Raw genomic sequence first — 144179 nt, 5'->3', positions numbered from 1 at the left:
TGACTGTTGCAGAGAGCAGAGGTTGGAGACTGAAGTGCAGAAGGACTGTTGCAGAGAGCAGAGGTTGGAGACTGGGGTTCAGAAGGACTGTTGCAGAGAGCAGAGGTTGGAGACTGGGGTGCAGAAGGACACTTAGAGCAGAAGTTAGAGACTGGGGTGCAGAAGGACTGATACAGAAAGAAGAGACTCTAGTATGTGAAGGTGTACTGTTACAGAGAGCAGTGGTTGGAGACTGGGGTGCAGAAGGATCATGCAGAGAGCAGAGTTTTCAGACTGAGTGCAGAAGGACTGTTACAGAGAGAAGAGGTTGAAGACTGAGGTGTAGAAGGACTGTTACAGAGAGCAGAGTTTGGAGACTGAGGTTTAGAAGGACTGTTACAGGAAGCAGAGGTTGGAAATTGGCATGCGGAAGGACCGTTAAAGAGAGCAGAGTTTGGAGACTGGGATGCAGTAGGACTCTTACAGAGAGCACAAGTTGAAGACTGAGGTGCAGAAGGATGGATACAGAGAAAAGAGCTTGGAGACTGCAGTTCAGACAGGCTGATACAGAAAGCAGAGTTTGGAGACAGGAGTGTAGAAGAACCGAATCAGAGATCAGAGGTTGGACACTGCGGTACAGAAGGACTGTTGAAGACAGGAGATCTTGGAGACTGGGCAGCAGAAAGACTGTTGCAGATAGAATAGTTTGGAGAATGAGGTTCAGAAGAACTGTTACAGAGAGCAGAGTTTGAAGACTGGGGTGCAGAAGGACTGTTAAAGAGAGCAGAGTTTTGAGACTGGGGTGCAGAAGGACCTTTACAGAGAGAAGAGGTAGGAGACTGGGGTTCAGATGGATCTTACAGAGTGCAGAGTTTGGAGACTGGGGTACAAAAAGACTGTTGCAGAGAGCAGATGTTGGAGACTTGTGTGGAGAAAAATTGTTGCAGAAAGAAGAGGTTGGTTACTGGGTTGCAGAAGTCCTTTTACAGAGAGCAGAGGTTGGAGACTGTTGTGCAGAAGGACTGTTACAGAGTTCAGAGTTTAAAGACTGGGTTGCAGAATTATCAAACAGAAGGCAGAGTTGAAAGACTGAGGTGCAGAAGGACTGTTACAGAGAGCAGAGGTAAAATACTGGGGTGCAGAATGGTCGTTGCAGAGAGCAGAGTTTTAAGATTGAGGTGCAGAATGACTGTTGTAGAGAGCAGATGCTGGAGACTGGCTTGCAGAAGGACTGTTGCAGAGAGCAGATGTTTGTAACTAGGGTTTAGAAGGACTGTTGTAGGAAGCAGAGGTTCGAGACTGGGGTGCAGAAGGACTGTTGTAGAGAGCAGAGTTTGGAGACTCGAGTGCAGAAGGACAGTTTCAGAGCGCAGAGGTTAAATACAGGGGTACAGAATAATCTTACAGAGATCAGAATTTGGAGACTGAGTTGCAGAAGGACTGTTTCAGAGATCAGAGTTTGGAGACTGAGGTGCAGAAGGACTCTTACAGAGAGCAGAGGTTGGAAACTGGGGTACAGAAGGACTGATACAGAAAGCAGAGATTGGAGTCTGGGGTGCAGAAAGACCGTTACAGAGAGCAGAGGTTGGATACTGCAAGTACAGGAGGACTGTTACAGAGAGCAGTGGTTGAAGACTGGGGTGCAGAAGTAATGTAGCAGAGAGCAGATGTTGGTAACTAGGGTGCAGAAGGACTGTTGCAGAGAGGAGAGCTTGGAGACTGGGGTGCAGAATGACTCTTGCGGAGAGCAGAGGTTGGAGACTGGGGTGCAGAAGGACTGTTACAGAGAGCAGAGGTTGGAGACAGGGGTGCAGAAGGATCTTACAGAGAGCAGAATTTGGAGACTGAGGTGCAGAAGGACTGTTGCAGAGATCAGAGGTTGGAGACTGGGGTGCAGTAGGATCATTGCAGAGAGCAAAGTTTGGAGACTGGGGTGCAGAAGGATCGTTGCAGAGAGCAGAGGATGGAGAGTGGGGTGCAGAAGGCCTGCTATAGAGAGCAGAGTTTCGACACTGGAGTGCAGAAGGCCTGTTACAGATAGGAGAGGTTGGAGACTGGGGTGCAGAAAAACTGTTACAGAAAGCAGAGTTTGGAGATTGGTTTGCTGAATAACTTACAGAGAGCAGATGTTAGAGAGTGACTTGCAGGTGGATTGTTACAGAGAGCAGTGGTTGGAGACTGGGGTGCAGAAATATCATGGAGAGCAGAGGTTTCAGACTGAGGTGCAGAAGTACTGTTACAGAGAGCAGAGGTTGGAGACTGAGGTGTAGAAGGACTGTTACAGAGAGGAGAGTTTAGAGACTGACGTGCATAAGGACTGTTACAGAAAGCAGAAGTTGGAAATTGGGGTGCAGAACGACCATTACAGAGAGCAGAGGTTGGAGACTGCGGTATAGAAGGACTGTTACAGAGAGCAGAGTTTGGAGACTGGGGTGCAGAAGGACTTATACAGAAAGCACAGGTTGAAGACTGAGGTGCAGAAGGATAGATACAAAGAGCAGAGGTTGGAAACTGGGGTTCAGAAAGACTGATTCGAAAAACAGAGGTTGGAAACTGGGTTGCAGAAGGACCGTTACAGAGAGCAGAGTTTGGAAACTGTGGTACATAAGGTCTGTTACAGAGAGCAGATAGCGGAGACTGGGGAGCAGAAGGACTGTTTCAGAGTACAAAGGTTTGAGACTGGGGTGGAGAAGAAATTTTACAGAGAGCAGAGTTTGAAAACTGGAGTGCAGAAGGATCTTACAGAGAGCAGAGGTTGGAGACTGTATTGCAGAAGGACTGTTGTAAAGAGCAGACGTTGGAGATTGTGGTCCAGAAGGTTCATTGCAGAGAGCAGAGTTTGGAGACTGGGGTGCAGAAGGACTGTTGCAGAGAGCAGATGTTGGAGACTGGGGTGGAGAAGGACTGTTGCAGAGAGCAGATTTTAGAGACTGGAGTGCAGAAGGATTGTTACAGAGAGCAGGGTTTGTAGACTGAGGTGCGGAAGGACTGTTACAGAGAGCAGCGTTTGGAGACTGGGGTGCAGTAGGACTGTTACAGAGGGCAGAGGTTGGAGACTGGGGTTCAGATGAATGTTACAGAGAGCAGAGTTTGCAGACTTGGGTGCAAAAGGACAGTTGCAGAGAGCAGATGTTGGAGACTTGGGTGGAGAAGAATCGTTGCAGAGAGAAGAGGTTGGAGACTGGGGTGCAGAAGGCCTGTTACAGAGAGCAGAGGTTGGAGACTGGGTTGCAGAAGTCCTGTTACAGAGAGCAGAAGTTGTAGTCTGTTGTGCAGAAGGACAAGTACAAAGTGCAGAGTTTAAAGACTGGGTTGCAGAAGGATATTACAGAGAGCAGAGTTGGGAGACTGAGGTGCAGAAGTACTGTTACAGAGAGCCGAGGTAGGAGACTGGGGTGCAGAAGGGTCGTTACAGACAGCAGAGTTTTAAGACTGAGGTGCAGAAGGACTGTTGCAGAGAGCAGATGTTGGTAACTAGTGTGCAAAAGGACTGTTTTAGAGGGCAGAGGTTTGAGACTAGGGTGGAAAAGGACTGTTGCAGAGAGCAGAGGTTTGAGACTGAGGTGCGGAAGTCCTGTTACAGAGAGCAGAGGTTGGAGACTCGGATGCAGAAGGACTGTTACAGAGAGCAGAGGTTGGATACAGGGGTGCAGAAGTATCTTACCGAGAGCAGAATTTGGAGATTGAGGTGCAGATGGACTCTTGCAGAGATCAGAGGTTGGAGACTGGGGTGCATTAGAATCATTGCAGAGAGCAGAAGTTGGAGACTGGGGTGCAGAAGGATCGTTGCAGAGAGCAGATTATGGAGACTGGGGTGCAGAAGGCGTGCTACAGAGAGCAGAGTTGGGAGACTGGCGCCCAGAAGGCCTGTTACAGAGAGGAGAGGTTGGAGACTGGAGTTCAGAAGAACTGTTATAGAGAGCAGAGTTTGGAGACTGGGTTGCTGAAGGATCTTACGGAGAGAAGAGGTTGGAGAAAGCGGTGCAGGTGGACTGTTACAGAGAGCACTGGTTGGAGACTGAGGTGCAGAAGGACCATGCAGATAGAATAGGTGTCAGACTGAGGTGCAGTAGGACTGTTACAGAGAGCAGAGGTTGGAGTCTGAGGTGTAGAAGTACTGTTAGAAAGAGCAGAGTTTGGAGACTGAGGTGCAGAAGGACTGTTACAGAAAGCAGAGTTTGGAAATTGGGGTTCAGAAGGACCATTACAAAGACCAGAGTTTGGAGACTGCGGTATAGAAAAACTGTTACAGAGAGCAGAGGTTGGAGACTGGGGTCTAGAAGGAATGTTACAGAGAGCAAAGGTTGGAGACTGAGGTGCAGAAGGATAGATACAGAGAGCAGAGTTTTGAGACTGGTGTTAAGAAGGATTGATACAGGAAGCAAAGTTTGGAGACTGGGTTGCTGAAGGACTGTTACTGGGAGCAGAATTTGAAGACTGGGGTGCAGAAGGACTGGTGCAGGGAGCAGAGTTTGGAGACTCGGGTGTAGAAGGACAGTTTCAGAGAGCAGAGGTTAAATACAGGGGTGCAGAAGGATCTTACAGAGAGCAGAATTTGGAGACTGAGTTGCAGAAGGACTGTTTCAGAGATCAGAGTTTGGAGACTGAGGTGCAGAAGGACTCTTACAGAGAGCAGAAGTTGGAAACTGGGAAACAGAAAGACTGATACAGAAAGCAGAGATTGGAGTCTGGGGTGCAGAAAGACCGTTACAGAGAGCAGAGGTTGGATACTGCAAGTATAGGAAGACTGTTACAGAGAGCAGTGGTTGAAGACTGGGGTGCAGAAGTAATGTAGCAGAGAGCAGATGTTGGTAACTAGGGTGCAGAAGAACTGTTGCAGAGAGGAGAGCTTGGAGACTGGGGTGCTGCAGGACACTTGCAGAAAGCAGAGGTTAAATACTGGGGTGAAGAAAGAATGTTACAGAGAGAAAAATTTGGAAACTCGAGTCCAAAAGGATCTTACAGACAGAAGAGTTTGGAGACTGTGGTGCAGAAGGACTGTTGCAAAGAGCAGAGATTGGAGACTGAGGTGCAGAAGTCCTGTTACATAGAGCAGAGCTAGAAGAAAGGAGTGCAGAAGGATCTTACAGAGAGCAGAATTTGGAGACTGAGGTGCAGAAAGACTATTGTAGAGATCAGAGTTAGGAGACTGGGGTGCAGTAGGATCATTGCAGAGAGCAGAGTTCGGAGACTGGGGTGCAGAAGGATCGTTGCAGAGAGCAGAGTTTGGAGACTGGCCTGCAGAAGGCCAGTTACAGAGAGGAGAGGTTTGAGACTGGGGTGAAGAAGGACTGTTATACAGAGCAGTGTTTGGAGACTTGGTTGCTGAAGGATCTTACAGAGAGCAGAGGTTGGAGACTCAGGTGAAGGTGGACTATTACGGAGAGCAGGGGTTTGAGACTGAGGTGTAGAAGGACTGTTAGAAAGAGGAGAGTTTGGAGACTCAGGTGCAGAAGGACTGTTACAGAAAGCAGAGTTTTGAAATTGGGCTGCAGAAGGACCATTACAGAGAGCAGAGGTTGGAGATTGCGGTATAGGTCTGTTACCGAGAGTAGATGTTGGAGACTGGGGTGCAGAAGGACTCTTACATAGAGCACAGGTTGGAGACTGAGGTGCAGAAGAATAGATACAGAGAGCAGAGGTTTGAGACTGAGGTTCAAAAGAACTGATACAGAAAACAGAGTTTGAAGACTGGGGTGCTGAAAGTCCGTTACGGAGAGCAGAGTTTGGAGATTGGGGAGCACAAGGACTGTTGCAGAGGACAGAGGTTTGAGACTGGGGTGTAGCATGACACTTGCAGAAGGCAGAGGTTAAAGACTGGGGTGGATAAGGAATGTTACAGAGAGCAGAGTTTGGAAACTGGAGTGCAGAAGGATCTTACAGAGAGCAGAGGTTGAAGACTGTGGTGCAGAAGGACTGTTTCAAAGAGCAGAGATTGGAGACTGAGGTACAGAAGTCCTGTTACATAGAGCAGAGCTAGAAGAAAAGAGTGCAGAAGTATCTTACAGAGAGCAGAATTTGGAGACTGAGGTGCAGAAGGACTGTTAGAGAGAGCAGATTTTGGAGACTAGGGTGCAGAAAGACTGTTAAAGAGAGTAGAATTTGGAGACTGGGATTCAGATGGATCTTACAGAGAGCAGAGTTTGGAGACTCGGGTTCAAAAGGACTGTTGCAGAGAGCAGATGTTGGAGACTAGGGTGGAGAATAATTATTGCAGAGAGAAGAGGTTGAAGACTGGGGTGCAGAATGTCTGTAAAAGAGAGCAGAGTTTGGAGACTGTTGTGCAGAAGGACAGTTATAGAGAGCAGATTTTGGAGACTGGGATGCTGAAGGATCTTACAGAGAGCATAGGTTGGAGACTGAGGTATAGGTGGACTGTTACAGAGAGCAGTGTTTGGAGACTGGGGTGCACAAGGATCGTGAAGAGAGCAGAGGTGTCATACTGAGGTTCAGTAGGACTGTTACAGAGACCAGAGGTTGGAGACTGAGGTGTAGAAGCACTGTTACAGATAGCAGAGTTTGGAGACTGAGGTGGAGAAGGACTGTTACAGAAAGCAGAGGTTGGAAATTGGGGTGCAGTAGGACCGTTACAGAGACCAGACTTTGGAGACTGCCATATAAAAAAACTGTTACAGAGAGCAGAGGTTGGAGACTGGGGTGCAGAAGGAATGTTACAGAGAGCACAGGTTGGAGACTGAAGTGCAGAAGGATAGATACAGAGAGCAGAGATTTGAGACTGAGGTTCAAACGGACTGATACAGAAAGCAGAGTTTGGAGACTGGGGTGCTGAAAGACCGGTACAGAGAGCAGAGGTTGGAGACTGGGGAGCACAAGGACTGTTGCAAAGGATAGAGGTTGGAGACTGGGGTGCCACATGACACTTGCAGAATGCAGAGGTTAAAGACTGGGGAGGATAAGGAATGTTACAGAGAGCAGAGTTTGGAAACTGGAGTGCAGAAAGTTCTTATAGAGAGCAGAGTTTGGAGACTGTGGTGCAGAAGGATTGTTACAGAGAGCAGAGGTTGGAGACTGGGGTCCAGAAGGATAGTTGCAGAGAGAAGAGTTTGGAGACTGGGGTGCAGAAGGACTGTTGCAGAGAGCAGAGGTTGGAGATTGGGGTGCAGAAGGATTCTTGGAGAGAGCAGATTTTGAAGACTGGGTTGCATAAGGCCTGCTACAGAGAGCAGAGTTTGGAGACTGAGGTGCAGAAAGAGTGTTACAGAAACTAGAGGTTGGAAATTGGGGTGCAGAAGAACCGTTACAGAGACCAGAGTTTGGAGACTGCGATATAGAAAAACTGTTACAGAGCGCAGAGATTGGAGATTGGGGTGCAGAAGGACTGTTGCAGAGAGCAGAGGTTGGAGACTGAGGTCTAGAAGGATCATTGCAGAGAGCAGAGTTTGGATACTGGAGTGCAGAAGGACTGTTGCAGAGAGCAGAGGTTGGAAACTAGGGTGCAGAAGGACTGTTGCACAGAGCAGATGTTGGAGACTGGAGTGCAGGTGGACTGTTGCAGAGCACAGAGGTTGGAGACCGAGGTGCAAAAGAACTGTTACAAAGAGCAGAGTTTCGAGACTGGGGTGCCGAAGGACTGTTACAGAGAGCAGAGGTTGGATACTAGGGTTCAGATGGATCTTACAGAGAACAGAGGTTGAAGACTGGGGTGCAAATGGACTGTTGTAGAGAGCAGAGGTTGGAGACTGGAGTGCAGAAGGACTGTTACAGAGAGCAGAGTTTGGAGACTGGGGTGCAGAAGGATCTTAAAATAGCAGAGGTTTGAGACTGGGGTGCAGACGAACTGTTGCAAGGAGCAGAGGTTTGACACTGGGGTGCAGAAGGATCATTGCAGAGAGAAGGGTTTGGAGACTTGAATGTAGAAGGCCTGTTACAGAGAGCAGAGTTTGGAGACTGGGGTGCAGAAGGCTTGTTGAAGAAAACAGAGTTTGGAGACTGGGGTGCAGAAGTACCATTACAGAGAGCAGAGGTTGGAGACTGCGGTACAGAAGGACTATTACAGAGAGCAGAGTTTGGAAACTGCGGAGCAGAAGGACTGTTGTAGAGAACAGAGTTTGGAGACTGGGGTGCTACAACATCGTTGCAGAAAGCAGAAGTTGAAGACTGGGATGGAGATGGAATGTTATAGATAACAGAGTTGGAAACTGGTGTGCAGAAGGATCTAAAAGAGAGCAGACTTCGGAGACTGTGGTGCAGAAAGATCATTGCAGAGAGCAGAGCTTGTAACTGAGGTGCTGAAGACTGTTGCAGAGAGCAGAGGTTGGAGACTGAGGTGCAGAAGGAATGTTACAGAGAGTAGAGGTTGTAGATTGGGATTTAAAAGGCCTATTACAGAGAGCAGAGTTTGGAGACTGGGGTGCAGAAGGACTGTTACAGAGAGAAGAGTTCGGAGACAGGGTTGCAGAACAATCTTAAAGAGAGCAGAGTTTTGAGACTGAGGTGCAGCAGGTCTGTTACAGAGAGCAGAGTTTGGAGAATCGGGTGCAGAAGAATCATTGCAGAGCACAGAGTTTTCAGACTGAGGTGCAGAAGGACTGTTGCAGAGAGCAGTTGTTGGAGACACGGGTGCAGAAGGACTGTTGTAGAGAGTACACGTTGGAGACTGGGGTGAAGAAAGATCGTCGTAGAGAGCAGAGGTTTGAGACTGGGTTGCAGAAGGACTGTTACAGAGAACAGAGGTTGGAGACTGGGTTGCAGATAGATCTTACACAGAGCAGAGGTTGGAGACTGAGTTGCAGAACGACTGTTACAGAGAGTAGATGTTGGAGACTGAAGTGCAGAAGGATTGTTAAAGAAAGCAGATGTTGGAGACTGGGGTGCAGAAGGACTGTTGCAGATAGCAGAGGTGGGAGACTGGGGTGCAGAAGAACTGTCACAAAGAGCAGAGGATAGAGACTGACGTGCAGAAGGAATGTTACAGAGAGCAGAGTTTGGAGACTGGGGTGCAGAAGTACTGATACAGAGAACAGAGGTTGGAGACTGGGGTGCAGAAGGACCGTTATAGAGAGCAGAGTTTGGAGACTGCAGTACAGAAGGACCGTTACAGAGAGCATACTTTGGAGACTAGGATACAGAAGGACTGTTGCAGAGAGCAGATGTTGGAGACTGTGGTTCAGAAGGACTGTTGCAGAGAACAGAGGTTAGAGAATGGGGGGTAGATGGACTTTTGCAGAGAGCAGAGGTTGAAGACTGAGGTGCAGAAGGACTTTTACAGAGAGCAGAGGTTGGAGACTGAGGTGCAGAAGGACTGTTAGAGAGAGTAGAGTTTGGAGACTGGCGTTCAGATGGATCTTACAGAGAGAAGAGTTTGGAGACTGGGGTGCAGAAGGACTGTAGCAGCGAGCAGAGGTTGGAGACTGGGGTGTAGAAGGACTGTTGCAGAGAGAAGATGTTGGAGACTGGGGTGCAGAAGGACTGTTGCAGAGAGCAGAGGTTGGAGACTGAGGTGCAGAAGGACTGTTAAAGAAAGCAGAGGTTGGAGACTGGGGTGCGGAATAACTGATATGAAAAGTAGAGTTTGGAGACTGGGGTGAAGAAGGACTGTAGCAGCGAGCAGAGGTTGGAGACTGGGGTGTAGAAGGACTGTTGCAGAGAGAAGATGTTGAAGACTGGGGTGCAGAAGGACTGTTGCAGAGAGCAGAGGTTGGAGACTGAGGTGCAGAAAGACTGTTAAAGAGAGCAGAGGTTGGAGACTGGGTTGCGGAATAACTGATATGGAAAGTAGAGTTTGGAGACTTTGGTGCAGAAGGACTGTAGCAGCGAGAAAAGGTTGGAGACTGGGGTGTAGAAGGACTGTTTCAGAGAGAAGATTTTGGAGACTGGGGTGCAGAAGGACTGTTGCAGAGAGCAGAATTTGGAGACTCAGGTGTAGATGGACTATGAAAGAGAGCTTTATCTCAGCACTCATCACTGCTTTTCCAGCCTATCTACATATGGTTCTAGAAATTTCTTTCATTTATGAGAGAAATTAGAAATGCAAAATTTTCTTTGATAAAAGAGCTTTTTAGGAAATAAAGAGAATAGTATTTTGTTGGAAGTCAGGCCCAGAAGAAAAAAAAATAAGATTTTTTTTGTATTCAAATCTGATATTTGACCTTTATTAAGTGTAGAAATTAGTTTATCCTCACAAATAGTTAAGAAAAGGAAAGAATGTTTTACCAAATTAAATGCCTGATTTGTGTTGGACAGGGGAATCAAATACTCTTGTTTATTTGTTTGCAGCTTTTCAAGCTTGTAATACCAGCGCATCATTGTCAGGGTGAGGCAGGAGGATCGCCAGATTCAAAGCCAGCTGCAGCAACTTAGCAAGGCCCTAAGGCAATTAAGAAAGACCCTGTCTCTAAATAAATAAAATATTAAAAAGTACTGGGGATATGGTTCAGTGGTGAAGTGCTCCTGGTTCAATCTCATACCAAACAAACACCCCGTCCCCCAAAAAACACATGTTTAATTTTATAAGACAGAATTTTTTATTTTTTAACCTTTATGATTAGGGCAATTAGATATGAAATTTCTGGGTATTGAGTGGCATCTAAACAATAATAGATAATTCAAACTTTCTACCTGGCTGCCCCAAAGCATCTTTGTGTAAGTGAACACTGCTGGGAGGTTGTGTTCTTTCTGTAACGCATTCTTGACTATGATTAATGAGGTTTGATTTTAAAGCATTTATCAGTCTGTTGGTATGAAATGGTATACCATGTGTTTTCTATTTCCCTGATTACTCATGACATTGATCATGTTTTCACATATGTATTGGCCATCCATGTAACATCTTCTGTGGAATATTTTTGTTGTTTGCCCATATTTTTTTGTTACTGATTTTTGGAACTTGTTTCTTACTTACATATATTGAAATGTCTTTACCCATTTTGTGATTTGTTATTATTCACCTATTTATATTAAACAAATGCTTAATTTTAAAATGGTTTCAACTCCATGAGTTTTATTCTTTATGATTGTGATGTCTGTGTATTGTTTCAGAAATACTCTCTATTCCAAGGTCATTCTATATCTCTTCCAATATTTACATCTTCATCTTTCAAAATTTAAACTCTTTATCCAGATGTACCAGGCTCTTTTTTAATCATGAGAAAGTGATCCAATTTTTCCCCATATGCAAAACCAATTGTCCTGATTTTTTAATTAAAAAATTCATCTTTTCCCACTGAACTGCACAATTTCCTATTAATATATATATATATATATATATATTCATTTAATTGTGGATTTTTTTTGATCTTTCTGTTGCATTGATTTTACTGTTTAGCCAGAGATAAGATAATTTCATAAATTTGACATTTTAAATTATTACATTTACTTTTTTTTTTTATACTGGGGACTGACCTCATAGACTCTTTACCACTGGGCTACATTCCTAGCCTTTTAAATTAATTTTAAGAAAATTGAGACAGGGTCCTTTAAGATCATGTAACAATTTTTATTCTTATTAATAGCTAACAATTATACACAATTATGGCATAAAATGTGGTGTTTGATAGATGTACGAGTTGTGGGAAAATTAAATCAAGATAATTAACATACTCACCACTTCATATACTTTTCATTTTGTGGAGCCAACATTTAGAACCTATTTTAGCAGTTTTGAAGTATACAATATATAATTATTAACAATAGCCATCATGCTATACTGTATATCTCAAAACTTATTTTGGTGAAACTGAATCTTTGTATGCCTTGACCAATACCATTCACTGTCTCCCAACCACTAACTACCCTTAGACTCTCTGTTTCTATGATTTTGACTGGGAGTTCACATAATAAATTAAGAAATGCTTTATTAATATTTTATTTTTTGTTTTTTATTTAACTTTTTATTTGTTCTTTCTAGATATACATCACAGTAGAGTGAATTTTGAAATAGTATACATACATGCAGTATAATTTTCCATTCTTATTTTATGCATATCTTAAAAAAATTCTTTCATTTAAGTAAAAAATTCCAGCCAGAATTCCAGTTGTTTTGTATCAGTGCTTTGCAGCTGTTATTCCACTATTTTTTTGTCTTCCATTATTTATCCTATTGAGAAATCAGCTTTCAACTCTTTGCCTCTTCATTGCAGACATCTTCTCTTTCTGCCATCAATCTATCCCCCTTTTCTTTGTGTGGTGCTGATGATTGAACCTAGGGCCTCACCTACTCTTTCTATATGTCCTCTCCTTATCATTTGGTGTTTTGTAGGCTTACAATAATCTGTCTAAATGTGTCCTTATTTATGATCTTGAACATCATTGTGCTTCTTTAAAGAGGATGCTAAAACTATGCCCAGAACTAGGTGTGTTCTTTCTTCAGCACTGCAAACCTCCACCTCTATTGCTGTAGGATTATGAAGACGAATCTCATGTGTTTTGTCCTTGTTCAAGGTGAGAATCTCTTTTTATCTCATAAAATTTAAATCTTCAAATACCCTGTACATGACATCTTCTATCTCCTTCACTTCTCCTCCATCTTTTACACTTTTTATCTGGTATTATGGAGCTCATAGTCAATAATTCAAAACTGCAAAATCTCCAGCTTCCCTTTATCTTTCTACAATTGACCTTGCTTGCTCTGAGTACCCTGCTTTCCTTGTAAGCTTCAACACTGGAGAGTGTCTTCCACAGCCCTAGCATTTCTAGGGGTTCCTCTTGCTCCCAATTGCTGTGTTCTTCTTCTTCTTTGTTTTTATTGCTCCTCATTGCCACTTCTTAACCAGTTCTTTCTCCTTTCTGAATTTAATATTATCAGAGCTCACTTTTTTTTTTTGGTACTGGGGATTGAACCCAGAGGAACTCAACAACTGAGCCACCCCCAGTCCTTGTTTATAGTTTTTCTAGAGACAGGGTTTCACTGAGTTGCTTAAGGTCTCACTAAGTTGCTGAGGATGGCTTTGAATTTGTGACCCTCCTGCCTCAACCTTCAGATGTTAGGATGATCTGCTGGGAATATGGGCACCACCACACCCATTCCGCCCACTACTCTTTCTTAGTGCAGCCCTCTATTCTCTGTCAAACATTGGGGCTCTTACTCCTCATTTCTTGAATGCTTTTTACTCTATTCCACAATGATTCTGTCACACTGTTCCACATTGATTCTGTCATAGTTTCTAATGATTTAAAAATATGCTTGGATAATACTTCCAAAACAATGGTATGTCTCCATCTTTCATCATTCTTAAGCAACCCAAACTTTTGTATCTCATTTTCTAGTCAATATCTTCACTTAGCTATGTAACGAGCAACTCAAATCATACATATCCAAGACTGAACTAATTTAAAAATCATTTTCTAATCTCAAAGGCTTTCTGATCTAAGAAAACAATATTTCCATCTTTTTTGGTGTGTTCATGCATGTGTGTGTGTGTGTGCGTGTGTGTGTGTGTGTGTGTGTGCTCAGGCTCCAACCTTTAAAGTTACCCTAACCCTCCCTCATCTTTCACTTCAACAAATCTTTGTTTTTTCCAATCTTCAAAATATATCTGAGAGCTGGGCATGGTGGCACACACCTATAACCCTGTAATCCAATCAAATGTGATCCAATCAGCTCGAGAGGCTTAGGTGAGAGAACCAATAGCACAAAGCAAGCCTTAGCAAAAAGTAAGTCACTATGCAACTCAGTAAAACTCTGTCTCTAAATAAAATACAAAATGTTTCTCAATGGTTAACTGCCCCTGAGTTAAAACTCTGGGAACCACCCCCACCACCAAGCACCAGAAAATATGTCTCAGAAATACCACTTCATATCATTGTTTCTGTTAACTAGTTTTATTTAGGGCAGAATCATTTCTTGTTTGAATTTTTACACTCCACAAAGATTTTTAACCAATCTGTTCTTGGCTGTATTCTCAGGGTTTGGAAAAATATCTGGTACACAGAAGGTACTCAATACATATTTGTTGAATGAATGAATGAATGATTTTTCTATTAACACATCCACAGAATTCTCATTCATACTGCTTTCCCATTCTCTGGGTGCTCATCCTCTTCGTCTCTGACAGTGATGGTAGATGTACATTCCTTCCTCACATTTGCATGATAAGAATACTTTTGGCTCTTAGGCCTGGTATACATATTTCAAGCCACACTCCAGCCTTGATACTGATGGTTGTGGAACTTGTCTTGGGACCTGACCTTTTTCTGGCTAGCAACCAGCATGGCCCAATGTGGACAGTGATTTCAGAGAACCATCAGTTTAAAGGGGTTTTGTTTAATATCATCTTCTATGTATGCAATCCCCTTTCTAGGGGCAATGTCTGCATTCTCTGTCCTCAGTACATGTTTCTCAGGCAAGTACACTAAGACTCACTCCACAGTTTGTTGAGAGAAGAAATTTTCTCTAGGTTCTTAGTGGTTCACATTAATGCCTAACATTCATGGACTCAGGATGCCTTGTGTAATCTGAACTCAACTAGGCCCACTTTCATGCTGTCCCCAAGCACTACTTTTTTCCTTTCACAGGAGAGACACAAAGTTTTATCCCAGAGCTGGGTGTGCTCCTGGATCCAGTACTGAATACAGTCCCAGATTATTAGAAACAACTGTACCAAAAATAAAAGTAGCACCAGGAACGGGACACTATGTAGAAGGATTAGGAAAAAAATCTTTATAAATGTATTGTGAGTGCTACTCAGAAGGCTCCTCTTCACCCTGCAGGAACTAGAGAATAGGGTACTTAAAATCCATCCATCTCTTCCAGAGAGCATCTCGAAGCAAAGTTCTTTGAGCTGCAATAAGAATGAAAAACTGACACTTAATGGCCAGAGGGAAGGGTGAATTTTCAATCCAGGAGACCTATGGAAAATGCTCTTTTTTTGGCTGGTGAATAAGGTGCACGTTGGAGTTCTCTGTTGAGACAAGGGGCAAAAAGGATTGTGAACTATCTATCTCAATGTTACTGATCCTGGGGAATGTTCTCTTTTACTAGCTGCTCATTGGTTGCCATGGTCTTTTTCTTCACCTGAAATACCAGGCCCAGGGTTGATTACTGTTACCTCAGTATTGAGCCTCAAATTCACATTTGAAAAGAGATGGAGATGCTTTCTATGGTTTGAATGTATCTCTGAAAGCTTATTCACAGGAATCTTAATCTTTACCCCATGAAACAGTATCAGAAGACGGGGCCTGAAAAACGTGATTAGGTCAGCAGGCCTCTGCCTCCATGAATGGCTTCCATGCCCTTTACAAAAGGGCTTTTAATAGTGGGCCCTTGCACACATGTTTCTGTGCCTTTCCATTATACGATAAAGTAGCACAAAGGCCCTTGTCAGTTGCCTGCACCATGTTTTTGACCTCACTATCTCCAGAACCTATAGAAAATGTGTTAATTTTCATAATAAATTATCTGGTTTCTGAGATTCTCTTATAGTGACAGGGACCAAATTAATATAATTGTTATAATTAGGAGTTCTCCTAATGAAGGGGATTATGAAAAAAGGTCAGGATATGCCACTCTCAATATATGCCACTTTGGACTAAGTATTATTTTGAACTAAAGGCATTTGAGTTTCTGAAATCTCTCTTTATACCTAAAAGTAGGGATATCCCAAATAACTTGATCATCATTAATACTCACCCCAGGAACAATTACATCTCCCTCTGATGAGAGAATTTACCACCACACTCAAACAGGCATTCTCTACAAACTATCTTAATTTCCTATTAAAGAGATTGTAAATTCTCCAATTTTACCACTCATTTGGAGGAATTAGTTTTGTCTGTGATGCATGCATACACACAAAACTTAAAATTCATAAATTGGTTATGCCTTTGGTCTTGTTCAGCTGTTTCCTAATTATTTCAGTCCTAACCAAGGCCACTGAATCTATCAAGGCAGAGGAAAATCTTTTCTTTTTTTCCTACAAAACATAAACATGTATTATTACTATCTCTCTAAGACATAGATATAGGTTCTGAGCCGAGTCCACATTTCCCGAAAGGCTCACCTGTGCACACTGCTGTGGTTCCAAACTTCCTTTCTGCATTTTTGCTTCAAATGTTAGAGAATGTCTTTTGTGTGTCACGTTCTTTCAGTCAATAGTATCTTAACAAGTCTTGTTATTGTGCTGCATTTCTTGGTTTCATAAAGCTTTCCTTAATGACATTTTACATACATATCTTTCTCTGTTTACACTTTGTTCCCTCTTTCCAATGACAAACAAGGACAGACACTGTGAAAGGCTCCAAATCACATGTTTTTCTGTTCCCCACAATTGGCCTTGGGGTGTTGAAACTATGGCCCAGCACTGATATACCTGACATTGCCAGCTTGCCCAGAATGTAGCCAGTTTTAGACTGCAAAAGACTTAGAGTCTCCTTGTGGGTAATACGTCCTTCCCATGACCAGTGTCTGGCCATTCTCACAGGTGCACACCACACTGGAATTAGACTGAATTTTAAGACTTGAAGTAGCTGTGATGCACACTTCTTCAGGAGAGTAAGTCCTACCAAACTCCTCTTTAGATTCATAAACTGGAGTTGGTCACCCTTACCACTAGGGATGCTAATTCTAACATTTCTGCTAAGATGCAAGGCTAGGGTGGAGAGAAAGAAATTGAGGATTTAGCTCAGTGATATAGCACTTGCCCAGCATGCCTCAGGTCCTGAGTTCAATCGGCAGTACATCAAAATATGAAAGAAGGAAGGAAGGAAGGAAGGGGTGGACTAGTGGGAGATAAGACTGATGGGCCCCCAGTTTTTCTTTAAACAGTCCTTTTCCCTGGCCTCTTGATCCTGATAAGGTGGATGTAACTTTTCCTATGGGGACAAGGCACTTCTTCCTTCATTCTGCAGATCCAGAGCAAAGGAGGCAATTGGAGATGCTTCAGGTACTAGATAGGGTTTTGGCTAGAGGGGGAAATGGTAAGATAGTGTAAGAAGACTGTAGTAGTCAGCTTGAGAGTAGGTGAGATAAGGGTCCAAATGGAGTCCACTTATCTCTCTGGGGCACCTGTTCCGTGCTCCAAAAAATCGAGGTTCATCTGGGGAAAGGATGGAATTGATTTGATGAGAGCCATAGGAGTGTGGGTGATCTTAAGGGCTGTTGGAGACGCACATGCTAGAGTCTGCAGTCTCTGTGGGGCATCCCTTCCAGTAGTGCAGATCTTTGGGGGAAGCATAAAAAGTCGTGGGACAGAGTAATTTCCACCTGTGCAGTGGCAACCCCATATTTTGTAGAAAAAAAGTAATTCAGAGGCTTCAGTTGAAAAACCAGCCTCTACGTCATAACAAAGCCTGTCCAAGGAAGGAACATGACCTTAGTCATAGGAAAAACCCACAGACAACTCCTAAGCACATTCCCACCCTGCTAAGTTGTTGATCTACAAATTACAGGAGAGGCCTGCTGAGCCAGGTATCCCTGACTCCGTCAGGCTAGGTGGGGATCCATAGCAGCCTTCTAGAAGCCACCAATCAGCATGAGACAGGAAAATACCTGGGATGCAAGATAAACCTCCCAGAGGTTTATGGTGGTTGATAACAAGTTGGGAAACCATGTAATTCAGCACGTACACCCCTCTTGGCTCAAACCAATCAGTTCAAAAGAATACCCCTTTTGTACTGACAAATCACCCCTACCCAACTTGTTCCCGCCAGTGAATGTGCTAATAATGTTTTAGAGTTGTTATTTGATTTCCCCGCGGTGCGTGAGATTTGCTAAAAGAGGCTATGATGTATGTGAAGTTCCTGCCCTCTCCAAAAAAAAAAAAATGTATAAAACTGCTGCAAACCCTGGGCTCGGGGCCTCTGAGCATCACCAGTTGCTGTGTGTGCATGCGGAGTACCGAGCTAGCTCGCAATAAACACCTCTTTGCTGCTTACATCGATCTTGTGTCTCTGGTGGTGTTTGGGGGTCCCGAATTTGAGCATAACACAGTCTTACATGAAAAGTGAGTGGAAAGGGAGGATTCAAGTGCTTGAAACTTTGACACCAATGCAACATCTCAAGACAGACAAGCCTTCAATGACTCATTTAAAAAGTTAATTTGACAGAAGTACCCCAGCTAAGCAATTAAGGAGGCCTAGTTTTAAGGTTCGGGGGCAGAGTTTCCTATCGGAAAACAATGTGTTTCTCTGACTTGCCTTAAAAGCACTGAGGTATCTATAAAAGGAGAGGGGTCCCAGACCAAGACGGAGGGGTTGCATGCAATGAGGGCCCATCACTGCTTTTTGCTAGCAGAGCTTTTAGTGTTCCGTAGGCCTTATTTTTCTCTTAGATCAGCCTGATTGGTGCCCAACTTGGGCGCTACTCAGCCTGCTCTCACCACGTGCAGCCCTCTGGGTCAGTTGCTGGAGGCTTTGGTAATCGTGGACCCAGACTTCTCGAGAAAAAAGAAAGTTTTTGATATGAAGCGTGATTTTGGGGACAGCCAATGGGAGTGGAAATTTTACTAGCTTCATTGACTCACCGACTTTGCTGCTGCCTTCTCAGAGCTGGCATAGATTTACCTGCTGCACCACTTATGGAGCCAGATGTGATGCCTTTGATCTCGGCAAAGCCATAAGGTGGGTTTGGCTTTTGCAGGGTCCAGTGACGCAAGCAACTGGAATCTTGGTTCACTAGTGCTAACCCAAAAGGAAAGGAGCCTGCTTTTCCCCTTAGCACTGCCATTAGTCGTGCCATGGCTCAGGAGAGAATGTTTCTCTGCACCCTGAGAGGTCCCTTTCTCAGTGGATCCTAGGTGAGTTAGTGCAGCCTTTCCCAGTGGCCTTTCCTGGAGTTCCCATTCGCTCTCTGACCAGCAAGGGGACCCGACAGTTTTCCAATAATAGCACATATTTGTACTAAGCCTGGGTGGCAGTAAGGCTTCTTTCTTTAGTTTGCCAGATTCTAGGTAACAGCACCGTGGTTAGCACCAAAGTGGAAGTTTGTCACTGGCAAAAAGGCTAGTTGAGGTCCTTTTACAGAATCCCAGAGCACCATTCTCTCCTGCCTACATTCTCCTGGTCTGGGCTCAGCTAGTTGTGCTGTAGGTGCATTTTTCGCTGGCACCCCTACTACACAGCACTGATGAGTTCTAACATGCAGTTTCTGCTATTGCCTGGAACAAAGTTCCTTAGTGGCATCCAGGCTGGCAGAGCCAAGGCGCCTCTGCCACTGAGCCCTTCAGCTATGTTCCAAGCGTCCTCATCTCCTTCGCTGCCAAAGAACTAAGTTTTGTTTTAGTGGCAGCTGCCTCTCTGTCTCAGGATCCCTGGCCTCCCTGCGCCATGCTTCTATTGGCTTAGCAAGCATCAATTTAGAGGCGCCTATTATTTCCACTCCTTGAAATGTCCTGATTGGAGGCGAAGCTAGAAGCCTAATCGCGTCCTGGGGTAACGCCCTGGGATTCCTGGTCTTTGAAGTCCCCGTTTGTCTATGGCCAGTTAGGAAGTAATACCAGAGGGCGAGCTCTTCGTCCAAGTAAGTCCTGGATTAGCCATTTCTTAAGCGTTTATTGCAGCTTCTGGTGTTTAGTCCTAAGAACTCGGGTTTAGCAGCAGCGCCTGCAATTTCAGTGGAAGAAAGTTCCGAATTTCTGAGAACAAACTCCATTTCAGCTTTTTGGGTGATGGTTAAGTCGGGTACAAGCGTGAGTAAAGGCGAATGCCATTTTTCTTAAAGGCCACTTCAACAATTTCCACTTTACCACTATCCGCAGTTTCTTTTTCCTAACCACTTTGGTTTTGCAATGGAGAGGTCTGCTTTGACTATACATGCAGCCGCCTGTGATTTTTTTACTCACATAGAACTCAGGGAACACCAGCTATTGGGACTTATAGGTGTCACCAATACCGGTCTCTTTTTAATCTTAGGAAATATAGGTTAAGGGACAAAAGGTCTCAGTTACATCACACGGGGATATTAAAGTCCAAGATCACACTGTGCAACAAAACATGGTTTGCAGTTTCCTTGTAGGGGTCTCTCTGTTTTGTTTATTTGGAAGAAATTTTTCTTTTGGTAAATTTTGCTGTGCGTTTTGTTGTGTTCTTCTATTGGCTTTTAATAATTTTATCAATTGTTTGTATTTACGTAAATGTTATTCTTTTCCTAGGGATTCCCTCAGTGTCGCCCCGGGGGCTTTCTGCCTCTAGACTTGTTCCTCCAGGAGGTGGTATTAAGGTTTATATGTGGTCCGCCCCAAAATCTCAGGTGTGAGACAGTGCAAGGTTTGGAAGAGAAAGAAATAATCTTAATTAGCATGGATTTAATGGGTGAATGGATCCCTGAAGGGATTGACTGTGTGGTAACTGGAGGCCCAGTGGAATGTGGCCTGAGGAAGCCATTCCCTTGGGGCATGGATAGGGGTTATATATCCCTACCTGGCAGGTGGAATCTCTACCACCACCACCACATTACAACATGAGCTGCTTCCTTGTGCCACTGCGAAGTTCTGCCTCACCCAAAGCACAGAAGAATGAGGCCATCCTTCTATGGACCAAGACCTCTGAAACTGTGGGGCCTTAAATAAACTCTTCCTCCTCTATAATTGTGCTGGTTGACTCTTTTTAATAACAGTAGCAAAATAGCCAAGAAATAGAGCTGGGCCTCTGGACAGCTGATACGTGGCCAAGTTCTGGCACCTGCACTCTCTTAGCCCTACAGGGAGCTGGGTTTCTCACCAGCCATTGGGGAGGAAGCGCCTAGTGGATTTCCAGGTTGAGGCTCTGCTCCAAGTGCCCCCCAAACCTTGTCTCTCTCAGGAGACCTGGTGGTTCCCTGTTCAAACATTCTTGTTCCTAGCATCGCTATTTTCCCAGGGCTACTTTTCTTTCAGGAGGTGTTCACTGAGAGGGCTGGGCCTCGATTTTTCTGTCACAAGTTGTGTTTTCACCGCCTGTGAGTTTAAGGCAGAAGGGTATCCGACACCAAGAGATCGCCCTTCATTGACTGCAAAGCCAATCGGCACAGGCAGAAGGCCTGGGAAAAGTCTACTACTTGTAGTAAGCAAGTGGCTCACTGGGATCTGTGACCAGTGTCCTCCAAAGAAAGAAGGTAGGGGGAACCTTTACTTGGAAGACCTCATGCCTATTCTTGCTTGTAAGACTTGTGACAATTATCAGGTGGGCAATTTCCTGCGAATGCTTAGTAGAGCCACTTAGGAAAGCCAGTTCAAAGATCTGGGCAGTAAGGCACTGGGACCCCTCCTAGCCTGAAACTGTGTGCAATTGAGTGAACCTGTGTGCGTGCTAAAACAATGTAGGTTTGGGGATCATCATAGACTCTAAGCTATAACACTACAACTTAAGCTCGTTTTGCAACTGTTTTATTGAAGCAGTTTGAAGTCCATTTCATTGTGGCATAAATCACAAATCAGATCAGTAAAATGGACATTCCTCATTTAAGTAATCAAGAAAACAAGGTATGCCTTAGTGGAGCCAGGAGATTAATTTGGTGAATCAGTCATTTATTCCCAGGTGCTTCTGTGGATACTTGTTAAAGCCTAGATGCCTGTTTTGAATTTTTTCAAGGTGCTTTTGGATTTCACAAGTGTTCATATTAATGCTGTGGGAAGTATATTGGCAATAGATAAATATCATTTTTGCTGGGCTATAATATAAACTAAAGAAATTTTATTATGGCACACTGGTTTCCCTACAAATTCTTTGCCTTTTTGCTGGGTGCATTATGGCCCAGGAGATTTCATTAGTTGTACTTTTTCAGGGTGAAAGACTTGTCATCACAAGTAAAAACACAGGCACAAGCTGGAACTTTCCTGAGCATGTTCAGATTATGCTTCTTCATACCTGTGTTCACAGGTGGCAGAGGGAACCCCTCCAGGGTAAAAAAATTCTGCATTGTAAAGAATTTGAAGAAGTGGCCTCCAGATTCCTGATGAAGGGGCGTTTTCAGGCAGCTTGGATTATGTTAGCCAGCTAGGTGTAGCTGAACCTTCTCCTGCATGGCTTGGAACTGCCAATTCTAGTCTCAGAAGTCCCACTCATTTATCCCTGTGGACCAAAGAACCTGAGATGTCACCTCAGGCTCCTGGGTCTTCTGTGAACTAGGGTCAAATCATGTGTTGGTATGTGTCTTCCTCCTCTTTGGAGAGTCCCTTTTGCTTCCCTAAAAACCAGAGAGAATCCAGCCAACAAGGATTTGTAGCAGACCAGTAGTATCTCAAGTTTCTGTCTCAGGGACTCCAGGCTGAGAGAGTACAAAGCACACCTGCCCAGGGTCCATCCCTCATAATCCTTACCACCCACCACTAAGCATTCACTCTTATGTGCAGACTTCAAGCTTAACAAGGTCCCCCACCAGAACTCTAAGAAAACTTCTTCAAAGTCCCTGTGTTGAGAGTGATGAAGCAATAATGGATAGTTGCCCAGCTTTAAGTGGCCAATCCACTGCAGCTACATGGGATGCAAATCATGAAGACTCTATACTTGTATATGTGTACTTCTGCTGAATAAAACAAGACAGTGTCCTATAACCAATCATTTCTACTGATGTACATGTAAGCTGAGATTTTAAAAACAATAGCCTCAACTTATCCCAAACAGATTTGGCTACCAAATAAGCTTCACAGTCAAATGTATACTCCAAACACTAGGTTTAAACTTTTGAATTATTGTATTACTAATGAACAATCATGGAACTGTACTCCAAATTCTTTTTTGCAAGAGAGCCTATGGGAGCTGGGTGCCATGGTGCATGCTTGTAATCCAAGTGGCTCAGGAGGCTTAAGAAGGAGGATCAAGGGTTTTAAGCCAGCCTCAGCAACTTAGCCAGACAATGTGAAACTCAGTGAGGCCCTGTCTCTAAATAAAATTTTAAAAAATGGTGGAGGGGGGGTCGCTGTGGATGTGGCTAAGGGCCCGAGTTCAATCCTTTCTACCAAACAAAAAGAGACGGCCTATGGGGGCCTTTCATTCTCTTGGTGAAAGCAAAGAATATTACATAAATTCTTCACCTTCCAGTGAGAGGTCTTATTGATGTCAATACCAAAAATAGTTGAGGAGGAAAGTGAGAAAAATTTTGAGGAAATAATTCCTTTCCATTGATTACTGATAGTCTTTCCTATCTATACCTTCTGAGAAATAAGGTGCAAAAAGTAAATTAGGGTTTACATAATGGCATTTCAGTGTCCCCAACATATGTCTGTGTCATCACTTCCTAACCTAGGTCTTTTTTGGGTAAACTCACAAAAATATTCACTGGAATACTGAAAACACAGAGTTATCCTTCAGTGGAGTGCAACATATGGAGAAAAGTAATACTTTGCAATTCACAATAGGGATGTGTATGGTTCTTCATAATGGCATCCACATCAGCAGAGGCCACACAGAGAAGTGTGACTGCAAATGCAGAAGAGGATGTGCTGGAGATTGTGGTCTATCTAATTCCCTGATATTTTGTAGCAGTCACAAAAGAAGGATCATCATTTCTGTAATTTCCACTTACTGATATCTTTGATATTGTGCTGATCATCTATTTTATATCAGTGTTCTTCTTGCTTCTCAGAATGCAGTGGGTGCTCTCAATTCCATTCCCTATTGAGAGGTTCTGGACTTGAGCCAATTAACGGATGTAGGAATTCCAAGCAAGACCCTGTCTCAAAAAAATAAAAAGGGCTGGGGACTGGTAGTAACTCAGTGTCATAGCACCCCTGATTTCAGTCCCCACTACCTGGAGGAGGTGGGGGAAACTGTACTCTTATGACCTGATGGCAGGTTGCCCTGCTTTCAGGCTTTTTATGGTTTAGGTAGTAGTTGGCCCCCCTCCCCAAAGGTCATGTGTGAAATAAAGCAAGAAAGTCTGGAGAAGAAATTACTGGGTTATGCAGATCTTAACCTAATCAATGTATCAGTCCTCCGATAGGTATTAACTTGGGGGTAAGTATAGGCAGATAGAGTGTGGATGGAGGAGGTGGGTCCCTGGAAGCTGCCTTTAGTATATGTTTTGTCTTTATAAGTGGAGCTACTTTTTGCTCTCCCTCCCGCCACCCCACCCCTGCTCTCACTTCTTTCTAGTTCAGTGAGCTGAGATGCTTTTCTCTACCACACATGGTGTTCTTTCCCACCTTGGGCACAGAGCAACAGATCAAGGGTGCTGGTCACCTATGGACTGACGTCTCTGAAACTGAGGGCCCTTAAATAAACATTCTTCTCTAATCATTCTTCTCAGATCTTTTTATCACAATAGTGACAAAGCTGACAAAACAAAACCAGGGCCTGGCACAGTGGTGGCACATGCTCAGGTGCAATAGTGAACCATCTGCCGCCAAACAGCTGAGGAGGATGAGGCCAACCTTAGCAAAGTAGCCAGGCACTAGAAAACTCAGTGAGACTCTAAGTAAAATACAAAACAGGGCTGGGGATGTGGCTCAGTGGTTGAGTGCCCCTGAATAAATCTCTGGTACAAGAAAAAAAATGGGGCCAGACTACCACATCTTCTTCCTGGCTCTGTTGTTGTACAAATGTTACTAAGGAAACTTGAAGCCATGTGCCTGACACTCAACCAGCAGAAGAAGTAGTCGTTTACATAAAAAGAAAGAAAACAAGTCATAAGAAATATTTCTGCAGTGCAATTAGGAAAAAATACAAACCAAACATATTCATTCAGGGCCAAAGTATCCAAAAGAAAGTTTAAAAAGCAAAACATCCAGGCAAGCATCTCCACAAAGTGAAACTGCAAACTTGGGGCAGGTGCTGTTGGTTGAACTCAGTGTAGCATGTTCCAAGCCCTAGATTCAATACCCTGGCACTGAAAACAAAAAACAAAAACAACACCTAGTGCAGTCTGGGCTGTACTGATTAACCATGGAGCAAACTAATCCTGCATTGTTGCTAACTGGGGTTGCTGGGTAGGCTAAATTAAAAGGATTTAAGAACTTGTGTACACTTGTGCAACTGTGATTGTTGCAAACTGAGGCTTCATGCGACCAAGAAATCCTTGGCACAGATAAGAGGAAACTGGCAATGCCTACAGTCATCCACCAATTGGGTATTAGGTTCGACTAAGAAGTCTGAGGCACTGCTTAGCTAGTACTGGTTTTCTTCCACTAAGTTCTGACCTGAAAATGCAACCTTGAGGGGCACTTCAAATCTCAAGCATAGCTAGCTGGATTTGATTTTTTACTTTTACAAAGAAAAAAAATTCACCAGAACTTTCTCAGAAAAAGGAAATTTAAAAGCACAATTACAAAAGTGGATCAGTGCTCAATGCTTCAGGTCCCTAGAGTCAAAATGTTGCATAATTTTTGCTCCAGTGGAATAACAAAAAGAACAATTACTTAAAGTAATTGTAATGAATGCATGGCAAACAATTTTCCTATGCTAGATTGTGCTACGGTCTTCTAATATATAACTCTGGGAAGAAAGTGGATTCAACAAGTAGTATAATCATTGCATCTATTTGACTAAGAAGGAAAGTGATGGATTACTTCAATTTGTATCAGAAACATTATATCCTGTAGCATATAAGAGAATGAATGAGCTTGGTTTTGAGTCAACACATGAGATGGTAGTTTCCTAAGTTTTTAAGTCCAGGTATAAAATTTTAGTCCCTTGGATTGACATATATGTTTGTATTTGTACTTGGTATTCGTGTCCTGGTTTGAAATTTCAACCTAAGTTCTTTTCATGTACTCTTGGTTTGGAATTCTTGCTTCATATCAAAGGGCTTTCTTTTCTTTCCTTTTCTTTCTTTCTTTCTTTCTTTCTTTTCTTAATTTTTTTTTTTGCATGAATATTCTGCACACAAGTTTGACAGATTCCAAACTTCAGGAATAGTCTTTGCAGATGCAGGGAGCTCTGTGACTATTATTGCCAATGTAGCTTCAGACACTTACTTCTTCCTGGACCTCTAGGTGGTTTCTTCTTCCTGAATCTTATTATCTGTTACATTTTTTGCTGGCAATCTAGAGCTATATTCAGTGATTTTCTTTCCCAAGCAAAGTTTTGTCCAATTCTGTCAGTTGATACATTCTTGCCTAAAAACTATATAAGTGTTCCTTCTAGAGCAGGAAAGTAATGATGCTTAGGGACAATGTGGACCTGCGATTTGAAAAGGAGATTTCAGATTACAGAAGGAATCCTGAATTCTTGACTCTTATGATGCTAGGTGAAACCCTAAAGAGATGTTGTAAGTTTAAAGATTTGAAATCATATTTGAAGGTTCTGCAATAGAACAAATTGGGATAAGTAATAGCAGGGATGAAAAATTTTGGATGTAAATGAGGCAAAGAATAAACAAAGAAAACATAAGAACTGGACAATGCCTTCAAAAGTACTAAATATTGATAATTAAATATCATCAATGTCATATAGGCTATGCATATCCTAGAGTCTACTCAGGTCATGGACGTATTGAAGCCAGTGAAGCTACTCAAATCACAAAGGCTACTCAGGCCATAGAGTCTAGTTAGGTCACAAAGGCTGCAGATATCATAGAGCATATGAAAGTCAAAGTAGCTACTTGGGTAATAAAGGGTGTGCTCAAGTCAAAGATGATACATGGGTCTACAGGCTAGAAATCATAAAGGCTATGCAGATCATAAGCACTACAAAGCTCATATAGCTACAAAAATCACTTGGACTATTAAGGTCATTATGCTACATGGGTCATTTAGGTTGTTCAGGCCATAATGACTGCACAGGTCATAGAGAGGATGCTGGTTAGAAGCTACTATGTCACAGAAGATAAGCAGGTCATAGATGCTACTCAGTTGGTATAGGAGAAGCAGCTTATAGAGGTTACACAGTTTATAGAGGCAACTCAGGTCATAGAGGTAATATAGTCCAAAGATGGTACTCAGGCTGCAAAAGGTGTTCATGGGCATAGAGCCCACTTTGCCCACAGAGACATTAGAAATCACAGAGGCTATGAAGGTTATAAAGGCTACTATAGTCATAGAGAGTGCTTAGGATGTAAGGTTTCTTAAACCAAAGAGGCTATGTAGGTTTTCAAGGCTAATAAAGCCAAAGAGGTTATGCAGGTAATAGAGACTATGCAGACTATTCTGCAAAGGAGAATACTCAGGCCATAGAGGCTATGTAGTTTATAGAGTCTATGCAGTTCATAGTGGCAATTCAGGCTATAGAGAATACACAGATCATAGTGGATTATGTTGTGACAGAGATTATTGATGCCATTTAGGCTACATAGGTTATAAAGACTATAGAGGTCATAGAGGCTTTGCAGGCCATAGAGAGAACCTAGATTCTCTGCAGGTCATACTGTAGTCATAGAGACTATTCAGGTAACAGAAGGAACACAGTCAATAGAGGTGAATTATATCATAGAAGCTACACAGGCCATAAAGTCTCTTCTAGTCATAAAGATCTTCCATAGGTTTAAAAGAGTATCCAAGCCAAAGATGATACAGAGGTCATAGTCTACTAAGCTTATAGAAATACAGAAGACACAGAGGCTTCTACGCCACAGTTTGTATAGTTTATAGAGGCTCATCAGGTAATAAGGGCTAAGGTCATATGAGCCACAAAGGTCATGGAAACTACTGGTCATTTAAGCTACTCAAACCATAAAGGCTACATAGGTCATAAAGGCTACACTGTTCATAGAGGCTACTCAAGCTCATAGCCTATGTGGGTAACAGAGGCTACTGAGGTCATAAAATATACTAAGGTCATTTAGTTTACTAAGGCCATAGAAGCTAAATAGGTCAATTAGACTACTCAGTTCATTTAGGATACAGAGGTCATAGCATATACCAAGGTCATAATAGGCAACACAGGCTATAGAAAATATGCAGGTCATAGAACTATACATATATATACTATATTATATTACTATACTATATTACTAAGGTCATAGAGGCCACACAGTTCGCTGAAGTTACTCAGAGCATAAAGCCTTTGAAGATCAAAGTGTCTACCGAGGTAATTTAACTATTTAGACCATAAAGCCTATGAGGTTCATAGAGGCTGTGGAGTCTATAAAGGCTAATAAGGCCATAGATTATAAGCAGGCCTTATGGACTATTCATGTCTTACAGGTTACTCAGGCATAGAGGCTATGCAAGTCATTGCAGACAGGCAGGTTGTGGGTGTTAAAAAGGTCATGGAGGCCACCCAGGTCATAGAAACTACTCAGAGCATATAAGCTAAGTAGATCATACAGGCAAGATCCTTAGTCTATTCAGGCCATAGAATCTATGGCCTAGCTCTAAGGCCATACAGACCACAGAAGACAAAGAGGCTAAGCAGGTCCTAGAGGTATACATATCATAGAAGTTACACAGGTCATAGGACCTATGCAGGCCATGGAAGACACATATTTCATAGATGTTATATAGGTCATAGAGGTTACTTTGGCCATTGTGGCTATGAAAATTGTGAAGAATATGCAGGCAATAAGAACTTTACCCATCAGAGAAGCTATGTCTGTCAATGAGATTACCCTGGTCATAGAAACTTCTTAGACTAAAGAGCCTACATAGGCTATTGGGGCTTCATAAATAAAGAGAGGTTACAAAGCTAATAGAACTTCTGAGGTTATGGAGTAATCTATGAAGTCTTAAAATGACGTAGAATATTCATAAGTCTATTCAGGCCTTACAGACTGCAAAAGTCATGGAAGCTACTTAGTTCAAAGAGTCTATTCATGACATAGATGATACAAAAACAATCGGGGCTACTCAGGTAAAATATGCTACACAAGTCATAGGAACTACTCAGGTCATAGAGGGTCTGTAGGTCAAAGAATCTATGCAGTTTATAGAGGCTATTCAAGCTATAAAGGCTACATAGTCCATAAGGACTATTCAGGTCATAGAGACTATGCAGGAATAGGGCAACACAATTCATAAAGGATTGTCAGGTCATTGTGGCTACTAAGGTCATTTAGGCTAATAAGGGCACAGAGGCTACAGAGGTTACTTCATCTACTCAGGCCATAAAGGCTATATAGGTTACAGAGTCTATAGTAGTCATACTCAGGTGATAAAGGCTATGTAGGTCAGAGAGGCTACTCAGAAGACAGAGGACACTCAGTAAATAGATTTTACTTTGGTCATAAAGTCTCCCCCTTGCATAGCCCATAGAGGCCACTCAGATCCAAAAGAATATTAAGTTCATAAAAGTTACTTAGCCTGTAGAGGGTACACAGTCTATAGAGTGTACAAATGTCATAGAGGCTATAAAGTTAATAGGAGCTGCTAAGGTCATTTAGGTCACTAAGAACATAGAGATTATGCAGGTCAATTAAGTTATTCAAGCCATAAAGATACTGCAGGTACTACAGGCTAGCCTGATCATACAGAGGCTACTATGTCACAAAGGCTAAGCAGGATTAGTTGTTACTGAGTTGTTAGAATTTATGTACTTCATAGAGGCAAATCAGGTCATAAAGGCCACAAAGGCCAAAGAGTGTTCTTAGATCATACAGGTGACTCAGGCCATAGAGCTTACTTGTGCCATAGAAATGCCAGAATTCACAGATGCTATGCAGGTCATAGAGGCTATTCAAACCCAAGGTGATATAAGTCATATATCTGCCAAGGCCATGAAGGCTATGCAGGAAATGGAAGAAATATAGGCCCTAGATATTGTACTTGTCATAGATGCTACACAGCCATACAGGGAATAAAAAATCTTGAGGATTATGAGGTCATAGTGATTACGCTAGTCATAGAGGCCACTCAGTTTTTACAATGTACTAAGCATATAGAGAGTACACAGGCATAAGAGGCTTCTCAGGCCATAGCTGCTACATAATTCATAGGAGCAACTCAGGCTATATAGAGTACTTAATTCATAGAGTATATGCAAAACATGGAAGATATGCAGGTCATAAATGTTATGCAGGCCACAGAGGCTACTGAGACCTGACAGATATACCAGTAATAGAGGTTGTGCAAGCCATATATGCTATGCAGGTCATAGAAGTTATGCTATTCTTAAAGGCTAATCAGTTCCAAGAGGTTACTTGGATCATAGGGGCTACTCAGGCTGAAAACACTTCGTACGTCATAGAAGCTACTCAAGTCATATAGAATACATAGGCCATAGAGGCTACACAGGCCATAGAGCCTACAAAGCTTTAGAACTTTAAAGAGTCTTAGAAACTTTATGCTTGTGACAGAGACCACTTAGTTTACAGTCTACACATGTCATAGATGCTGCCCTGTAATAGATGATACTCAGGCCATAAGATATATTCAGGTCATAGGGGCTACTGAGATCATAGAGTCTACAAAGTTCATGGAATATACAAGTCACAGTGTCTGTTCGGGCAATAGAGGCTACACAGGTAGTAGAGTCTACTTAGGACACAGAAGATATGCAAAATATTTGAGAGATTTAGTTTATAGGATGTATGAAAGTAGTATTCAGGCCACAGATATGGGTACATCCTAAAAGCTACACAAGTCATAGAGGCCATTCTGGAAATTGAGATTAAGTGGTCCCTTGAGAGAGAAGATCACAGGTTTTACTCAGTTGTGTTAGACCACTCAAGACATAAAGGATATACAGTTATACAAAATACTCAGGACACAGAAACTATGCAGATCATCCAAGCTACACAAAAATAGAGGAAACAAAGGTGATCAGGGTTACTAAGATTTTTTAGGCTACACAGGTAATAGTGGAAATGCTGGCCAAGGTATTTTCTTGGTCATTGAAGCTACACATGTCAAAGTAGCTACTGAGATCATAGAGGCTAAAGAGGTCACTTAGGCCACTGAAACCATAAAGGCAACATAGGTCATAGAATTATACTAGACACAGATGCTATAAAGGTCATACAAGATAAGCAGGTCATAGATATTACTTAGTCATAGAGCCTATACTGTCCATAGTGGCTATGAACATAATAGAGGTTACACAGATGATAGGAGCTTCACAATAGGAGCTATGCATGTCATTGAAGTTTCATGGGTCATAAAAGTTACTCAGATCATAAAGGCTACATAGGCCATAGAGGCATCATAAATATAGAGGATCTCACATTAAAGAGCAAGCTATGTAGTCCATAAAGTCTATGAAGTTCACAGAATAAATGCAAGAAAAATAATCTATATGATAAAGACTACACAAGCCTTAGTTATCTTAGCTTATAGACCTTACATAGGTCTATTCAGGTCTTTAAGGCCATACAGGACATAAAGCTTACACAAGTCTTAGAGGCTGCACAATGGCATAGAGGTTATGCTTATCATAGAGGCCCTTCAGATGTTAGAGGCTTTTTAGATTACAGAGTTGTTGAAGGACATGCAAGGTACAAAGATCATAGGGGCTATTAAGTGAATGAAGTCTAATAAGGCCATACAGGCCAGGAAGGTCATGTGGGCTACACATATTATAAGATCATAGAGGATATGTAGGTCTTAGTGGGTACAAAGATCATAGTGGTTACTAAGGTTATGTAGTCTCTTCAGGTCATTTAGGCAATTCAGGTCATAGATACAACAGAGGTCATAGAGGCTATACAGGATGTAGAAGCTACTCGGGCATAGAGATGACACTGATTAAAGGCGTTTCTCAGGTCATAGGGATTATGCATGTCCTAAAACTTAGGCTAGCAATAGAAGATTCTCAGTTCCATAGAGCTATATCCATTGAGGACTCAGAGGCAATAGAGACTACCCCAGTCATACTCAGGCCATAGAGGCTTTATAGGTCATAGAAACTAAGAAACTCATAGAGCTGAAGCAGATCATAGATACAACACAGGCTATAGAATCTACTCAAGACATAGAGGATACTTGGATAATAGCTAAATGTGTCAAAGACTCTCAGAACATTAAGATTACTCAGGCCATTAAGGATATTCAGGTCACAAAGGCTTAACAGTTCATTGAGGCTACTCAGTCACAGAGGCAATTAAAGTCATAGTGGCTGTTAAGTCATAGAGGCTACTATATTGTTTAGGATCTCCAAGTCATGAAGGTGGTTCTTGAAAGCAGAACAGACCATAGAGGCTTCTCAGGGTCTAGAGTCTACAAAAACCTTATAAACTATTAGGTCATTTAGACTACCCAAGCCATAGAAATGTGTCAGGATATAGAGGCTGTCATAGAGACTACACAGATCCTAGGGACTAAGCAGGGCAGAGTCTTCTCAGACCATAAAGCCTATGCAGGTCATAGAGGCTATTCAGGTTATCATGACTACTAGGTCATACAGTTTACTCAGGACATTTAATTGATGCAAAAATATTTAGAGGTTAGATAATTAGATTATTAGAGCTTTAACACAATTATGGATTAGTCCACTAATATGAATTAATGGGGTGATGACTGTAGGAACATAGGACGTGGCTGGAGAATGTGGGTCACTGGGAAGTGTGTCTAAGGATTTACATTTTGTCTCCTGCACAGACCTCTCTCTGTTTTCTGGTGATCATGGCCTGAGAATATTTCCTCTGATATGGGATTCCACCATGATATTCTGCCTCTCCTGGAGCTCCAGAATTATTGAGTCAGCCATCTATGGACTGATACCCCTGAAAGCATGAATCCCCAAATAAACATGTCCTCTACATTGTTCTTGTCAGATCTTTTGGTTACAGCATTAAAAACACTGACTAAAGTGGAAATTTTTACTGAGAAATAAGATTATATCTGTGAAGAACCTGATCATGTATTCAAAAGCCTTTAGAGATGTTTTGTTTTGGGAAGAATTTTGAAAACTTCAGAGATATGCGAGCTAGAAAAGTTTCAGAATGTTGTAAGTAGATCTTAATGGGTGACTTTGGGAGGAGCTCCAAAACTGGAATGTCAATAGAATGCTGAACAATAAAGACTGAGCTCACAAGGTTTCAGAGGAAGAGCAGTTAATTGGAAATTGGACTAGGGGCAATTCATGTAATTTCTGGTAAGAAAGTTGGCTATATTTTGCTTCTGTGCTGCATCTTTTTGCCAGGCTATATTTAAAAGTGATGTACTAATTAATCTGATGGATGTAATTTCAAATCTGTACAGCATTTAGATGGTGGTATGGTTATTGCTGGCCACTTTTAATCAAATTTACTTTGTTAATCAGGAGCAGAAAGCAAAGCAGAAAGATTTGAAAACCTTGGAGTTTGGCCATAAAAGTCTGACTAAATTTGTGTTATTAAAGAAACACCATAGTCTCCAAAAAAATGCTACAGATTTTACCCAGAAACAATGGAAGATGTGACTTGAGGGCTTCTCAGAAATTACTAAGACAACACCCATCTCAGTCTTAAGGTTGTAAAGGTAAAAATTTCTTTAGGAAGAGGTAATAGGTATGCCTGCTTGCATACTGAGGCAGGTTAAGAAGTTTTTAAACCATACTCAACTGTCGAGGCACTCAGCAAGAGCTGCCACAGGGATCTCAGTAGCCTTGCCTATTGCTCAAAATGGTGGTAGAATTTGGTGTCAACCTCATAGAGATGGTTCTAAGGGAATGCATGGGGCTGTGGATTGGGAGTCATCAAGACAGGCAATGAAATTTGAAAAGAAGGCTTGGGAGGCCAAGCAAAATGAAAGAATCAGAATTCTGTTTGGCTGCCCTGATATTATGATGCCTGAAGATATGAAAAGAAAGATATACAAAGGAAGCCAAGATTCAAGCAGAGAAACCTGAGATTAAGAGATGCCAGTAAAGAGGGACATCTGCCTAGGAAAGCTACAGTAATTGAGTAGAAACAAGACTAGACTGAGGTCATGTGGGCTGCTACCAGCAAGGCCACAGGAGTGGAGCTACAGGAGCACTTTGGAGGAAACATCACAATGACATATGCCACAGATGCTGGATATGGAGATACAGACTTGCTTGCCCAGCTAGGTTTTAGTGTTCTTCTGCTCCCATCCTTCTCTCTAGAAAGAAGTCTCCTTTGTGACACTGAAATATTTACTCTGTGCCATTATATATTGGATATATGCAATTTGCCTTTTTATGGAGCTGAGAGTTTGCCTTCTTTCAGTAGACTTTGGACTGTACATTTTGGTAATTCTTGAGATGGTAAAATCATGGAGACTCTTGGAAATGCACTAAATATATATTGCATTGTGAGATGGGGATGAGGTGTTGGGGACAAAGGGCAGCATGTTATGGTTTAAATGTTGGGTGTCCCCCAAAAGCTTATGTGTGAGACAACCTGGGAATGGTAAAATGTAACCAAATGAGTACTTAAATACCCTTATCTATCAACTGGGTGTTAACTGTAAGAAACTGGCTGGAAAAGGTAGGTCACTGCAGGCATGACTATGGGATTTATATTTTGTTTCTGATGAGGAAATCTCTTTTTTTTTTCTTTCTTGTGGACATTTCCTGAGCTGCTTTCCTCCACCATTAGATTCTACCATTATATTCTGCCTCACCTAGAGCACAGAGCCATGAAATCAAACATGAATAAGTCTGAATTCATTGGCTCCAAGTAAACTTTTTATACTTTATGTTGTTCTTCTCAGGTCTTTTTATCACAGTGTTGAAAAAAATGAAAAAAAGGTTTTCTGACACTGGCACTTTTATTTTGTTAGCCTCCCATATGATGGGTTAAAACTTTAGTTCTGCTTATTCTGCCTACCCCAGAAGTTCCCACATACATAGTTTCATTAGGGCCCTACGAGCCAGCTCTGAACAATCCATCTATTCCTCAATCTGACCATCCAAGAATAATCATCATGACCCAATGTGTAGTCTCATGAAAACTAAGGAATAAAAGGAATAAGACCATGGATGGCCATTGTGCAGATATCCATGCATGTACTCTGGAAATCCTGAAAAAATGACTATACACAAGGCAAACTTACTGCCTGAGATATATAGTGTTCATTTTTCCACAAATTTCTCCCATTAGTTTTTTTTTGTTTTGCTTTTATTGTGATGCTTAGAATCAAACCCATAACCTCATTCATAAAGTTAAGCACTCTAACACTGAGCTACACTCCCAGCCTTGTTCCTTCTTATCAGAAATGGTGTAAGGGTACCTATAATTAAAAAATTTACATTGTGATTGCCCTCTCCTTTATGATTAAACTTTACCTCAGGCTTTTCTTTGTCTTCCGAAATGAGAATGTGAATTGTATATCCTAGCCAATCCTGGGGACAATTCTTGCCCCAAACCAGAAAGTATTTAATCCTTACTAAAATATATTGCTCACTGTGATGCCAAGAAGACCCTTAGACTTCATGAATTACACAAATTTTCATCCTGAGTTTCCTCTTCATCATTTTAGAAATGTTTAAATTAGCTTCCTCTCAATTATCTTTGCATCAAGACCAGGGCATGTCCTTTGGTGTCTTAACTGCCTCACTAGCTGTGGTAAATTATTCTCATTACTCTAGCTAGAAGGAGATTCATAGAAGGTTTTTGGGTGGCAACAAAGGGCCCAAGATGTTTCTGACGTTTTTCCAGATCTGGGCCAGGTATTCATGCATGCAAAATTCCACTCCCAGATTAAATGTGGGTCCAGACATATTCATAACATGAGAGAAAATTTTTTTCAGTAATATTATACTCCTTTTTTGTGTCACAAAGAGCCTCAGGTGGCATATACCAGGACCTTTCCCTTTGTATTTTTTACTGATGGGATAAATCATAAAGTATGGATTTCCCCTCTGCTCATAGCATTAGCCACATGGCAAGGCACTTGCCTCAGCATTCAGCTTCTGTGATTTGAACATATGATTTCCTCCTAATTTTTCTAAGTTTCACAAGGAAGGTTAATTCCAGTCACCCAGAATTGTTCAAGAAGTAGTATTGTGTTTATTTTGGACATGAGACATGGTATAGGGATTTGCATATTTATACTACATATCATACCAGAAACCTGGGATTATGAACGAGAATTTCCATAGTCTCATCATTGGGGCAGATGAACCCTAAGCATTGTAAAAGTCTAGAACTTTATCTACAAATATTAACTCAGAATCCTGAAAATTTTCCATGACCAAGGAAACCAACTTTCTGGAATATAGTTATATCCAGGAATTTTTTTCTCCCTATTCCTATAATGAATGGCCTCAGACTGCCTACAAATGACAAATTTTTATGTGGATTGTCCCCTGCTCCTTGGGTAAAACCTTCTTGACCTTTCCTTATTTATTCAGCATTTGAAGAAGAGACATTCTCTTATTGGACACATTCAACCAGTTTGACCAATTTATTTAGTCCCTTTTTTAAGCTTAATGAGGGTGTTTTCAATACCCAAATAGTGGGCCAGAAAAGCTCTCAGAAATTTTGGATTCTGGATGAAAAGCCTGGAGGGGGAAAAGCTCTGAGCCTGTGCACTTTGAATCATATTTACCCTAGGGTCAGATAACCCCTCCACTGAAAAAAGCAGCTCTCCCCCTAGAAAATTCTCCTCCTTGTTTCTGTCTGGAGTTATTTCAGCCACAGTACAACTGATCATTTTAATACTGGTGTTTTATTACCTCTTTGTGATACATTTATGTCAGATTTATCAATTTTCCTCTGTTGTTGCTGCAGATAAAAGCTGTGGCTCTGGGTTCCTCAGAGAGATCATTAAATTTAAATCTGTCTAAGAAAGGGTATTTTCAATGCAATTATGTTGAATTAGGGGGAGCCAGAGTGTGTAGTGACATGGGACTCTGTTACCAATATCTCAGTCTTTGTCCATAATGCCAATGCAAAAATGAGAACACAACTTTGAAAAAATGAAAAAAAAACTATTATTGCTTTCCTTGAAAAGAAGAAAGGAGACTCATGTCTCAGAGGCTGTGATTCTGACAGTAAAAAAAAGATCAGAGAAATTTTCAAGAGATTTTGATGTCTAAATTCCAGGTGTGGCAAGTCAGACGTCATGATTTACTTGTAGTATTGAGAGAGCTGTTTCTTAGGATTTCTTGTGCCTTCCCTAATATCTTAATTACTTCATTCCTATGCCATGTGTGCTTAACTCAGCCTATGATGAAAAAAAGAATAATCTTTTTTCTCTCAAGATTAGAGATAAGAGAGAGAGAGAGAAGAAAGGGAAATAAACTATGTTAGTTTGAATGTAAACTGCAGCAGCGGAGCACACTGATTATCTTTAAAGTCTAAAATGGACACCTATTACTTTTGCCACTGTCAATTTTTGCCTCCTATTTCTATGATATTATAGGGGACTGCATTTCCAATTTTTTTTCTGCTAAATCTTTGTGAACTATATGTTCTTAAAATGGAAAGTTTCAGGCTTTCAGGCTACTCTGCAACAGAATTTACCCTGGTGATTTTGTACATATGATTTGGGAAACTCACAGAAATCTTGGTAAGAAATGTTTAAATTGCCAAGACACTTATTAATTATCAAAATAGAAACTCCAGCTGGGTATGGTATTACATGCCTGTAATTCTAGCAGCTGGAGAGGCTAAAGCAGGAGGATCACAAATTCAAAGCCCGACTCAGCAACTTAGCAAGGCTCTTCGTAACTCAGTGAGACCCTGTCATTAAAAAAAAATTAAAAAATCACCTGGTGATGTGGCTTAGTGAATAAATGCCCCTGGGTTAAACACTTAATATAAAAAAAAGAAATAGAAATTTTATTGTGGAGGGGCTGGGGCTATAGCTCAGTGACAGAGTGCTTGCCAAGCATTTGTGAAGGACTGGATTCAATCTTCAGCATCACATAAAAAATAAACAAATAAAATAAAAGCCTGCTGTCCACATACAATTAAATATATATACATATATACACATATATATGTGTGTATATATATGTATTTGTATATATATATATAAGAAAAAGAAATATCATTGTGGAAAGAAAAAGAGACAGTGTAGCTGAATGCAATGAACATGACCCTGGAATCTTGTATGCTGTGAAACATACAAGTCGTCCTGTTTTCTGGTGCAGAATGAGGACATTAGGAAGTACTTCCATAAGTGGTTCCCTTTAAGAAAAGTTTATTATTTGTCACACCAGTTTCTTGAAGGAGCTTATGGTGAGGGAATAAATACTGGCAGTTCCGGGCTGGGGATGTGGCTCAAGTGGTAGCACGCTCGCCTCGCATGCGTGCGGCCCGGGTTCGATCCTCAGCACCACATACCAACAAAGATGTTGTGTCCGCCAAGAACTAAAAAATAAATATAAAAAAAAATTCTCTCTCTCTCTCTCCTCTCTCACTCTCTCTTTAAAAAAAAATACTGGCAGTTCCAATTTACCTGAAAATATCTGAGAATCTAACCATACGTTATTAACAATTTCCAATACAGGTTTGTCTAGTATGTCAGAGAAACCATTATTCATGTTATAGTACATTTGTTATTTGTGGGAGCCCAAGTCAGTGTGGAAGACAGACCAGCTCAGGGGATGAGATTAATGTCACTGCATGCTTATAGATCTTCAAGTGATCTCTCTTAATGTTTTGGAGTGAAGCTGTGACCAGGCCAGAAAGAGAATAAATTTGAAAATGTAAAATTCACCTAAATTTCAGGCAGAGTGGCCCCAAACTGTAAGTTTAAACTCTCTTGTCTACTTCTAGCTAACTCTATGTAACTTGGAATAAGCCTCGCCTTGCTAGAATAAGAGGTTGATGGAAAATTTCTGGAAAGCAGGGGTTACAAGAAGAGCTTTGCCTGAATGGAAAAAGGAGAAATTTCCTGAGAAAAAAAAATTGAATCCACTTGTTTATATAGTTTTTGTATGATTTTGTTGCATTGATTTTTAATTTTATTCCATTGTAATCTAATAAATGCAAGGAATTATATCAGTTTTGTATTTCCTAAGAGTTAGTTTATTGTCTAAAATATGTTCTATTTTGGAGAAGGTTCTAGGAGCCACTGAAAAGAAAGTGCATTCAGGTTTTATTGGAGAAAAAATTCTATAGATTTCTGTTAAGTCCATTTGATTTATGATATATTGCAGGTCCAAAGAGTCTTTACAAAGTTTATGTCAAGATGACCAATCTAATGGTGAGAGAGGTATGTTGAAATCTTGAATTTATTGTACTTAGGTCTATCTGAGACTTCTATCTGTGTAGTTTCACTTTTATGTAAATAGTTGAACCCAAATTTGAAGTATAAGCATTTCAAATTTTTATATCTGCTTATTGTATTGTTTTCTTTACCAGTGTGAATTAACATTTGTCTCTTATTATTTGGGGTTTGAAGTCTACTTTGTCAGATATTAGAGTAGCTACTCCTATCTCTTTTGAGCCTCCATTCATACAGTATATCAATTTCAATTATTTAATTTCAGCCTGTGACTGTCTGCCTATAGTGTGCATTTTTTGCAAACAATATATTGTTGGTTCATTTTAAATCTATTCTGCCAGCCTTTGTCTTTAATTGGGAAAGGTTTATAGAGAGTGATTTATTATGTATTACTTTCTACTATTTTTGTTTATTTCTAATGTTTAACTTGGTTTTGCTTGTCATCATTTGCTTAGCTGACCTTCAAATGGGATTTGTTTATTTGTGATTTTTGTTTTGTTTTTCTGGACTCTATGAAGTTTTTCTTTAACTGTCTTCTGTATTGCCACTTTAGTAGTCATATTTTTTTAGTTTCTGCTCATCTTTGAAGGATTTTATTTCTACATTGAAATTGAAGTATATCTTTAATGAATGTCTCAAATTTTGTAGACAGTTATTTTCTTTCAGTTCTTATAATACATCATTTCAAGTCATCCTGCATTCTAGAGTTTGTGCTGAGAAATTCAAAGTGATTCTGATTGGCTTGCTAGAGATAATTGGTTTTTTTTCAAATTTATGTAATCCATTAAGGCTTGCTATAAAGCTCAGTTGTGTGGAATCAGATTGATTTCAGACTAACAATATTTTATCTCCAAACCAAGGTGCTCCTTTCCTAAGAAATTTGTGGTATGTATCAATGGAATTCATGGTATCATCCCTTTTGTGGCATGGAAAGTACTTTTATATATTGAAAAGAAATGCATGAAGAAGACAATAGTAGCACAGTAGTGCTTTGCAGTATGTCAGTGCTAGAAACACAACACAATCTTGTCCTATCAAACTGTGGTAAGAGTTTCAGCATTTTATGCACCAAAAACATGAAGATAAACTTTACACATAGGGTCAGGGTGACTGCATCTGAAAGCAGAAACTCCAATCCTGAAGAAGGGCAGTGATATGGGAGGCCAAGCCTAGGCCTTGGTTTATTTTTTATTTGTATTCTTCTATTCTGTTTGACTGGTCTCCATGTTAATTGTTGTACCAATACCATGCCATTTTTGTTACTAAATTATCTATAGTATAATTTAAGGTCTAATATTATGATGCCTCCTTCTTGACTTTTGCCACTTGCTTTGGCTCTTCAGGGCCTCTATTTTTTTCAAATAAGTATCATGACTGATTTTTTATTTCTATAAAGAACATCATTGAAACTTTAATAAAAATTGCATTAAACCAGTATAGTGCTTTTGGTTGTATGGATACTTTGAAAATTCAAGTCCCAAGGGGCTGAAAGGCACTTTGGGGTGGTCTTACTTCAGATAAGGTTCAAGTAATTGAAGAGGTGACCTCAATTTCTTGGAATTAGAACCTCACAGAACTTAGAACTTTGGTAACCAGTCATACACATTCTAGAGGTAGTACCTTGTCTGGTTCATGTGAAGGGAGATGCTTTAAAAAACAAAATATTTTCCTGATGATTCCAAACTTTCCAAGTTTGTAGCACAAAAATTTCCAGAGAATCTGAAGTGAATGAGTAGAATAGGTTATTCCATGTTGAAATTGTGACACAGCTGTTACGTTTGTACCACTGGAGATGGCTGTAAGGATGGATATGTAAATATTGGATAATAGTATTTCTACTCAGATATTTATTAAAATATGTCATTCCATAATCTGGTGTCATCACTGGATGGAGATCTATGTGCACATTCATGTATATCTGATGTGGGACTAAAAATTTTCAACGTGAGTCAGCTGGAATAGACAGCACTAAAGATTGTCCAACATGTCAATTTCTCTGCAGAGTTTCAAGTAGATCACCAGGGATTATTTATTAAATCTGCCTCAATGAGGGAAAGATCAAGAATACAACACAACCAATAATGATATCTCTGTTTTTAAGTAAGAATAGTCTCCAGAAGAACTCTGTAAATAGGAAGTTGAAATATCCAGAATGGGGCCAGGACATTTACCAAGTTTGGGAACTTTTCTAAACTCTATCCCTAACCCTTTACTTCTGAATGACCTATATTTGTACTCCCACAGGAATCTAGACTCTATTACTCCTCTGGCAATCTAAAAGGTGAAAATCTTCATATCACATACTTGTAGAAAGAATAGAGAATATATTCTTGCATGGTTTTCAATTTAAATGGGTAAGGCATATTTCTTCACTGTTGCTATTATTTTTGTTTTACAAACCTGTTCCAGGTAGCCAATGTAGCAGTCAACTCCATTGTACTTAAAATTCTTTGATAAGACTTCAATACCAGGGAAGAATTTTCAAAAAAAAAAAGAGTGATGTATATCTTCTATATGTCTTTGTAAATTTACCATGTGATAAACTAATCTCTATTGCCCCGCCAGGTAACAGGCTGTGTTCTCACATGCTTTCATACTATTCCAGTAACAAATGCCATTTCTTGCAGCAGTTGAGCATAATGCTGGTAGAATGATGCAATTCAATTGCACCTTTATTCAGCCATTTTTCAGAGATAAAGAATGTGTGCCCTAGTGAGCTACATCACTATCATGGGATGTCATAAGACAAAGCCACAAATTGGGGTTTAAGGACAAAAATTTGTTGGTCGTAATTTTAGAGGCTATATATCAAAATGCTTGCTGGAATGATTTCTTTGTGGCCCACTCTTTGGCATGTAGATTGCTTTCTTCTTTCTCTATGTTTGAGAGTCATTTTTGTGGGCTTCTCTTATCTTTATTTCTACTTTTTATAAGAAGAAAAACTTAACTGGATTAGATCTCACATAAATTAATTAGATTAACATTAATCCTGTTTATAAGAAACCTATATTCAAATGGAGTCATAGTCTGAGGTACTGAGTATCTAAAACAACAACATATGAGATTTAGGAAGGGGACACAAGGCAGCCCATACCATAAAATAGTCTTCTTCTTCTGAGACAGGCTCCCGGCAAAAAGAATACTGAGCAAAGGGATTTGCACATGTAATATTTTTAAAGTTATAGTCAGATTATATCACATAGTGCTGTTAAAGTTCCATTGCCACTAGAAATCTCTGCTGATAGCTATTTCTCTGCAGCCACAATTCCCTGGGTGTTGGCTCGCATTAAATAATATTTTGGTTAATCTCTTTTCCCTGTGGCAAATAAAATCAACTTGGGCCATTTTTTTTTCAATTTCCCAATTGACAAGCTTGAGTTACCTTTCAGTTGATTTTGAGCCATTTAGATTTTTTTCTTCCCTGAGTTATACTTAGATTTGGGCCCTGTGATATGCTTTCTTGTACCTTGTATTCTCCAAGCATTTGCTTCTTTGAGGAATCTGTATTGACATAGCTTAGGTTCTGAAAACTTTCCATAACATCAAAGGACAAACAATTTGGTCTCTTAATACAAAGGGACCTCCTAGGGTGTCTTATCTAGGTTCCCTCTTTAAATAGGGAAATAAAAATATTTCTCCACACTGATAGTCTCTAGCAGGAGCAAACCAGACTTCTAGGAGCTTCTAGGAGGAATTTCATACAATTCTGTCTGTGGATAATTCTCAGTTCTGATACATGCTGCTGAGAAGCCATTGATATCTACAAGTCTGTCTTTTCTCATGTCTAAAATGGGGTGTTTTTAGATGATATTTGGTAATGGCTTCATGGAAGGTATTAGTATAAGTAGGTTTTTGGGCTCCACAGCTTACAAAACATCTTGGAAGTTACTGTGTAGATTCTGCTTAAACATTATCTGACAACTATACCAATTTTCTTTCAGAAGTTTACAACTTTGTCACCATGGGCATTCTTGTCATTCACCAGCCCAAGTACATCACCTCTTCTTTGTCTAAACTCCAGATTCCAATTCTCCAATGATTCATGGTACTGCAAAGAATTACATGTCCTTTTTGACCTCCTTTTACTCCATGCCTCAAATAAAGAAGTTTTCTGCTACATGCCTCTATAGCCTGTGTTCATCTGTGTATAGAAAATGAAACTTGGTGGTCTATTTCATCTCTCTAGAACAGCTTTTTCTGCAATTGATACACTGTTTTGAAACCAAATTATATCAGGTCAATTTTATGCTTAAAGAAGGGTTGAGATGAATTCTAGCTGGTGTTTGCCAATGATGTTAACTGAACTCTGATTCTCTAGATCTTGGAATGGGAGCCCTGAGATGACTCAGATTTATGAAAAGGTTATGTCTGTGTTTTAATATGTAATACATGGTTTGGAATTTTTTGTACATGCATCATAAATCTTGATATTTAAAAATAATTATTATTTTTAAAGTATGAATATAAGGAATGTTGCAAGAGTTTTATGGTCTGGTGGAGGTATTTTGGCTTTGAATTGATAATGAGTTCATCCTTCAGGATGCCCAATTGCTTATTAGTTGTGGAATTTTGATAAGAGGAGGAAGCAGATATAATAGCCTGGCCTAAGGTCTAAGGCCATACTGCCAATGCAAAGTTTACTTTAAATGCAGTAGAGTTAAGGATGTGGACATATTGAAGGGCATGTGACCCCCACATTTGGGAACCCATCTGCATTTGTTTGCTCTCTGATATTTGCATGGAAAAAAACCATGACCAACATCTAGTGGACTTCTGCCCTCTATGGCTTCTGCCCCTATGTAGTCCTGGCTGGGTGCCCGAGTGCCTCCAATGCTTACTCAGAAGGATGTTGAACCCCTGAGCATAACTATCCTCTGGACTTGGTGATACTAGAGACTGAGAGATACCGCACCTCTATCCTCACCTGCTTCAGCTCATCATGGCTCCTTATCCATTCCCTCTCATCCCCTAGGCTTCCTCCTGGCTTACTGGGTCTCTTTTCCTGTACCTACCCCCCCCTCAACTTATCAATTTGTGCAATAATACCTGGTATCAATATCTTATGGATAACAACTATTAATGGCCATTTAAAAAACTCTAGATCACAGTATTATTAGGGATCTTTTTAACTATTGTGAACACTGGAAAATGGAAATTGATATCATATGTTCAGATCTTCTCTTCTCTTCTAAGCCCTCTCTGCAACTCTTGATCTCCCACACAAGTCCTCTTAGCTCTCACATCCCATTTCTTTCTAATGAAGCTGCCACAGCACTGTCCCCTTGGCTCCTATGCCCTTCTCTTCTCCTGCCCCATGTTCACAGGCTACTGATGACCCACCCTTATCTCTGTGTCCCTATCAAGGTGGCGGGGATCAATGGTGTAATCTGGGTTCATGTACCTTTCTCTTTGTTAGATCTTCCACAGATAGAAAAAAGGCTAAGGTCCTAAACTTGAAGTCCCACCACATAAATGCCCTTATGTCTTGTCTAGCACTCCCCTGTCCAAAGAGCATACACAAGTTTTGAAGCAAGCTAGAAATTATGCTGATGAGGTACAAAGAGATCTCTCTGAAACCAAACCTGATTAAATCCCTAATTGGAATTATAATTTGCTTGGAGTAGTAACTAGTAAAAACCCAATTCATTACTTGCCTCATGGAAGGACTTAGAAAGGCAGCCCATAAGGCTTTCAATTACTAAAATATCCAGGAAGTCATTCAAGATAAAAATGAAAACACTTTAGCATTTTTAGGTCTCCTGATGAAGGCTTTATTTCAAAATACTAATCTGGCCCCTAGGACTCCAGATGAAATACAAGTATTAATGACCTACTTTTTCTTCCATAGTATCCCCAATATTAAGGCCTAACGAAGGTATCTCAAGAAGGGGTCCCTAACTCCCCAAGCTGAGGTTCTCAGAGTCGCCTTTAATGTTTATTACAAAAGAGATGAGACGGCCTGGAAGCAAAAATAAAAAATATCAGATGCTCGCTCAAGCCATCCATCTAACCTTAGCATCTGTCTCTGTATCCACTGGCCCATGGAAGAGTCCCTTGGGACTGCCTGGACCCTGTTTTAATTGTGGTCAGATGGGTCACTGGGCTCGTACATGTCCTAAGCTTGGAGGACTCCAGGACCTTGTCCTAAATGTCATCAGAAGAGACACTGCACCATTGACTGTCCCCAAGTCCATAGAGACACCCAGCCCTCCAGCCCTTGTAAACATCTAGCTTTGTTTGTGCCTTTTGATATCTAGTTTTCACCCATGCATTTTGGTCATTCCACATTATCTGTTCCCTTATGGGTAGGGACATCCTGACAAAGTTGAAAGCTATGCTTTCCTTCTCCTCTCATATATACTTCCATCCAGACTTGCCTGCTGCTCCCCTGATCCTCACCCTTGCCTTAGGACCATCCCCTATTTTGTGTGCCAGTGACTTCCCATTACCCACTTTTGAGGTGGTCCCTACTTATCTGGGGTGTTTCAAGTTCTTCTATTGCTTCACACCATGAGCCCATTCACATTCATCTCAAAACATTTTGCAGAGCATCCTTGATCATGTTCTCCCATCAGTCTTGCTCTCCCCTCTGGGGATATGAGCTGCTTTGGAATCCTGGCTCTCACATCCCATTTCTTTCTAATGAAGCTGCCACAGCACTGTCCCCTTGGCTCCTATGCCCTTCTCTTCTCCTGCCCCATGTTCACAGGCTACTGATGACCCACCCTTATCTCTGTGTCAACCTCAGCTTGGGGAGTTAGGGACCCCTTCTTGAGGTACCTTCGTTAGGCCTTAATATTGGGGATACTATGGAAGAAAAAGTAGGTCATTAATACTTGTATTTCATCTGGAGTCCTAGGGGCCAGATTAGTATTTTGAAATAAAGCCTTCATCAGGAGACCTAAAAATGCTAAAGTGTTTTCATTTACCCTTCTCCCATTAACCTAGCACTATTTTTATTTACCCACACTCAGCCTCATTTGGGTACAACTCTCCTCTCTAGAACTTAGCTCTTGGCCCAGCATCAAGGTTCTCACCAATCCCTTCTGTTAGGTTTGTGGGAGACTCCCCACTGAAGTTTCCATCTTGCAAGAACATCACAAAATCCCTTACTCTGCCCTCTCCTCTCCGAAGAGCACCAAGTTTATGAGTGCCAAATTTAAAAGTTTTTTGACCAATCCTTACAGGACACAGTGAACACTTGCTGTTCCTGATTCACCCTGCCAATCGGCACCTACCATGGCACCTACACAGTCCTTCTTAAGCTTAAGATTGCAAGCTCACACTCTGCCCTCAAACTCTGCTCTCTTCCTCTTCCTTCTATTCTCCCTCTACTCTCTTTCTCTTTCTCTCACCTCTCTTTCTCTACTCTCTTTCTCTCTGTCCTCTTCCTCTCCTCTCTCTGCTCTCTACCTCTTCTTTTTTTCCCCTTTAGGCAGCCCCCCAATAAAATCTCTTGCTTGAATCTCAGATGAGTCACTCGCCTTTCACCTTTCCCTTGGCAAGTTCACTCTTTGGTCTTGGTTTTTAGCTGCTCAGCAGAGCGCAAAAAATCCCTCGCCAGGCAACCAAGACACTCTACAGGCAAAGCCCAAGACTAGGAAAGTAGCAGGTGACTCCCTCTATTAGTTCCAGACACTGGGTCTTGAGGGTATTGATTGAAAAAACCATTGAATTTGGCACACTCTTCGGCTTGGAGCCCTTCAGAGAGGAGGGGGAGGAGTAAGGGATTCTATGATATTTTCGCTAGAAGAAAACTTAACTTCAGCAAAAATCCTCCCACACACACCCAACAATGGGGAACTCTTAAATCCCACCTGATTCATGACTACTTTCTTCCCCACTTAGCCCCACTCCATTTGGCTCTGATCTAAAGGTCTATTGATCAATTCAACCTTCCAATCTTCATAACTTTTGCTAGTCCTCAGAAAAATGGAAGAAAATCCCTAATGTGCAGGCTTTCTCCTTTCTCCATTCAAAGCCTTTTTTTGCTCCTCTTGTTGCCCTCCTCAGCTTCCACCTGCCACTAAAACTCTGGATTCCTCCAGAGACCCTATTTCTAGACATACAAAGGACCTAGAATTCACCTACATGGTAAAGTCCTACACATAATATCCCTGGCCAAGGCCACACTGAAGCTAACATTGAAATACAAAGGACAGACTCAGTAGGCTCAATAGGAGGCCTAAGGAAAAAAAAATTAACTTTACCCTTACCTACCAATGTTGGCCACAGCCTCTTTACTCATTAACAAGTCAAAGAAACTCACCTTTGAGGCCACACTTACCATCCTGGTTCCCAATCACCTAAAGGAACTGCTCACCTACAAGGGTTTACATTCCTCACCCCCTGTTGCCTTTTAACTCTATAGGTTTCTCTAGTGGAAGATCCTAGTCTCACTTTCCACACGTGTTCACCTTTAAACTCTGTTGCTCTCTTCCCCACTTCTCAGGACTCTTCCACCTCTTTTCCTGTTACCCATTTATGCATTGAAACTCTGGAGGAGTTTCTTACCCATTTCTCCCATATACAGGAAGGCCCCTTGCTCCAGGCAATATACACATGGTTCACAGATGGCTTCTCTTTTCTTCAGGAGGAAGTTCATTGGGTAGGTGTGCTATAGTCTCTCTAACCTTGGTTGGTTGTAGAAGAAGCTCCCTTCCCTAATAATACATCCAATAAGCAGGCTGATGTAGTTGCCCTCATCAAAGCCTTCACTTGGGCAAAGGGAGCCTGCCTCATTGTCTACACTTACTCTAAGTCTGTTTTCCACATATTTCTCTCCCATATTGCTATTGAATGGAGCAGAGATTCCTTACCACCAAGGGAACTTCAATTACTAATGCCCCTTTATCTCTGATCTCCTTCAGGCCTCCAAGCTTCCCACTGTCATTGGAACTGAAGGATGGCAGCTAAGTAACCCCCTTCTCCAGTGAGCACTTCTTTCCTGACTTCTCTTCTTGTCATAGGCCTTTTACCAATGCTTGCCCCCTACATCATTAGATTCATTCAAAACCAGATTCAATTAATCTCTAACCAAACCATGAATCAGGTTGTTTTACAGGACTTCAACCCCTCTAAAAAGTCAAGCTGTCCAGTGTCAGCATTGTCCAGAACCACCTGACCATCACCATTGCCTCAGTGACACCCTGCACCTCTAACAAGGGTCCAGATGATGGCCCATCTCAGCAGGAATAAGCTACAGAAGGTTGATCAATGACCCTGTCCCTTATGGGGCCCTAAAAAAAGCAAAAAAAAAAAAAAAGACGGGAATGTAAGGTCTTTGCTAGGATCTATATGGCCATCTGAAGTGACAGCTGCCATCTGAAGAAAAAATTTCACTTTCCACCCAAAGGCCTTTCTGAGAAAGGCTCACCACTCTCTCAGACCAATCCTACCCTTAACTGCCCACATTAGGACCCATGTGGTATTAACCACTGAGTCACCCCTTTAAAAGTCTCTAAACCCAAGCCTGTGTTGCCACTCTCCATCTATGGAGAGATGGAATTTATTTGTCAGCTATGACAAATAAACTGTGTATATCTCTGCCTGATCTTCACCTTTCATTTCTCGCTAGCCTGACTCCCCATTCCTCACTTTCCTTTCAGTGTCAATGTATTCTCAGATGATTTTATTTGCACAAGATGTCATTTGTGAATGGAACAGAGACTGCCAGTTATTTTCTTTCATCCTGGGCATACTACTCAATTATATTTATCAAGCTGCCTTGTAGTTAGCACTGATCATAAGATTAAGCTTTCTAAAACTGGAAATGAGTGGAAGTAACATGTGCCACTGCCAAGAATGTGCATACAAAAATTCTATTGTTTCCATGCTATTTTTTTTTAGGTTTCTGGGATGATTTAACTAAAGGTTGCCAACATATTGCGATGCCCATAATGTCAAAATTTTCGTCCATTCCAGTAAATGAATCATGAATTAAACCATGGAAAAACATACCATTTCTACCTGCTTCTATGTTCTAAATTTTGACTTAAGAGGTCCAATATGTTAGTGACTATTGTCTCAGCTGCTGCTATGAAGTCATTATGTACATTTATTTTGTAGATGCAAATAATCTCACTAGGTATTAAGAGGTGGACAATTGTGATAGATGCAAATATTTATTTTTTTCCTGTCCTACTTAAGTGTTTTATGTGTTTGTATCTACATGGATGTGATTAGGTATATGCTCTTGGTATGCCTCAGTTTATACTTATTAGCATCTTGAGCACCTTGAATATGTATTAATTTTGTTGAAGACAGCTTTGATCTCCATGCCTCTCCAAGTGACCATTAGGAAACACACAAGTCCAAAGTATCATTGAAAATATCAGATTATCCTCAGAAGTTTTTGTAGGAAATATCAGATTGTTTTCAGAAATATGAGCTACACTTTTCTATGTTGTGGTTGGCTCCAATCTGTCTCGTACAACTACTGATAAATAATACCATCACATAAGTGTGATTTTTTAAAACTTAATCTGTATATTTACCACCATTATCTCATTTTCCTTAAAAAGCCAAATCTTATCTCAATTTATCCATCATACCTAAATAGTGTTTGTCTTTTTTGTTCTATACATTTCACATAGGTTCCCCAGGTTTCTATCTTAGAGTCTGAAACAAAATAGTTTTTACTTCTGAGTATATAAAGTCTATATAATTTCATATACATCCCTGCATGGCCAGTTTTAAATTGTTTAAATTTTCTTCAGGATTTTCCTCATCCATATGAGCCACTAAATAGAGCTACTAAACAAGTCCCTTTCATCTTTGTGTATATTACTTCTTGTCTTCTTTTGTTTCTTTTTTTCTTTCTTTTACCCAATTCTTCTTTTTGCCCTATTAAATCCTTGTTTAATGTTTTAGCAGTTTACTATATTTAATAACTAATCTTTCAATTTGTTTCATAACTCTACTGCAAGATTATACCTGGATTACAGGAACATTGAAGTACAATATCAACAAGTTTTTCATTTTAATTAAGAAGAAAATAAATAGGGTTCAATGACTTTTCTCAAATGGTACTGTTACAGGGAATATAAAAAGACTACACATTGAATTTACCTGTCCAACCCAAGGCACTAAAGATAAAGCTTACAAAGTAATCCCTTCCTTAATTGAAAAAGAAATAACCGTCCCAATAGAGTAGACATGGAAGAAATATGAAGAGGACTTCAAATGGTCTATAGCACTTCAGCAAGTGACTGCATTGAACAATGGCTTAGAAAATTTTAGAGAAAAATATTGAGAAATTCATAGTTAAATTTTTTCAATGAGATAATAGAAGATGTAAGGAGTAAAATTAGAAAACATAGAAAGTGTCAGATCAATATAATAGAGATGGAGATTTGAAAAAAATAGAATTCAAGCCAAAATTCTTCAGAAGAGACAAAGAAAATCACCTCATTATTGGTTGAGGGAATCATCCAACAACAACATATACCAATTATAAATATTTATATTTTATGTACATAAAAAACTCTTCTTCATATTAAGAATCAAATAGACCACAATTCAATAATACTAGGTAAAGTTAGCACAACTCTATCACCACTAGATTGATAATACAGACATAAACTTAGCGAAGATTGCACAAAACTAAAAAATACTCTGAATCAAATGGACCTAACAGACATCTATAGAATATTTATTTAATCAATGATTGAATTTACTTTCTCAATATGACATAAAATATTTAATCATATTTTACATCACAAATCAAACTACAACAAACATAAAACTGAGGAGAATTTCTTACAATCTAACAGATAATAAGCAATAAATTAGAAATCCATGACAAGATAAAAAATAAAAGCCTCTCTAATACCTGAAGATAGATTCATCTTTGAAAAATAAATAAAGATGAAATCAGGGAACAAATATAAATTCTTAAAATTAAATGAGACTTAGCAAGGGAAGGAAACTTGAAGTAAATACCTTTGATGAACATAGATGCAAAATTTCTTAATATAATATTGGTAGACTGCATAGAAAAACACATCAAAATGTTAGTAAATGGCTGGGGCAGTAGCTCAGTTGCAGAGTGCTTATATTGCATGTGTAAGGCACTGGATTCGATCCTTAGCATCACATAAAAATAAATAAAATAATGGTATTGTGTCCATCTGCAACTGAAAAATATATTAATTTTTTGGTTGAAGTTATAGATGACCAGAATGCCTTTATTTTATTTATTTTTATGTGATTTTAAAGATCAAACCCAGTGCCTCTTGCATGCTAGGCAAGTGCTCTACCACTGAGTAACAACCTTGACTACAACAAAATATATTTTTTAAAAATGTTAGTGCATTGTGATCATGAGGGTTTCAGTCCAGAGATGCAAGGTAGGTTCAACATATACAAATCAGTAATTGTAATTTACTACATAAAAATTTATGAAAAAATCACATGATTGTCTTAATAGATCCAGAAAAAGTATTTGAAAAAGTACATCTACCATTTATGTTTAAAACATTAGAAAACTAAGGATATAAGGAAATTACCTCAAAATTGTAAAGCTTACATTATACTAAATGGAGAATAACTGAAAGCATTTCCTGTAAAAACAGACACAATAAAAGGATGTCCAAACTTACCAGTACTTTTGGTTCTACTTAGTGCTTAAAACTCTATCCAGAGCAATTAGGCAAGAGAAGAAAATTAAGGGAACCTTATAGGAAAAAAAGAAATAAAATAGTCTGTTTGCTGATGACATGATTCTAAATTTAGAAGACTCAAAATATTCCACAAGAAGATATCTAGAATGATCAATTTAGTAAAGTATCAGGATACAAGAAAAACATAAATCAATCATTTTCAGATACTGCTGTGATAAATATTCCAAAAAATTAAAGAAAACTATCCCATTATATCAATCAAAAATATTTTGGAATTAATCTAATGAAGGATATGAAGAAACTCTATAATGAAAACTCCAGAATACTGAAGAAAAAAATTAAAAAAGAACTTAGAAGATGGACAGATAGGCAGAATAACATGATCAAAATGTCCATCCTATCAAAAGTATAATTCAGGCTCAATGCAATCCCCATAAGAATACAAGTGACATTTTTCAAAGCATTAAAAATATCAGTTCTAAAATTCACAGAAAAACAAGAAACTCAGAATAGCAATAGAAATCCTGAGCAAAAAAACAGCAATATTAGAGGCATCATGATACTGAATATAAAATATACTAAAGGGCTATAAAAATAAAAACAACATTGCACCAAAATAGGAATGAAGACCAGTGGGATACAATACAAAAGAAAGACAGAAACCCATAGTTATCTGTTTCTAGACAAAGGTGCCAAAAACACACATTGGAGAAAACAAAGCCCCTTCAACAAATGGTGCTTGGAAAACTGAAAATCCATGTATAGTACAATGGAATTAACCCCTCTTACCCTGCACAAAACTAAAATTGAATCAAATACCTAGGAATTGGAACAGAAATTCTGCAATTGCAAGAAGAATATGTAGGCCCAACACTCCAATATGTCAACACAGGATACAACTTTTTAAAAAGACTCCTAAATGTCTAGAAATAAAATTAAATTCATTAGGTGGATGGAATAAAATTAAAAAGCTTCTGCACAGAGCTCAGCTATAGAGTGCTTGCCTAGCATGTGAAAGACCCTGAGTTCAATCCTTAGGACCACATAAAAATAAGTAAATAAAATAAAGATATTGTGTCCAATGACTATATATTTATAGTAATTATATATATATATATATATATATATATATATATATTTCTGCACACAGAATATAGAACACAAAGAACTTGATAGCAAAAAACAAATGACCCAGGGCTAAGATTATGGCTCAGAGATAGAGCACTCACCTATCATGCATGAGGCACTGGGTTCTATCCTGAGCACCACATAAATATAAAATAAAGACATTGTGTCCGCATATAACTAAAATAATAATTGTTAAAAAAGACCTAATTAATACATAGGAAAAAGAACTAAACAGACACTTATCAAAAGAAGAAATGCAGACAACATATGCATGAAAATAATGTTAAACATCTCTACAAATTAGACAAATACAAATCAAAACTACACTTACATATTTTACTCCAGTCAGAAGGGTAATTATTAAAAATACTAGTAACAATAAATGTTGACCAGGATGTGGGTAAATGATACACTCATACATTGCTGGTGGGACTGCAAACTGGTGCAACCCCTATGGAATGAAGCATGAAGATTTCCTCAGAAAACTTGGAACCAACATTTTATTCAGTTATCTAACTCCTTGATTTATATACAAAGGAAATAAAATCAGCATACTACAGTGATGCAGCCACATCAATGTTTATAGCAGCTCAATTCACAATAGCTAACCTTTGAAGCCAACCTAAGTGCCCTTCAGCAGATGAATAGGTTAAGAAAATGTCATGCATACAATACACACACACACACACACACACACACACACACACACACACACATACATACAGAATGGAATGTTACTCAGCCTTAAATAAGGATAAAATTATGGCATTTTTTCAGCAATAGGGTAGAGATGAAGAATATAATGCTAAGGGAAATAAGCCAATTCCTCAAAAACTAAAGGCTGAATGTTTTCTCTGATATGCTAATGAACTCTCAATAAGGAGGGGAATAGAATAATTCAGATTAGACAAAGAGAATTAAGAAAAGGGAGGGGGAATGGAAATTGAAAATATAATAGATGGACATTTTTAACCTATGTGCATATGTCATTACATGATCGATGTAATTCTACATCATGTACAACCATAAGAATAAGAGGTTATACTCCATATATGTATAATATGTACAAATACATTATACTATCATGTGTAACTCATACTATATAAAATAAAAAAATACATTGATATTCAGGATAAGGTTGTGTCTCAGTGGTAGAGTGCTTGCCTACCATGTGTGAAACACTGGGTTTTACCTTCAGCACCACATAAATAAATTAATTAAATAATTAAAAATACATTGATATAGATTCATGAATATAGATTTATTGATATCATTTTATCATATAAACTTTGATATAGATTAATCAATATTAATTCATTGATATTGATTCATCAATATCATTTCATTGATGTAGATTGATATTTTACTTGATATATATTAGTTGAAAGAGATTCATTGATATTATTTCATAGATGTTGATTCATTGATTTATACTAATCAAAATGGATTCATTGATTTTTTTTGATATAGATTAATCAATAAAGATTCATCAATATCATTTTGTAGATATTGATTCATTGATTTAAATTCAGTGATATCAATTCATCCATTAGATCCATCAATGTGAATTTATATATATCAAGTAATTGATTTAAATTCATTAATATGGATTCATTGGTTTAGATTCATAATGTGGATTCATTGGTAACACTTCGTTGATATTAGTTTATTGATATAGATTCATTGATATGGATTTATTGATATCAATTTATCAATTTAGATTAATTGTTGACTTATGGATATATATTCTTCAAAATAGATTTATTGATATCAAATTATCAATATAGATTCATTGATATCATCATTGATATCATATTCATTGATATTCATTGATATCATTGATATAGATTCATCAATCTAGTTTCATCAATATTGTTTCATTGACATAGATTCACTGATGTAGATCAGTCAATATCAATTCATCAAATTTGTTTCATCAATATAATTTCATCAATTTTGATTCATCAACAAGGATTCATCACATCAATGAATTAATGTAGATTTATTGATATCAATTTATTAATATAGATTCACCAATACAGATTCATCAATGTAGATACATCAATGTAGATTCATCAGTATCCATTTGTTGTTATCAATTCACTGATATGATTCTTCATCAAAATAGATTCATGGATATAGATTTATCAATATAGGTAAATCTATATAGATTGATAAATATTAATATATTGATATCAACTAATCAATATCTATGAATCAATATAGATATATAAATATTGATTTGATATCAATGAATAGATATAGATACATCTATCAATACATTGATGTAGATTCACCAATATTCAATTTCATTACTATGTATTCATCAATATCAATTTATCGATATAGGTTCATTGATAGATTTTTCAATATAGATTGATACAGTTTCATCAATATCAATACATCTATATTGATTGATCAGAAGAGATTCATTGATTTAGATACATCAACATGTATACATCAATATACATTTATTGATATTGTTACATTGATGTAGATTTGTCAATATAGATTGGCCAATATTGATTCATTGTTATGGTTTGGTGTGAGCATCCCCCAAGTCTCAGATGTGAGACAATGCAAGAAGGTTAAAAGAAGAAATGATTGGGTTGTGAGAGTCTTAACCCAATCAGTGATAGGAGAAATGATTGGGTTGTGAGGGTCATAACCTAATCAGTGATTTAATTCCCTGATATAGATTTACTGAATGATAACTGAAGTGATAGGGGGTGGCTGGAGGAGGTGGAAATTGGGGTGTGGCTTTGGGATATATATTTTGTATCTCTTTATCTGCTTTCTGATCATGGTGATATGAGCTGCTTCCCTCTGCCACCCTCTCCTGCCATGATGTTCAGCCTCACTTCGAGCCCCAAGGAATGGAGACAGCCTTCTATGGACTAAGACCTCTGAAACTGTGAACCCTCAAATAAACTTTTCTTTCTATACAATTGTTCTGGTGATCCTTTTGTCACAGCAGCAATAAAAACTGACTAAAAGAGCTCATTGATACCAATTCATTAATATCTATTCATTGATATCAATTAATTGATAGAGAATCATTGGTAGTGATATGTCAATTCATCAAATTAGATTCATTGTTTTCAATTCATAGATATAAATTCATAGACATAGATTCATTGATACTGATTCATTAATATGGATTCATCAAACTTAATTTATCAATATTATTTCATTGATATAGAATCTTCCATGCAGATTCATCAACAGATACATGATTTAGATTCATTGATACAGATTTATTGATATAGATTCATTAATGTTAATTCATCAATATAAATTCATCAATACAGGTTTATTAGTATACGTATATTGGTATATATTCATCAATATAAATTTGTTGGTATAGATTCATTGGTATTGATTCTTTAATACATCCTTTCATCAATATAGATTCATTGATATGAATCTTTTATATAGATTCTATATAGATTATATAATCTTTATATAGATTAATCAGCATAACATAGTTTCTTAATACTGACAAATTAATGTAGATTCAATTAGATCTATTCATTGATTTGATTAATCAATAACAATTCATCATATCAATTGATGTAGATTGAGATCAATTCGTCTATATAGATTCATTGATATATATCAATCAATATATTTTAGAGATGTAAATACACTGATATTGATGTATTGATTTAGATTCATCAATATAGATTATTGATATAGATACATTGATGAAAATTTATCAATACTGACTTTTTAATTTTTTTTATTGGTTGTTCAAAACATTACAATGCTCTTGACATATCATATTTTTTCATACATTTGATTCAAGTGGGTTATGAACTCCCATTTTTACCACATGTACAGATTGCAGATTCACATTGGTTACACATCCATATTTATACCTACTGCTATACTAGTGTCTGTTGTATTTTGCTGCCTTTCCTATCCCCTATTATCCCCCCTCTTCTCCCCTCTCCTCCCATCTTCTCTCTCTACCATATCTACTGTAATTCATTTCTCTCTCTTGTTTTTTTTTTACCTCTTCCCTCATCTCCTCTTATATTTAATTTTGTATAACAATGTGGGTCTCCTTTCATTTCCATGCAATTTCCCTTCTCTCTCTCACGTCTTGTCCCTGTTTAATAGTAATCTTCTTCTCATGCTCTTCCTCCCTGCTCTATTTTGAGTTGCCCTCCTTATATCAAAGAAGACATTCAGCATTTGTTTTTTAGGGATTGGCTAGCTTCACTTAGCATAATCTGCTCTAATGCCATCCATTTCCATGAAAATGCCATGATTTTGTTATTTTTTTAGTGCTGAGTAATATTCCATTGTGTATACATTCCACATTTTTTTATCCATTCATCTATTGAAGGGCATCTAGTTTGGTTCCACAGTCTAGTTATTGTGAATTGTGCTGCTATGAACATCGAAGTAGTTGTATTCCTATAGTACGCTCTTTTTAGGTCTTTGGGAAATAGTCTGAGAAGGAGAATAGCTAGGTTGAATGGTGGTTCCATTCCCAGCTTTCCAAGGAATCTCCATACTGCTTTCCAGATTGGCTCCACCAATTTGCAGTCCCACCAGCAATGAATAAGTGTACACTTTTCCCCACATCCTTGCAAGCACTGTTGTTTTTTGACTTCATAATGGCTGCCATTCTTCCTGGAGTGAGATGGTATCTTAGACTGTTTTCTTAAAAAAAATATTTTTAGTTTAGTTGTTGATGGATCTTTATTTTATTTAATTATATATGGTGCTGAGAATCAAACACAGGGCTTCACACATGCTAGGCAAGTGCTCTTCCACTAAGCTACAATCCCAGCCCAATATTGACTCTTTAAGATCAATGAATTGATAATGATTCACTCATAACAATTCATGATATAACATTAGACATTGATATTTTAATATCAGTATCATTGATACAGATGCATCAATATTGATTAGGTGATTTCTATTTTTTGATGGAGATTTATTGATATCATTTCATTGATATAGATTAATTCATATAGTCATTGATATTGATAAATCAATATCAATTCATTAATACAGATTCATTGATATGACATATCTGCCGTGCCCAGCTAATGAAGCCGAGTCCAGGGAGAGACAGTGGGGTTAATAAATACACAGGACACCAAAGTTCTTCATCCAGGAGGAGGCGTGCGCGCATTTATTGCCAAATTTATTCTCCTTATATACCTTTATTAACAGATGTGGAAAATTACTCAAAAGCGAGGAGGGAAAAGCGGTAACTGCGTCCTTGGGTTAAGCCACCCGTCCCCTATCAGAAAGCTCGAACAGGTCAAGCTGTTCCCAGAGACACATATGCTCGAGGCAGATAAACAGGAAACCACAAGCCTGTGTCATGGCCTTGTGAGCTGGCCACATTGACATGCATAACAAAAGACTGGGGGTTGAATTCCAGGGGCCAGGGCGGGCCTGCTATCAGCAATATCAATATACATTTAGTGATATTGATTCATCGATTATATTCATTGATGTAGATTCATTGATATCAATTATTTAATATATAATTTCATTGATATAGATTCATTGATAACAATTCATTGATATAGATTCATCAATGTCAAATCTTCAATTTAGATTCATCAATACATAATCATGGATATAGATGCTATGTGGTTTTCATGGTGATTGCCAATGGAAGCTCATCATGATCATGGGGTGCTGTATGAATCCAATGAATGAATCTTTAAAAAGCACACAGAAGGGGGCCTGGCACTTAGGTGGCACTCTCTGGGCGGCTGTAATAACAGTATTGAGTCCCAGCTTCTTCTGTTGAACTCATTTGTTTAACCCTCTGCAGCCATGTTGATCCCATTTGATGCACCTCCATTTGCATAAGTGATCATACACTGAGCAGTGAGATGCTCTTTGGAAAAGCAGACAGATGTCCTCCCTGACAAGGGTAGGCTCTTGGAGCCAGGCACCTTACTTTCCTGGCTTTCATTCATGGCCAAGCACCACCTGGGGCTTGGAATAGGCTTTAGAGTCAGGTATTATGTCTCTTGGGTTAGACTGTACTTTCACTCATGATGTTCTTTCATAGACAATTAGGATAAATGCCTTGTTTGCCACCTCACCCAGTGTTACAGAGCAACTAGCATGGCCATTGCTGAACAGCATCAGACTTTGGAGCCCTCCCATCATCCCCATGGTAATAGGTCTCTCAAGTAACCCTGGCTCTATACCAAGAGTTTTTTGCCCCAGTGTTGAATATGCTGTATGTAAGAGTGAAGTTCCCCAAGATGTGGAGCTGGCTTCTGTTCCATTTCCCAAAACCTGAGTTCCTACCCCTAAGATTGCCATGCATTATGACCTCACTGGTGAGCCTGCTAATCAGTGAAGGCCAAATCCCTTGGAGCTCTTCCCAGTAAAATGCTTCCTGCAGATTTTCATCTAACCAATAATTTTCTCACCCTTGTTGAAAGCAAGGCTGAATGCTGGATGCTTATTTGGGGTATATTTATGATTTTCTCCTGAAAATCAATGTGGCCAGAAGAACAGGCCAGCTGTGAACACCCATAGTCCTTGGCACTTTCCATTCTGGACAGATTGTTTTAATTGCAGCTCCCCACCTCAAAGAACAACATTTACCTGAAAGGTTTTCTGGCCACCAGTCTCCCTTCTTCCCATCAGTGAGGCATGTTGGAAGTTTCAGAAATTCAGCATTCTCCCTGGAGCATCCCTCAGCCATGGCTGACAGTGTTGATGCATAAATACCAGCTCCCTTGCACCTCAGGTGAGCAAGCTCTGAAATGTGCATGCTGTACACAGCCTCTCAGGGGTCCCCAAGAAGATTAGGCACAGTTGCCTCTTATAGAAACCACTTGGTAATAGCCCCCTATTCTTGATCTTTACTACCCTGTCTCACTTGAACTCCCTGATACCCATGCTTCTTAGGAGCACCCCCAAATTGTCAACTTACACTGAAATCCTTATCTGAGAAAACCCTGATGAAGCAGTGTATTTAAGACAGGGATTTTCCATCTTAGCCTTGCTGTATGATGGCTGGAAGCATCCTTCATAGGATGAGGTTTTCCTGTTCATGGGAGGATACCTGAGCAGTGTACCAGGGCTCCACCCCTTGTGGCCAAGTAGCAAAGCTTTCATGTTCCTCCAAGTTGTGACAACAAGAAAATGTCTCTAACATTGCCATGAGTCCTCTTGGTGGGAATAGGGTTTTCCAAATTCCACTTGCTTGAAAATGAGTGATATAAAAATAAAACCATCACCGTATTCTGTTCTGCCACTGCAGGACACCCCCATGATCCTTCCTCTTCAAGTCTTCTTTCCTAGTCTGGAGAAACAGGGTAACAACACTCCACACTCATGTTGAATTCTGAGGGGCTAGAGCAATGATTTTGAAACACCTTTCACCAAGGTGTAGGTCCTAGCTTTGGTTTCTGTTCTCATGACTAAAAGGCTCAGGTGTCACTCCAGGAAAATTGTGCTAACCGGCTGTGCAAAATAATCACACAAGAGACACAAAGACCTTTTTTGGGGGGTTGCTGTGAGAGCTCCTTCTGACATTAAGGGTCTGCAGGAAGAGAGAGAGAGAGAGAGAGAGAGAGAGAGAGAGAGAAGGAGGAGAGAGAGAGAGAAGAGAGAGAGCATGTGCTGACCCTTTATACTGAGGAGAAGCTATTCAAATGAGGCAAGGGGTTAGGTTTCAGGGGGCTGAGCCTATTTTCCTGATGTCCACTATGATCAGGTTGACTGACATCTGGGTAAGCACACTCAAAGGCATAGTCAGAGAAGGAGACACACAAGGTACTTCTAGATGATTCTACCTAAACACGGCAAGGGGTTATATTACAAAGGAACAGGTGGGCATAGCTTCACCCATGGGGCTGTAGCAAGACAAGCCTGGGAAGGAAGACACAAGTCACTCAAACCCTAGAAGAGTGGGGCAGTCTAGCAACATGGGTGCCTGATGCCACATCACCAGCAGGGGAGTTCTTAGTCACATGAGAGGTTGATCTCCCACAGGCCCTATCTTTGGCAGATGCTCAGATTACAGTTGTATGTTTCCAGTATCAAACACCACATGTGCCTGGCCCACTTCTGCATTTTTTGTCTTAATTAATTTAATCCCCACCACAGCCTCAAAGGCAGAATGTCATCACCATCCCCTGTTTTGCAGAGGAGAAGACTGAGGCATGCAAATGTAAAGAAATTGATCCAAGGTCACACAGCTGGTTTTTTGTCATGGCTGGGCTTTGAACAAAGGTGGTCTGGCTTCCAAGCCTGTGCCTCTACAAGCAGTCTAAGACACAATGATTTGATGGTGAGGTAGAGGACAAAGTGGTTTCACTCCCTTCATCCTCAAGTCAGAGGCAGCGCTCAAAAATGGTGACCCCATCCCCATCCTTGTTTGAAATATTCAGGGGCCTTAGCCACATAGGGTTTACCAATAATAATAATGATAATAATAATAATAATAAAGCAAATGAGAAAAAAAATAAACAGAAGTTGATAAACTTCTTCCCATCAGCCACATTTTGCAAATAAAAATTTATTGGATCCTAGTCACATTTGTTCATTTACATATTGACTGTGGCTACTTCCATGCTTTAATAGCAGAGTTCAATAATTGTGACAGAGATCATATTGCCCACAAAGCCAGCAATATTTATTTTCTGGCACTTTGTCAATAAGGCATACAGATGCTTGCCTTAAATGAGAAGACAATTATTTCACTGTGAACCATGGCTCTGTAAAGTTACTCTTCAAGGAAATAATGCCCCTTATTATTCTACCCATAATATCAGTTTAAGTATTATTGCAAAAATAATTTTAAAACAATGAACTCATGGATGGGTTCCAGGTCTCCTACCTGTCCATAGAATAATGTCTTATCTATACCCAATGATGAATTAATAGTACTTAGTCATATAGGTTTTTTCACTACTTTCAGAGCCACTATTATTGCTATCACTTTTGAAGCAGCAATTGTTCTTATAGCTGCCAGTGTGTTAGCCACTTCTTTGCAAACACCTCATAAATTGAATACTTTATGCAACACATTATATCAATCACAATTATGAGAACAGATGCACATTGATCAAAAAATATTAAAAAGATTATTAGTGAAAGAAATTAAGATAAAGAAAGCAAGGAAGGAATGTAGGAAGGAAGAAACAAATAGCTTTATTTTGGAAAATATGGCAACAATATGAGGGAATGAAATCTTCAATAATTGTGGCAAATACTTAATATCATTAATGTATAAAAAGTTCTTAAAGACCTTTTAAAAAGAAGACAATACCACAATATAAACATGGGCAAAAAAATGAACAGGCTATTCAAAAAGGGGGAAAATTCAAGTGACTGATTATCAGCCTTTAAAGGTTCACTAATGAAATAGATACATGAGCTGGGCATGAAGGTGCAAATCTGTAGTACCAGTGACTATGGAGGTCAAGGCAGGAGGATAGCACGTTCAAGCCCTGCCTGGGCAATTTATCAAGACTCTGACTCTCAAATCCTTTTATCTAATTCTGAAGACAGGGCAACTCAGTGTGAGATAACTTGTATGAAACTGACTTTGTCATTGCTTAAACCTGGAGCATGGGCTCTGTGAACTTCAGGGATCTCTGATCTCTCAGGCAATTTAAACATGTGTTTGTGTTTATGGGCTTCCTTTTCTTTTCTTTTTGTTTTTGGGGAGATCACCTGAAGTTTTCCAAAGGGGTCTAAGATTCATGATTATAAGAATATTTAAGGAGTATGGAAGAGTTGAATACACCCATGTCAGTTGAAGCTTGAGGATCATGAAATTAAAGATGTGCCTTTGAAGTATTTTACTTTGAAAGAGAATTGAGTCAGATTTGCCTGGAGAGTTATAGCAAAACTACACAAGAAAACTGGAGAATAGCTAAGAATTGGATGGAAACAGGCCCACATATAACATAGAGTAACATTCAATTATATATAATATTTAAAAACACTAAAAGTGACTTAGCAAAACAAAGTTTATTTCTCATTCACATAAAGATCAGTTTGGAAATTTCTAGTCAGTTGGCAGTCTTGTCTGCCATTATTCAGAGAACCAGGCTCCTTGCATCCTGCCTCTGTCTTCTTGTATGGCCTTGGAGCCCTCTATTAGAACCCTGTATCTAGACAATCCATAAGGGAAGAGAGAGAAGGTGTGAGGTCAATAAAAGGAAGGACATCATTTCTGCCCACATTCTTTAGTTGGATTTTAGTGACATGACCAAATCTGACTGTAAAGGAAGTTACAACATGTAGTCTAACTCCACCCTCACAAGGCAGAAGAAATGAGTTTTAGTTAACACATAACAACTCTACCCACTTAAATGAAACAACAGTATAAGAAAGCAGCTAGAGGTAAAAAAAAAAAAAGACACACTGCTTTAAACACCAGATGTGTTTGTAATTCTTTCAAATGGGATTCTTCCTTATACCTTGTTTTTGAGATTTTGATAAGCTCAGAGCTGGGATACCATCATATGTTAATAAAGTTTATATTAAATATGTTTCAGGAATCATACTCAGGTCATTAATTATGGCACAGTTTGAAGGTTTCCGCCACTAATCCAATGTGAAGAATTTGCTTTTTACTTTGGAATTCTAAGAGGAACTTTTAGAACCTAATTATGCTCCAAGATGTCTTTTTCATGCCACATGCTTAGTCTCAAGCAAAACATGAACAAGGTTCAATAAACAGAACCAAATAAGAACTCAGATTTCTTTCTTTTTTTAAAGTTTTCTTTCTTTTTTATTATTAATTTGTTTTCTTATTTTCATGTGGTGTTGAGGATCAGATCCAGTACCTCACATATATTAGGCAACGCTCTTCCACTGAACTGCAGCCCCAGTCCCAGTACTCAGTTTTCTACAAACAGGGTCTATAAGAGTTTTAAGGTTCTTGCTGACCTCAGTGAAAAGTGCATCACCCATGACAAAGACATGTATTCTGAGTTACCACCCTAGGCTTGCAAGAGAGCAGGAAAAAGACCTAGAGAATGCCTCATGGCCTGAAATACTGATTGGCTTGAAAGGCTTTTTACTATATGGTCCTCAAAGTTATAATCATAGCCATGAAGAACTCACTTGGCAATCATTCAAAGACTGGACAAAAAGAATTCCAGAATGCTTTTTCCATTTTGATTTTTAAAGTCATATGGTTCTAATTCTAACGGATGATCTTCTAATGTTACACTATTACTTGTTTTCCACTGGAGACCACGCACACCACAGTGTTGACACAGCTAGTTTTTACTTGGCCTATAATTTATGCAAAAATAAGTTTTCTAGCAGGTTAGAAAAGAGTCAACTCATTGCTCTTCACTAGATTATTTAAACAATCAAAGCAAGGTGACGCTCTTCTTCTTAGGTACTTGAGAAACTTTTAGTTGAAATGTGTTTGTTTTTATTATAGTATATACTTAATTAGAATCCTGAAATTGAACTCAGACTTTCTCCTCATATTCAAGAACACTTTAAGACAAAACTGGAGGAAAAGAGGCAACAGAATGTCTCTAGGCCTTTTACTTACTCTTCTGCTAGCCTAGGGTGGTAAAGAGGCAAAGGCATCTAGTTAATTCTGCAGAGGGGCTCTGTGTCAGTGTTTTTGTGAGGAAAATACTGACCTCCAGGGAGAGCTTGGAAACTTGCAGGAGCAGTCTATAGTTATCATAATATGTGAGGTTGCCAAAGGAACATAATGCTGAATTGTTTTCTTTTTCTTTTTTTTTTCTCTTGGTACCAGAGATTGAACCCAGGGTCCTTTAACTACTGAGCCACATTCCCAATCCTTTTATTATTTAATTTTTTATATTTAGAGACACAGTCTTGGTAAATTGCTTATAGCCTCGTTAATTTTCTAAGGCTGAAAACAACTTGGGATTCTCCTGCCTTAACCTTCTTCACCACCGTATCTGGTTTATATTTATGTAGGTGAAAGCATCAGATTTTTAGCATTTTCTGAGTCTAGATAACAACTCTGACTTACACATTAAGAATCATTTGCACGGTGTAGATATACACTGAGTATACTAGCTTTAGCCCTATCATCCACTGGCATCCTTCCTTATTTTTTGTCTTTTGCACATAGAATAGCTTCTAGCATTCTTACTTGTCTCACATCCAATATTTTCATTATCTGAGTAAGAATCTGACAATTTTTATATCTTTTTTCATGAAGATGTGCATAATTGTTATATTGAAAGTCATATTATGAAAAATTGATTTCTTATTTCTCCAGCCTGAAGATAGATTCTGAAGCAAGATTTATCTGTCCTACAATAATCTTTCTGCTCAGTCCTCCTGCCCTTACCTGTTGTGTATTTTTAAAAATATTATTAAATCCTGAGAAATTCTAGCATTGTTATCGTGTAACAGGTAGCTTACAAACATATACCTGGACTTAAAGGAATAAAACAATTTAGTAATATTACTGAGGTAAAATTAAATTGGAAACCATAACATATAAAAACTGTATATTCATTTTATATTAAGAATCCAAAGATAATTTCTTCCAAAAGGGCCTTAAATTTATATTTCTTCAAATAATTTGGGAAATCATTGTTATTCTGATGTCACTCTGAAGCTTAATCTATATAATATACCATATTTATTTTAGTCAGTGTGCATATTATTTGTCTACAAGTTTTGCTTAATTTCTGATTAAATTTACATTAATGGGCATAGTCCCTAATAGAACTACATTTTTTAATAGCTTATAAAAGCAGTGTGGTGAAAAAAACTCTAAAATATCTAAAATGAGCCATAGAAGGATACATTCAAGACTTCAAAGCATCTTAATATTTATTTTAATTATGCAGATAATTTATACAATAAACATTTTTTGGCCTTAGTGTTTTACTTTTGCCTAGTCATGTAATTCAAGTAGAAAAATAATTATTGTTATGTAAGATGTAGAAAACTTGTACATATTCTGGAATATGAATTGATGAGAAATTTTTGGCTATCATTTGAGAGACTTCTACTAGCTACCTATGCCCTTCCTTCTATTCAGCAAGTCTGTTCATCTAGAGTCACTCTCACAGAGTAGCTTAAAAACACATGTTCAAGTTTTTTCATTGTAACTTTTTTATAATAAAAGATAATTGTTTTAAAAAAAATGAACCTAGCCTCAATTATATATAATTAAGGCATGCACGTTCTTTAGTTCCAATCTTAACTTTTTACCCTACTCAAGTAATTGTCCCCAAGGCCTTCTCTCCATGCAGTGCCTCAGAGGGAATGTGAGCCAAGTGAGCAAAGCCACAACATCATTGATGTAGGGCTCGGGTGTCTAAATATTCTCATCTTCAGAAAAGTGGGCTTTTAGAAATCTTCCCTCTCACCTTATCTAAATGAGAAAGATTTTCTTGAGCTCATTCCTGCCTTAAATACCATTTGGAACTATTTTTCATGCCATGTTTTCACAGAGAGTAGAGAATACATCAGGCCTTGGTTCTTACCTGTGTGTATTAATTCTATTTCAGAGACATCCAGGTCGTAGTATAAACTCACATAGAGAAAAAACTTGTGTGCTGACCTGGTTTAAATTATACCAGGTGTTGAACAGAGGCTCTGAAATTTCTAGCCAGGTTTGCATCCTGGGAAAGCAGAGTGGTAACCTGTGGCAGCTTCCCTGAATGGTGATATCACACTTGTACAGATTGGTTCTATATCCCAGCAAGCTCATATTCAGGGTTTGGTAAGTAGAAGAAAATGCAAGGCATGGTCGAAATATTGGCCATCTTTTATTCAGAGGCAGCCATAGCAATTAGCCAGTATCCCCGCCCCTTTAACTTCAGCCCCTAGCCAATTCCATTTTAGCCCCTCCTCACACCCATTTCCATAGGCCCTTTTTTTTTTATTGGTTGCTCACAATATTACAAAGCTCTTGACATATCATATTTCATACATTAGATTGAAGTGGGTTATGAACTCCCAATTTTACCCCAAATTCAGATTGCAGAATCACGTCCGTTATACATCCACAATTTTACATAATGCCCAATTAGTAATTGTTGTATTCTGCTACCTTTTCTATCCCGTACTATCCCCCCTCCCCTTCCCTCCCTTCTTCTCTCTCTACCCCATCTACTGTAATTCATTACTCTCCTTGTTTATTTTCCCATTCCCCTCACAACCTCTTATATGTAATTTTGTATAGCAATGAGGGTCTCCCTTCATTTCCATGCAATTTTCCTTTTCTTTCCCTTTCCCTCCCATCTCATGACTCTGCTAAATGTTAGTCTTTTCTTCCTGCTCTTCTTCCTTGCTCTGTTCATAGTTGCTCTCATTATATCAAAGAAGACATTTGGTATTTGTTTTTTAGGAATTGACTAGCTTCACTAAGCATAATCTGCTCTAGTGCCATCCATTTCCCTGCAAATTCTATGATTTTGTCATTTTTTATTGCTGCATAGTACTCCACTGTGTAAAGATGCCACATTTTTTTTATCCATTCATCTATTGAAGGGCATTTGGGTTGGTTCCACAGTCTAGCTATTGTGAATTGTGCTGCTATGAACATCGATATGGCAGCATCCCTGTAGCATGCTCTTTTAAGGTCTTCAGGGAATAGTCCGAGAAGGGCAATAGAAGGGTCAAATGGTGGTTCCATTCCCAGCTTTCCCAGGAATCTCCAAACTGCTTTTAAAATTGGCCGCACAAATTTGCAGTCCCACCAACAATGTACAAGAGTACCCTTTTCTCCACATCCTCGCCAGCACTTGTTGTTGTTTGACTTCATAGTGGCTGCAAATCTTACTGGAGTAAGATGGTATCTTAGGGTGGTTTTGATTTGCATTTCTCTGACTGCTAGAGATGGTGAGCATTTTTTCATGTACTTGTTGATTGATTGTATGTCCTCCTCTGAGAAGTGTCTGTTCAGATCCTTGGCCCATTTGTTGATTGGGTTATTTGTTATCTTTTTGTCTAATTTTTTGAGTTCTTTGTATACTCTGGACATTAGGGCTCTATCTGAAGTGTGAGGAGTAAAAATTTGTTCCCAGGATGTAGGCTCCCTATTTACCTCTCTTATTGTTTCTCTTGCTGAGAAAAAACTTTTTAGTTTAAGTAAGTCCCATTTGTTGATTCTTGTTATTAACTCTTGTGCTATGGGTGTCCTATTAAGGAATTTGGAGCCCGACCCCACAATATGTAGATCAGAGCCAACTTTTTCTTCTATCAGACGCAGAGTCTCTGATTTGATATCAAGCTCCTTGATCCATTTAGAGTTAACTTTTGTGCATGGCGAGAGAAAGGGATTCAGTTTCATTTTTTTGCATATGGATTTCCAGTTTTCCCAACACCATTTGTTGAAGATGCTATCCTTCCTCCATTGCATGCTTTTAGCCCCTTTAGAAATATAAGATAGTTGTAACTTTGTGGATTAGTCTCTGTGTCCTCTGTTCTATACCATTGGTCCACTCGCCTGTTTTGGTACCAGTACCATGCTGTTTTTGTCACTATTGCTCTGTAATATAGTTTGAAATCTGGTATCACTATACCGCCTGATTCACACTTCCTGCTTAAAATTGCTTTTGCTATTCTAGGTCTTTTATTTTTCCATATGAATTTCATGATTGCTTTATCTATTTCTTCAAGAAATGCCATTGGGATTTTGATTGGCATTTCATTAAACCTATAGAGAACTTTTGGTAATATCGCCATTTTGATAATGTTAGTTCTGCCTATCCATGAACAGGGTATATTTTTTCATCTTTTAAGATCTTCTTCTACTTCTCTTTTTAGGGTTCTGTAGTTTTCATTGTATAAATCTTTCACCTCTTTTGTTAGGTTGATTCCCAAGTATTTTATTTTTTTGGAGGATATTGTGAATGGAGTGTTTTTCCTCATTTCCATTTCAGAAGTTTTGTTGCTGATATACAGAAATGCCTTTGATTTATGCGTGTTGATTTTATATCCTGCCACTTTGCTGAATTCATTTATTAGTTAAAGTAGTTTCTTTGTAGACCCTTTTGGGTCTTCTAAGTATAGAATCATGTCATCTGCAAATAGTGATAATTTAAGTTCTTCTTTTCCTATTTTTATGCCTTTAATTTCTTTCGTCTGTCTAATTGCTCTGGCCAGTGTTTCGAGAACTATATTGAATAGAAGTGGTGATAGAGGGCATCCCTGTCTTGTTCCAGATTTTAGAGGGAATGCCTTCAACTTTTGTTCATTCAGAATCATGCTAGCCTGAGGCTTAGCATAGATAGCTTTTACAATGTCAAGGTACATTCCTGTTATCTCTAGTTTTTCAAGTGTTTTGAACATAAAGGGATGCTGTACTTTGTCGAATGCTTTCTCTGCATCTATTGAGATGATCATATGGTTCTTATCTTTAAGTCTATTGATGTGGTGAATAACATTTATTGATTTCCGTATATTGAACCAGCCTTGCATACCAGGGATGAATCCTACTTGATCATGGTGCACAATTTTTTTGATGTGTTTTTGTATCCGATTCGCCAGAATTTTATTGAGGATTTTTGCATCTAGGTTCATTAGAGATATTGGTCTGTAGTTTTCTTTCTTTGAGTTGTCTTTGTCTGGTTTCGGAATCAGGGTGATGTTGGCCTCATAGAATGAATTTGGCAGAGCTCCCTCTTTTTCTATTTCCTGAAATAACTTGAAAAGTATTGGTATTAATTCTTCTTTAAAGGTTTTGTAAAACTCCGCTGTATACCCATCCGGTCCTGGGCTTTTCTTGGTTGGTAGTCTTTTGATGGCTTCTTCAATTTTATCCATTGATATTGGTCAGTTCAAAGTGTGTGTATCCTCCTGACTCAGTCTGGGCAAATCATATGACTTAAGAAATTTATCGATGTCTTCACTATCTTCTATTTTATTGCAATATAAGTTTTCAAAATAATTTCTAATTGTCTTCTGTATTTCTCTAGCATCTGTTGTGACATTGCCTTTTTCATCCCGTATGTTAGTAATTTGAGTTCTTGCTCTTCTTTTCTTTGTTAGCATGGCTAAAGGTCTGTCGATCTTATTTATTTTTTCAAAGAACCAACTTTTAGTTTTGTTAATTTTTTCAATAGTTTCTTTTGTTTCAATTTCATTGATTTCCGCTCTGATTTTAATTATTTCTTGCCTTCTGCTACATTTGCTGTTGTTTTGCTCTTCCTTTTCTAGGGCTTTGAGATGAAGTGTGAGCTCATTTATTTGTTGTTTTTTTCTTTTTTTGAGGAATGACCACCAGGCGATGAATTTTCCTCTTAAAACTGCTTTCATTGTGTCCCTTAGATTCCGATATGTTGTGTCTGTATTTTCATTTATCTCTAAGAATTTTTTGATTTCCTCCTTTATGTCTTCTGTAACCCATTGATCATTCAGTAACATATTGTTTATTTTCCATGCGATGTAGGATTTTTCCTTCCTTCTTTTATCATTGATTTCCAGTTTCATTCCATTATGATCAGATAAAATGCATGGTATTATCTCCACCGCTTTATATTTACTGAGGGTTGCCCTGTGGCATAATATATGGTCTATTTTTGAGAAGGATCCATGTGTTGCTGAGAAAAATGTATATCCATTTGATGATGGTTGATATATTCTATATATGTCAGTTAAGTCTAGGTTATTGATTGTGGTATTGAGTTCTATAGTTTCCTTATTCAACTTTTGTTTGGAGGATCTGTCCAATGGTGAGAGAGGTGTGTTGAAGTCACCAATAATTATTGTGTTGTGGTCTATTTGATTCTTGAACTTGAGGAGAATTTGTTTTATGAATGTCGCAGGGCCATTATTTGGTGCATAAATATTGATAATTGTTATGTCTTGTTGGTGGATGGTTCCTTTTAACAGTATATAATGTCCTTCTTTATCCCTTTTGATTAACTTAGTCTTGAAGTCGATTTTATTCGATATGAGGATGGCCACCCCTGCTTGCTTACGAGGACCATGTGCGTGGTATATTTTTTCCCATCCTTTCACCTTCAGCCTGTGTATGTCTTTTCCAATCAGATGTGTCTCCTGGAGGCAGCATATTGTTGGATTTGTTTTTTAATCCATGATATCAGCCTATGTCACTTTATTGGAGAGTTTAAGCCATTAACATTCAGAGTTACTATTGATATATGGTTTGTACTTCCATCAATGTTTGATTATTTATCCTTTTTTAAAAAAAAAAATTTAGTTTTTTTCTCCATGATTAATTTTCCCCTTGCCCTCTGTCTTTACCGAGGCACTTCCCTCTGATGGTTTTGGTTATTGTTTTTCATTTCTTCCTCGTGTAGTGTTTTGCTCAAAATGCTTGGCAATGCTGGTCTTCTGGCTGCAAATTCTTTTAACTTTTGTTTATCATGAAAGATTTTTATTTCGTTGTCATACCTGAAGCTTAATTTTGCTGGATATAGAATTCTTGGTTGGCATCCATTGTCTTTCAGTGTTTGAAATACATTATTCCATGACCTTCTTGCTTTCAGTGTCTGTGATGAAAAATCCGTTGTTAACCTTATTGGTTTACCCCTGAATGTAATCTGCCTCCTTTCTCTTGTAGCTTTTAATATTTTCTCTTTGTTCTGTATATTGGATATCTTCATAACAATGTGTCTTGGCGTTGGTCTACTGTGATTTTGTGTGCTCGATGTCCTGTATGCATCTTCAATTTGTATATCTGTTTCCTTCTTTATTTCTGGAAAGTTTTCTGTAATTATTTCATTCAGCAGGTTACTCATTTCCTTTGTTTGAATCTCTGTACCTTCTTCTATCCCAATGACTCATAAGTTTGGCTTTTTTATGTTATCCCATAACTCTTGGATGTTTTTCTCGTGGTTTCTTACCAGCCTTTCTGAGTTGGCTAGACTCTTTTCAAGATTAAATAATTTGTCTTCATTATCTGACGTTCTGGTTTCTACTTGCTCCACTCTGTTAGTGATACTCTCAATTGAGTTTTTAATTTGGTTTATAGTTTCCTTCATTTCCAAGATTATGGTTTGATTCTTTTTTATAATCTCTATCTCCTGATAAAGGTGCTTAACTTCTTTTTTTTTCTGTTTGTGTAATACATTCTCAATGTGTTCTTTCACTGCTTGAATTTGCTGTCTCGTATCCTCTTTAAGGTTCCATTCCATCTGTCTAAGGTGTTCCTTGAGTTCTTTATATGAACATTTTTCTGATGACTCTAGGTCCTCCTGAATATTTAGGCTGTCCTGCATTGTTTGTACTCCTTTTCTTCCTTGCTTTTTGAAGCTGCTCATGTAACTTCTTGTTCTGTTTGACTGCTGAGTTACTGTTTACTCCTATAAATTTATTTGATGCTTGGGAGGAAAGGTATTAGAAGGGAATGGAAAAAGTCACTAAAGAGAATGAGAGTAAGCAGGTAGAATTCAAGTAAGGGGGGATAAGATAATTGAAATGAAATGAAAAGACAAAAGAAGAAAAAATAGGAACTAAAAAAGAAAAAAATTATAGATAATAAAAAAAATTAAAATTGGAAGAAAAAATTTTTTTTAAAAAATTGTAAAAAAAAATTAAAAAAACAAGAAAGAAAAATGAAAATGAAAGAAAACCCCAAATCAAAATTAAAAAACAACAACAACAACAACAACAACAAAATAACAACAACAAAAAAAAAACTAATAAATGCAGTCTTAGAGTTTGATTAACTTCTCTTCCAGTAGGTGGCGCTGTGACCACCAGGCCAAGTTTCTCCTATCAATACGCGGAAACCAATCACTGTGCAGCAGCTCCTCCTCCCAGACTGGGCGAGTCTCCAATCCTGGGTGCCTAGGGCATCCTCTTGTGTCTAGTCACTTCCCCACTTTTTTTCTAGCCAGGCCCCTCTCACGGGTGCCGCTCACCACGATACTGGGTACACACCAGGTCTGCTGCTCCCAGGAGCCCTGTTGTCATGAATGACTGGGCACACTCTTCCAGTTTGCCATTCCCTCAGACCCTAAGTTTGTAGAGCTTGGGGCTGAGAATCCTCAGCGAATTTTATTGCCCCTCCGGTAGCCACACCCCCGGTAGCTGGTGCAAGAGACCTCAGCTGTCAGCACTGGTGGGAGCGGTAGTCCCGTGTCGGCGGGTCCCACGCCACCTCTAATTCCCTCGGTCTGGCCACCGTGCTCACGGGAGAGCTGGGAGAGGCCCTTACAGGAGAGCTGAGATTGGCCCTTAAGGTTTCCCTGATGTTTGGAGAGGGAAGGCTAGGAAATTACACACCTGTAGCCGCAGGTTTCAATGAAGTTATCTCCTCCGCCGCAGTCTGATGACGTCAGTTGTCTGCCATGGTGGTATCTCTTGCAAATGGCGACAGTTCGTTTCCCTTTGCCGGGTGACCAATGCAACGGGTGGGTCCTTACTGTCTCTCCCAAGCCCCATCTCAAACCTGTGGCCACTACCTATGAAGGCTCGGTTGGCATTTACCTCCGTAGGATCAGAAGGGCTGACCGGTTGTTTCAGCCGGATGGATTAGTGCTGAGTCACAGCTGTTTGTCTGCGGGAAGCAGGCGAATGGGAGCTTGAATTCAGCCGATCCAGGTTCAGTGTGTGTTCTGAGAGGCCCAAACTTCTCATTCCAGATCCACGTCAGCTCAGCATTGCCTAGTGATCCTCTGCGCCTTCCGTGCCGGGCAGGGGAAAGCCCAGCGGCTCCCCGGGCGCAGCGCCAGTTTCCCAAGGGCCTGGCCGGGCTCCAGGGCCTACGGACTGTTTCTCCGGCTGGCGGCTGAGGGTGGTTGCCATGGCATTCGCGCTCGGGCTGCTTCCCCGCCTCCCCTGGCTGGAGCTCCATAGGCCCTTTTTATATGCAGATGAAACAAGGAAGACATACTACCAACAGGTTACGTGGGGTGGGTGGGGATTCTTCCAAATTCATGTTTATAACCTTGATTCTATATGCTGAATCAGTGTTTATGACCTTGGCTAACCATAAAAGCCAATTCCTAGCTCTGGCTATATAACATAGCCCACCAGAATTCTCAGTGAGGCAACCTAAATATAGTCATTTCTGGCTTGCCCTCAAAATCTACCTCTTTAGGATTTCTTACTGTATAATCTACACATCTGAAGTCTTTTGCAATAATCCCTTTGCAAGGAGAGCAGAGCCCTTTATTCATAACAACACGAACTACAACAATATACAACTTAAAGACAAGCCCCATCCCTTATGATTACTAAAAGTAATTGCCAATTTCATCCCATACTGAGATGGCAATTAAAGTTTTTCTAGCCATGTTCAATTGTTCAGGAATAGACTCGATTCACCAGGGTTGTTCTGCAAAGCTTACAAGCATTTCAGTGCATACTCAGAAGGAATCACTGTTATAGGTGTGTATACAGTTCACAAAGGTGTTGGTGAGGACAAACCTACAGATGAAAGAACAAAGCAGTTACAAGTATTAGCACAGGCAAATAACATTCATCTGGGAAAATCCATGCTATTTTGAGTCCTGAGAAAGCACAGTGGCTGCCCCTGGCAGCTTCCCTTATGGTGATATCATATTTGTACAGCTTGGTTTTGTACCCCAGCAAGCTCAGTGTGCATCAGCACCAGGGAACTCATAATGGGTCAAAGGGAAATAACAAATGTGCACTTTAGAATTTGTGTCCCATTGGTTGTACCTGGGCCAAGTTATCCAGGGGGAGGGGCTTTATTAGTTATCCATGGCATTACAAGGAGATCACACTCCAAACATGTTCCCTGTGGGGCTAACAGGGCTACCCAGTTAAGGTGGGAGAACTTGTGTGTCCAAAGTCATGTTCAATCTACAGTCTGTCCCTAATCATTCCAGTGGGAGCAGGCAAAAGAACATTCCCTCATTTCCCAAACCAAGTCTTAAGTTCAGCATCCTTAGTTGTCACTTGGATGCATATTGGTGTTGCTGTGTGACACAGCAAAGCTTCCACAGTAGCTGTTCCTCCTCACTGGAGACCCTCATTCAGAGCCTTCACAGCTAACCATAGGCACTGTTCCCACCCCTTTTGTTGAAGGTGTGTTGGCTGCAGACCTTGCTTAAACAACCCATTATATTTCTCTATCATGCCTGCACCCTGTGGGGGACATGGAATATACAGCTTCCATTGAATCTGAGTTGCCCATCACTATATATCCTGATCTGTAAAATGTGTACCTTAGTCACTTTCTATTGTGATGTGCTGGTTATACAAGGCTAACAACACAGGATGAAATCATAGTGCACTGACTCGCTTGACCACTGTGTCAGGCAAACAACAGGCCTGTGGTCATATCCACTGTTGTAAAGGTTAACAATATAGGGTGATTGTCAACCTACCATTGTGTCAAAATTATGTGTCTCCACATTACCTGGCAATCTGAAAATCCAAAGCATGGTGGGTGTGTACACTCTGGAGCCCAAACCACACATGCCTGGTAAGGCTCCACTGGGGCATCCCATAATTAAAGGCAGACCCCACTCTTTGACTACATTCCACAGCGTCTTCATACCTGCGTTTTGAAGGCAGTAGTGCAACTAAGCCACCAAGTTTGTGGGAGGCACCCACTCTAATTACTGCACCCTAGCCAAAGCATCTGCTTCATCATTCCCTGGGCTAGTCATGGGGGGCATGGTCCATATCATGCCCTAGAGTTACCTTTTTTTGGTGGCTTAGCTCCCAACGCTCTTGACATAGAACTTGTGCCCAATACACAGCACAACTATCAGTACCTATCACTATGGGGAATGCTTCATTTTCTATCACCATTTAGTTAAGCTCACTGGCTTTCTTGTCTTATACCTATATCAAATCAGACAGTGCCTGTTTCTGACTTCAGAGCCACTGCCAGCCACATGGGCAATTGTCCATGACTAGAAACATTAGTGTAACAAACACTGAAGAATATGGATGGCTTACTTCTGCGGTATGGCTTGTAATGTGATTGTTCACCTACATAGGTAATAGGCCCTAGCACCTCTCTCTTTTTTGGCTCATGCCAGCTCCTAATACACTTGGGCTCTCTTGGCACTGGCAGGCTCCTGGAACATTTGGGTTCTCTGGTGCCTACCAGATTCCAGTATACAGGGCTCTCCTAGCTCCTGATGGCCTCCAGCATATCTAAGTCAGAAGTTTGTGCATGATCCATAACATGTAGCACATGGGGTGTCTTGCCCTTGTCGGTGAGCAGCACCTTTAACTCTCACAGGCATAACAACAAATTGGCAAGGGGCTCTCTTGGCCTCTGTTCAAATTATTTTCCCAAGTTCACCATCTCCAACTTTAGTGGTGGAATAAAGTGAACTTGACTACTGGGCCAGCCCTGCTGGCAGTTGCCCATCAGAGTCATCTGCTATGCTGTTTGATTTCTCTCCTTGACCAGTGGCTGGGCTTGCAGGCGTTAACCTTCCTCCTCCTACTTGGACTTCGTCAGCATGATGGGGGAGGCTGAGGGGTATCTTCAAGGTATGCAGATCTTCTTCCGGCAACTATCTTGTTCTCAAGGCTTTTTTCTTATCTTGTGATTTCTTCTTCTTGGCAGTCTCTTGTAAAGCTGCATCAGTGTTTGCTCTCAGAGCTGTAAGACACATTTACCCCATGGTCCCAGCAGATGTGCATGCAGCTCCTCAAGCTGTTACTCTGTCTCACTGGCACCACCACTGCCATCTTTGTCCTTGGCCAGGGCTGGCACCTGGGCACCACTGCTCAGTTCACAGTCTGCTCCAGCAGGTCCACATTCACTGCAGGGTAATCAGAAGTCTTCTCTATGCTCACAAGGGACCTATTTACCATATCGCAACTCTACACAGGAATTTGTGCTAACAGGACCTTGGCAACTGAGTGTTACCAGGTGCTCATTAGCCACACGTCCCTTCTGTCCACCAGGGTTAAAGCATCTCTCAACTGTGGAACATTCTGCTAACTAGCCAATTATCATGCAGGGGCTCAGAACCAAGAAACAGATTTAGCAGGTAGAAGAAGATATAAGACATGGTGGGAATACTGGTCATCCTTTATTCACAGGCAGCCATAGCCATTAGCCAGCTTCAGCTTCAGCACCTAGCCAGTTCCAATTTAGCCCCTCCTCACAACCATTTCCATAGGCCCTTTTTATATGCACTTCAAACAAAGTAGTCACACTGCCAACAGGTTACATAAGGGGATGGGGGTACATGTGTTGCTCCCTGCGACAAGGGTACACGGGAGACAGGCAGGACCAGCCTGTTGTCTCCAAGGGACTGAGTGACAGGGTAAGGATTGCGGCCCAGTCCCCACCTCAAGACTGGGAAAAAAACCACACTGAGCTAGGAGTTGTGTCAGCCATGAAGACTCAGCAAATATCAACTTTATTGCATCAGGGACAAAGTTATATAGTGATAGAAGGAGGGAGTAATGAAAGAAAGTAGCGAGAACCAATAGGGCACAGTTACCTTACTATCACTAGGGGCCTAGTCAGATTTTACGTTAAACAGGTGGAGCTAAGGTCAAAAGCCTGTGCGCGGGGATTAAAAGCCCACTTGTGCCAATCCAGTCTGGTAATTTATATGGAAATTCCGTGGAGAAAATCATGAGGCCACCTCAGCCAACACCCAATAATGGGTGCAATCCCAAAGGAGGTAAAATGTTCCAACATACATTTTCACAAGTTCAGGTTTATGACCTTAAGTCTATACCCTAAATCAGTTTCCTGGGTCAGAGTCCTTACACAATAGCAGGGCACAGCTAAAACAAGACTGTTTGCTTTGCAGCTTCAATACCTAGCTGGTGAAGTGTCTGTGGTGACAGGACAGGAAAGAGGTGTGGTCTGAACTGAGATCAGACACTGGTTTTTTAATTTCTGTTATAATTTTGTCTTTTTAAAGTTAATCAGACATTCCTGTACCTAAAGTACAGGTATGGGAGTGGCTTCAAAGAAATATTTCATGTAATCCCCTGCACACACACACATGCATACTTGACTAGTTTGGTGATAAGCGTCTGTAATTTTCACCCATCCTCACTGACCTAAGCATAATAAAGACATGAAAAATCCTCACTTTTGTCTAACAAAGTAGATCTGCTTCTGTTTGGCAACTATCCACTAAGTCATTTATTTACCATTTACTATTTTGGGATTTCAAAATTTAACTCTGGCTCCTAATATTATGAGCCAGGCTAACTTGGCAATACTAAACAGACTCCATCTTGCCCTGAGACTCCACATCATATAAGAAATGCTTCTCCCATGGAAAGACTCGCCTCTGTACCCACCAACAGTTGCTGAGCATAGCATGTTTGGCAACACAAAATGGCAGTTCTTATACAATGTAAAAGTGTTTTCTCTTTGGTTCCCATTTTTTTCTTGGACAATATCCAAGATTGATTGCATAGATGTTAGTAACCATTCTTTCAATTGTATTCACCTAGGGATGTTTTGGCCCACTCCCTTTTCTGTTTATGATTTTAGATCTCATGACATTTATTTATGTTTTTGGATCATAGCAACAGCCACTTGTGCCTTAATATGGTTTTGGACTATAAAATAGTGTAGTAATACCCTGGGAGCGGGTTAAAGGGTGTAGACTTGCAGCCTACCTGCCCACAAGTTGGTAGATCTGAAATGCTGGCTGGTGAATAAAATTTCCATCTTCTGCTTTAAGCTTGGCTCAGTGATTTATTGTAATCTCTCATTAACAATAATGACTTTTGAGAAGTTGAATAGTTGCTAGAAGTTAAAAAATATTCAACAGTTCAGTAATGTGCTGTGAAGCTTAACACTTTGGTGTTTTTTTTTTCCTATGAGTAATACACTTATATGTGGAAACGTAGTTTTTCATTATTATACTGTCACTAATTGATTAATTGATTATACAGCCATTGTAAAAACAAAGAGTAGAGATCCATTTTAGCCCCCAAAAGAAAAAAGAAAGAAGAAACTTTGTGTGTGTGTGTGTGTGTGTGTGTGTGTGTGTGTGTGTGTGCATGCATGTGCAGAGATGTAGCTCAGTGGAAGAGTGCTTGCCTATCATGCAAGAGGCTCTGTGTTCAATCCCAGCAGCAAGAGAGAAAACAGTGAGTGGTGAATAAAATACCTGTGTACTGGGCACAACCAACATGTTCTTAATGTTGTAAGTGTTCTGTATATGTTGCTGAATTTAATTGAAAACTCATTAAGTGCAAGAGAAAACCAATTATTATAAATAAATTACTTGAGTTGTATTGGACTTACAGAGCTTGTGAGCTCAAAAAACAGTTGTGAGAAGATGGATATGCAGGTCCACATACCTGTAGTCCCAGGTACTTTGAAATTTGAGGCAGGAGGATCACTTGAGTTTAGGAGTTGGAAGCAAATGTGAGCAACACACTGAGACCCTCTTTGAAGGAGATACTTTTAAAAAGACATTCATGTATAACATTGGAGATGTGTGATTTTGCCTTGGTCCCCCTTCCTCTCAGCTGGGTGAACATATTTGATCAGCATGGATACAGCCACTCTGAACTTGACTCTTTCCTTAAGAGCACATGTTTAAATTCATAATCTTTAGCCCACCTACCTCAGATTATTTCAACCAGTTGTTGAAAATGTCATGTATGATTAACCCTTAAATTCTCTGGGTAAGAATAAGAAAGCTGAGGAACAGGAGGATTATATCTTTAACCTGGTCTACTGATATTTTTATCATTTTACATTTATTGCTGAAATATAGATAAAATTTTCAAGAAATTTTTTAAAGGCAAAATCAACCAACATTATCTGTTGAAAAAATATGAAAGAAACCCCAGGTTCAGAAATGGTGCTAGGTCCCTTTCACTAAAATGGTGAGTTGAAAGTAGGTTTAGTCTCTCATCATTTACAGTCTAGTGGAGGAGACATCTAGATCAACTGTCAAAGGAGATTACCAGCATTGGGTAAATCACTTATATGGGTATTACCCAATTAGAATCCCATCATTCATTGAATGCACATTATTTCACAGGAGCACTGTCTAAAAATGCAATGGGAATAAGGATTTGACAAAATAAAGCACACATTCATGTTCAAAATGCTAGAAAACCTAGGGATAGTAGGAACAAACTTCAACATTGTAAAAGCTATCTATGCTGAACCCAAGACCAGTATCATTCTAAATGGAGAACAATTGAAAGTATTCCTGCTACAAACTGGAACAAGGATGTTCTCTTTTATGACTTCAATTCAACATCATCCTTGAAACTCTAGCCAGAGAAATTAACACAAGAGACAAATTAAAAGGTTACAAATAGGAAAAAAAGAACTAAAATCATAACTATTTGTTGATAACATTATTCTATAACTAGAAGATCCAAAAAATTCCAACAGACAATTTCTAGAATAAATGAATTCAGCCAAGTAGTAGGATATCAAATCAACACCCATAAATCAAATGCATTCTTATATGTCAACAATGAGTTCACTGAAGGAGAAATTAAAAAAACTTCTCCATTCACAATACCTTGAAAAAAATAAAATACCTGGGAATTAATCAAACAAAAGACATGAAAGACCTCTACAATGAAAACTACAAAATACTAAAGAAAGAAATTGAAGAAAACCTCAGAAAATGAAAAGATCTCGCATGCTCCTGCATAGGTAGAATAAATATTGTCAAAATGGCCATACTACCAAAAAGTGTTATACAGATTTAATGCAATTCCTATGAAAATCCCAATGACATTCTTCATAGAAATAGAAAAAGCAATCGTAAAATTTATTTGGAAAAATTATAGACACAGAATAGATAAAGCAATCCTTAGCAAATAAAGTGAAGCAGGAGGCATACAATACCAGACCTTATACTACAGAGCTATAGTACTTAAAATGTCATGGTATTAGCACCAAAATAAACTTGTCGATAAATTGTACAGAATAGAGGACACAGAGACAAACCCACATAAATACAGTTATCACATAATAGACAAGGGTGCCAAAAACATTCACTGGAGAAAAGATAGCCTATTTAACAAATGGTGCTGATAAACTGGAAATTCATATGTAGCAAAATGAAATTAAACCTCTATCTCTCACCCTGCAAAACAATCAACTCAAAGTGGATCAAAAACTTAGGCACTAGTACAGAGAACCTGTACCTAATAGATGAAAAAATATATCCAAATCTTCACCATGTCAGCCTAGGATCTTACTTCCTTAATAAGACTCCTAAGTGCAAGAAGTAAAATCAAGAATCAATAAATGGGACGAATTCAAATTACAAACTTCTTCTCAGCAAAGAAACAATAATGTAAGGAGAGAGCCTACAGATTAGGAGAAAATCTTTACTACATGCACCACCAATAAAACATTAGCCTCTAGGATATAAAAGAATTCAAAAAAAATTACCACCAAAAAGAAATATATATATATATATATATATATATATATAACCCAATTAATAAATTGGCTAAGGAGCTGAACAGACACTTCACAGAAGATATATAATTGATTATGAAATATATAAAAAAAGTTTCACATCTCTAGCAATTAGAGAAATGCAAATCAAGACTACTCTAAGGTTTCATCTTACTCCTGTCAGAATGGCAATCATCAACAATACTGGCAACAATAAATGTTGGTGAGAATGTGTGGGGAAAGATGCACTCATACATTGATGGTAGGATGGCAAATTGGTGCAACTGCTATGGAAATCAGTATGGAGATTCCTCAAAAAATTGGGAATGGAACCACCATTTGACCCAACTCTCCCAATCCTTGGTTTATACCCAAAGGATTTAAAATCAAAATACTATAGTGACACAGCTACATCAGTGTTTATAGCAACTAAATTCACAATAGCTAGACTTTGGAACCAACATAGGTGTCCCTTATTACGTGAATGGTTATAGAAAATGTGGTATCTATACTCAATGCAATGTTATTCAGGTTTAAAAAAGAGTGAAATTATGGCATTTGCCAGTAATTGGTTGGAGATGGAGAATATCATGCTAAATGAAATAAGCTAATCCCACAAAACCAAAGGCCAAATTTTTTCTCTAATATGCAAATGCTAATTAACAATAAGGCCAAGGGCTCTAGGAAAGAATAGCATTACTTTAGATTAGGGAGAGGAAAGTGATAGAAGAAAAAGAGAGGGGATGTGAAGATAGGAAATATAGTAGAATGAAACAGAAATTATTACTGTATGTATATATAGGACTACATTTCCAACATGATTCTACAACATATACACTCAGAAAAATGAGAAATTATATGTCATCTATGTATGATATATCAAAGTGCATTCTATTGTCATGTATAACTAATTAAAACAAAAAAATATTAAAAATGAAATGGGAGTTATATTTAAAGGGCAAGAGTGCTGATATTGATTAAAGAAAATAAAGTAAGGGAATTATGGCAACAGATTCATTGATTCTACTAAGTGTTAAGTGTTTTCAAAAATCCATGGTTCAGGGACCGAGATTGTAGTTCAGTGGTAGAGTGCTTATCTAGCATATTCGAGGCCCTGGGTTCAATACTGAGCACCATATAAAAATAAATAAATAAATAAAATAAAGTTATTGTGTCCAGTTACAACAAAAAAAATATAAAAAAAAATAATAGCCATGGTTCAAATTCTCTTTTAGATAATTAACACAGGCAACTATAAAGAAACACTTTCTCATTAGAGAAATAATCTTGTATCATCTTTCCCATGACCATCCCATGTTCAGACAGTTATGTTTCCAGCAGGTTGTGTGGAAACATAAGAATATTTATGTCAGTTTCATAGAACAATGTTATAACAATATATTAATGTAATTTTTTATATTTATTTTTTATTAAATTTAAGTTTTAAAATTTATATATTAAAATACCATAAGAATACTACACATTAAAATATAAATTTTATATTAATTATTACATATAAATATACAATAATATTTTAATGAGAAATAAAGTATCATTTAACAATATCAAGATATGATGACATAAAATGCTATAAAATAATTTTATATTATATTATTAAAAATATGATAATAAGAATAATTTATACAGAATGATTTTTCCCTACTTTGAAAGGGTCTGGAAGTCAATTTCTCCCTATTTTTAAAGACATGGAAAAGAATGGGTTCTTAGTTTAATGTACTTCAGTCTATTATGAGGGGATAAAAACAAGGTTTGGAAAAGAGAAAAAAAAACTTTAGATAAGACTAGGAAAAAAATAAAAAAGCAAAGTTGTTCTCTAAGACCAACAGGATACAGGAAGATGAAGGAAAGAGAAAAAGAAATTTTTGAGTTGGCTTGGGGCCTGAAAAAGTTTCTTAAGACTTTAGAGCTCCGTAGTGTGTACCTGTAATTTCAGCTACTCTGGAGATTAAAACAGAAGGATTATAAATTTAAGATTATCCTGGAAAAATTAGTAAGATCCTATCTCAGAAATTAAAAAAAATAATAATAATAAGGGTTGGGTATATATCTCCACAGTGGAATGTCAACCGGCTCAACTACCAGTAACACCATGAAGATAAAGAAGGAGAGGATTAAGGAGAAGAAAAGGAGTAGTTGTAAGCAATGGTTCAAACCTGTAATCAATTCCAGTGAGTCTGGAGGCTGAGGAAGGAGGATGGCAAGTTGAAGGGCAGGCTCAGCAATTTAGTAAGTGAAGGGAAAGCAAGGAATGAGAGATTGAGCAAGTGAGAAATGGAAGAGGGAAACCAGGCAGAGATACACATGACAGTTTATTTGTCAGAGCTGAAAATTAAACGCCTTCTCTCTATAGGAAAGAGAGAGGCAAAACAAACTTGGTTTCTGAACCGTTTATAGGGCAAATTCAGGAATCAGAGCCAAGGGGTCCTAATGTGGGCAGTTAAGAATAAGATTGGTGTGAGGGAGTGGTGAGCCTTTTTAGGAATGCCCTTGGGCAGGAAGAAAACTTTTTCCTTGAAATGAAAGCTGTCACTGAAGATGGATATCCAGATGGTAAGCAAGGACCTTATAGTAAGAGCCTAAGCAACTTAGCAAATCCTTGTCTCAAAATAAAATATAAAAAGGACTGGTGATATAGCTAAGGGGTAAAGCATTCTTGACTTCAATACTCAGCACAACCAAAGTAAAGAGAGTGGGGAGAACATCATGCAAGATGATTTGGGTAGAGGGATGTCACCGGTGGTGCTCTTAATAATTAATCGGGAGCAGATTGTCTTTAAGTGCAAGGGTATATTCAATCACACCAATCATCAAATATAAATAATTAATGCAAAAGTGTTGAGTGTGCTGGAGCACCCCAACTAGCATTCAATGAACACTAATTAAAAACTATAAGCTAATGACACAGTCCTAAGGGCAACCTTGAGCCCCAAAATACCTCTCCTGCCAGGTGACTTCTCTTATCCAAAGAACAGAGAAGCCCTTGTCTAGTGGTTCTCTGCACCAACAACTAAATGTCAGGAAATGATAGAGTTGATCTGGGGATGGGCAGCAAGGCAGCCAGTCTCTCTGTTGTCCTTAGAACAGCCTCATTGATGGGGCAGGACAAGTGATTTAAATATAGTTCCAAGATGGTGATGTACATTGGTAATTGGTTTCACCCAGTGAAAGTCAATTTCCAGTGGTTATGTACACATTATGAGATAATTTGTATTTGCAACAAGACATGTTCTTTGTGCATGTCCATGGAGTTGTGCTCCCTACCAATTGTAATCAGCCATTGTTAAGTATGCCTATTGCTAGTACTCCTTACAGCTTCTAATCAATTGCAACCAGACATGACAAAGCATGCCTATGGCTGTTGTTCCTTATGGCCAGCAACTTAATGAGTCCTAGCATGTCCCAACAAGTCCATGGGAGCTGCTTCTTACAATGGAGAAATCACCTCTATTAGGATTATTGTTCTTGCACCCAGGAACTTCTAGGGAAGTGAGCCACCACTTGCAGTTGTCATGCTTTTATCCAAAAAAAGTCACCAATATGTGAACTAGGGGACAGTGATAACTGCCTTTCTTTGGGGTCCATGAGGATGTCATTCCTCCATCATATACCCCTACTAGGGATAGAATGACCATCTTCCACTTCAATACCTGTTGTGATTGGTGAAGGTGCAACTTAGGCAGTCAAGGGAGAGAAATAAAGGATGTTCACAAGCTTCTGCCCTTTCAATGCTTTATTCACTCAAAGCATTCAATATAATTTTACTCTATACGCTTATTTATTTATTTATTTATTTATTTTAGATGTTAATGGACCTTCATTTTTATTTGTATCAAGTGCTGAGAATTGAACCCAGTGCCTCACACATTCAATGTACATGCTCTACCACTAAGCCACAACCCCAGCCCCATCACTCTATAGATTATTAATCAAGAAAATGACAATTCTTAATGCTAGGCACTGCAATAGACATACTCAATCCACAGCAAACAATTCTAGATTAATTTTAAACACTTAAAACACTCTTAATCAAGACAGGCTCATGATAGGCATTTTCACTACATGCTAAGCTCAAGTGTCACGCCTAAAGTCTCAAGCCTTAGGCTCTAAGTTCATCAGATGCACACTCACTCAGGCTGTGGTGAACAGGTCAGGGATTGATGTAGGCTTCTCCTGGGGTGGTGCTGATGGCCAGTTGAGGAAAGAGTCATAGGAAAAAGCTGCATTTCTCACCAGGGTCAAGATGTGGCTGAGAGTGGTGAGGAAGAAGAAGAGGATCAGGCAAACTGCACATTGGGATGTCAGTCCAGGTCCTCATCAGGCTCTCTAGCATGAAGAAATCAGTGTCAGCTGGCTAAATGTCTATTCACTTACTCCATCATTTATACTAAATTTGGGGGCTTCTGACCACCCTTTAAATCCCTGTCAGGTACTACAGATTTCTTAGTGACATCATTTGTCCTGAGGTTAAATCATCTGATGGTTAAAGCATCAGGTGGTCCCCACCCTGATATTCTTGCCTCTCCCCTTTTGGGGGCAAGTGCAACATGACACAGACTTCACTCTGAGTTTGTCAAGTTGGGGAGAAGGGTTATGTCTGATTATCATATTGGAGGGCTCCATAGATGTTCCTGGTGGGGTTGCAGGTTTCAGAATGGAGTTTTAAAATGAGTTGCTAAGGTTAAGGCCTAAGGCCATCCTTAGAATATCCAATGCACACAATACTGCAGACACCATGAACCCCAAGTGGGGAAAAAAACAGATGGGTGTGGACTGGGTCCCAGTGGAGCAGGAGTAAGGGCATATCCAACACCTCTAATTGGGAGAGAGTTGGTAAATGAACACACTTTGACTCTGTAGGAGATTTTTTTCATCCTGCCCTTTTCTCCCTGAAATGAAACAATATTTATTGAAACATCTATTACAATTAAAAATATTTACAGGGCTGGGGTTGTGGCTCGGTGATAGAATTCTCACCTAGCATGTATGAGGCCCTGGGGTTGATTCTCAGTACCACATAAAGATAAATATAGGCATTAAATTAAATAAATCAATAAAATATTTACAAATATAAGAAAGAAAATAAAAATTATTTAGAGCTTAGCTAGGGGTGTAGTTCATTGGTAGAGCACTTGACTTGTTGTAGGAACAAATGAGACAAACCATCAAAGATGGCAGATAACAGTTTTATTTGGCTTCATCCAGGTTCAGAGGGAACAGCTTTTGCTGTAATCAATTAATCCCCCTGAACCCCGAGTTCAGGTAGTTTCAGAGTTTTATACCCAGCATAAGGGAAGGGACACAGAAATTCACAGTCTTCAAAAGTTCACATAAAAAGAAGCTTTCCTCCCGTATTGTGAAAGTTAACCCTTAAAGGACAACACCTGAGAAGGGGAAGACTTCTTCTCCTGTTTCTTTCCTCCCCCTGCCAATTGTTAGCATGGAGCCCAGTTGGTAACTTATCTTATAAATGTATACATCTCTGTGAATCCTCAGTTCAAGGCCAGATCTTGTTTGCACATTTCTACAAACTACTATACTGGATATGTTTGTGAAAATTTAGTAAGGTGGTGTCCAGCACCTGGAGTGTTGGTATCTTCTCTGCCAGTGGCCAACTAAAACAGAGCAATACAAAAATAGGAAGTTTTTCTATATTGAACTCTTTTGCAGAGACTCTTTTGCTGACAGTCCTAAAATTAGCCATGGTGAAGATTTCTGAAGAAGCCCAGTTAAGACTTTTCTATGAAGAAAGGGGGTGCCACTTCAGCCTAGTATGCACAAAATGTTGGGTTCAATTCATAGCAAAGAAAAAATTTCAAAGTACTGAAATCCATGGCTCTATGTTTACCTCTTTGATGTTTCAAGAGCCTCATTATGATCCTATTGTTTGTTGAAATATATGGACTTTCCTAGGTGTGATGGCACAGGACTGCCATCCCAGTTATTCAAGAGGATAAGGTAGGAGGATTGCAAGTTTGAGCAGCCTTAGCAACTTAGCAAGGCCCTCAGCAATTAGGAAGACCTTATATCAAAATAACATAAAAAGGGGAATGAGGTTGTGGCTCAGTGGCAGAGAACTTGCCTAGCCTGTATGAGGCATTGGGTTCAATTCTCAGTATTGCATATAAATAAGTAAATAAAATAAGGGTTCATCAACATCTAATAAATATTAAAAATGTAATAACATAAAAAGGGCTGTGGTAGCAAGCAAGGTGGCACATGCCCCTAATTCCAGCACCTCAGGAGTCTGAGACAGGAGGATCACCACTTAAAAGCAAGCTTCAGCAATGGTGAGTTGCTAAGCAACTCAGTAAGAACCTGTCTCCAAATAAAATACCAAATAGGGCTGGGGATGTGACTCAGTGGTTGAGTACCCCTGAATTCAGTCTTTGATAAATAAATAAATAAATAAATAAATAAATAAATAAATAAATAAATAAAATGGAGGGGAGTGGCCTCGGATATGGGTTAGTCTTTAAGCACTAACTCAGAAGTTAGTGGGTTCAATACCTTATACCTCTGGCCTTGCTCTACTTCTGAAGATGTTAATCTGAGGTCAAACAAATAAAATATTTAGTCACCAAAGTAATAGATTAAATAATTCAAGTAATCTCCTTATTAGCAGAGACAGAACATTTGTGAACCTAAAAACATCTTTGTTATTCTAATGTCCTTATTAAAGACAGCTATGTTATTTTTTTTTTGGCATTAAATATATTTCTAGCCAGGCACAGTAGCACATGTCTGAAATCCCATCTACACAGAGACCTGTGGTAGGAGGATTATAAATTTGAGGACAGCTTGAAAAGCATAGGGTGAAACTTTCAATAAACATGCATACCTTGATATCAAAAATATGAATAAAAATAAAAATAAAAAAATGAATAAAATATGAATAAAACTTTATCTGAATACTTACAAACAGAAGAGAATGACATAGTTGAATATTTATGCAGCTCATTGAGGTTATAGAGGATCCCAAATTGTTCAGAATCAACTTGATCAATAGTAGAATGTTTAAAATGCAACAAGGACATACAGTGGGTAGTAATATAACTTCTAACTCAATCTCAATTCTGTTATACACTAGCTGTGCCACTTTGGAAAAATTAATTAAGCAATCTGGGTTTCAGATTTCCTCCTCTATAACCTGAATCTCTATTCTTCATATAAGATTCTGAGAGAATGAAAAGCAATAATGTGCTCAAAGTACTAAATGTGTAAATAGGCACACAGTTAGTTTACAGTGAATACTAATTATCATTTTTTTTAAATAAATAGTTACTTTGTGCATTCTCTATGCTATTCTCATTCATCAAGAATTTGCATGCTAAACACTATTTTAAAATGGTGAAGATTTTAGTTCATTTGATCCTCATTTCTTGCCTATGGGATAGGTATTATTATTTTCATGATAATAAACATCATCATCAAAACCTCTCATAGATAAGAAAATTAAAGTCCAGAAATTAAGTAACTTCCTTGAGACAACACAGTCAGTAAGAGTAACAGCCAGGAAATAAAATTCAAACAATCAACTTCCACCAAAACTTCTTTTTCCACACCCTTCCTGGCATTGGGGATTGAACGCAGGAAGACAGTATCACTGAACTACACTCCCAGGCTCTTTAAATTTTGAAACAGAGGCTCTCTAAATTTCCCAGAATGGTATGGATCTCAACCTCCATAGTAGTTAGGACCATAGGAAAGCACCAACCTCTATGCCTGGCCACAGAGCATGCTCTTAACTAAATCAGGCTTCATCATCATCCTTGCTGTCATTGTCATCATCATCATCATCATCATCACCATCATCTTGAATCATATACTTAGAGTGATTCACAAGGTGTTAATATATACATATTAATTATTAAAGTTTTGTTTACACAACAAATGTTTTCATAAAATGTGTACATCACTCATGTAAAGTAAATTATATTTTAAGTAAAAATTTTGACTTGCAAATGAAAAAGTACATATGGAATCATTCTAGAAAGGTTAAAAATATTGTTAGGTCAAAAACTATAGGAAGGGAAGGGGTGATAGCTCAGTGGTAGAGCACTTGCCTAGCATGTGTGAAAAACTGGGTTCAATCCTCAGCACCACATAAAAAAATAAATGAATAAAATAAAGGTATTGTGTCCATATACAACTAAAAATTTTTTTAAAAAACTGTAAATAAAACTTAGGTCTCATTCTTTATCTTTTTATTTGTTTGTTCTTACTGAGGATTTAACCCAGGATTTTTACCACTGAACTACATTTATTCTGAGATAGAAACATTAGGTTGCTTAAGGCTTTGCTAAGTTGCTGAGGCTTGTCTTGATTTTGTAATCCTCCTGTCTCAGCTTCCCAAGTCACTGGGATTACAGGTATGCGCCACTGGGCCCATCTACTTTCTCTTCTTATAAATTTGCTATAAAAATCGTTCAATTAATAATTCCTACTTGTTCCATGCCTAGTGGCACATGCCTGTAATCCCAGTGACTTGAGAGGCTGAGATAGAAGAATCACAAGTATGAGACCACCCCCAGTAATTTACGCAGGACCTGAGCAACTTATCAAGACACTGTCTCAAAATTAAAAATAAAAAGGGCTGGACAGGCAGGGGCTATAGCTCAGCAGTAGAGGGTTTGCCTCATACATGCAAGGCACTGGGTTCCATCCTCAGCACCATATAAAAATAAATAAAGATATGTGTCTACCTACAAGTAAAAAATAAAAATTTTAAAAACAGGGGGGCATGAGGATATGCCTCTGTGGTTAAGTGTAGTTAAGTGCCTGGCTTCCCCTGTGCCACCTGCTCCCCTCTCTCTGTTCCCTTCCCTACCCAGGCCTGCCAGGGGCCCTGGTACATTGCTCTTCATGCCTGAGCCTGGCTCCTTGCTGGAGCCCTAGGCCACTCTTCTCCAGGACCCTGGCCCTGTCCCCATTTCTGGATTTCAGGCCCCTTGCTCCGCTCCCCTCCTGGGCCTCCCCCCTGTTGCCCTGGTGCTGTGGGATCCTGGCACTGCCCTGACCCTCCACTCCCCCTGATTCTCCCTAGCCTGGGCTCCTCCAATGGGTCCCAGGTCCCCTCCCACCCTGCCGCCCAGCTTCATGCTGGAGCTTGCAAGGTTTCCCCACACAGGGCCCTCCTTTGGCCCTACTTGGGTCCAGGTGCCTCTCTGAGAATCTTCTCCCCTGGATTGCAGAGGAGTGCCATCAGCTGGCCTCTGTGCCCTGAAGGCTCCCTAGGGGAAACACAGCCCTGCCCCTCGCCTGGGTCCCCTTGGCTGCCAGAAACCTGACACCTGGCAGGGACATTGGCCTTGCACCCACCTTGGCCTGCGCGATCCCCTCCCTTCCCTCTCCTGCTCTCTTGCTTTGCCTGTTGCCCCTAACGAAAACCAGCCTTCCAAACCCCTGAAGCTTAAGCTCCAGTGCTGGGGCCTGGCTCCTTGGCTGGGCCCCTGAGCGTGTTCCTCCTATGGCATGGCGTCCTGTGGCTTAGGTGGTGTAGCTCAGACCTGGAGGCCCCTTGTTTGGGCCCCCTACACCGCCCTCCCCTTGGTTTCTCTTAATTTGGATGCAGCCCACTCTATCCTCATCCTGGCGCCGCCCCTTCCTCCCCTTCTTGCTTTCCCCTTTTGCTCTCTCCCTTCTTTTTGGGTCCCTTCCCTCCTAGTCCTATGTCGCATGGCTCCCTAGCCTGGACTCCTTGCTTGAGTCCTGGCTCTCACCCCTCTCTGCACCCACCGCAATCCCCCCCGACCCCCCGCGACAAGCCCTCCCGTCCCCTCTCTCTGGCCCCCATCCTTTGCCAGGACCCCTTTTCCAGGTGCCTGGTCCAGGATTCTCACCTAGGCCAGGGCGCCTCTTGGGAAACACAGCCCCGCCCCTCGCCTGGGCCCCTTGCTCTCCCTGCGCCCTTGGTTCTGCACCCACCCGGAACCTTGACACCTGGGCCTCGAGCCTGCCTCCGCCTTGCCCTGAACGATCCTCTGCCTTCTCTCCCCAGCCCTGTCCACTGTCCTGAGCCCCCTGCCCCAGTGCCAGCCCTTGGCTCTCCAATCCCCTCCTCGCCCTGCTCCTTCCCTGAGCCTCTGAAGGCCCTTGTTGCCTTGTTGGGCGTTGGCTGCGGGCCCCTTGCCTAGGCCCTTTGGCCTCCCTCAGCCCGTGCTGAGGTGCTCACCCACCCTGGACAGCACGCAGTGGACATGGGACTTGAACCTGCCTCTCACTGCGCCACCTGTTCTCTCCATGCCTAGGCCTGGCGACTTGCTGGAGCCCCAGGGCACTCTTCTCTAGGACCTTGTGCCTGTCCCTGAATTTCAGGTGCCTTGCCCCGCCCCCTCCTGGGCCTCCCCTCTGTTGACCTGGTGCTGTGGTATCCTAGCTCAGCCTGGGCCCTCTGCTCCGCCTGATTCTTTCTAGCCTGGGCTCCTCCAATTGGTCCCAGGTCCCTTCCCACCCAGCCACCTCTTCCTGTGCTTGCGCACACCGCGTTTCCCCACACAGGACCCTAATTTAGCACTGCTTGGGTCCAGGTCCCTCTCTTGAGGATCTACTCCCCTGGATTGCAGAGAAGTGAAATTGGCTGGCCTCTGCATGCCCTGAAGGATCTCTATGGGAAACAGCCCTGCCCCGCGCAGGGCCCCCTTGGCTGCCTGAACCCTGACACCTGGCAGTGGACATGTGCCTTGCCCTAAACTTTGCCTTCTGATCCCCTCCCTTCTCTCCCCTGCCCTCTCGCCTTGCTTGCTGTTCCTAACCCAAGCCAGCCCTCCTGAACCCTGAAGCTTTAAGCTCCAGTCCTTAGGCTTGGCTCCTAGTTTTGGCCCCTGACTGGGTTTTTCCTGTAGTGTGTCTTTGCGAGGCATCGCATGGCATCGCTCCAAATCGGGTTTGACCTGGGGACCTCTTGCTTGGGCCCCCTACCGTGTGTTCTCCTTGGTACCTCTTGCACCTGACCCTGTTCCTGTATTTTTATTTCAGGCCCCCTTTTTTGGACTTCTACTATTCCTTCCCTCTGTTTAATTGTGCTGTGGCATTCTGAAATTGCCAGGATCCTCTCCTCACACTGCTTCTCCCTAGCTAGGGCTCCTGCAATGGCTCCTGGATTGCCATTGACCACCTGCCACCTCTGCATGCCAGGTATCCCTCACAGTGCCTTCCTTTGGTCCTACTTTAGTCCAGGTCCTTCTCTGAGGATCTACTCACCTGGAGCAGAGAAGTGGTATTGCCTGGCCTCTGTGCCCTGAAGGCTCCCTATGAGAAACACAGCCTGCCCCTGGCCTGGGCCCCCTTTGCCGCCTGAACTTGCAACCTGGCAGTGGACTTGGGACTTGTGCCAATCCTGCCCTGAGTGATTCTCTCCCATCTCTCCCCTGCCCTCTAGTCTTGCATGCTGCCCATACCCCAATTCAGCCCTCTCTAATCCTGACCCTGCCCACTCCAGTTCCCAGGCCAGGCTTCTCTCATTAGCCCCTGATTGCCTTCCTAATGTTGCATGGGGGTAGCTTGTCCTTGCTTCCTGATGGATATTACCTGGTGGTCCCTTGCTTGGGCTCCCTAGTGTGCTTCTCTCTGTGGCCCTTGCCTAGTCCTCTGTCTCCTGGTCATTTCATAGCCAATTTCTCCCTTTTGTGTACCTTATTTGAAACAGAGACCTTCCCATTTCCTGGCCTCTTTCTGTCCTTGGGTCTTTGTTCCTGCACCTGGGAACCTGACACCTGGCAGTGGTACTGTTTTTGGAGGCTAGCTCTGCCCTGCCAAATCCCCAGCTTTCGCTTTCCAGCCTTATTCACTTACCTGTCTTCCTTGCCCAACCCTGCTGCTTGGGTCTCCATACACTGGTCTGGCTCCTCCCTAGAGCCTCTGGTTACCTATCTTGCTCCATGAGTCCCTGGGCTTTGACTGCAAGCCCCTCCATTAGGCTGCTCCCCTGATCCCCTTGGCTTCCCTGTTCTGCAGGACCCTAGTGCTGCCAGCCTTCCTTGCCCCACCCTTCCCTGCTCTCCCTGGCATGGGCCCTGCCCTAGGTCCCTAACCTGGGCCCCTTGCTGGGGTCCTGGCCCCGACCCCACAAACCCCCATCCTCTAGCCCTTCACACTGTACTCTGCCTTGGCCCTCTTTTTTTCTCTGTTTTGGCAGGGCCTCTTTTCTAGATGCCTTTCCCAGAATGCTCACCCTGGACCTGGCCTCTTGGTCCTGTAGGCTCCCTTTGTGAAACTGTAGCCCTGCCCCTTGCCTGGGCCATTTGGCCTCTCTCAGCCCTGGCCTTTCTCCTGAACCCTGACACCGTTGAGCCTTCCTCCTCCTGTGCCACTCACTCCCCTTTCTCTTCTCCCTCCCCTCCCCAGCCCTCTGAGTTTAATGCACCCCTGCCCTGGCCCTGGCATGTGGCTCTCCATTCCCAGGCATGGCAGTTGCTTGAGCCCCTGGCCGCCCTTCTCGAGTACCCAGTCCCTGTCCCTTGATTTCAGGCCCCATTTCCAGCCCCCTCCTATGCCTCCCCTCTGTTCCCCTTGTGCTGAGATATCCTGGAACTTCCTGGACCCTCCCCTCCTGTTGTTTCTCTCCTAGCAGGGGCTCCTCAGATGGATCCTGGCTCCCCACCTTCACCCTCCCCACAGCAGCACGTCTGGAAACCCCTCTCTGTGCTCTCATTTGGCTCTATTTATTTCCAGGTTTTTCTCTGAGGATCTACTCTCCTGGAGCAGAGCAGTGGGATGGCTGTTCCCTGCTCCCTGAAGGCTCCCTATGCGAAACACAACCTCGCCCCTCACCTGAGCCTTCTTCACTGCCAGCACCTTGATACCTGGAAGTGGACTTGGGACTTCTGCTGACCTTGCCCTGACCTATCTCCACCCTTCCCTCCCATGACCTCTAGCATTACATGCTGCCCCTATACCAACCCAGCCCTTCCAAACCCTAACCCTGCTTGCTCCAGTCCTGGGCCTGGCCACTCAGCTGAGCCCCTGAACCCATTCCGAGTGTCACATGGGATAGTGTGGCAATGCTTCCTGTAGGGTCTGACCTAGGGGGCCCTCACTTGGGCCCCCTAGGGCACGCTTCTGTGCCCCTTGCACAGCTCTCTGTCTCCTGGTCCTGGTGCAGCCCCTTCCTTCTCTTCCCCTCTAGCTTTCCTCTGGGACACTCCCGGGTCTCCTGCTTTTTGGTTACCTCATCCTTGGTTGGTTGCATGGGTCCCTTTCAGCCACTCCTGCTTAAGTCCTGGCTCTTGGCACTCTTCACACCCACCACAATCTTCCTCCATGCCCTCCCATCACCCTCCTCCTCCCATTGTCCCTTGCCAGACCCCCTTTGCCTGGTCCCTGTTTCTGGATTCTCAACTGGGCCAGGGTGCCTTATGGGAAAAAGAGCGCTGATCCTCACCTGGGCCAATTGCTCTCCCTGGGCCCTTGGTCCTGCTCGCAGACCCTAACACCTGGCAGTGGCCCTGGGCCTGGAGCCTGCCTCCTTCTGATGGATCCCCTGCCTTCCCTCCCCAGCCTTGTCCACTGTCCTGAGTCTTCTGCCCCAGCCCTGGCCCTTGGTGCTGCATTTTCTTATCTGGCTCCTCACTTGAGCCTCTGGTATTCCTTGTTGCTCCATGTGTCCCTGGGCTTTCACTGCAGGGCCCTCACTGGGGCTGCTTTCCTGATCACCTTGGCTCCCCTGCACTGCAGTACCCTAGTGCTGCCAGCCTTCCTGGCCCCACGCTTCCCTGCTCTCCCCTGGCATGGACCCTGCCCTAGGTCTCAAGCAGAGGCTCCTTGCTGGGGTGCTGAGCCCCACCCAACAAATCCCTTCTTCTGGCCCTTCATGCTGTGCCCTCCTTAGGCCCTTCTGTGGTCCGTGTCCCGACCACACCCCTTTTCCAGGTGCCTTTCCCCGGATGCTCACTTGAGCCAGGGGACTGGACCTGGCCTCTTGGCCCTGTGGGCTCCCTTTGGAAAAATATAGCCCTGCCTCTTGCCTGGGCACTTTGTCCTCTCTCAGCCCGGACCATGCTCCAGAACCCTGACACCCTTGAGCCTCCTTCCCACTTTGCCACCCACTGCTCTTTCTCCCTTCTCTCCCATCCCCAGCCCTGTGAATTTTCATGTACCCCTGCCCTGCCCTCCCCTGGCCCTGGCACATGGCTCTCCATTTCTAGGCCTGGTTCTTGCTTTAGCTTCTGGCCACCCTTCGGATGGATCCAGTGCCTGTCCTTTGATTTTAGGCTCCTGTTTCTGGCCCTCTCCTATGCCTCCCCTCTGTTTCCCTTGTGCTGAGGTATCCTGGCACTGCCTGCATCCTCTCCTACCCCAGCTTCTCCCTATCAGGGGCTCCTCAAATGGGTCCTAGCTCCCCACTGAACCCCCCCAACCTCCACATGCTTGGAAGCCCCTCTCAGTTCCCTGCTTTGGCCCTTCTTGTTTTCCAGGATCCTCTCTGAGGATCTACTCTCCTGGAACAGATGAGTAGAATGACTTTCCTCTGTGTTTTAAAGGCTCCCTATGAGAAACACAGCCCCACCCCTCCCTCTACCACTAAGCAACTACCCCAGCTCTTAGCCCAGATGCTATTGCTCACCTTTTTGCTCTTAAGAACTAGGCTAGAAAGAAGTCAGGTACTCTGAGGAGTAAAATCATGTGTGTTCCTATCTCTAGATACTAGAAGTGATAACTGTGGGTCCACCTCCCTTTGAAGTCTAATTTTCTCCTAAAAAAAGTGGAATTTCTATTTCTAAGAGCATTCTCACTCACATACATAAAGTATCCACACTAAGATGCTTAATTTGGGTTGCCTTATTGAGTTTCTCTTCCACTCTCTCCCCTCAGCTCTCAACACTTTGTGTTCTGTGGCTCTGGGGATCAGAACCAGAGCCTAAAGCCCACCAGGACAATGCTCAACCTCTGAGCTGGATTCTCAGCTCCAATATTTGCTTTCAAGTGAGCTAATCTTATGTATTTTTTTCAAATAGAGAGTGAGAGAGGGAGAGAGAGAAAGAGAGAGAATTTTAATATTTATTTTTTAGTTATTGGCGGACACAACATCTTTGTTTGTATGTGGTGCTGAGAATCGAACCTGGGCCGCATGCATGCCAGGCGAGCGCACTACCGCTTGAGCCACATCCCCAGCCCTATCAAACTAACAGTGTTTGAGAGTCACTAAGATATAACTGTCTATCTACCTACCTACTTTGAAGAAAAGGCAGATGTTTAGAATGTGACATGATACTAAAGAACATTGTACCTCAAATTTGAAATTTAAATTTTTCTAATGTTAATGATCTCATACATTCCTGTGTTCTTCCTCTGGCCACATTTCTAACCCTACTACTTCCTCTCTTGACTTCAAAACCACACAAAATTTTCAATTCAAAGGTGAAGGGAAAAGGCTTTAATCATGTTGTAAATTTTAATAAGACAAAAACCACAACTCTGAGTAGATCAAAAGAAACACAAATAGGATAAATTAACCACAGAATAGGATAAATTAAATAAAGAGATTTTTCTCACTGAAAAGTGTTCAGTCATTCATGAAATGAAGAACTGGTTGGCACTGCAGAGACCTCAGGCTTCAAATGTCCAAGTGCTAGGAAAGAGAATGAAATGTTGGGGCATCAGAGTTTTACAAAGAAAGTGAAAAAATTTACCAATATTTACTTTCCATTAGGGAAAAACAGAACCAGGAGGAAGTTGTGAGGTGAGACCACCTAAGTTCTCCACTCTCTCTCCCCTTCTAGTTCCTGTGTCTTCCCATATTTTCAGAGACCTGCAGCTTTGAGGCAAGTGAGGCTTTTCTACTGCTCAGCATGCTTAGTAGTGAAGAGATACTGCACCGCCTTTTCACTAGACTAAGAATTACACAGCCTCATCCAGGTCCTAGCAAGTTATTCCCAGGAATTCTTTTATCCAGAGTAATTAAGCCCACCTTGGGCCACTGAGTCTCCACTGTATATAAGCAATGAGTTTATACACTTGTCCCTATAAAAAGGTATTGTCAATGTGTTAACATCCACTCTGGAGAAATGAAAGCATCTTACACAAAATAGAATTTTGTTGAAATGAGATACCTGGCTTTTCCTATTAGACAGGATATGAAAATGATATGAAGCCAATTCTTTGAAGAAGGGCTAAAACAAGTATCAGGACATTTAAGCTACCTCAGGACTGCTAAGCTGGGTTTGGCTCTAGACTTGGAGGTGAGTCAAAGAAGGTCTCAGAGTTTAGACTTAAGAATCACAAAGGCTGGTTCTGGAGAGGCAGAGGACGACAGCCCAGTGATAGTCAGTGTCCAGCTCCATTGGTGATCAGTAGACATCAGCTGAGGAGTCATCTCCATTGTTACCATGCCAACTGCTCTGTTCTTCAACAAACTGTACACAGTGCTGAAGCAGCAGGCATTTTGCCAGATGCAGGTGAAGTAGAGGTTAAGAATATGCCTGCCCTCTTTCAGACCAGGGAAAAAAGTGTAGAGAGAAACCAGGACATCAGATATGACACCTGACATAAGATATGCCCACTCCAGGAGAATGATTAGCCACCTGGAATCCATTCCCCTTTGCTCAGTATTTTAATCCTTTCTGGAGAGACAGTTTAGTAGAAGGAATATCCTAGGGGCTGAAACAGACACAGATACAAATATTAGTTTTGTGTAAAATGGAGACATTGCATATCAATAAGCAAAACCAATTTTAGAATTTGTGATTTTCATATGCCGATGAAATGGTGAACTTCTCTACCTCATACCAAATAGAAATATAAGCCATAAATAAGGACCTAAGCATAAAAATTTACATTACACTGTTAGAAAATACTAAATATCTATGACATTGCAACTAGACAATATTTCTTAAACAAAATATAGAAATAACATATCATAAAGTAGATTTCAATAAAAATTGATGCATGTAAACTTTCTGAACTGCCTACATCTGTTATAAAATAGAAGAGACAAGTTAAAATTGTCATCACTTTTATAGAACTCATAGTAAGTAACAAGAGACAAATACACAGGATACATATATTTTTAAAGTTCTAAAGTTTCTAAATTTAAGAAAAAGGATTTCAATTTTGTTAATTAAAAGTTACTAAATCATTATAGCAAATGTTTTAATCCAAAAACAAAACAAACCATAAACAGTAACCTTTTCACCAGACATACTACTCTGAGCCACCAGCCAAATCTCTTTCAATACAACATTCCTGTGAGGAGGCCATCTTGGTGGCCCTGGATGGGAACAAGGAGATAAAGAGGGCAAATTCAGAAGAAGGTAGAGAGAGAAATGAAAGCCTGAGGCACTGGGCAACTTCTCAGGACTTACTAAGCTCTGAGATTTAGCCCCAAGCCAATCTAGTCTGCCTCCTTCCCCATCAGGTGCTCCTATTTTCTTCTTTCTCTTTTCCCTGTCTCTAGCACCTCTTGAAAGCCATATATATTGAAATTCCCAGGCATACTTTTGATACTCACCAGCCCAGCTAGGGGTGTACTCAGATTTTGTGGAAAAGGAAGCTTATGTAATTAGGGGTAGGCTAGGGAGAGCTATTTAATAAACTGAAAAACAGTAAGTATGCAAGTTACAAGAACACAGGACTAGGGGTCTTCTTAGAAGCTCTGAGGGCTTATTAACTTTATTAGACTGATTAATTTAATAGTGAACTTTCCTCCTACTGAGTTCTCTAAATGTTAAACTATGTGAATGTTTATTTCCCATCCATGGTCTGAGCCCTATTCTTTTTAACAACTAGGTGTGAGTTCACAGTGGCATGGGGGAAGGCTTGGATGACACCCCTGGAGTGGGGATTACAGAAAGCCCCAAGCTATGGGAATCCCAGAAACCCTCTAGCATTGGGAGGATCAAAGAAATGATGGAGATGAGGAAGGCAACTGTTTTAAGATTCCTCAGAACTTTGTTTCAATTGGAAACTGCCATCAGGCTGAGCCAGATGGACCCCTGCTTAGCAAAACCTTATTCCCTGGGGGCTTCTCCCACTTCATACTGCCTCCAGCCTCCTGGTGCTATGACATTCTCTGCCCACAAGGTGGAATCAGAAGGTCATAAACCCCGGGTTTCTTTTGTGGAAAAGCGCTCACCAACACTGAAGGAGTCCTTTCTTTTCTCCTTTAGCTATTGAAGACAATGCTGAAGCCTTCTCGGGCCCCTGTGCTGAGAAAACATGGTTGCACCATGCATCAGAGTGGTCAACACATAAACTGAGGCAAGAGAAACTGGAGAACAGAGCTTAAAGAGCTGTGCTTAGGAAAAAGACATGTCACAGGCACACAGCCCGCACTGCTGGCCAGGTTTATATCTGAAGACCCAGGGTGGTGAGGCTGTCAACATAGATGCCCATTCTGAGCAATGTCTCTTTACCTCCTGGGACTGCTGTATGCGAAAGATGAGATTCAGCTTCTCTTTGATGGTACATCTGTTGGTGTTGTCAGGCTCCCCACCCACCCTGAGGCTTTCTGTTCATTTATTAGGAACTCCCACCTGCTTACCTAATACCTGCACTGCCTGCCAGGCCCCTCCTCTAAGCCTCTCCTGACTGGTGGCAGTAAGAGGGCCAGAGGGAGTGAAGTGCTGCACTTCATGGAATCTATGGAAGCCACTGAATTCAACCTTCAGAAACCAGCAGAGAGAAGGTGTCACCTAAAAAACAAGGTAACAGCATTTTCACCATTAAGGGCAAAAAGAAGATTCCAGGGTACTAGTCCTACTTCTCTTCAATTTATGTGAAGGCATGTGGCAGAGCTCCATAGAGCAGAAGGTAATCCATGGTGTGCAAGTCAATGTTAACCCTATATAACAACACAACCCTGAAGTAAGTGTTGGACTTCAGGCTGCAACAATAGCATAGAGAAAAGTAAATCATAACTGAATATTAGAACAACCTTGCATGTTCTATCATTTAATTTTCATAGGGAATAAATCTCTTCTCCTAGTGTATAAAGTGGGAAAAAATGTGCTCACAGTAGTTAATTAAAATTTACACCAAATACTAAACACTCATCCCAACCAATGCCTTAATATTTGAAATTTATGGGGCTTCAGTGTTTATTTATTTAATTTGTTTAGGTACTGATGGATGTAAATTTTATTTATTTTTAGGTGGTGCTGAGGATTGAACCCAGTGCCTCATATATGCTATGCAAGCACTCTACCACTGTGCCTCAACCCCAGCCATGTTTGTTTGTTGTTAAAGCTCCCCAAATGATTCTGATGCTACCAAGAGTTGAGAACACCACTTCACAAAAAATGTAGTGATTTTTTAAAAAATGTGTGTTTTAGTTGTAGTTGGACACAGTACCTTTATTTTTTATTTATTTGTATGAAGTGCTGAGAATCAAACCCAGGGCCTCACATGTGCTAGGCAACTGCTTTACCACTGAACCACAACCTCAGCCCCCAAATGTAGTGATTTTTGAGTCTCCTTACACTCACATGTTTCCCACTGGCAGAGGTGTCGAAAGTACCCAGGGAGAGAAATGCAAGGGAGCCCCAGCTGCTGGTCTCAAACAAATCTATCCAAGTAGAGGAAAATAGGTATGGTATGGCAGGAGTTCCTTAGGGGGAAAGGGTGTCTCCTTGCACAGTATTTTTATTCTGCATCTACTAAAGGAAGAATCTGGAAGTCTCCAGTTTCCAAGACCTTCACACAGCTGTCCCTGTCCAGTATAGCCTCTCCCAGACACTGGCCCCAATCAGACTAATGTCACTTAGATCAGGTTTTATGCCCACCAGTCAGTAAAGGTACTAGAAGGCAGAACTCCTGCCTCTGGCCTCTGGATCCCTGTGTTATTGCAGTTAATATATACAGAAAAAGTAAGAATGTCTGTATTTAAACAATTTTTTTTTGTTGATGGAAAGGCTTATATGAAAGAAAAACTGTTAAATATCAAAATGAAATTTTGAAAAGCATTTTTTTTCTTTTTACCTGTAGTTTTTCTCAAGTAAAAATTATGTGAAACTAAACTGATAAAAACAACCCAAAGCAGAAAGATTTTAAATACATTTAATGAAGAAAATGTATATTTCATGGAGGAATCCTAAGTCTATTATTTTGGGGTTTTGAACAATAAAAGGAAATGTGATAGAATAAAAGGCATGAAGTACAATGCTAAGGCACAATTGTGTTCCTTCTTTTTTCAGGGAACAGAAACTGATTACAATCAGTTTAAGTATGAAGGATAAAGATAACTCATAATCTGATAAAAAAGCAAAAGCATATTTAAGGCTACACATCAGAGAGTGTCTCTCAAAAACACATAGCAACTGGCCCATAGAGAGAGACTTTCAGAAATTAGAAAAGCCTGGAGCAGGAAGCCATTAGCACCAGTGTAACCCTCTACAGACCCACAAAGCCCCTGGAAAATGTTAGAATACTATGTCATTCCAAGTGTTTGTGGGGAATGTGTGTATGCAGTATTGCACAACAATACATGTTGGAAGGTAAATGCAACGTTCATCCTACGAAAAAATCTGACAATGCTCAGTAAATTTCAGATTATGTTTTTTTGAATGAAAAAAAATTATATTTATGGGTACATATGCTAGAGAAATTCTTCCACAGGTTCATAGGGACAATTATGTGTGTTGATGGGGGACAGCAGCCATATGACAATGCTGCAGTACAGCAATATACTGCAGGACAATGGAGAGGTAAGGTGTGCCAAAGCACATCAGAGACTACTATGTCAGAGTTTGAAACAGCAGATTAAATGTACATAAAAAGAACTTAGTAACTTGCAGATGGGGTCTTTGAGTGCAGATTAGTGGTAGAAGTGCTTGCCTGGCATGCATGAAGCCCTGGAGTCAATTCCCAATTCTACTCAAACAAACAAACAATCAAACAACAAAAAAGAGAATGTTAAAATTTTTTCTAAATAAAATTATTTATGTCCCCTGAACCTTTTTTACATCAATTAAAAATATAATCACCTGAAGAATGAATCACTCTTTTTCCTTTTTCTGTAACTTGTCCAAGGTGATCTGTGAAAATGGTTCACTATTTTCTTGATACACAAATTTTCAAAAAATCTTGCAAATCAAGAGGTTCAAATCTTCATGTTCATTTTAAAACACAACGAAACATCAAAGGCTATCAAGGAAATGCCTATCCAAAGGGCCAATAATATCAGAGAAAATGTCACTTTAAAGAAGCAATGTGGTTGGTCATAGTGGTTCATGCCTGTAATCCCAACAGCTCCAGAGACTGAACCAGGAGGATCCCAAATTCAAAGGCACAATCAGCAAATTTTTGAGGTCTTAGGCAGCTTACTGAGACCCTGTCTGAAAATAAAAATTTAAAAAGACCTAGGGATGGACTCAGTAGTAAGTATTCTTGGATTCAGTCACCAATATCCAAAATAATAATAATAATAATAATAATAATAATAATAACCAATAACAAAAACAAAACAATGTGTGCCATTCCACTGTTAAAATTGCAGAGTTAGTAGGTGTGTCTAGTCTAAACAGTGGGGCTGACAAAGGTTCATATACCTAAAGAAGTGCTATATTTTGGCAGACATACATAAATGTGGAGAAAGTAATAGTGATATTAAGAGTTTAGATGTGCACTTTCTGGTCATTTAATATATCCAGATGAACAAGGAACCAAGATACACTGCCACACTTACAGATCTCATTGCCAAATTAACTGATACATGAACTCCCCCTGCAACGTTGAGATGAGACTTACTGAAAAAGAATTTTTTTCCTGAAGCTAGAAGAAAATGCACACATGCATGCATACACACACACACACACACACAAACACACACACACACACACACACACACATGTCCCTAAATTTCTGAGACTGTTCTTGGACTTTAAATCTTCCTGTTGTAGGCTCCTGCTTCCTGTTTTGTGCTCCATCACACCTGGCTAAATACACATTCAAATAAAGTAAAAATGGGAGAAATTGCAATGAAAAAAAGGGAGAATCACATCGGTTACACATGGTTCTGCATTCTGCATTTGGGGTAAAAATTTGGAGTTCATAACCCACTTGAATCTAATGTATAAAATATGATATGTAAAGAGCTGTGTAATGTTGTGAACAACCATTAAAAAAAAGGGAAGACTTGAAATTCTTAATGGAAAAAAAAAGGAAAAAAGGGAGAGTAGGCAGAGGAAACAACTCAGGATAGAATATGCATACTTACATTAAAAAGTTTGGAGATCCTGAAAAAAACACTGTGAATAATGTAACATTTACTCCATTCATTAGCCCTTTAGACAGAAAAATCAAAGCAAACTTAGATACTCTTTAATGCAGGAAACCTAGACAAAGATTATAAAAATTACAATTCTAAATAGCCATAGGATATTTTTTTTTCCTCAACAACCTGCTTCCTTACTCATATCTCCACTTAGCTATGTATGCTTTTAAACTTAGTTTCTCCATCCAGATCCAGGATGAATTAACTTATGGTCTTCAGACTATGATCCAGCCCCACTGATTCTGATCTGTAAAACCAGCCAATCCTAGCACATAAAGGGAGAATTAGCTGGGTACAGTGACCCATTCAGGCAATCCCAAAAAATGAAGAGGCTGAGAGAAGAAAAACACATATTTGAGGCCATCCTGGCAATTTAGCCAAATCTTGTCTCAAAACAGAAAAGAAAAAGGGCTAAGAGGAAGCTCAGTGGTAAAGCCTAAGATTAAATCTCTAGCAGCACTGGGGGAAAAAAAAGAAAGAATAAGAAAATGGGTGCAAAATTAGACATGGTAATTACACCATGTGTATGTTTGTGGGTATACCAAGGATTCAAATCAGGGGCACTTGAGAACTGATCCACATCTCCACATGACCATCCCAACCCACCACGCCTCCACTTTTTATTTTTTTGTATTTTATCTAGAGACAGGTTCTCATTGATTTGCTTAGCACCTCAACCTTTTTGAGGCTGGCCTTGAACTCAACATTCTCCTCCCTCTGACTCCCAAGACTCTGGGATTACAGAAGTGCACCACCATGCCCAGCTAATTTGTCTATGTTTATCTGAAATAGGGAGATAACTTTTACAATGAATTGAAACTGCCAAGAACTGGAGCCTGGCTTCCATCTCACACCAACATTTTCACGAATTCAATCAAAACCAAGAAATTTCAACAATTTCTTCAGGAGATCCTTACGTGGAAATTGTGTTTCCTTGGACAGTATTTTTATTCTTTAGATTGGCCCATTTGCAACTTAATCCTGTTAGGTTCTTTAATCAATTTGTAAAGCTAATGAAGTTTCCTCCCACATAATTGGGTATGGCTTCTGAGGTAAACTATAGGACAACACTGTAAAAAGGTACAGTCCATAACAGACTGAATGATTTGCTCCTTTTCCTAGGCCAGGTACACATCTTGTCCTGGTAGGGAAGCTGAAGCTATGGCAGTCTTTCTGGTCAACTGGGGTCTCTGACTCTCAAGAGGGCATGTCTAGTGATTCACATGCCACCAAGACTGAACTTAGACTAGACATGGGACTGGGCCCTGGATAATTTTCCTGCACTGAGCCACCACTCCTGCCAGTGTCTCTAGAGCTGTGGAGATGTGAACTTTCACAGAAGCCAACTGCCTCACTAGGCTTACACAGCAGGGAGCTGTCTTAGGAGAACTGTTAGATCTAGTGTACTAACAGAATATGTTGTTACACAGAAGCAGGAAGTTGAGAGGGACCAGAACCGTGTTCAAGACCCAAGCATCCAGCAGCCAATGGCTGAAACCACACCATAACTCCAATGAAAGGATGACCTTAGCTTAAGCAACTGAATTTTAAAACTTCATTTTAAAATAAACCTGTAGTCCCCACCACACACAAGTCTACAGAGCCCTCCAATATTTTCATCAGGCATAATCTTATAAAATAAATCACTTTTCATAACCTTGATAAGAGTAAAGATGAAATCATTTGCCTCAGCCTTGATAAGATCAGAGGTATGATATTAAGGCAGAAATCACCTAAACTTATGTCCTGACTCTTAGATGTAAAATGACACTAAAACCTGGTAGCAGCTGATAGGAATCAAAGGGAGTACAAAGTCTCCAAAGTTTAATATAATGATGGAGCCAATGAACAAGACATTTGGACCAACTAATACTGATATACTGAAGCCTCATAGCCTGATGAGCACCTGGACTGACATCCCAACTCTTCTCATCTTTTGCCAGATTTTCTGCATGGTCCTCACTGCTCTGAAACTCTGCAGCAGCCTCTAAACCCTGATAAGGATGGTGAACTCTCCTTAGGACTTTATCTCCTCAGCCAGTCATCGACTCCACCCCAGGAGAAGCCTCTATTAATTCCTGACCTGATTGCTGAGGTCTGAGTTAAGTGTGACTCTGCTGGATTTAAGACCTAAGACTGAAGACTTTAAATCTAGCTCAACTAGAGGATAAGTCATGGTTAAGAATATTTGCAGTGCTTTAGAGTTAACTTAGAATGTGTTTGCTTTGAATTAGTTGTGTTTATTGCTTTTATCAGTCTGAATTATTGTTTGTAGTGCCCATAATTGTCATTCCTTGATTAAGAACCTATAGGGCTGGGTTATGGCTCAGTTGTCATGTGCTCATCTAGTACATGTGAGGCCCTGGGTTTGATCCCAAACCACACATATAAATAAATAAAATTAAATTATTTTGTCTACCTACAACTAAAAAAAAATATCAAGAAAAAAAAACTCACGAAGTGAAAGTTATTGAGTGATTTTGAGTGAATAAAGCATTGAACAGAGCGTAGACCATGGACATTCTTTATCTTTCCCCTTGACTTCAGATGTCCTACCTTTGTCCACCACAACATCCAGTCACCTCAAAAAGGGACAAGCACTACTCTCAGTGGGACCCAATGGACCCTGAACCTTCAGGAAGGTGCCAGTGCCTGGGCAATTAGACAGACACATAATCAGGCTGTCTCCTGGAGCCCAGGTCATCCCCAGAAGCTGCTGAAAACTGAGGCTTATATTGCAGAGGAACCCAGAAAGGAAAGGCTTAAGGATGCCTTGCAATACAATGATGCCTTTCAGCCAGTGCCCTGGAAGAAGCCTGAAAGACTCCAGTAGGGACCCTCATACTGTTCCTGTGGACTCATGCACTGGGACTGTGCCCTGCATACCTAGGAGCCTTGAAATCTTGGCTGTGGTGATCATTTCTTATTTTGTTATTTCACTCCCGAATGATTTATAAGTTTTTCAATATGAAAAACACTTCATGTGGGCCAGGGATGTGGCTCAGGGGTAGAGCACTCACCTAGCACATAAAAAGAGCAGGGTTCAATTCTTAGCACCATGTAAAAAATGAATACATAAAAGGAAGATATTGTGTCCAACTAAAATATATATATATATATATATATATATATATATATATATATATATATATATATATATATGTTTTCCTTTACACACACACACACACACACACACACACACACACACACACACATATATATATATATATATATATATATATATATAAAATTGTGTGTGTGTCTGTGTGTCTTCTCATACTTTCTAATCAGATTGAATTTTTTATGATGTTTAAATCTATTATTTTGCTCACTGCTTGTGAAATTGATTCTGAGGGGTGAGTCAGGGTGGGAAGTTCTATAGGTCAGTCTGGAGCAAGAAAGATACAGTTATCCAAGTCAGAGTTATGAGATGAACCCAATAGCCTCTTTGCAGATATGAGGGTAGTGTGGTCACTTGCTGGTGTTTTTCAAAACTGAATGTGACATTCTTGAAGTTGGGACAGAACCAGTATCAAAAAATGTCCTTAAGTGTCTCCAGTTACATTAATAATGGAAGGAAACCAAAATGAAATCTTTAGTCTTGGGCCTTCTGAGTTGACAAGCAGAGGATCCAAGACATCAGCTCTAAGTGAGACATGTCTATGCAGTTTCAGAATCCTGCCCTCATGGGCTGTGTCCAGGGAAAGAGACTTCATAGATTATACTTCAAGATCCACCAAAACTCCAGGCTTGTGGGTGGAGTCACATGCCTAAGGTCTGTTTGTTCAGGTGTCTTTAGCAAACTATCATCAGGAGGGTGCTATGATACACATCATGTGGGTAGTGTGTTAACTGAATACTGTAGTTGGGTGTACTAATAGTGCAAGCTACACAGGAGGCTCAGATAGGAGCACTGTTTGAGGTCTGGACTTTGGAGCCACCTAGGCAACAAAAATTTTAAAAAGATAAATTAGTAAACATTGGGCTGAGCTTCAAGAGATGTAAATGCCTTTATTACCATGGACATGGACTTTTAAACTTTCCTGTTTCCTGAAATCCAGTAGGTTTTAGATTGAAGGGATATGGATTTAGATGGGCTTAGTGGCTAGGTCTTCCTGAACTGTGGGATCAGACCTGTTTGCCCTTTTTTTTTAATCAATTTCATTGAGTGTTAACTATCCATGGCAGGAAATGGGCATAGAGAGTCAAAGAGGATTGGAGTGTTTTTGTGGTTCAGGTATAGGAGAACATTCCTATGTGATCACACTTAACTCTAAAGACCTTAAGTCTAAATCAGCTTTTCTTCTTCTCCCTCTCCTCATTGATTTTCTTGAATCTTGGGGACAACTAGAGGATAAGTCTCCACAATAAAGAAAGGCGAAAAGGCTAGGTGCAGAGGCCCATGTCTGTACTCCCAAGGACTTAGAGTGTGAGGGAGGAGGGAAACAAGTTTGAGGAAAGCCACAGTAAATTAGTAATTCCCTTTCTCAAAACAAAACAAAAAAATGGAGATGTGGCTTAGTGGTAGAGGCCTTGTTGACCATGTGTGAAGCCTTTTGTTTAATCACCAGCACCACCGAGGGAAAGAACCCACAACAAGTCATCACCACATATGCCACAGCTCAAAGACTCCAGACCTTGAGAAATTGTACATTTTACAAAAGTAGTTGTACAAAAAGACATCTTTTCAATTTTTGAGGAAGTTTAGTTGTTTTTGTGTATATACACAATGCCTACCAAAATAACTAACTCCAAAAGTCTTTATACAATTTATGCTTTAAGTATTGAAATGATGGGAAAAAATACATAGCACAGCACATGGTAAAAAGCAATGCTGGAAACATAAAATAATAGAGAATTTTTTTTAAAAAAAAGAAAAGTAAAACTGATATTTAAAAGTGATCTTTTTTCTTGGTACTTTTGGTTGAACCTGGAGCTTTTGAGCACTGAGCTACATTCCTTGCTGTTTTTATATTTTAAGAGAGAGTCTCACTAAATTGCTTGTGGCTTCATTAAATTACTGAGGTTAACCTGGAACTTGTGATCCTCTTGCTTCAGCTTCCTGAGTAGCTGAGACTATAGACATTTTAGGGATTAATTCTGAGCAAATGCACAGAGGTAGTACACAAAGCTGTCTGACTTTCAAAATGACTAATTGTATTTTGAAATCTTACATTGAGATAAATTGTGCCTTTTTATTTTTTTCAGTACTGAAGATTGAACTCAGGGGCACTTGGTCACTGAGTTACATCTCCAGCTTTATTTTGTATTTTATTTAGAGACAGATTCTCACTGAGTTGCTTAGTGCCTCACTATCACTGCATGAAGTTTGAATTCACAATCTTATTGTCTTAGCTTTTGGAGCTGCTGGGATTACAGGCATGTGCAAATGTGCCTGAGCAATTTTGCCTTTTTTTTAAATTTTAGGACATGACTCTCCTCAGAGATTATATTTACATTCATTTTCTACATGGTATTGTTTTTCTGAAATACAGACAAGAGTTTCATGATCTTGAATTGAAACTGATTCATGAAGAAATCTCTGTGGGACATGTTTAAGACAAAGAAGCCACACTGCGGTTTTTACTGTCACAATGATCCAAGGAGGGGTAGTTTTTATCATTGGAAATATAAAAATGTACACAAATTTTTAGACTCCTTTACAAAGTTTCATCTTAATGACAGAATCAGGCTGATGCTTTGGAGGGGTTCATAATTTAGCCCTCCCTAAAGATAGATTCCCAGCTTCTGCTAACAGAAATTAGTAGGATACCACACAGGGCTCACCCACCCACTAGGCAAAGCACCTAGGGCCTTATAATACACTAGGGGCCTAAACAATTATTTTAATTTCTTTAAAACAGAAAGAGAAAATTAATTTCATGCCTAACATAATATCTGATACATAATATTAACATATTGTCTTTAAAATATTGTGAAAGAATATGATTTTTAATTTAATGTATTAGTTGGGTTTTTGGTGCAAGAATGAATCTGTGAAGCTACAAGTGTGCCTGGGGCCAAGAGTCATGGTAGGTCCCTCTAAGGGGCAGAGAGTCAAAGATTCTGTTGCAATTTCCTAGCCTTAGGAATGTTCAGCCTTTGACAAGCAGCACAGGGAGAGGCCAGGAGCTTTGGTCTGAGCTAGGAAATGCACCAGGAAGAAAAAGAGGTATCTCTCAACTTGACCTCCAATTAACTGTACTATATGACACTTTTACTTGTCTTAAATTATTTTTATATTTAAAAGTTTGTCTTTTAATAATCTTCAGTTCTTTTGCATCCATTTCATAATTTAATAAATTTCTTTTTTGAATTATTATTGATATCATTGGCATCCATTTTACAAACTGAAATCTCACTATATTTTTGTAGCTTTGTGACTCTACAAATACCTTGCTAAAAAAGTCATTACTTGGCTGGGGATGTGGCTCAAGTGGTAGAGGACTCACCTGGCATGGGTGGGGAACTGGGTTAAATCTTCAGCACCACATAAAAATAAACTAAAGATGTTGTGTCCACCAAAAACTAAAAAATAAATGTTAAAAAATTCTGTCTCTCTCTCTCTCTCTCTCTCTCTCTCTCTCTCTCTCTCTCTCTCTCTCAAAAAAAAAAGTCATTTTAAATTTCATTAAACTAGAATAATTTCCAGGAAGATAGAAAAGGAATAAAAGTGGAAATATGAGGTTAATATAGAATTATTTTAACAAATATATTTCTGATTAAAGGTCCTACAAATCTACAAAATTGTGTAGCATCATTATCTCTGTTTACGGATTTAAAATCTACTTGATTCCACGTCAACAGGGAGCCATCTTTTCATTACTATAAATATTTATGTATATATAAAAATACTGAATGCTTTCTACCTCTTGGAATTATAGGGCATTTAATATGTCCTAGAATATCTATGCAATCTATTCCCTTTGGAATTCTAAGGGTTGCCTTGTTTCTAACTATGTGGTTAATTTTTTCTTTTACTATGAAAGAACAGTATTTTTTCCTTAATTGAGTTTTTTGTTTATGTGAATGAATCTGGAATACATTCCTAAACGTGGAATTTCTATATCAAAATAGTATATTTAAAACTATTAGTACACAAGGCTATGTTGCATGTTGAAGAGTGTTACAAAATTTATTCAAACAGCAGTATTGAGGAAGGTCTTTTCTTCAACATTTGTAAAAAATAATTCTTAATTATACAAGGACAAAATATCTTTATTTTGTTTGTTTTTATGTGATGCTGAGGATCAAATCCCATGCTTCACATGTGCAAGGCAAGCCCTCTGACACTGAGCCACAACCCCAGCCCTTCACCAACATTTTAACAGCATGAGCTATATTAAAAAGTTCTTCTTCTTTTTATTTAGCAGGAAGCAAATCCAGAGTCTCATGAATACTAGGCAAGTTCCTTACCACATACCTACATCGTTGGACCATGTAATGAAAGTTTTTAACATTTTCTTATATGCCATTTGAATGTGTATTTCTTTTAATTTGTTTGTGTCTAACATTAGTGAGGCCATGATTGTCTTTTCTACTACAGAAGCATTTAATATTGTGTATTTATCTGTGGGAATTTGAAAAGAGTCCCATAATTTTAATCACTTTTCTAATTGATTTTGGGTGAATGACATTGACATTGATAATATCTAACTATCAATAATTATTACTTTCAAAGGCTTAAAGCATCTCATTGTATGTACTTTGTTTTCTCTTTGCCTCATTCACATAAATAGTTTTGTCTCTACTCTCATCGCAATCTGTTCTCCTGCTGAATCTTCAATTATGATTTCAAATCTTTGACCTCCTAACATTTCTTTATGGCTTCACTTAGCACCATAACTGTCAGGAACTCTGGATACCCAGTGTAATCTGAACTCTCTTTTCCAGATTCCAGGTTCACACTGCCCCAAACATCATTGCTTTTCTATTCCAGGAAAAACACTCATGTAGTTTTAAGCAAGAACATATCAGCAGTCAGAATTAGGTAAAATTTGGTGTGGGGGGGGGGGGAGGACATCACTGAGTGCAGCTTTAGATTGCAAGAAGAAAAATTTAAGAAAAAGAAACTACCTAGAGGTCCAGGAGAAAGTAAGTGTCTGGAGCTGCATTGGCAATAGAAGTCACAGTGGTCATCCTGGAGCTTGGAATATATCAATGCTGTGTGCAGTATCTGAGAGAGAGAGAGAGAGAGAGAGAGAGAGAGAGAGAGAGAGAGAGAGAGAGAGAGAGAGAGGGGCAGAAAAATGAAATAGGAATACAGAAAGGAAAGAGAAGGAGGCAGAAAGGAAGCCCTTTGGTCTGAAACAAGATTGCCAAGCTAAGAGTGCATTTAAAAAAATGAGGGAAAATTTTACCCCAAGAGACCAATACCAAGAACAAATACAAATATAAGTGTCAATCCAAGGGATCAACCTTTTATACTTGGACTGAAAAACCTAGGGAAATACAATCTCATATGTTGATTCAAAACCAAACTGCTTCTTTCTCTTTTATAGTATGGGGTGTAAAGTTTCTGATTCAATTTGAAGTTATCTCTCACTTTTTTTTTTTTAGTCAAATAGATGCTATAAACACACAAGTTACTTAACCTATTTTCTTCCCAGAATTATATATTAGAAGACCTTAGCACATTCTAGCATAACAAAATTATTTGATATATATTCATTAAAATTACTTTATGTACTGTTTTTTTCAGTTATATCACTGAAGCATAAATTCAGCTACAGTTTGATATTTTGTATAATATCACTGAGAAACAGTTCTCTGGCTCCCTGAATAAAAAACTAATTGTAAAGATAAATTCTGCCATGTGGGTCAGAACAGAACAAGCTTGTAATCTCACTGACCTAGAAGGCTGACACAAGAGGATTACAAATTCAAGACAAGGCAGTCAGAGTGGCACACACTTGTAATCCCAGTGGCTGGGAAGTCTGAGAAAGAAGGATTCTGAGTTCTAAGCCAGCATAGGAAAGGTGAGGTGCTAAACAACTCAGTGAGACCCTGCCTCTAAATAAAATATGAAATAGTGCTAGGTATGTGGCTTAGTGGTTGAGTACCCCTAAGTTCAATCCTGATATTAAAAAAAGAGAGAGAGATGATTCAGCAACTTAATTAGCTTTACTCGTAGATGATCCCTTCCAAATCTCTCCTCCAATCACACAATCATGTCTCAAAACAAGAACTAATAATTACTAGAGATATATCTTGTATTATTGTCAAAATCCAAAGTCCCATAATTTCAAGTTCAAATTTTAGAAATGCTAGGAAAAGTAGGGTCCAATAAGGCCTCCCTTGGGGAAGTTCCTTGGAGGCCCCCTGGCAGCATGACCCTCTGTGTGGAGTCTTCTGGAGGATCTCGGCCAATGGCTGAATACCAAGTTTAGAGGTCTAGCTGCTGGGGTCTTTTGAAAGGCCTCACTGTAAGTGGAGTCAAGTGGGTAGTGGCAGCTGTGACCCAGATTGGGAGGCTCGCCTGCTCTTCTCTGGCTTGACTTCTACTCTGGCTTCTTGAATCCTTTGAATCATAACTGCCTGGACATATTCTGAGTCCCATGAAGAAGATGTTGTATGTGGGTTTGAAAGGATAGCAAGCAGAGGTATCAGTCAACCAACTGCAAGGTGTCAGGGCACCCCTGGAATAGCCTTGGGGGAACTAAATGACAGGATAGCACAGAAAGATCATTTCTCATCTGAGTTCTCGAGGCTGCTGTGTATCTACTTGGAGATGCTGTATATCATTACACTGGTGCTCTGGGTACCCACTCTACCCAGAAGATGCTGCCAACTCACCCTACCAATAAGCAGATCAAGAACAATGAGGGAGGGCCCCCTTATATCCAACCTTGATTCCCTTAGATTTGGACATGTTCTCTCACCACCCAGTGGTCTGAGCCGCCTGTTTCCCCAACATCCTAAACAAAAGTACACTAAAACCATGAATTTCATATTTTTTGCACAATTTTATTGAGAAAACAAAAGAAAAATGCTAAAAGCTTTGAAGCCTCCATGGTGGAAAAGCAAATACAAGCTTTATTTGTATATGATCCCTTCCAAAACACTCCTCCAAACATGATTGCAGCAGAAATCTCAGCGCTCTTGAGTTCCAAAGGTTGCAGACTCAAGCAGCCTCAGGAAGTCTTGTGCAGAAGGGCACGGATTCACTCCAAGCAGCCTTGGCTGGTCACCTGGTCACTGACTGGGGCAGGGGGAAGAGGACTCTTATAAGGGTCATAACCACCAGAGGCCTTGGACTCCAGACATCCCTCACCTGTGCACCGGGAACACAAGGAAGCCCCAGCAACTGGGGCACTTTTGAGAACTCCGAGATTCCTAGGGTGCCTGCAGATTTTTCTGGGTTACAGATGCCTGGTCAAGGAAAGGAATTTCTTTATCCTCGTTCAAGGTGCTATGTGCTGTGGGAAAGTAATCTTTCCATGACCAATGCCAGGGAAGATGCCCTTGGGGTGGTTGATGCAGGTTGCAGTGCAAGTGTTGGCTGTTGTGGGTGACAACTTGCAGCTGAATGTAGAAGGAAAGTGACTTGGACCCAGGATATATTGAGCTCAGGTTTGGAGGCCACTGGAGCCCTGGTGGCTGGTCTGCAGAATGCCAAGCTTGTGACACTCAGCAAGGAAAATGCTGCTCCATGGCTTTGTGGGTCTCACCCCAGGTACAATCAAGTATGTGGAACTTAGCAGGCAACAGATTTGGTGTTCTGAAACTCCTTTGCACTCCAGGGAGTTTCTAACCACAGACTGGGAATCTGGGTGGCATTTTCTTTAATCCTAAAATAAAATCCCATCAGAAAGCTCAATTAATGTGATTAACAATAACAAGAATTTTCTGATAGTCTCTGTAATAGGAAGACTTGCTCAAAAGAAGACACTGAATACTAGACATTTTTTCTTCAGGCTTTAGCAGGGTTTTCAACACAATACCTAGATAACAGCAACATGGTTTATTTGTAACCCTTGTTTTTCCTGAACTCTGCCTCCATGGTAGAATACATGTGACTTGGAGTACTTCCAAAAAGCAATTTAAAAATGGAGAATGAGTTTTGGGTTTCAGATCTGGTGCTATAATCTGATTGATCTATCACCTCAGCCCCCACTTCATTAAATTAATAACTTGAGAAGGAAATCACCAATGTGATAATAAGAAAACTTAAGACTATTGGGAGTAAATGAGAAAATAATCCCTCATGAAATGAATCAAGGGCACATACTGGAGATTTTTTAAAAATATATATTAAAGATAGCTGCCAGTATCTTCAAAACACAGAACAGGATGAAGCTAGAAATAAATAATGAAATAGAGAAGTGAAAATTCAAAATTTGTGGAAAGTGAAAAAACATTGAAAATACTAATCTGATCAAGGAAAAAACCCAAATGGATAGAAGAACATACATACATAATTAATAACAATTAAATATATATTGATGGGATAAAAACAAACACTGACCAGGAAAGTATCTTATTCAGGGTTTTGGAGAGAAACAGCATGATAATAAAAACAGTATGATAATAAAAAGGGGACTTATTAGATAGGTTCACTTAAACAGAAGCTGGATAGCTCCGAGTGGTCCTCTGCAAGGTGTAGACTTAGAGGAACCAGTCAGTGAACAAGTGGCAAAAGCCCCTGAAATGAGAAATAAACAGTGCTATCCTGGTCTGAAAAGAAGCCATCTGGAAACACCCTGAAAAATTTCTGGCAAAGTCAACATTGCAGAAGTAAAGATGCAAGAGTCAGATATTCTCAATTGTTGAAGAAGCCATCAAGAAGAGAAGCACTGGCATCTGCTGATGCTTCCTTGTTCTTTCAACATTTATTTCAAGCAAGCCACTATCCTATTGGATGATGCTGCCCAACTTTAGGGAGGGTGTGCACTTCAGTTGCTATCCCTCATGCCAATGATTACTAGGCACACCCAGAAGGCTCTTAATCATTGGCATGTCCAAATCCCATCAAGTTGAATGAATGCTAACAGTAAAGAGGGCTACCAACACTGAATAAACAAGAACACCTGAACAAATATACAACTTGATTGCAATTAAATCAGGAAGCAAACACAAGGTGAGGCTGGGGATGGAGGTGAGTGGTATAGAGCATTTGTCTAAGGCCCCACTTGGGTTAAGTGTCCACCACTTGGGAGGGGGTACAGAGGAAGAAACACTAATAAGTAAAAGTTCTGGGCCTAGCAGTTTCATCAGTGAATTCTACGAAATATTAAAAGAAGCATGGCTGTCTACTCTCAATCTTCTTTCAAAATGTTGAAGAGGAATGGGGAAAAAACTGCAGACCTCTACTCCTAATTCCATTAGTGACAGTTTGCAAGTTTGGTTATAGAGAACTGCTGGTGTGTGAATTCAAGGGATATTTCAATTGCACCAAAATTTTATATTTCAGCAAAATTTTAATAATGTACTTTGCAACTGATGTCGTTAAAGTTTTGCATGAAATAAAGTATTAAATTTGGGACTGTCCTTCATTTCTAGTTCTTCCTAGTTGTATTTGTACTGTTCAACTCTTTTAAAAAATGAATAATTTTTTTTAAAAAAACCTAAAGCTGAAAATTAAAGGAATCCTTTGAAGGCAAATGTGCATGTCGACAACTGATCTGGGTCATCATTTTCTCTGGAATATACTTTGCTTAGCATGCTTTGACTTTCCTGAAAATATTCCTTTTGAATCTGAGAAAGTAAAACATCTTCCTGTGGTGAATCAAAGGTATAAAAGTAAGACTTTTGCATTCACTATAGGAAATGGAGGGAACGGGTCCAAAAGTTCAGAAAACTCTGGGATGAAGTTCTGTGAATGTTTGGCCCCAGAACAATGACAGAAGTGAAATGAGCTGAAGAATTATTGTAATAAACATTTAGCATACATAGATTAACAGTATTAACAGGCAAGGGAGAACACTGTGTGGACTTGTGCAAAAGGGACCCCAGCATCCATCCTTTTTCCTGCAAAAAAAAGACACCTGCACAGGGCCCATGCTGGCATCCAGCCAACCCACCTTTCATTTCCCAATCTCCAAATCAAGCACACTAGTGAAAAATGATTGTTTCCATGGTTTTGTTATACAAGAGACATAAAATTTCATGAAAATCCAAGAAGGCATAAACTTCTCCCTCGACTGCTAACCTGAAAATTGTTTATTTTAACATGGTATTTTTTCAGAGGATCATCCATTGCAGCATGTTCACGGAGACATCAGTGCTCTCCAGCCAAAGGCAGGCAGCCAGGAGTCAAGAGACTTAAAATCTAAAGCCTCTGGATGGGAGTGGAAAGGTCAGTCAGAGGCTCCTGGCACCAACAGAGCAAGATGCTGGAAAGAGTATGGGCAATCTTGGGATCACTTGGTCCAATGGGGCAGCCTGGGCACTGGTCTTTCTGGTCTCTTAGAGGTGTCCAACTCTCCTGGTGGGGCCGGTGGCTCCTGCTGGGTCTGAGGCCTTGGGCCAGGGCAGGCAGGCAGGCAGCTCTGGGCCTCTTCTCAAAGTTCTGTGCAATCCAGATCCATGGATGGGGCAGTCAGAGCTGAAAAACCCACAGGGTCTTAAAAGTGCTTCACGATTGAAGTCCTGGTGATCCCCAGAAAGGAAGCCAGGGATAAAAAGGCAGAGGCCAGGGACCAGCATCTGCTTTCTCTATGGCTGGCAGTACCTGGGGCCCTGGAGCATATTCTCCACAATCCCAGGCCTTCCTCACACAGCAGGGAAAATGCTTCTCCATAGCTGCAGACTCTCAGAGGAAGAAAAGTCATCAGAGACCACTTGCAAGATAATTTCTACTCTCCTGGGCTCCTCTTGATCTGAAATAGAGGGTGTGGAACTTATGGAGACAGGATCTTATGGGTACATTGCTGCTGAAAGGCAAATTCAATCATCTTGGATGTTCGTGTTGGATTTGATCTATATTGTTGATAGATAGGTTTCAAACAACTTTCTAAAATCCCAGGATCCCCATCACTGGTGGCCATGACACACACCTGACTACCCTGGTCTCCAAGGAGGGAAAGTGAGACAAGAGGGAGAAATAGAGAGGGAGAGATGGAGAGAGACTATGATTTTGCCTTGGAGAAGGCTGAGGCTGGAGGATTGCAAGTTCAAAGCCAGCCTCAGCAACTGAGCTAGACCCAAAGCATTTGAGGAGACATTGCCTGAAAAAAAGAAGAAGAAAATGCTGAGGATGTGGCTCAGTGGTCAAACAGTTTGGGCTCAATCCCTCTGCATTAGGGTTCTTGAGAAGAACAGAATCAACAGGAAGTTTGGTTATGAAAAGGAGAGTTACTGGGTTTGCTTACTCACCAGAAGCTGGATAGTCCAAAATGGCAATCTGAGGGCTGGAGAGCTGGAAGAACAAGCAGATAAATCCCCAGAACAAGAGAAATCAGGGTGATCCCCTAGGAGTAGGCCAAAGGCTTCTGGAGAATCACTTGAAAAGCCTGCTTTGGAAGAGAGAAGAAGCAAGAGTCCCACATTCAATCACAGCAGCAATCAGGAACTGTTCAAGAAGAATTTACTTGCATCTGCTGCTGCTTTGCTTGTTATTCCAACTATTATTCTATGGAAGCCATCATGTTATTTGATGGTGCTGCCCATGCTTAGAGAGGGTTTTTGTTTCCATTAGCTATCCCACATGCCAATCATGTAGAGAAACACCCTCAATGACACAGCCATGAGCCTCTTGATCCTCTGCATCTTTTAATCTCATCAAGTTGGCCATTGGAAAGGACCATACACCCTGGTACAGTAAATAAATAAATAAATAAATAAATAAATAAATAAATAAGAAGATGGCAGCGAAGTGAGTGCATCACCCCAGTGTGCCACGTCACTGAGCCAGTGAAAGATGATATGAAATGGCTGAAGGATATCTTGTTGGGAATTTCCAGTGAAATTGAGGCGCTACAGAATCTAGTGGACAGATTTCCATCGTGCGTGGTTCGGCTGTGGGAGCTCCATTTCTCCACACGGAGGGTCGCATAGCCTGATCGCTCCGCGGCTGGTGTCTGTGGTGCGCGCTGGGGATCGGCAGGGTGCCGGAGCGGGAGAACAGCGAGGAGCGGGAGAACAGCGATACGGATTCGGGGGGCTCCCGCCAGTGATACATCGGCAGCGCTTAGTGCTGAGTTCCGGCTTTGAGACAGAGGAGAGAAGCGGTGGTTCCAGTCACTGGTCTGACCACAGAGGAGAACAGCAGCCGCCATCTCGGAGAGATGATGTAATCATCCCATTGTTCTACTGATCTCAGCTCATTAATAACGGAACAGGTGATTTCAGGCTGGTATTTGCCTGCGTCTAGCAGACAGATTTCTTGCTCAGGATCGGGACTGGGGATCTTGTGGAGAATACTCTTAGAGGCTCGTGCCTGGCAAGGCGTGCGCCGGGCACTGAGCAGCGGGACTTTGGTTCCCGGGACTTGGGTTCCCGGGGCTAACCTGGCCCAGGTCTGAGGAATCTGCGGAGACTGCCTGTGAAGGCCAGCTCCAAGTGGAGCGCGCGCTGAGCTTGGGGCGACTGGGTTCTGACTCCCAGAACAGTTTTGGCCTGGGGCTGGGGAACCCGTGGGGGTCGCTCGCTGGAGCCAGCTCCCAGCGGAGAGTGTATCGGGATCGGAAAGTCGGGGTTCTTGCTACCTAAGCTGCTTTGGCCCAAGGCTAGGGAACCAGCGGTGACTGCTTCTCAGCCAGGGTCCTGCTGGATGCTGTGGGGGCAGAGTGGAGCTTCCACCTGCACCCAGAGCAGGCCAAGTGACCCGCCGGCGTGGTATCATAAAACCCCAAATGCAGCTGGGGCTGAAGAGAGAAGCCGCCCACGCCTAGAATAGGACCAGCGACCCACTGGCAAGACAGGCCAGGTAGCTTGCCAACGTGGTGGACACGTAACACTGAGGCAGTCGCGTCACACTGGTTGGAGTGGGGGTAAAGCAGGGTCGCTGCCCGGGTCCGGAGAGGGCTCAGCGACCCATTGGAGAGGTATTCAGGTACCCCCAATGGGAGTGGGGGCTGTGCAGAACTGCTACCCACCGGCCTAGAGGTCTGCCAGCATGGTAGACACGTCACACCAATTGGAGTGGGGTCACAGCAGAGCCACCACCCACATCCAGATCAGGACCAACGACCCCAGGGCATGGTACTTACGTTACCACAATTGGAGTGGGGTCAGAGCAGAACAGCCACCAGTGCCTGCAGTGGGGGCAGACCTGCGACCAATTAGCGTGGTAGACAGACCACCCTAATTAGAGGAGGAGCACAGCCACTACCCGCCCTGCAAGGGAGACTTCCCAAATATACAAGAGCAATATAAATAAATAGAGGGTAAATCTCAAAAACACAACAGTTGCACCAAGCAGAAAGAAACGCGAGCAGTATGAAAAGAGAAGGGAAGAAAGGACCACAAGCAATGCAGGTCAACTCAACTTTAGAAGAGGTAATAGCTGCAACAGACGGAATGTCAGATAAAGAGTACAGGATACATATGCTTCAGATGATCTGGAGTCTCAAGGAAGACATGAGACAGCAAAATCAGACAATGAAAGATCACATTGACAAACAAATCCAGGAAGTAAAAGATCAATTTCACAGGGAGATAAAGGTAATAAAAAACAAACAAATTAAAATCCTAGAAATGCAGGAATCATTAAACCAACTTAAAAACTCAATTGAGAATACTACCAGCAGATTAGATCACTTAGAAGAGAGAACATCAGACAATGAAGACAAAGTATTTTAACTGGAAAAGAACATAGACAGCTCAGCAAGCCTGCTAAGAAACCATGAGCAGAACATCCAAGAATTATGGGACAATATCAAAAGACCAAATTTAAGAGTCATTGGGATACAGGAAGGCACAGAGCTCTAAACCAAAGGAATAAACAGACTATTCAGTGAGATTATACAAGAAAACTTTCCAGACTTGAAGAATGAGACAGAATCACAAATCCTAGAAGCCTACAGGACGCCGAATGTGCAAAATCATTAGAGATCCACACCTAGACACATTATAATGAAGATGTCCAACATACAGAATAAGGAGAGAATTTTAAAAGCTGCAAGAGAAAGAAAGCAGATTACATTTAGGGGCAAACCAATCAGGATAACAGCTGATCTCTCAACACAGACTCTGAAAGCTAGAAGATCCTGGAATAACATATTTCAAACACTGAAAGAAAATGGGTTCCAACCAAGAATCGTGTATCCGGTGAAATTAAGCTTCAGGATAGAAGATGAAATTAAAACCTTCCATGATAAACAAAAGTTAAAAGAATTCGCAGCTAGAAAACCATCTCTTCAATAGATGAAATAGATGAAATAGATTTCAAGCCAAAGTTAATCAAAAGGGATATAGAAGGACACTTCATACTGCTCAAGGGAACCATACACCAACAAGACATAACAATCATAAATATATATGCCCCAAATAATGGTGCAGCTGTGTTCATCAAGCAAACTCTTCTCAAGTTCAAGAGTCTAATAGACCACCATACAATAATCATGGGAGACTTCAACACACCTCTCTCACCACTGGACAGATCTTACAAACAAAAGTTAAATAAGGAAAATATAGAACTCAATAACACAATTAACAACCTAGAATTAATTGACATATATAGACTATACCACCCAAAATCAAGTAGTTACACTTTTTTCTCAGCAGCACATGGAACCTTCTCAAAAATAGACCATATATTATGTCACAGGGCAACTCTTAGACAATATAAAGGGGTAGAGATAATACCATGCATCTTATCTGATCATAATGGAATAAAACTGAAAATCAATGATAAAAGAAGGAAGGAAAAATCAAGCATCACTTGGAGAATGAACAATAGGTTGCTGAATGATCAATGGGTTTTAGAAGACATCAAGGAGGAAATTAAAAAATTCCTAGAGTTAAATGAAAACACAGACACAACATATCAGAATCTATGGGACACATTGATAGCAGTTCTAAGAGGAAAATTCATTGCTTGGAGTTCATTCCTCAAAAAAAGAAAAAAACAACAAATAAATGATGTCATACTTCATCTCAAAATCCTAGAAAAAGAAGAGCAAAACAACAGCAAAAAAAGTAGAAGGCAAGAAATAATTAAAATCAGAGCTGAAATAAATGAAATTGAAACAAAAGAAACAATTGAAAAAATTGACAAGACTAAAAGTTGGTTCTTTGAAAAAATAAATAAAATTGACAGACCCTTAGCCATGCTAATGAAGAGAAGAAGAGAGAGAACTCAAATTACTAACATAGGGGATGAAAAAGGTAATATCACAACAGACACTTCAGAAATACAGAAGATAATCAGAAATTATTTTGAATCCTTATACTCCAATAAAATAGAAGATAGTGAAGGCATAGATAAATTCCTTAAGTCTTATGACCTGCCCAGATTGAGTCAGGAGGATATAGACAACCTAAACAGACCAATAACAATAGAGGAAATAGAAGAAACCATCAAAAGATTACCAACTAAGAAAAGCCCAGGACCAGATGGGTATACAGCAGAGTTTTACAAAACCTTTAAAGAGGAACTAACACCAATACTTTTCAAGCTATTTCAGGAAATAGAAAAAGAGGGAGAACTTCCAAATTCATTCTACGAGGCCAACACCACCCTGATTCCAAAACCAGACAAAGACACTTCAAAGAAAGAAAACTACAGACCAATATCTCTAATGAACCTTGACGCAAAAATCCTCAATAAAATTCTGGTGAATTGGATTCAAATACATATCAAAAAAATTATACACCATGATCAACTAGGATTCATCCCTGGGATGCAAGGCTGGTTTAATATACGGAAATCAATAAATGTTATTCACCACATCAATAGACTTAAAAATAAGAACCATATGATCATCTTGATAGATGCAGAAAAAGCATTCTACAAAGTACAGCATCTCTTTATGTTCAAAACTCTAGAAAAATTAGGGATAACTGGAACATACCTCAACATTGTAAACGCAATCTACGATAAGCCACAGGCCAGCATCATTCTGAATGGAGAAAAATTGAAGGCATTCCCTCTAAGGTCTGGTACAAGACAGGGATGCCCTCTCTCACCACTTCTGTTCAACATAGTCCTCGAAACACTGGCCAGAGCAATTAGACAGACGAAAGAAATTAAAGGCATAAAAATAGGAAAAGAAGAACTTAAATTATCACTATTTGCAGATGATATGATCCTATACCTAGCAGACCCAAAAGGGTCTACAAAGAAGCTATTAGAGCTAATAAATGAATTCAGCAAAGTGGCAGGATATAAGATCAACACGCATAAATCAAAGGCATTCCTGTATATCAGCGACAAATCCTCTGAAACGGAAATGAGGACAACTACTCCATTCACAGTATCCCCCCAAAAAATAAAATACTTGGAAATCAACCTAACAAAAGAGGTGAAAGATTTATATAATGAAAATTACAGAACCCTAAAGAAAGATATAGAAGAAGACCTTAGAAGATGGAAAAATATACCCTGCTCATGGATAGGCAGAACTAACATCATCAAAATGGCGATATTACCAAAAGTTCTCTATAAGTTCAATGCAATGCCAATCAAAATCCCAACGTAATTTCTTGTAGAAATAGATAAAAGAATCATGAAATTCATATGGAATAATAAAAGACCCAGAATAGCAAAAACAATGCTAAGCAGGAAGTGTGAATCAGGCGGTATAGCGATACCAGACTTCAAACTATACTACAGAGCAATAGTAACAAAAACAGCATGGTACTGGTACCAAAACAGGCGGGTGGACCAATGGTACAGAATAGAGGATACAGTAACCAATCCACAAAACTACAACTATCTTATATTCGATAAAGGGGCTAAAAGCATGCAATGGAGGAAGGATAGCATCTTCAACAAATGGTGCTGGGAAAACTGGAAATCCATTTGCATCAAAATGAATCTGAATTCCTATCTCTCGCAATGCACAAAAGTTAACTCAAAATGGATTAAGGAGCTTGATATTAAATCAGAGACACGGCATCTGATAGAAGAAAAAGTTGGTTATGATCTACATACTGTGGGATCGGGCCCCAAATTCCTCAATAGGACACCCATAGCGCAAGAGTTAACAACTAGAATCAACAAATGGGACTTACTAAAACTAAAAAGTTTTTTCTCAGCAAAAAAAACAATAAGAGAGATAAACAGGGAACCTACATCCTGGGAACAAATCTTTAATCCACACACTTCAGATAGAGCCCTAATAACCAGAATATACAAAGAACTCAAAAAATTAGACAATAAGATAACAAATAACCCAATCAATAAATGGGCCAAGGACCTGAACAGACAGTTCTCAGAGGAGGACATACAATCAATCAATAAGTACATGAAAAAATGCTCACCATCGCTAGCAGTCAGAGAAATGCAAATCAAAACTACCCTAAGATACCATCTCACTCCAGTAAGATTGGCAGCCATTAGGAAGTCAAACAACAATAAGTGCTGGAGAGGATGCGGGGAAAAGGGCACTCTTGTTCATTGCTGGTGAGACTGCAAATTGGTGCAGCAAATTTGGAAAGCAGTATGGAGATTTCTTGGAAAGCTGGGAATGGAACCACCATTTGACCCAGCTATTCCCCTTCTCGGTCTATTCTCTAAAGACCTAATAAGAGCATGCTACAGAGACACTGCTACATTGATGTTCATAGCAACACAATTCACTATAGCAAGATTATGGAATCAGCCTAGATGCCCTTCAATAGATGAATGGATAAAAAAATGTGCCATTTATACACAATGGAGTATTACTCTGCATTAAAAAATGACAAAATCATAGAATTTGGAGAGAAATGGATGGCATTAGAGCAGATTATGCTAAGTGAAGCTAGTCGATCTTTAAAAAACAAATACCAAATGACCCCTTTGATATAAGGGGAGTAAACAAGGACAGGGAAGAGACGAAGAGCTTGAGAAGAAGATTTACATTAAACAAGGATGAAAGGTGGGAGGGAAAGGGAGTGAGAAGGGAAATCACATGGAAATGGAAGGCGATCCTCAGGGTTATACAAAATGATATATAAGAGGAAAGGAAGGGTAAGACAAGATAATATAAATTGAAGAAATGATTTACAGTAGAAGGGGTAGAGAGAGAAAAGGGGAGGGGAGGGGAGGGGGGATAGTAGAGAATAGGACAGACAGCAGAATACATCAGACACTAGAAAGGCAATATGTCAATCAATGGAAGGGTAACTGATGTGATACAGCAATCTGTATACGGGGTGAAGTTGGGAGTTCATAACCCGCTTGAATCAAACTGTGAAATATGATGTATTAAGAACTATGTAATGTTTTGAACGACCAACAATAAAAATAAATAAATAAATAAATAATTATTTTTTAAAAAAGAAAAAAGAAATAAATAAATAAACAAAGTAATGAATTAATTACTATCCCAGGCTTCTGGAAACTCCCTAGACAATCCCTGGCACAGTCCACTTTGCAGGAGTGAAGAAGCAAGAGTCAGATATCCTCAAGTGATAGCAGCAGCAATCAAGAAGAGAAGCATTGGCATCTGCTGATGCTTTCTTGTTCTTTCAACATTTATTGCAAACAAGCCACCATCCTATTGGGAGATGCTGCCCAACTTTAGGGAGGGTGTGCACTTCAGTTGCTATCTCACATGCCAATTATTCCTAGACACACACAGAAGGCTCTTAATCATTGACATGTTCAAATCCCATCAAGTTAAATTAATGCTAACAGCAAAGAGGGCTACCAACACTGAATAAACAAGAACACCTGAACAAATCTTCAGCTTGATTCGGATTAAATCAATAAGAAAACACATGGTGAGTCTTGGGATAGAAGTAAACAGCAGTAACAATACTAAACCCACTCTATTCTCATTATGATGACAATGTGTAGATTGCCCTACTCAATGAGGATAAATCATTAAAACAAATGAGAATATATTCTAAATCTTCTCTTGGTCAATATTTTTTAAACATCCCATTTTCTTTTTTTTAATAAAAATTGCTTTTTAAAAATATCTTTATTTTTTTAATATGGTTTTGAGGATTTAACCCAGAGCCTCACAAATACTAGGTGAGTGCAGTATTCCTTGAGCCACATCGCCAACACTTTGGTTTTATATTTTTAAATAAATTTCATGTGTACCATTCTGTCTCTTTCAAATTCTGTCCAAGGAAAGACCTATTTAGTTATAGAGAGAGTAAATCATGTACAGTTTTTCCTCAATTTTCATAAATGTAGTCTCTATCATGTGAGTTTTTTATGGTAAGATTTCTTTTTTTCCCTTTGCCAAGCATTCTAAATTTTAAAGAAAGGTTGAACCTAATTGACCACTGTGTTCACTGCTAAGTAGACTTTTTTAGATTGACAGAACTTAGATCATTTTGTTACCTTCAGATTACATCAGAATGTAGAATGCACCTCCTAAGTCTTCACTTCTGTGCATCACTTAACACAAATCATGTAAATTGCTGTGAGATTTAACTTGCAGAAAAGTAATCAGTCTGGCTAAAGAAATGTAGGAACTATTTCTAGGAAGTTCAGGTTGGTTGGAATGTTCTGAATAGTTAAAACTATAAAGCAGACAGATGCCGTGGACGAAGATTATCCCCATCACTTCTTCTTCCTGCCCATTGCTTGCTACACATGATTTTCCTCACTTTACAAGCACATTCATGCACCTGAGTTCCCTGAGGTGGCCTTTCTAAGAATGATATCTGCACCCCAGCTTCTCAGAGTGCCGACCCTTGAGTAAACCTGATTTTTTTTAACTCTTGATTCCCAAGTACTTACTTATCAGGGGTGAGTACATGGACTTGGATTCAGTAACAGATTAAGCTTTTAACAATTTGAGTTCACTGTGGACCTGTATCTGCATCCTTCTCATGTTATACACTCACTTCTGAATGGCCTGTCCCATCCTTTGTCCTGAAATACCAAGCAGGAGAGTAAATCTATTTCCTATATGAATCTATTTCCCTAACTCAAGGTCTGATACTCCAAAAGTGGATTCCTTGTTTTGTACTGAACACCTGAACTGGATTTACTCAGACAACTCAACACTAAGTCTATTCTCCTTGTGGATTCCCTGTCTTGAATAATGATACACAGAAATGTTAACAGTAACTCAGAAATCTAGGATGAATGTTCCCTCCCTCCTTCTCACATTGTTTTTTATTGGCATCCTTTTTCCTATTCTCTTTTTGATTTTCCCTACCTCCTTCACCATAATACTAACTCTGATTCTATCTAGAGACTGAACACTTCATGCCATATTAGTTATCACTGGTTTTAAAAAAAAACTGAGATATTCTAAATTTGAAGATGAGGGCTAGAGCATGGAGAGAGAGAGAGAGAGAGAGAGAGAGAGAGAGAGAGAGAGAGAGAGAGAGAGAGAAGAGAGATATTCAATGAGTTTACTGTTTAGGGTCAGACTAACAGATATGTCCCACATTCCTGAATATATGCTAAAATTTTCACTTGTAACCCCATCTGGTAGCCAACCAGAGCCACCACATCTAACTTATGTGTGAATTTTCTGGACTATGAACATTGTCCAATCCAGAAGCAACAAGTGAACTTTACCACTAGTCCCCAAATTTTTCCATTCTGCATTGTAATTCCTCTTTTACCTATAGCCAATGTAAGCTAAATTTAAAGTGATTTATACTTTACTTCCTCACATTTTAATGATAAGAATACTTTTGGCTCTTAGGGCTGGTATACATATTTTCAGCCACACTCCAGCCTTGCTGCTGATAGTTGTGGAACTTGTCTTGGAACTTGCCCCTTTTCTGGCTAGCATCCAGCATGGCCCCTGTTAGTTGCCTGCACCATGTTTTTGACCTCATTAACTCCAGAACCCATAGAAAATGTGTTTATTTTCTTAATGAATTGCCTGGTTCCTGAGATACTGTTATAGTTACAGGGACCAAATTAATACAATTGTTACAATTAGGAGTTTTTCTAATGAAGAAGATTATGAAAGAAAGTCAGGGTATGCCACCCTCAATATATGCCACTTTGTTCTAAGGATTATTTTGAACTAAAGGCATTTGAGTTTCTGAAATCTCTCTATACCAAAAAATAGGGCTTTCCCAAATAACTTGATTATCATTAGTACTCACCCCAGGAACAATTACATCTCTCTCTGATAAGGGAATTTGCCACCACACTCAAACAGACATTCTCTACAAACTATCTTAATTCCTTATTAAGGAGATTGTAAATTCTCCAATTTTACTACTCCTTTGGAGGAATTAGTTATTTCTGTGATGCATGCATACACACAAAACTTAAAATTCATAAATCGATTATGCCTTTGGTCCTATTCAGCTGTTTCCAAATTATTTCAGTCAAAACCAAGGCCATTGAATCTACCAAGGCAAAGGAAAATCTTTTCTTAGTTTTCCTAGAAAACATAAACATGTATTATTACTATCTCTCTAAGACATTACTTAGCTTCTGAGCCATGTCCACACTACCCACAAGGCTCACCTGTGCACACTGCTGGGGTTCCAAACTTCCTTTCTGCATTTTTCCTTCAAATGTTAGAGAATGTCTGTTGTGTGTCACCTTCTTTCAGTAAACAGTATCCTAAAAAGTCTTGTTATTGTGCTACGTTTCTTGGTTTTGTAAAGCTTTACTTAATGACATTTTACAGACTTATCTTTCTCTGTGTATGCTTTGTTTTCTCTTTCCAATGACAAACAAGGACAGACACTGTGAAAGTCTCCAAATCACATGTTTTTCTGTGCCTCACAATTGGCCCTGGGATGTTGAAACCATGGCCTGGCACCGATATACCTGACATTGCCAGGCTGCCCAGAATGTAGCCAATTTCAGACTGCAAAAGACTTAGCATCTCCTCGTGGGGAATATGCCCTTCCCATGACCAGTGTCTGGCTATTGTCACAGGTGTCCACCACACTGGAATTAGACTGAATTTGAAGGCCTGAAGTAGCTCTGATGCACATTCCTTCAGGGGAGTAACTCCTACCAAATTCCTCTTTAGATTCCTAAACTGGAGTTGGTCACCCTTACCACTAGAGGTGATAATTCTAACATTTCTGCTGAGATGCAAGGCTAGGGTGGAGAGAAAAAGTTGGGGCTTTAGCTCCATGATATATCACTTGCCCAGAATCCTTCAAGTACCTGGGTTCAATCTGCAGTACTTCAAAGTGAGAAAGAAGAAAGGAAGGAAGGAAGGAAGGAAGGAAGGAAGGAAGGAAGGAAGGAAGGAAGGAAGGAAGGAAGGAAGGAAGGAAGGAAGAAAGGAAGGGGTGATTGTGTGGAAGATAGGACTGATGGGCCCCCAGTTTTTCTTTAAACAGTTCTCTTTCCTGGCCTCTTGATTCTGATAAGGTGGCTGTAACTTTTCTATGGGGACAAGGCACTTCTTCCTTCGTTCTGCAGATTCATAGCAAAGGAGGCAATTAGAGATGCTTCAGGTACTAGATAGGGTTTTGGCTAGGGGAAGAAATGTTAAGATAGTGGGAGAAGACTGTAGTAGTTATCTTGAGAGTAGGTGATATAAGGGTCCAAATGGTGTCCACTTACCTCTCTGGGGCACCTGTCCCCTGCTGCAAACAGCCGAGGTTCATCTGGGAAAAGAATGGAATTAATTTGATATGAGCTAGAGGAGTGTGGGAGATCTTAAGGGCTGCTGGAGATGCACATGGCAGAGTCTTCAGTCTCTGTGAGGCATCCCTTCCATTAGTGCAGATCTTTGGGGGAAGCATAAAAAGTCACGGGGCAGAGCAATTTCCTTCTATGCAGTGGCAACCCCATATTTTGTAGAAAAAAAAATAACTCAGAGGCTTTAGTCTTACTTGAAAAGTGAGTGGAAAGGGAGGATTCAAGAGCTTGAAACTTTGCCACCATTGCAACATCTCAAAACAGACAAGCCTTCAATGACTCATTTAAAAAGTTAATTTGACAGAAGAACCCCAGCTAAGCAATTAGGGAGGCCTAGTTTGAAGGTTCGGGGGCAGAGTTTCCTATCGGAAAAAGATGTGTTTCTCTGACTTGCCTTAAAAGCACTGAGGTATCTATAAAAGGAGAGGGGTCCCAGACCAAGACGGAGGGGTGGCATGCAAGGAGGGCCCATCACTGCTTTTTGTTAGCAGAGCTGTTGGTGTTCCGGAGGCCTTACTTTCCCCTTAGACCAGCCTGATTGGTGCCCAACTTGGGTGCTACTCAGCCTGCTCTCACCACGTGCAGCCCTCTGGGTCAGTTGCTGGAGGCTTTGGTAATCAAGGACCCGGACTTCACCAGAAAAAAGAAAGGTTTTGCTATGAAGCCTGAATCTAGGGACAGCCAATGGGAGTGGAAATCTCACTAGCTTTATTGACTCACCGACATTGCTGCTGCCTTCTCAGAGCTAGCATAGACTTACCTGCTGCACCCCAGATGGAGCCAGATGTGATGCCTTTTCCTCAGCAAAGCCATAAGGTGGGTTTGGCTTTTGAAGAGTCCAGTGACCCCAGCAACTGGAATCCTGGTTCACTAGTGCTGACCCAAAAGGAAAGGAGCCTGTTTTTCCCCTTAGCACTGCCATTAGTAGCGCCATGTCTCAGGACAGAATGTTTCTCTGCACTCTGAGTGGTCCCTTTCTTAGTGGATCCTAGGTGAGTTAGTGCAGCCTTTCCCAGTCTCCTTTTCTGGAGTTACCATTCGCTCTCTGACCAGCAGGGGGAACCGACAGTTTTCCAGTCATAGTACATATTTGTACCAAGCCTGGGTGGCAGTAAGGCTCCTTTCTTTGCATTGCCAGATTCTAGGTAACAACACCGTGGTTAGCGCCAAAGTGGAAGTTTGTCACTGGCAGCAAGGCTAGTTGAGATCCTTTTCGGAATCCCAGAGCACCATTCTCTCCTTCCCACTTTCTCCTTGTCTGGGCTCAGCTAGTTGTGCTCTGTGTGCTTTTTTCGCTAGCATCCCTGACTACACAGCTCTGATAGGTTTCTAATGTTGTCCGGAACAGAGTTCCTTAGTGGCAGCCTGGCTGGCAGGGCCAAGGCACCTCTGCCACTGAGCCCTTCAGCTATGTTCCAAGCATCTTTCTCTCCTTCGCTGCCAAAAAACTGAGTTTTGTTTTGGTGGCAGCTGCCCCTCTGTCTCAGTGACCTCCCTGCGCTATGCTTCTATTGGCTTAACAAGCATCAATTTAGCGGCATCTGTGATTTCCACTTTTTGAAGTGTACTGATTGGAGGCGAAGCTAGAAGCTTAATCGCGTCCTGGGGTACCACCCTGGGTTTCCTGGTCCTTGGAGTCCCCATGTGTCTATGGCCAGTTAGGACGTAATACCAGAGGGCGATCTCTTCTTCCAAGAAAGTCCAGGATTGGACATTTATTAAGCATTTATTCCAGCTTCTGGTGTTTAGTCAAAAGAACTTGAGATAATCAGCAGCGCCTGCAATTTAAGTGGAAGCAGGTTCCGAATTCCTGAGAGCAAACTCCATTTCAGCTTTGTGGGTAATGGTTAAGTCGGGTACAAGCGTGAGTAGAGGCGAATGCCATTTTTCTGAAAGGCCACTTCAACAATTTCCACTTTACCACTATCCGCAGTTTCTTTTTTTTTTAACAAGTTTGGTTTTGCAATGGAGAGTTCCACTTTGACTATGCATGCAGCCGCCTGTGATTTTTTTTACTCACATAGAACTCAGGAAACACCAGCTATGGGACTTGTAGGTGTCACCAATACCGGTGTCTTTTTAATCTTAGGAAATCTAGATTTAGGCAGAAAAGATCTCAGTTACATCACACAGGGACATCAAAGTCCAAGATCACACTGTGCAACAAACCATGGTTTGCAGTTTCTTTGTAGGGCTCTCTCTGTTTTGTTCATTGTGAAGAAATTTTTCTTTTGGTAAATTTTGCTATGTTTTATTGTGTTTTCGTATTTGCTTTTAATAATTTTATTAGTTGTTTGTACTTACATAAATGTTTTGCTTTTCCTAGGGATTCCCTCAGTGTGGTCCCGGGGCTTTCTGCCTCCACACTTGTTCTTCCAGGAGGTGGTATTAAGGCTTATGTATGGTGTGAGAGAATGCAAGTTTTGGAGAAGAAAGAATTGAGCTTCATTAGTCTGGATTTAATAGGTGAATGGATCCCTGAAGAGATTGACTGGGTGGTAACTGAAGGACAGTGGGATGTAGCCTGAGGAAGCCATTTCTTGGGGGTGTGGATAGGGGTTATATATCCCTACCTGGAAGGTGGAGTCCCCACCACCACCACCAGACTACAACATGAGCTGCTTTCTTGTGCCACTTCGAAGTTCTGCCTCACCCAAAGCCCAGAAAATGAGGCCAGGTTTCCATGGACCAGGACCTCTGAAACTGTGGGGCCTTAAATAAACTCTTCCTCCTCTATAATTGTGCTGGTTGACTCCTTTTAATCACAGCAGCAAAACCGCCAGACAATAGATCTGGGCCTCTGGGCGGCTGATACGTGCCCAAGTTCTGGTGCCTGCGCTCTCTTAGCCATACAGGGAGCTGAGTTTCTCTCCAGCCCTTGGGGAAACAGCACCTAGCGGATTTCCAGGTTGAGGCTCTGCTCCAAGTGCCCCCCAAACCTTGTCTCCCTCAGAAGACCTTGTGGTTCCCTGTGCAGCCACTCTCTTGTTTCTGGAATCGCTATTTTCCCAGGGCTACTTTTCTTCCAGGAGGTCTTCACTGAGAGGGCTGTGCCTCGATTTTTCTGTCACAAGAAAATTTCTGTGTTTTCACAGCTTGGGAGTTTTCAAGGCAGAAGGGTAACCGAATCCCAAGAGATTGCCCCTCAGTAACTGCAAAGCCAATTGTCACAGGTAGAAGGCCTGGGAAAAGTCTACTACTTGTAGTAACCAAGTAGCACAGTGGGACCGGTGACCAGTGTCCCCCAAACAAGGAAGGCAGGGAGAACACTTACTGGGAAGATCTCGTGCCTATTCTTGCTGGTAAGACTTGTGACAATTAGCAGGTGGGCAGTTTTCTGCGAATGCTCAGTTGAGACACTTAGGAAACTCAGTTCAAAGATCTGGGCTGTAAAGTGCTGGGACCCCTTCTAGCCTGAAACTCGTGTGAAATTGAGTGAACCCATGTGGGTGCTAAAACAACGTAGGTTTGAAAATCATCATGGACTCTAACACAACAACTTGAGCTCCTTTTGCAACTGTTTTATTGGAGCAGTTTGAAGTCCATTTCATTATGGCATAAATCACAAATCAGATCAGTAAAATGGACATTCCTCATTTAAGTAGTTCAGAAAACAAAGGTAATGACCTAGTGGAGCCAGGAGAATAATATGGTGAATCAGTCATTTATTCCCAGGTGCTTCTGTGGATATTTGTTAAAGCCTAGATGCCTGTTTTGAATTTTTTCAGGGTGCTTTTGGATTTCACAAGTGTTCATATTAATGCAGTGGGAAGTACATTGGCAATAGAAAAATATCCTTCTTGCTTGGCTAGAATATAAACTAAAGAAATTTTATTATGGCACACTGATTTCCCTACAAATTCTATACCTTTTTGCTGGGTGCATGATGGCCCAGGAGATTTCATTATTTGTACTTCTTCACGGTGAAAGACTTGTCATCACAAGTAAAAACAAGGGCACAAGCTGAAACTTTCCTGAGCATGTTCAGTTCAGATTATGCTTCTTCATACCTGTGTTCACAGGTAGCAGAGGGAACCCCTTCAGGGTAAATAAAATCTGCATTATAAAGAATTTGAAGCCAGTGGCCTCCAGATTCCTGATGAAGGGATGTTTCCAGGAAGCTTGGATTATGGTAGCCAGCTAGATGTAGCTTAGCCTCCTCCTGCATTGCTTGAAATTGCCAATTCTAGTCTCAGGAGTCCCACTCATTTATCCCTGAGGACAAAAGCACCTGAGGAGTCACCTCAGGGTCCTGGGTCTTATGTGAACTAGGGTCAAATCATGTGTTGGTATGTGTCTTCCTCCTCTTTGGAGAGTCTCTTTTGCTTCCCTAAAAACCAGAGAGGATCCAGCCAACAAGGATTTGTAGTAGACCAGTGGTATCCTGAGTTGCTGACTCAGGGACTCCAGGCTGAGACAGTACAAAGCACACCTGCCCAGAGTCCATCCCACACAATCCTCACCACCACTAAGCAACCACTCTTATGTGCAGACTTTCAGCTTAACAAGGTCTGCCACCAGAATTCTAAGAAACTTCTTCAAAGTCCCTGTGTTGAAAGTGATGAAGCAATAATGGATACTTGCCCAGCTTTAAGTGGCCAATCCACTGCAACTCCATGGGATGCAAATCATGAAGACTCTGTACTTGTATACGTGTTCTTCTACTGAATAAAACAAGACAGTGTCCTATAACCAATCATTCCTACTCATTTACATGTAAGCTTGAAAGTGTAAAGTTTCTAAGCTGCAAAGCCTGAGTTAAAATGTAAAGGACTAGGTATTGTAAAGTTTCTGAACTACGCCCAGAACCTGAAATTCCTGAGGCAGTTAAGACAATGCCAGGTACTGACCATTTAGTTGTTAAATAACCTGGATCCTGTGCATTTTGGCATGTATGCATTCAGAGTCCAAACCAATCAGTTTAAATGTATCCCCCTCTTTAGGAGTGACCTATCACCCTTGCCCGACCTGTTTTTATCAATGAATGTGCTAATCATGTTTAAGAATTGTTGTTTGATTTTCCCGTGGTATATGGTGATTTGTTAAAGGAGACTGTGATGTATGTAAAGTCCCTGCCCTCTCTAAAAAAGTGTACTTAAGCACTGCTCAACCCCTACTAAGGCTCTTGGCTGCTCCCCCTTCTTGAGTGAGCCTGGAGCCCCAGCGCATTGGATTGGATCCTAAATAAACCCCCTTTTGCTGTTGCATGAGTCGGTCTCTTTGTGGTCTCTTCCTCCAATGTTCGCCAGAACCTTACAAGCTGGGATTTTAAAAACAATAGTCTCAACTTATCCCCAAAAGATTTGGCTACCAAATGAGCTTCAAAGTCAAATGTATACTCCAAACATTAGGTTTAAACATTTTTGGATTATTGTATTACTAATGAACAATCATTGAACTGTACTCCAAATTCTTTCTTGCAAGAGAGCCTATGGGAGCTGGGTGCCCTGGTGCATGCCTGTAATCCTAGTGGTTCAGGAGGCTGAGGAAGCAGAATCAAGGGTTTAAAGCCAGCTTCAGCAACTTAGCCAGGCAATAAGCAAATCAGTGAGGCCCTGTCTCTAAATAAAATTCAAAAAAATGGTAGAGGGGGGGTTGCTGGGGATGTGGCTAAGTGCCCCTGAGTTCAATCCCCTGTACCAAACAATAAGAGACTGCCTATGGGGGCCTGTCATTCTCTTAGAAAAAGCAAAGACTATTACATAAACACTTCACCTTCCAGTGAGAGGTCTCATTGATGTCAATACCAAAAATAGTTGAGGAGGAAAGCAAGAAATAATTCTGAGGAAATAATTCCTTTCCATTGATTACTGATAGTCTTTCCTATCTATACCTTCTGAGGAATAAGGTGCAAAAAAGTTAGTTAAGGTCTTTAAATAATGGCATTTCAGTGTCTCCAACATAGTCTGTATCATCACTTCCTAGCCTAGGTCTTCTTTGGGCAAACTCACAAAAATATTCCCTGGAATACTGAAAACACAGAGTTATCCTTCAATGGAGTGCAATAGATGGAGAAAAGTAATACTTTGCAATTCACAATAGAAATGTGCATGGTTCTTCATAATGGCATCAACATCAACAGAGGCAACACAGAGAAGTGTGACTGAAAATGGAGAAGAGGATGTGCTGGAGATGTTGGTCTATCTAATGCCCTGACATTTTGCAGCAGTCACAAAGGAAGGATCATAATCTCTGTAATTTCCACTTACTGATATCTTTGATATTGTGCTGATTGTGTATTTTATATCAGTGTTCTCCTTGGTTCTCAGAATGCAGGGGGTGCTCTCAATTCCATTCCCTATTGACCCTATTGAGAGGTTCTGGCACTTGAGCCAATTAATGGATGTAGGAATTCCAAGCAAGACCCTGTCTAAAAAAAATAAAAAAGGACTGGGGACTGTTAGAAGCTCAGTGTAATAGCACCTCTGATTTCAGTCCCCACTAACAGAAGGAGGTGGGGGAAACTGCACTCTTATGATGTGATGGCAGGTTGCCCTGCTTTCAGGCTTTTTATGGTTTAGGTAGTAGTTGCCTTTCCTCCCCAAAGCTCATGTGTGAAACAATGCAAGAAAGTTTGGAGGAGAAATTACTGGGTTATGCAGATCTTAATCAAATCAATGTATTAGTCCTCTGTTAGGTATTAACTGGGGGGTAAATATAGGCAGCTAGTGTGTGGATGGAATAGGTGGGTCCCTGGGAGCTGCCTTTGGGATATGTTTTGTCCTCATTAAGTGGAGCTACTTTGTCTTCTCCCTCCCGCCACCCCACCCCTGCTCTCACTTCTTTCTGGTTCAGTGAGCTGAGATGCTTTTCTCCACCATACATGGTATTCTGCCCCACCTTGGGCACAGAGCAACAGAACAAGGGAGTTGGTCACCTATGGACTGACATCTCTGAAACTGAGTGCCCCCAAATAAACATATTCTTCTCTAATCATTCTTCTCAGATCTTTTTATCACAATAGTGAAAAAGCTGTCAAAACAAAACCAGAGCCTGGCACAGTGGTGGCCCATGCTCAGGTGCAATAGTGAATCATCTGCCTCAAACAGATCAGGAAGCTTAGGCAGAAGAATCAGGAGTTCAAAGCCAACCTTAGCAAAGTAGCCAGGCACTAGAAAAGTCAGTGAGACTCTAAGTAATATACAAAATAGGGCTGGGGATGTGGCTCAGTGGTCGAGTGCCCCTGAATAAATCTCTGGTACAAGAAAAAAAAAAAGGGAGGGCCAGACTACCACATCTAATTCCTGGCTCTGTTGTTGCACAAATGTTACTAAGGAAAATTGAAGCTATGTGCCTGAACCTCAATCAGCAGAAGAAGTAGTCGTTTACATAAAAAGAAAGAAAATAAGTCCTGAAAAACATTTCTGCAGTTCAATTAGGAAACAATAAAAACCAAACATATCCATCCAGGGCCAAAGTATCCGAAAGAAAATTTAAAAAGCAAATCATCCAGGCAAGCATCTCCACAAAGTGAAACTACAAACTTGGGACAGGAGCTGTGGGTTGAACTCAGTGTAGCATGCTCCAAGCCCTGGATTCAATACCCTGGCACTGAAAACAAAAAACAAAAACAACACCTAGTGCAGTCTGGGCTGTATTGATTATCGATGGGGCAAACTAATCCTGTGTTTTTGCTAACTGGGACTGCTGGGTAGGCTAAATTAAAAGGATTTCAGAACTTGTGTACTCTTGTGCAATTGTGATTGTTGCAAACTGAGGCTTCATGTGACAAAAAAATCTGTGGCACAGATAAGAGGAAGCTGGCAATGCCTACAGTCATCCACCAATGGGGTATCAGGTGCGACTAAGAAGTCTGAGGCACTGCTTGGTAGTATTGGTTTCCTTCCACTAAGTTCTGGCCTGAAAACAAAACCTTGGCGGGGGGGCACTTCAAATCTTAAGCATAGCTAGCTGGATTTGACTTCTTTCTCTTACATAAAAAAAAAAAAATTTCACCACAACTTTCTCAGAAAAAGAAAATTTGAAAGCACAACTAAGAAATCACAGGCAAGGAATAATGAAAAACGTGTTCCACTTAATTCGTTCACATTCGAGTTTACATCCAACCTGTACAAGGTGGAAAATTCTGAGACAAGGCTAAGTCATACCTCAGGGGCCTACCCACACTTGCCTGGATGAACAAATCTCAGATATAGCCATACTGAGTCCTGGTACACTTAAGTAATGGTAGCATTCATCTTGTGAGTTGCTAAACCTTGCCTTCCACAGCAAACCTAAGTGGAAAGACTACTAGACATGCAAATCAGTAAGGAATCTTTTCAAACTGGTAATCTGTGCACTTGTCCAGTGTGCGAAATAACCTGGTCCTACCACCAGAAATAGTAAGGTGGATAATCCCCGGCAGGACTTTTGACAAAATCAAAATTACTAAGTATAAAATGCAATGCTTAAAAAACAAAGGAAGGTGTGAGAATAGAAATAAAACGAACTGGGACTGAAATAAAATGACAAAAATACACAAAATACATAAATATGTAAACCAATTTACTATTTAAAAACAGGTTAGAGCCTGGCATGGTGGTGCAAGCCTACTGTAATTCTGGCAACTCAGAAGGCTGTGGCAGGAGGATCACAAGTTTGAGGACAGCCTCAGCAACTTAGTTAGCCCTGTCTCCCAAGCAACTGAGCGAGAGAATGACTCAATAAATAAATATTTTTTTTTTAAAAAAAACACGTTGTAAAAACGAAAGGCATATGAAATTAAATGAGAAAAGCCAAGGCGTATTTATATTGCAAATCATGCTAAGTAACAAAATGAGTATTAAACATTAGAAAATAAAATCGAGAAACCAATTCCTTCTTTATTTTTTTTCTTTTTTTAATTTTCTTTTTATTCATTGGTTGTTCACAACATTACAAAGCACTTGACATATCATATTTTATACATTAGATTGAAGTGGGTTATGAAAGGTAGCAGAATACAACAGTTACTAATAGGACATTATGTAAAATTGTGGATGTGTAACCGACGAGATTCTGCAATCTGCATTTGGGGTAAAAATTGGGAGTTCATAACCCAATTCCTTCTTTAAACCTACAAAATTTTGAGAGTGATTGTAAAACCGTACAAGTCGTTTCTAAAAGTTGAAGTGGATAAAAGTCTAAAGTTATGGAATGAAATGTGTAATAAGATGAATACGAATGTTTGAAACAGAAGAAAATGGCAGGTAATGGGCGACTTGAAGGCTACAGAGAATCGTCAAAAGAAAGAGAATTTTTTAAAATTGACAAGGAACAACTAAAGGCAAATCTCAGTGAGATTTTGTAGCCGAGAATCTTTTCAGAGAGTAAGATCATTGAGGGTCCTTCTCTGATCTGAGGCTGCCTCGCTGCCAGAGAAGAATGGGCAGAACCCCCAAGGCTTTGAGAACCCGGGCGAACCCACGCAAGCAGGCCCGAGGAAACCAGGTGCGGGGTTCACCAGTTGGAGGAGAGAGGTCGAGGGCGCTAGGAGAGACACTAGTCCGCAGAGGTCTTGGTGTCAGTAGGCTTGTCACAGGTTAGGGGGCTGGGGGGCTGCGACCTTGACAGTGAACTCTGCTACACCTTGGCTGCCTCGGGTTCTTCCGCAGGCTCCTCCCATCTTCCCAAGCCTCCAGTTTCTTGCTTCGCAGCTTCCTGGCCTCCTTTAGCTCCCAGGTGCTCTGGACTCCCGCGGAATGCATTTTGCGGTGGACCAGGCGCCCCAGCCAACAGAACTGTAGAGCCGCTCCCAGTCGAAGGGGCAGTTGTCAACAGAGAACTCTCCTAGGACAGGGTAGCAAGGAAGAGGCCAAGTCCCACCAATCTCTAAGCTCAGCATAGGAGGAGGCCACGGCTCTGGCGCCACCTCCTCAAAGCCCAAGCCTGCTTCACAGGGTCCAGAAAATGCTACTCCATCAGGTGAGCCTCAGACAGCAGGACAGAAGCCTCTGCGCTTATGGAGAGATGAGGCAGAGCCTTCGCACCATCGCCATCTCCAGTATTTATGATCTTGCAGGAGGAGGGCGGAGACAAGCCAGAGAGCTAAAACACAGTGATAGCAAACTCCAGGAGCTCACTAGGTGAAAACATCATACATAAAACTGAAACTATTAGACGTGATGGGAAAACTAGCCGAATAACAAACCAAACTAAGTGGAGCTGAAGAGGAACTGAAACTAAGAAATCCAGAGCTGGCTCCAGCCCGGCATCACAGTAGTCTTTGCACAAATTACCTCCTGCCCATTTATGCGACACTGCCCCAAGGTTTGCATGCAGCAGCTGTGCCCACTCTCTCTTAGTACCACAAGAGTGCCCTGTTACTGGCACCAGTTTCCTATCAAGCCATGGCATTTCTCCTAGCTGGGTCTATGGATGGAGCTGCCATACCCTCTTCCCAAGCCCCTTGCTTCTCTGTGATTGCCTGACTAAATGACCAAAAGCAGCCCATAGAGGTTTTCTTTTGACAACAGCAATTTTCTTCCAAGGAAAGGACCCCAGTGTCTCCTGCGCTGCTGCGAACTTGTTCCCAAGCCAATAGGTGCAGCGCCTTGGGGCGCAGTGTTTCATGGGGCAGCAAGGCTCTTTGCCAGGAGACCTAGAGGCCAGGCAGCGATTGCAGCCCTTTGTAGGTTTAGTTCCCCTTCAGCTCCCTTTATTTCCTTTTGTTATTCAGCTACGATTTCCTGTTGCCTTTAATCCTTTAGGTTTTATGTAGGAGATCTCACCTGCCAGAGGCCAGATAGCAAAGCATATCCCATAGCCATGCCCCCAGAGAATCCTTCTTCAGACCACACCCCACAGACTCCAGTTACCTATCAGTCATCAGGGATCCATTCACCCATTAAATCAAGGCTAATTAAGCCCAATCATTTCTCTGCCAAACTTTGCATGGCCTCACACATGAGCTTTTGGGGCACACCACGTCAAAACCCTAACACGTGCTCCTGGAGGAACAAGTTAGGACACAGAAAGCTTTCCAGACTGCAGATGTCCATTGTGGACTATCCAGCTTTTGGTCAAGTAAGCAAATCTAATCAATCGCTTTTTTGTAATCGTACTTCCTGTTGATTCTGTTCCTCTCCAGAACCCCAATACACTTTCCTGGTCGCTGTTTCTCCTTCATGCCCCAAATTTTGGTACAGTGGGTTTTTCATTGTTATTCACATCTATGTATTCTTCTACTTAGTCTTGTGCTTTTTTCTTTGATCTGAAAATTGTTTGAAATGCTTATTGCTTTCTACAAATTTCTGAATTATTACTTCTCCTTTTTATTATTGATTTCTAGCTTCATTCCATTATGTGTTTAGAAGAAACTGATGGCTATCTTTACAATGTTTTTTTTTAAAAAATCTTCATTATGGACCATGAATACCTTTCATGAGGGATTATAACCAAACCTACTCCAAAGAGCTCCAAGTCCTCCTCTTATATTGGTGAATCATTTTTCAAGATAGGAGTTGGACATAGTGGGGTATGAAGTGATAGGTCAATCAGATTGCAGCACCAGATCTGAAACTCAATACTCATTTCCCATTTTTAAATTACTGTTTGGAAGTATTCCTACTCACAAGTATTGTACCGTGTAGGCACAGCTCAAGAAGTAAAAGGGTTACAACCAAACCATGTTGTGTGAATCTAGGTATAGTGCTTAAAACCTTGCTAAAGCCAGAAGAAAAATGTCTATTTTTCAGTGACTTGTATGGAGGAAGACTGCCTCCCTCTTACAAAAAACTGACAGATGCTAGATTTTTGTTGTTGTTATTAATCTCATTAACTAAGCTTTGTGATGGGATTTTCTTTCAGGATTAAAGCCAACACCACCCAGGTTCCCAGTCTGTGGTTAGAAACTCCCTGGAGGCCAGAAGGGTTTCAGCACACCCAAACTGCTGCCTGCTAAGTCCCATATACTTGGTGGTGTCTGGTCTGAGGCCCACAAAGCCATAGAGCAGTGTTTTCCCTGCTGTGTACCACAGGCTTGGAATTCTGCAGAGCAGGCGCCAGGGCTCCAGAGGCCACCAACCCTGACCTCAATATATCTTGGGCCCTTGACTCTGCCCTTCTACATCCACCTGCCAGATATCTCCTATGACTGCCAAGACTTCCACTGCAACCTGCATTCCACATCCTGAGGATGTTGTTTCTAGCATGGGTTAGGAAAAGATGACTTTCCCAGAGGACACAGCACCTTGCACCAGGACACAGAGCCCCTTGTGCTGGAAAGGGCATTCTCAACGCAGACCAAGCCCCAGGTGTCCCACCGTTGACCATCTGCTGGGGCTCCCTTGTCTTGTTCCAGGTGCACCTGTGATGAAAGTCTAGAGCCCAAGACCTCTGGTGGTGGTGATCCTTGTAAGAGTCCTCTTTCTTCTGCCCCTGCAAGCCACCATGGGACTAGCCAAAGTGTTGGCAGTGGATCCAGGCCCTTCTGCATAGGACTGCTTGAGGCTGATGAGTCTGCAACCATTGGGGCTCAGCAGCATTGAGATTTCCTTTGTTTGGAGGACCATTTTGGAACAGATTCTATAACAGTAATGCTTGCCATGGAGGCATCACAGCTATTGTGCATATTTCTTTTTTCTTCTTTTGTCTCAATAAAATTGTGCTAAAATGTGAAATTCTTGGTTGTAGTGTACTCCTGCTGGGGATTGGGGAAAAAGGAGGCTCAGAACCCTCGGTGGTGAGAGAACATGTTCAGATCTAAGAGGGCCCATCCTCATTGCTGTTGCATTGCTAATTGCCATGATGGGTTGGTGGCATCTTCTGAGTACAGATTGGGCAGACAGGGCACTTGTGTATTGGGTGTTTTACAAGCACTAAGTCTCCAAGCAGATACAGAGCAGCCTTGAGAACCCACATGAGAAATGATCTTATGTGCCACCCTGTCATCTGTTTCCCCCAAGACTATTTCAGGGGTGCCTCCCCATCTGGGTCACAGCAGCCACTATATTCTTGACTGCACTCACTGTGAGGCCTCTCTACAGACCCCAGCAGCTAGACCTCCAAACTCTGGGCCTAGGTATTCACCCATTGGCATAGATCTTTCAGAAGACTTAACCCAGAATATTTTGCTGTCAAGAGCCTTCCAAGGAACTCTGCTAAAGCTGGCCTTCCTGGTACCTTTTTTTCCTTGGGTTTTTAAAAGTTTCAACTTGAAATCATACTCTGGTCCTGACAACCTTATCAGATACATCCTCAAAACTTTTAGATAACAAGATGCATCCCCAATAGATTTTTGTTCTTATTTTGACACATGATGTAGTGCAGTTGCTGAAGCTTTTCTTGATTCTTTAATCCTTTTGCCTCAGCCTCCTAGGTCACTGAGATTACAAGCCTGTACTACCCTGACACATATTGCAAGATTTATCTTTACAATTAATTTAATATTCAGGGAGCTGGAGTACTGTTTCTCAGTGATATTTTACAAAATATCAAAATGGATCTAAACTTTTGCTACTGTGAAATAACTGAAAAAGAACAATCATGTAAAGTAATTCAATTGAATATATGGCAAATGATTCTGCTATGCTAAATGTGCTAAGGTCTTCAGTATCTAAATCTGGAAAGAAAGTGGATTCAATAAGTTGTATAATTATAGCTTCTATGTGATAAGACTAAATGCAAGTGATGACTTCAATTTGCATCAGAAACATTACACCCTGTAGTGTATAAAAGAATAGAGTATCTTGGTTTTAAATAAACACATGAGATGGTATTTTATAGGTTTTTAAGTTGAGATATAAAAGTCTAATCCCTTGGATTGACATTTATGTTTGTCTTTGCACTTGGTATTGGTCTCTTGGGTTGAATTTTCACCCTGAGCTCTTTTCATATAGTGATAGTTTGGCATTCTTATTTCATCTCTAAGGGCTCATTTCATTTGGTATTCTTTCCTAGGTAATATAACTGGGGACCATTTAAAGAAAACTTATTGATGCTGGTTCTCTCCAGAGTTCAAGAAGGTCACATTCAGTTTTGAAGAAGCACCAGCAAGTGGCCACCCAAGTACACATTCTGTTAGCACACCACCCTCATATCTTCAGAGATGCCCTTGGGTTCAGCCCACAGCTCTGACCTGGGTAATTGTCTCCTTCTTGCCCCAGACCCACCTATACACCTCCCCATCCTGACTCACCCCCTCAAAATTAAGACAACCAGTGAATAAAGAAATGGGTTTAATTATCATGAAAAATTCAATCAGATTAGAAGCTATGAGAATTCTCAGTCCATTTATAAGAAGAATTCCTTATCAAATTAATTACACAAATTTTTTTTTTCTTATTGAAGAACCTTTAATTTATTCAGGAGAGAAAGAACAAAATAAGAATGACCAGCACAGCAAAGGCTCCTAAGCATGCAGGGCACAGTTCCAGTGCATGAGTCCACAAGGACAGTATGAGGTCCCCAGTAGAGTCCTTCAGGTTCCTTCCAGGGCACTGGCTGATGGGTATTGTACTGTAAAGCATCCTCCAGGCTGGGCTTCCTTTCTATTCTGGGTTCCTCTGGGATGTAAGCCTTGGTTTTCTGCAGCTTCAAGGGATGAGCTGGGCTCCAATAGGCAGCCTGAGTGTGTGTCTGTCCAATAGCCCAGGCACTAGCACCTCCTGGGAGGTTCAGGGTCAATTGGGTTGTACTGATGGTAGGGCTTCCCTCTTCTTGAGTTGATTGGAGCTCCTGAGTGGATTCAGCCCTCTTGGATTCTAGACCTTGTATTTGGCCCTTCTCAACTCTGTTCCTGTGTAACAACATATCCCATTAGTACACTACTCTCAGATTTCCAAAGACAGCTCCCTGTTCTGTGTAGGCCCAGTGAGATAGTTAGCTTACCAAAACATTCACATCTCCACAGCTCTGGAGGCACTGGCAGGAGTGGTAGCTCAGAGCAGGAAAATTATCCATTGACCAGGCCCACTCCTGTTCTGGGTTCAGGCCTGGTGGCATGTTCGTATCTGGACATGCCCTCCTGGGAGTCAGGGATCCTAAGGTTGACAGAGGGACCCTAATAGGTTCAGCTTCCCTACCAGGCCAAGGTGTGTTCCTGGACTAGGAAAAGGAGCAAATGATTCAGTCTGGTATGGACAGAACCTTTTTATAGTGGTCTGTCTTCTAGCTGACCTCAGAAGACATATCCAATCACTTTCCAGAAACATTAATTTGCATTACAAATTTATTGAAGAACATGATAGGATTAAGGTGCAAGTGGACTAATCCTGAAGGCATTGTTGAAATTCCTTTGTTTTGATTGAATTAGATAGTGAAAAAGTGGGTGGGTGTGTGGGTGGCAAGGCAGGATCCAGTCTTTGGCAGTTTCAAATCATTATAAAAATTCTCTCCTTATTTCAGATAAACATAGACAAATTGGCTGGGCAAAGTGATGGACCCCTGTAATCCCAGTGTCTTGGGACACTGAGGGAGGAGAATCTTGAGTTCAAAGTCAGACTTGGTAAGGATGAAGTGCTAAGCAACTCAGTGAGACTCTGTCTCTTGTAAAATACCAAAAAAAAAAATATATATATATATATATATATATATATATATATATAGTAATGTGGACCATTCT

The sequence above is a fragment of the Ictidomys tridecemlineatus genome (assembly GCF_052094955.1).
Source record: "Ictidomys tridecemlineatus isolate mIctTri1 chromosome 1 unlocalized genomic scaffold, mIctTri1.hap1 SUPER_1_unloc_1, whole genome shotgun sequence".
Classification (NCBI taxonomy): Eukaryota; Metazoa; Chordata; class Mammalia; order Rodentia; family Sciuridae; genus Ictidomys; species Ictidomys tridecemlineatus.
Note: the sequence above shows the minus strand (reverse complement) of the source record.